Source organism: Ammodytes marinus (assembly GCF_949987685.1).
Source record: "Ammodytes marinus genome assembly, chromosome: 3".
NCBI classification, from domain to species: domain Eukaryota; kingdom Metazoa; phylum Chordata; class Actinopteri; order Uranoscopiformes; family Ammodytidae; genus Ammodytes; species Ammodytes marinus.
Genome location: NC_137232.1, coordinates 20,197,523 through 20,331,245, shown reverse-complemented (window position 1 = coordinate 20,331,245; position 133,723 = coordinate 20,197,523). Strand labels below are relative to the sequence as shown.

General features: G+C 40.6%; 6 protein-coding genes and 1 long non-coding RNA gene across 8 annotated transcripts; all 7 read right to left on the bottom strand.

The window, feature by feature from the left end:
* Positions 1–8,789: 8,789 nt before the first annotated feature.
* Positions 8,790–14,323, bottom strand: LOC307248717 (histone H4 transcription factor). Its single transcript, XM_080025191.1, has 10 exons — positions 14,264–14,323; positions 13,556–13,767; positions 12,663–12,889; positions 12,456–12,567; positions 12,217–12,369; positions 12,051–12,125; positions 11,722–11,842; positions 10,860–10,998; positions 10,637–10,761; positions 8,790–10,225 (listed from the first exon to the last, which is right to left on the bottom strand). Exons 2-10 carry the CDS (start codon positions 13,704–13,706, stop codon positions 9,754–9,756), a joined length of 1,575 nt encoding a protein of 524 aa, XP_079881317.1. The 5' UTR covers positions 13,707–13,767; positions 14,264–14,323; the 3' UTR covers positions 8,790–9,753.
* Positions 14,324–18,626: 4,303 nt separating this feature from the next.
* map6b (microtubule-associated protein 6b) lies at positions 18,627–27,643 on the bottom strand. The gene is made up of 3 exons (XM_080025078.1): positions 26,718–27,643; positions 25,137–25,350; positions 18,627–20,297 (listed from the first exon to the last, which is right to left on the bottom strand). Exons 1-3 carry the CDS (start codon positions 27,461–27,463, stop codon positions 20,088–20,090), a joined length of 1,170 nt encoding a protein of 389 aa, XP_079881204.1. The 5' UTR covers positions 27,464–27,643; the 3' UTR covers positions 18,627–20,087.
* Positions 27,644–30,244: 2,601 nt separating this feature from the next.
* thap12b (THAP domain containing 12b) lies at positions 30,245–34,635 on the bottom strand. Its single transcript, XM_080025068.1, has 5 exons — positions 34,338–34,635; positions 33,445–33,565; positions 33,237–33,344; positions 33,086–33,122; positions 30,245–32,968 (listed from the first exon to the last, which is right to left on the bottom strand). The coding sequence occupies exons 1-5, from the start codon at positions 34,424–34,426 to the stop codon at positions 31,038–31,040; spliced, it is 2,286 nt and encodes a 761-aa protein (XP_079881194.1). The 5' UTR covers positions 34,427–34,635; the 3' UTR covers positions 30,245–31,037.
* A 6,141-nt stretch (positions 34,636–40,776) lies between these two features.
* Positions 40,777–45,971, bottom strand: LOC307248307 (zinc finger CCHC domain-containing protein 12-like). Its single transcript, XM_080024708.1, has 2 exons — positions 45,505–45,971; positions 40,777–45,200 (listed from the first exon to the last, which is right to left on the bottom strand). Exon 2 carries the CDS (start codon positions 44,196–44,198, stop codon positions 42,456–42,458), a length of 1,743 nt encoding a protein of 580 aa, XP_079880834.1. The 5' UTR covers positions 44,199–45,200; positions 45,505–45,971; the 3' UTR covers positions 40,777–42,455.
* Positions 45,972–46,283: 312 nt separating this feature from the next.
* Positions 46,284–51,494, bottom strand: LOC307248812. Its single transcript, XR_013844813.1, has 4 exons — positions 51,300–51,494; positions 50,069–50,164; positions 47,768–47,840; positions 46,284–47,667 (listed from the first exon to the last, which is right to left on the bottom strand). It is a non-coding gene; the product is annotated as an uncharacterized lncRNA (long non-coding RNA).
* A 15,556-nt stretch (positions 51,495–67,050) lies between these two features.
* Positions 67,051–78,920, bottom strand: dyrk1ab (dual-specificity tyrosine-(Y)-phosphorylation regulated kinase 1A, b). Its single transcript, XM_080053975.1, has 11 exons — positions 78,127–78,920; positions 74,426–74,622; positions 74,023–74,115; positions 73,684–73,872; positions 73,375–73,522; positions 72,970–73,256; positions 72,667–72,813; positions 72,192–72,332; positions 71,751–72,054; positions 71,296–71,420; positions 67,051–70,707 (listed from the first exon to the last, which is right to left on the bottom strand). The coding sequence occupies exons 2-11, from the start codon at positions 74,543–74,545 to the stop codon at positions 70,120–70,122; spliced, it is 2,142 nt and encodes a 713-aa protein (XP_079910101.1). The 5' UTR covers positions 74,546–74,622; positions 78,127–78,920; the 3' UTR covers positions 67,051–70,119.
* Positions 78,921–94,398: 15,478 nt separating this feature from the next.
* LOC307248622 (CD166 antigen homolog A-like) lies at positions 94,399–130,879 on the bottom strand. 2 transcript variants are annotated; one of them, XM_080025061.1, is made up of 16 exons: positions 130,663–130,879; positions 106,200–106,306; positions 105,750–105,966; positions 105,536–105,600; positions 103,768–103,855; positions 103,382–103,555; positions 102,607–102,731; positions 102,335–102,467; positions 101,879–101,991; positions 101,655–101,781; positions 100,963–101,084; positions 98,184–98,316; positions 97,415–97,444; positions 96,830–96,941; positions 96,034–96,169; positions 94,399–95,920 (listed from the first exon to the last, which is right to left on the bottom strand). In XM_080025061.1, exons 1-15 carry the CDS (start codon positions 130,721–130,723, stop codon positions 96,067–96,069), a joined length of 1,710 nt encoding a protein of 569 aa, XP_079881187.1. In that variant the 5' UTR covers positions 130,724–130,879; the 3' UTR covers positions 94,399–95,920; positions 96,034–96,066. The 2 variants fall into 2 exon arrangements, with proteins under 2 accessions (XP_079881187.1, XP_079881188.1); XM_080025062.1 differs by lacking the exon at positions 97,415–97,444.
* Positions 130,880–133,723: the final 2,844 nt, after the last annotated feature.

The window sequence follows — 133,723 nt, the reverse complement described above, 5'->3', positions numbered from 1 at the left end:
CATTTAAAGGTAATAAAATACCACAGAATACCATAGATAATTCAAAGAAAAAGAAACAAACAAAGGGCCAGTGGCAAATTTGTTGGTGCCTACATAGGACGCAACACGTCGTGCATGAATGTCAGGTGAAGATAAACAACCAACACATTAAACAGGAAGGTGTTCATTCATTTACTAATTTATTTATTGGATTTTTTCTCCATCCTCTCTTGTGGAAACCCCCTGCTGTTTCCACCTAAGCAGTCTTTTCTAAACTCAATCAGAAGGGTTTAGGAGGATAATGGGATCTGTTCAAGCCATTTGGAGTAGTCAGCCAATGGTCCTTTCTGGTGTTGTTAAATAACATTGACTAATTTTCCAGGGATGGTAGACAGACGACACTGGCTCTCAGCAACAGGTGTTCCCTTGCTGCATTACAGTCGCTGTTCAGAACCCACAAAGAAGAAAGACAGCAGGAGCGACGCAGTTCATTTAGTCGATATTTGAATATAAAAAGAGGACATATTAGAAGGCTGGACGTTACTCACTGGATAATAACCATCAAATATCAGGAAGTGGCTTCATCGTACAGGTAAGAGACACATGTTTATAGAGGATATGAATTTCAATTTGAAGTCCTGCAACATTAAATAGTGAGGTGGACGCCAATTGTGACAGGTAAAAAGGAATTGTAATAGGCTAGGTGGTTTGCTCTTTGTAACTAAAAGGTGCCCCTTCAACTAGCAATATCTGAATTCTTATTGTCTTTTAAGCAAATAGATAATTTTTTCCTCCCCTGATATTATTTTTCAAAATCCAATAATGAATGTGAATTCAAAGCTGTAACTCCTGAAACTTGAGAACACTTTGACATCACTTCTTCTCAAGAGGCTCTAAAGAGTTAAGATGTTGTTGATGTATACTGTACCTTGAGCGAGATGTCCCTTAATTCTGCTTTATTTAATCTCTCTGTATTCAAAAACAAAACAGCTTCCTCATTCCATTAAGGGATTTATGTGGCTTGCTGACATAGGCTATGTGTGGAGTACACAGGCTTTGTAACCTGCAGGTAATCTTGTCTTCATGAGAAAGGAGGGATCAGGCTCTCCGCCCAGAAAGTTTCAAAGGGGCACTGACACACACACACAGCAGGGGAGCGATCCTTTCTAGAAACATATTTCAAAGAAAAATAATCACCTGTATATTTACATTTAAATGAAGGGGAGATGGATTTACAGTTACAGTTTGCAGTTTTCTTTGTTTTGCGTGAATTTATTAAAAATAAATGTCTACACTAAAAGGGAATTAAACATAACAATTGTCAGAAGCACCTTGCTTGAAAAAAAAAATATATATACAACATAACAAACCCAAATATATTCAATTTAAGGCCATGTGAAACCAAAACCAAAAAAAAGTTAATTGAACCAGATAAGTTTTGGAGTTGAACAATTACGAAACGGGTTCCAAATAATTATCCGTCGATAAACTAATTGCATACTTCTGAAACATAAAAAAATGCACTTATTGTTTGTTTTCTTAACAGCTGTTCTTGTATTAATGTGTTGCAACATCAGAAGCTTGAATGAACATTGTATTTCATACATGTCTCTAAGAAAGTCCTGTTTTGCTCACCCGGGAAGACTCTCAAAACTGTCCCATAATATTTAGTACACAACACACTGAAGTCATGCAGCCTTATCTCTCTTGTCTATATTCAACACAGCTATACTGTATAGCACATTGTTCACCATTCACTAACAGCATTACTAACCATGTGTCCTTGGACAAATTGATCCTAATTAATTAAATGGATTGGCACTCTGACTCTGCGGGCCTCAATTGCATTACTTTCTGTAATGCCATCCAATGAGATAATGTGATTTGCATGTGATTTGCAAGACAAATTGCCAGAAAAGTATAATATGTTTTACAATTTGCATTCTTTAAAAATGCTTATGTACTGTAATGTTAGAGCAGGAAAAGACATGCCTGCTTTCCTAATTATGTGAATGTTCACTGATGGGTGCTGTTTGTGTCTTGACTGTAAGCAGTGGCTGACTCAGGGGGGGGGGGGGGCAGGGGGGCGACCGCCCCCCCTCGTGGCTCAATGGTTGAAAAAGCGCGCTAAAGTGCCCTCAAGAGTGGTGAAAACGAGAGGAAATGCCTTATTTGCTGCCCTTTTCACGTGCAAAACATGATTGGGTGCCCTCTAGGATGACCCTTCATACAATAATTGATGATGATGTGCCCTCTAGAACAAGAAAATTTGATGACGTGCCTTAATGAGTGCTCTTATAGTCCCCTTCTGCCCATCTGGTGCCCTTCTAGTGCCCTTCTAGTACCCTGATAGTGTCCTTCTAGTACCCTGATAGTGCCCTTCTAGTACCCTGATAGTGTCCTTCTAGTCCTTCTAGTGTCCTTCTCCCCATCTGGTGCCCCCATGGTTGAAAAAGTGTGCTAAAGTGCCCTCCATGGTGGTGAAAATGAAAGAGTGCCTTATTGGCTGCCTTTTACATGTGAACAAAAATTATTGAGTGCCCTAGGTTGCGCCTCCATACAATAGGCCTAAATGATGATGATGAGCCCTCTGGAGCAAGAATATGGCAAACCGAAAAGATATGTTGCGGTACTCTAATGAGGTGCAGACGTTCCTCTCTTTGGTAGCCGACGAACGGGGAATGCGAAAGAGGCGTTGCTTTCATGTGGCGTCGCTATGACAAACAGCTACATCGAGTGGTATTTAAATCTCTACTGGATAACAAAGCAAAAAGCGGATTAAGAGTATGTCCGTCCGTACCCATAGTGGAAAAGCGCAATTAGATGCCAAGTTAGAAAAACTTAATATTTTCAGTTTGCATAATCCATTTAAAATGTATATACATTTTTTGAATGTCAAGATCCGGTCCTCATTCAAGTGTATGTCATTTCATGCAAGAGAGACGATAATAGTCAGCTATCACCTCAACATGAAGGAAAACTTCCTTCAATATTTCCGTAGCTGGCTGTCAGCGGTCAAAGACTGTATAGTGGCACATTGATTTTTCTCCAGTCTAATTTACTTAAATGTTAGTAAAGATGAAAGCAGCAAGGCATCCTCCCTTCTTAGGCTAAAATGTGAAAGTGCACAATGATGTGAACAACTAATTTTAGTGTTTATAAAGTCGCTAGAAGTAGGGGAAACAGTGTCTTTGAAGCACATTTTTTTCTGGGGGGGGACCCCCAGACCCCCCGTTTAATTGTATGAGCCCAACAGTCTTTTTTTAACATCTACAAACAGTGTTTGGTGTTTCGTTACATTACATTCTATTTAGCTGACTCTTTTATCCAAAGCAACTTCCATTAAGTGCATTCAACAATGAGGGTACAAACTCAGAACAACAAGAATCACGTCAGTAGGCCTACTATAGCTGCAAATAAACCAAACTACAAAGTGCCACAAGTAAGTGCTACATGGAGATGTAACAGGTGCCCCGAACAAGGCCTTCCAGGCAGCGCTGCCTTTAAGGCTCCGCTGGGGGAAGAAAACACCATCGAGTTACAAACGCCACTGTGTGTCCACATGGTGCCCTTTTTATTTTTTCGCCCCTGCCCTTCAAACAGTCTGAGTCCGCCACTGACTGTAAGGGTGATCCCTTATCTGGAGACACATAAACAGTCTGGTGTTTGAGCAGAGGTTTGCAAACAAGAACTTATGAAGCTCAGACAAAGATACTGTGTGAGCTTAAAGGGACAGTTGCATGCCTGTGTAATAATGGTCGCCTGGCATTGCGTCAAAAATGGCTCTCCTTTGAGACACAACTTCCCAGCCAAATCTGAAAAGAGAAACATGACAAACATATTTCTGGATCAAGGCTAACTTCCACTTCCCGTTGAAACCATTATAGTTGATATATTTATGTGTAAACAACGTAGGCCTACAGGCGTTTGGAACTCATTTGGAGGGAAAATATCCTTAAAGGTGGAGTCAGCAATTCTGGAGAATGCTTGTTGTACTGTGTGTGCGCGCTGAAAAATATATAAATAAACAGCCTAGGCTCTGTAAACAGGTGTGTTGCTATATCTACCTAAGCTACGGTGGGACCCTAGGCTGTGTGTATTATCAGATTTATTTTCAGCGCACACAGTACAGACAGGTAGCGGATGAGGAGATATTCACTCATTTTGACAAAAAAAAAAGAATCGCTGACTCCACCTTTAAAAGTGCAGAACTTTCTGCGGAATCATCACATTTCGATGGTGTCTTTGGTATGAAAGTAATTCAGTGAAAGTTGTCTTGACTTTGCAATCAAGGTGCCCTAAAGTAAACCACCCTGCCGGCTCAGAAACTTAAACAACTTTATTTTATCTTGTCTGTCAGCCTGTGTACTGCCCAGCTCATCTACACCTTCACATGCACCACTTACCTTCACGTCCATCCTGCACCAAACCTTGACCACCCCACCTGCCCCAATGGGAACTCGAGACAGTAACGTAAGTAAATGTGTCACTATACTGTATTGTTGACATTTTACATTGTTATGCCCCGGTCTAGGGGAACCCAGAGACACAACACAAATACTAAAATGCCCACTCCCCGATCCCCAAACCACCACGCACAGACTTCTAAAGTAAAATAGATTAATTTATTTAATCTGAACAGTGCAAAACGGAGAGCAACAAACTTCAGGGTGAGTATAGCCAAAAACCTAATCTAGAAAACAAAAAACAAACAAGCGAATCCCTAACCTTAATATAAACTAAACAAATGAAACAAACTGGAAAAGAACTGAGGGGTATACTACGAAGCAAACTCAACAGAGCCCGGCTCTCTTTTTTTGATCTGGTTCAACATAACATACCCTCGCTCAGAGCTAACCGGTATCACGAAGGCAGTTATCAACCTCTTATGTTGAACGAGGGTTTCAGCTTCAGGCTCTGTGCGCGTCCCCATGAGAGGGGGCGTTTGACCGTCATTTGACTCTGCTTCCGCACAGACTGGACTGATCTTGTGCCGCTAACTTTACACAAACGGACTGATTGTGAGCAGCTGAGTAAAACAAAAGTGTGTCGCCAACTTCATTCAAGAGGAAGAGTTTGTCAGTCTGAATTATTACAGCAGAAAACAGAGAGCCGAAAAAAACTCTTACTGCAAATAGGCTAAGGAGAGTGGAATGCTGCCAGCATGGAAATTATTTATTTATCTTGCCGATCGTTCTCGCAGTGCGTAACGTGACATTATAAAACAATGAAACGTTGAACTCGGATTTAAACACTATACCATTTAGCCTAATAGGCTATATATAGGCTACTTTGCTATATTTATAGCACTACGCCTATAGTCCCATACTTAAGAATGTAATTTAAGTCTGACACTGTCCCCAAATGAATAGCCTATGGAAAATCATTTAATTTTGGGCCACATCATAATGAATACAATTTTGATTTAGACTATTAGCCTTTTATTTGAATCTTACAAATACCAATAGGCATACATTAAAAAACCTGTAGTCTGGAGGACAAATATGAACTGTGAGAAGCTTAACCTGCGAGTCTGCAACGATGTCCGAACTGTAACAGCTGTCACCTGTCACGTCCCAACTGTAATCGCTATTTATAAAAAGAAAAAAGCCTACAGTGAAATAATGTTGCAAACTGTGATTTTATAGAACGCTTTATTAAGAGCCAGTGTGTGTAGATCGCCAGGTAAAATCATTTGAGGTGAGAGCATAGAGTGGCGCTGCATACAGTAGGCTATAGGTGTGGGCTATTTTACATTTTCAATAACTGTATGCATGTGGCAAAAAGCCCCAGCGCGATGTTACAGTTCACTCTGCTGTAAGCCTAATGTCACGGCTTCGTTTCGTTCATTAACTTACTGATCAATAAATTTAGATGTAACAGTTTCCTCAGTAAGAATGTAGCGCTCAGACAATATTGTCAGGTCCGCGCTCTAAGAGCCGAATTTAAGCTCAAACTCTGGAACAAAAACTGCTCTGAGCAGGTTAGCCGTGCAGCCTCTGTTACCACGGTGATCTAGCCAGGTAGAAAGAGAGCCACCTTTCGTGATACTGAAAATTCTGGCTTTAGACCGCTTCAGACTCAACAGAGCTCGCTCAGCCCTTAATCTCGCTTCGTAGTATACCCCTCTGGCCACTCACCCCTACCGGACACAACTGAACATATTAATTATCACATAACAAATAACAGAGGAAGTGGTTCGGGAATCCGCGAGCTGCTGCTGCCAATCATGCCACCGGCTGAGTGAATCCCGCGGAGCCTTGAATGCCCGGAGGCTGATAGTGAGCCAATCAGCTTCCGCCACTTATGGAGCCAATCACTCGCACCTGCACCTGTATAGAAAAGCTCATGCCCGCAAAGAGGTCTCACTCCCACACCACTCTCAGACGAAAACAAAAGGAAAACAGCACAGAACTAAACAGAACTAGAAACATACGGTCCAGGGTCGTAACAAACATAGGAGTTAATGAACCCGTGTTATTTCCTAGCCACCAATAATAATGTCTAGTTGGTATACCTTTGACCTCTCGTTACAGTTCAACGTCCATCTTTCCAGGGGATCAATGCAGGCCTCTTTTACTCCTGTCACTGCCTTTCACAGAGCAACACAGAAGCCCTTCGCGTCAACAGTGAGTCCAGCTTAACTGACAAGTCAAAACAGCAGTTAAAAATGTAAAATAAGATGCAAATTAAGATGCAATCTTTTATCGACTCAGTTTTGTTTTCCCATTTTGTCTCAGAAACGTGGATGTTGGGGTGCGCTGCATGTTGGCATTGCATGGAAAATTCATCACCACAAACAACTCAAGGTAACAGTCACATTTTCATTTACCTTCAAGTGTATTTGCATTTTTTCTCAGACTTTGTGACATTCTGCTGCTGAAATTCAAATCAGTTCAAATGGGAGGTTTTTAGTGATCTAAAGACATAGTGGGATGATATATACAATTCTGATTGTATTTCTTGTGTATTTTTGTCTCATTATCAGATAGTTTTAAGGAGCTGCACACATAGGAAATTGTTATTACACACTACAGAGTTTAAACTGTAATTAAGACACCGTCAATATGAGTTGTCTACTTTCATATCAGATTCAATGGCTAATTTGTACTTTTAACGAACTGAATTTGTTGTATATTCTAACAGAAAATGGAGCAGAAACCCAACAGTCTTCATCCAGTGTGGCCACTTGAGTCTCCTGCCATCGGTCGACCTGACTCAGTGCAACACACTGAAACTGTCCAACCCTTGTGCATACTTACAAATCTAGGTGAGTTCAAGGCAACATGTAGAATCCCCTTTAGTAGGATTTGTTTGTGTCATATCATTAAAGCTGTTCTGCTTGTTTATTTTTTAGACTCTCCACATGGAAAGCCAGGAAAAACAGCTGAAACTTTAAGCCACCGGAATGAGAAACTCGAGGGGAAGCAGCAGGGACATATGCGCCACAAAACTGACCAAAAAAAGGATTTACCTGTGAGAGACGGGACATCTCGGGATGGGACGGTGACCTCTGACCTCGACGGCAGGCCGCTTGACAAGAAGAGGTTGATTGAGTGCAACAGCGTCATCAAAGTGAAGAGGCCCAAGAAGGAGACTGTCTGTGAGCCATCCGAGTCTTCTAAGTATTTTCATGCTGACCCGTCTCCATTCAGAACAACTCACGTGCATCGATCTTCACACTCCATGCCCGTCCTGTATCCCTACTACAGCAGTAGATCAAATGTTACCCGAGCTTCTGGGGGACGTATCTCTTATCCAGTAGCTGAAAACCATCCCTACCAAACTGCTTCATGGGAGCCAATGTGGGACGTTCACAAGAAACTGGATCTCCACTTTCGACAGACTTCCCTAAAGGAGCATTCCTTGAATACCTGCAATGCGATCAGGACACATTTTGTGGCACAGAGGCAAAAAGAGGCTTTCCACGGTCTTTCAACGCCACCTATTTACGTCCCTCTTTCCTTCATGCAGCAGCAGGATACCGTTTGCCTCAGCAGGATGGAGTATCGACACTTAACTCAGCAGAACACTCACATCCCGCCCTGCCAACTACCACTCCCTCAACCTGGCTTTCTGGCGCCATCTTACCTGGGGCCCTGAGTCTCCAGGGAATAAACAGGACCAACAGCAGCTCCCATAACAGCAGTCAGTCTGTTAAGTTCTCTGATATTCTTGATATAAAAAAAATAAGTGAGTGATGCTGATTATTACATAAGGCCGAAGAGGCCTTACTCAAATATATTTTTTAAAAGGTCATTTCCACTCATTACATATAATATCAGGTGCCGTTATCAGGCCTTTAGAATGAGCTTTGTTGTTCAAATGAGCGTTGTTTCATCCAGGTCATGAGATAATGAACATAAGAGAAAACAACCTTTTGTTGCGATGGGGTGATTATATTTGAGTTTTCGAGATAACGCTTGTTTTCTCGTGATCATGAGGTAATTAACTTGTGAGTTTGAGATAATGGCCTATAATATTAAAAGTAATGAAACCATCAGCAGATAACGGAATTAAAAATATATAAGAGCATGGCGGCTCTCGGCATCCGTAGATCAGCCATTAATGTAAACAAGTATTATTATTAAATTATTTGCTTGGTCAAACTACTGTATATTTCATCAATAGTTGAGATATTTTAGTGCAGACCAACGTGGTGGACCGAATGAATAACCAATCGATGCACAATCTCTAAATTAAGTTTGACTAAAGGAAATAAACAAACAATAAAAACATGTTGTATCAAAAATGTATTAAAAATGTATAACAATAAAATTAAGCAACATTCCAAGGCAACAATAAAAAAATAATGTCTTCTGAGTCCTTTGTCGAGCAACTATGTTGAAAATATCACAGAAAATGGAACATTGCGAGTAAAGAGCATCACTGTACAACATCATCCTATGTCCGGCTTTGTAGTGCTTTAAACTGATCTCATTCACGATAGCGTTGATCTTTGTTTAACAGTTAGTCCCTATTAAGCAGGAGACACTACAAAGCTGCTACGAGGGGGCAGATCTCCAAAACCAGAAAAGGGAGAACCATCCCAATGAAATGCCACTTTAAAATAAAAACAACAGAGACTATGAGAAAGCCAGATAAAAAAGTTCCATAGATATGTCCACTGAAAGCATTGCAGCAAAATATATCACAAAGAGTCAAACACATTGCACTGCATAACAGCTACAAGAGAGCCTTGTAAGAGCCCGAAATGTAACACTGACCCGAAATTTAAAAAAATGCAATTAAACCAAAAATGTAATAATGACTATTCGATGTTACAAAATGCTGAGCCCAAAACATAATAACTGTTTGCCCATACTTTGCTAACTTATTACATTTTGGATCAGTATCGAGCAATCAAAATATTTTTCTCCTAATAGTGTAATTATTTTATAAGATTAAAGAGTGAGTCAATAATTTATAAATGAAAGGCCTTATTGCCTTAATGTAAATTGAAGTATCACACACCGCAATTAGCCCTTTAATAATCCATAAATCATTGACTCACTCATTGTTACAATATTAGGAAAATATTACATTTTCCTCACTCCATAATATATTAACTGATCTAAAATGTAATACGTTGTAACATCGTGGGCAAAAGTTTATTTTTCTTAGGTTTTGGGCTCATCATTACGTTACATTACCGACCAGTTATTACATTTTGGGTTTTATTTTTAAAAAATCAATACGTTTTCGGGTCGTTGTTACATTTTACGGTCTCTTACAAGCCTACAAAAGGGGGCAGCGCTGGAGGAGTGATAGTAGTCACACCACGTCCATGCCCAGGCCTCTTGCCACCTCCGTCAGGGCCTGTACCGCCCCGGAAGTCCCGCTACTACTACCGTCGCAGTCCTCCGAAGCTAGTCCTCCAGGCTCCTCTTCGATGTGAGGGATGGTGCTCATGACACAGTAAACGGGAGAGTCACTGCCTCTGGGGCTGGGCTGCGATGACACGTCTTCGTAAGCCGAGAGGTCTGAGGAGCACGAGGAGGAGGAGGAGCTGGAGGAAGGAGAGGAGGATCCGGCGACGGGAGAGCTCCGGCCGCTCTCCGGTGTGACCTCTGCTGCTGTGGCTGTGGCCCTCTGGTTCCTACTGCTGCTGCTGCTGCTGCCTCTCTGACTCTTCCTGAGGCTCTGTGGCTTCTTGGCCATGTTCTTCATGATCTCTTTGGTCACCTCCACCGTCTCAAAGCGCACCATGTTTACTTTCAGGAAGCCGTCCACATCCTTCCTGTACCTGTGAAGAAAGAAAGCAATACATGGAATACAAATGTTTTAGTCTTGTCTTACTTGAATTACATGTGTCTTACTTGTTTTCACACCAGATCAAGAAATGGATTGTAAATTACCAATCGTGCTCACATTAGTTTAGTTTTAGTAGTTTTAGTAGTATTCTTTTTATTGATAGTCTTTATTTAAATATTAGATTTTTTTCATGTGTATTTATATTTTTGTTGTTTCGTATCGTGTTGCATTCTATGTTGAAATGCACGGGGACTGCAGATGGAAATGACGTATGGCTATAATCTGGTACAATGCATATATTCTTTGTGAGATTAATGTTACTTTTGTACATGGTCCCTGACAAATAAACTAAACTAAGTAAAAGATTTAAGAAATGTTTCTTTCAGAGGTAGCTGGCTGTTACCTAAAGCGGGAGTGTCCAGAGGGCCATTTCAGCTCATGCTTCTTGCGAAGGTGAAGAGTGAGAGTGTAACACCAGGAGAAGACCTTATCGCAGATATGGCATTTATATTTGGACATGCCCCCGACCTGTTGGTAAATAAGACGTAAAATAGCAAATGTAACAAAGTTTTGTCATGACTGTTGTGGTGATGTTTGTTTTAAAGATCCATGTTTGGATGACGGACCTCGTGCACTCTCTTGAAGTGGTGGTTCATGGTTTGGAATGTGTGACAAGAATAATCACAACCCTCCACTGTGCAGTGATATACAGTGCCCTCGTTGTGAACCTCTGTGTGCTTTTGTAGATCGCGCTGGTTTTTAAATCTGAAATAAAAACAGAAAATATGATGGCATTATTTTCATTATGACAGAAAAAGTCAGGTTTACAGTCATTACACTACTTTACTACTTAACACAAATATCACATTATAATATCTTTTTCATAGTATAAGTCTTATAGATTGAATCCATACAAATGCCGCGTAGAGTATAAGTACACTTAGCCCTTATTTACCTTGTTTAAACAGTTTGGTCCAATAGCGTTCACACTGTGATGTGTCTATTTTACATATTTAAAAGTGCAGTGCATTTTCTGCAAATCAGATTAGTAAAAATATGTATATAACAGAGACTTTTAAATACACAGATTTTGACTGAAAATGTACAGTAAATGGATAAAAGAAGCAAACAATATTGTGCCACAAACAGCATGTTATTAAACGTTAGTGGGACAGGGATCTCCACTATTGTATCTCTCTAATTTATTCCCTCTGTATATGTCTTCATAACTCCTGTTTTGAAAAATGGCACACAAATAAAGTTTATACATAAGTAATACATACTTACATTTATATAAAAGTAGTTTAAAGATGAATGTTTTTATTGAAATAACTCAAACGTGATATCGCTACTTTTGATGCCAGATTCACGAGAAGACACAGTTTAAAGGGGAGATACGCACGTAACATTTGACAAAGTATTTGCTGAGGCATTATGTTTCTCTTTTTAGTAAACTGGACATGTAATCAACTGGTTTTGAAGGTGTACCTTTTGTCACAGAAGTCACATGGGAAGGGCCGCTCATCGCAGTGGCGGAACCTGATGTGGATCTTCAGAGCCGCTAAAGTGGTGCAGGTCATGTCACAGAGGGGACACTTCACCTGATTCACTGGGAGAAAGGACACACATGTAATAATTAAATAACACATGCCCAAAGGCTCCTTAACAACAGGCCTATAACATATAAATGTGTCTCATCTATCCCGGGAGTGGATCATTTTTAAGAACTGGCATGAAAGAACGTAAAATATTTTGACAAGCCTCTAACGGTGAGTGTGTGAACAAAGTTTAGGATTAGAGTTGTTGAAGAGGATTACCGTGCTGCCGAACATGATCCCTCAGAAGTCGCTCACTGGAAAATGCTTTGCCACAATGTTCACACACCAGAGACTCTGTCCAAATGAGGTAGGTGTAAAGAAGTCAGTAATACCCAATATGCTCAGCATATAGCCATCGTAGAGGAAATTAAAGTGTCTTTCTCACCTACTGGCTCGGCCTGCCTATGTAGGTGGTCGAACAGCTTTGTGTTGCTGGAGAACATACTGCCACATGTGGGACAGGCTACCAGTCTCTCCTGAGTGTGGCTCCGCATGTGCTCTCTCAAACGGTAGCGGATCTTGAAGAAAGCATCACAGCCTGCAATAGAAAACAGGAAATAGAGTGAACACAACACCAGAGAGCATGGGAAGTTGAATGCACCAGGAGCCTCTCCTCCATCGTACCTGTCCAATGGCAGAAGAGAGCCTGCTGTTGTTGTGAGAGGGACTGTGGCTCAGCGCTTTCAACATGATTGTCCACATGTCTGTAGAACCACTCAGGATTGTGAAATGAACTCTGTATGAAGACAACAATATTAGTTGTTGGTTTTTTTATACAATAATTGGTGCAATAAATCGTTGGATGAACCATCATTAACTTCAAACACCTACATCACAGTGCTCCCACTGGCATACGTATCCATCTGATCCTTCGGGGACCAGGTTGTTGCTGTGCAGGCCTTGGTTGCAGCTGGGCAGATCAGGACGGGACTTGAGCAGCTGCGAGCCGACAAACTTGAGCTTACCGTGGTAATTGTGAAAGTAAGCGTGGACCTCCAGCCCAGCAGGGCTACCCATGGATAGAAATTCACATCCTTTCCAGAGACAAGCATACTCATCTAAACAAAGAGAGGCAAAGAAGAAGGTGGATTTGAAGAGTTGAGATTTGATTTGGACAATTGAGTTTGGCGAACCACAAACTTTTAACTAACTCATAAGGGATCATGTCAGTATTTTAAGTAAATTCCTTCAGACTTGCTGTTGCCTTGTTACCCAGACTATCAGTATCAACCAGTCAATGTCACTGTTTGGACTGCTGAATTTTCTTTTTATGAATATTTAAATTTTGATAATTTCATTATTTTGCTCCTGCAAAAAAAAATCCACTCAGGGATAAAAAGTATCTATCTATCTATCTATCTATCTATCTATCTATCTATCTATCTATCTATCTATCTATCTATCTATCCATCTATCTATCTATCTATCTATCTATCTAAATCAAGTAGACATTATTCCACCTAGCAGTTCCAAAACAAATGATTTTCAAGTGGATGAGGCTGTTGGGAAGGTGCCTTGTCAGTTGTGTGGGAAGAAAATAGCGGTTGAAAAAGGATGCACAACTAATTTGTTTGGTCCCCTGAATGTAGCAAAAGATGACAAGTTCATGGCCAAGAAATAGAAGTCGTAACATAGATGTTAAAATCAATAACATTGATTGCAGGGTGATTGATTTTCAGCCTAGCTCCATGTGTTTGTCCTCTTTTGTTTTTGTACTCACTCACCTAGCTCCTCTAAGGCGTCGTTGTCTCCCAGGTAATCCTTTAAATGCACTGACATGTGGTCGCTCAGCTCCTCCATGGTGCGGCCCTTGTAGCTGCATGAAGCCCACTCACAGCCCACCTCAAAGTTGTCCAGTCGCTTAGTAGTCATCATGATGGCGATCAGTGTGTGCACTGCTGCTGCTGCTGCTCACACCCAATCCTGACCATGTAGCCTACACATAGAAACATATCGCGAGTCATTTTAACAAAGAGGAAAACATAAACTGTAGGCTACAATAACTAAGGTAAGTAGAAATATCAATTAGTTGTTGCATATTGCAAACTAGAGGCGAATTCAAATGTAGACATGGATGCTGTTTTAACCAACGTCAGCTCAAGTTAGCTGCAGATTAAACTACCTCCAATTCATTTACAAGCGTTTTTAAATGTGCAACTGTTAACTAGCTAAGGAACATGGCTGAACCAACTGATGAATAGTTCTAGCTTGGTGTGTTGGGTGGTAACATTTTTAGGATGTTTGGCCAACAGTCGAGCTCCCGCTCAACCTGTCAGGTTCTGTATCTTTGTCGGACTTCTCCCAAACAGCTAGCTAACCTCACTTTAATGGTCATTTTCTTACACAAGGAATCTTTGACATTTTAAAGGGAGACTATGTAAACACACACTAATGTTTCCTGCGCTTATGAAGTTGTTTTAAATGCATCTTACGAGGTTTTAATGTCACTTGCAGCAGCAGCAGTTTTGTGTCTCTTCCCTCCTCTGAGCTTGTCTGGCTTTGTTTATTTCCTGTCGATTTTCTTCTTCGTCTGTGTTTTGAAACTAGTGCCAAGAAAACCATAGCGCCAACTAGTGCACCGGAGTCACCCGGCAACTACTACAGGAAACGGGAGGGACCTGATACACACTGGGTAAAATAAATTGCTACAGTATTTTACAGTGACAGTGAAGAGCCACTTCTTCTTTTGTTTGTTTTGTTGCAGGCCTATTATAGGAGTGGTTAAATTAAAAGTCGGCATGCCTAATTTACATTACCACCAAACTCTATGTAGCCTAATAACCTCTTCCATAGTCTCCCCTTTCCATGGTCGACTCAAGTGCCTAATAATGAAACAGGCTAAACAGCCATAAGTATAACAGCTTTAACCCTATAGCCTATATTCTTACTCCACTTGGTAATTATGTGTTGAAAAGATTTGTATTGCATTCATGTTATGTTGCATTCCTATGTTTAGTAAGCAAAATTCCAAGATTGTGGATGCATTAGGTGATAGCCTGATTTATAAATCCATATAAATATATGAATATTTCATTTTGGAAAAACATCCATTAATGAATGCTACCTTGCCATTGATCAATTGGTTGACAACAGATGTTCTGTTAGCTATCTGCCATCACTTTTTCAGGTGTAGTTTCACTCTCACATTTAATATGTTGCAAGGTTTCTTTTCATTGTCAAGTTTAGGCGGTTGTCCGTGATATCAACAAAGTTTGGAGCCAAGCATGAAGAGAGGTCGTTTATGCCTGGAGGAAGTAGGCTACATATCCCATCCTGCCTGCGGGCACCAGACACTTCTCAAATACGGAAGGTTAAGGAGAAATAATTCTGAGCTACTTTGCTTGGTCCGCAGCCGCCTTACTCTTTATCTCTGCACGATCCTTTTATATTAGTTTGTGCAATAATCTCATCCACTAGAGGTCATCATCTGCTGACTATGAGCACCACAGCATGCCACGCCTTGCATGTCCGAGAAATACAATATGTTTAAGAGGGTGCACGCAAGTCACGCAATGTTGCAAACTGACCTCAATAATGCAGGTGTTCAAAATAACTTTTAATGTTGTGGTGTACAGTTCATCCAATCTGAATTTCTTCAGGCAGACACATTTGTGTCAATGAAGGATCTGATGCAAACTCAAAAATTGGGAACACCACTGTTTCCACATATGGGAGTGGCCGCATGCTGTTAATTGGCTGAACATTTAGTCTACACAGGGCCGGCCCTGACCAATTTGGCGCCCTAGGCAAGATTTTAGCTGGCGCCCCCCATTGCATTGCAGTCAGGTCCACCACTGTTCATACACTCACACAGAACTGGATAGCTTTGTCATTTCATTTTATTTTAGATAGAAAATAACCCACAAAATAAAAACCATATTACAAAACAAGTGACATAACATTAAAAAATGAATACAATATTACGATTTGCACAGAAAAATGCAGACGTTAAAATTTAAAATGATAATCTATTACAAGTATAGTTTAAATAATTCATAACTTTGCATTGAATATAATTCCACACAAAAGCTATATTACAAAATTAAATGACAGAGACCTCTGGTTTGTACTGCTATTTAACTTGATTCCAACAGAGAGCTGTGTACATTTAGATTTTAAGACCTCATCTTCATATCTCAACAAGCTCACCTCACCTTGCTACAGCCTGACTACTCTTGCCTTTGGGTCTATTGGTGAAGCCTTTATTCCTCATGCTGCATCACTGGGCTGTGCTAAGGTGGAGAAGATGTCTGCAGGACAGGTGGCTCAAAGTATTTCAAATGAAAACCTGAAGAGAAAAGAGAAGTATACATGTTGTTACATTATTTATATTAAGACATGGTGAAAAGCTTTAAAATGGAAATGAGATAAGATTAAACTCTTGTCATTAAAATGAAATGCAGTTTAGCATCCAACCAGAGTGAAGAGAAGCAGTAACTAATGGAACGCTATAGGTAAGGTACAATCAAACGGAAAAGTTTGCTCCTGCTTTTTATTAAATCAGAATCAAGCCTTCTGATGATATCTCATGGCTTTATGTATAGCACTTTGATTTACCTTGTGTTGAAAAGTGCCTCACAAATAAACTTGACTTGCCTCAGGTATGCAATATTAACAGTTATTATAGCCTACTGTGCACTTTTAACACTGATGTAAACTAACACAAGGTTGACAACCATTAATTATAGTGGAAAAGGAATAGCTTTCTAATAACCATTACAAGCAGTGCAAACTTTGGCAAGTTATGACGGGATGTAGGCTACCTGAAAAATCTTTCTAAATGTCTCTGATGAATTTAAGCTGGGAGTAACGTTACCCATCTTCCAAAAGTAAGCTAGCAAGTTAACACGGCTAAAACAATGCAGCACACTATTCATTCATCACATTAACGTCACTGTAGGCCTACCTCTGTCTTTGTCACGTTTTTCCTCGTCTTCTTTTCCTTTTCAGAGAGCTTTTCTCTTTTTGACATGGTGTTCGCTCTTTTCTTCCGGTTCCGACCGGTGATCATGGACATATAAAGAAGGTTCAGATACCTGGCTGATCGCCAGAAATCTGGAAGAGTCTATCGGAGGAGGGGGGGGGGGGGGCGCTTCAATTTTTTTTTATAGTTTGTCTATCCTCAGTAGTTGTCATAGTTTAAGCTTAACTCATATTTTGAAATTATAGTATTAACAGTATTAGTAAAAGAAAATTAAAATAAAGTTTTGGTAGCCCTTTTTTTTTTTTTTTTTTTTAGCGGCGCCCCCTGCGGATGGATGCGCCCCTAGCATTTGCCTATACTGCCTATGCCCAGGGCCGGGCCTGAGTCTACATGCACATTTTATGGCTGCCATTGTCACATAAATGGGTCAAGAGACATCCTTTTTTTTTTGTTATAACAGGCTGTTTCAATGAGACAAAACTGGACACCCACATGATATAGTAGAGTATACTATACTCAATACACGTGAGAGAAGTTCATGAAACCCTTTTAGCGCAAGAAAATAAGCTATGTGGTTAGACTTTAAAGACAAGCCTTTAGAGAGGACAGAGCTTAGGCAGTGCCAGTGCCATCGTTGATCTGATATTCAATATTTCATGCTCCTCTGCAAACATAAGGGCCCATAACAGCTGAATTATTCATGCAGTTTTATGTCAGGATGACTGATTCACAGGAAAATGACCACAAGTCTCCAAAAGCTTGCAAAGCTATTCAACTGAAAAATAACCTCATGATGTCTTTTCCATTTTCTCCTTTATTTCATTGAAAATGTATCTTTTATTTTAAAGAGGAGGCCATTTTGCATCTCTTAGTTAATAACTGAACTAAATAGATAGAAAAATTAACTTATGCACATGGAGGAAAATATCCTTTAGATTGCTCTAGATGTTAGCTGAGTTTTGAGGATTGAAATGTCTGCAGTTCATATGCCTATGTACTGTATACCTTCCATTCTGCACTTACTTTGGCCTCTAGGAGTGCTGTGACAAAGGAAACAGGCCTGAAAAATGATTTCCATGATTTCACTTCCACGAATCATAGTTCAACAAATCAAATATGGTGAATTTTTTGTTAAAATATAAAAAAATTAGTGCAATGTAGTCCAAATTTGCTTGGAAAAAATGTATAACCCTCTTATGTATAACCTTTCATATACTGATAATATATAGGCCTATGTAATATATATTTTTCTGAATGACATCATAACAGTGAGCATGATGCTGCAATTTTGAATTCAGTAAATTGTTGCCGATTTCCCAAATCCTTGAAAGGAGTTCAGTCAGAGACATAAACATATGAACTCTTCCAAGAAATTGCTTCATTGACTAATTCTAGAATATACTTATAAACATATGCTTTACTATTATTTAAAAAAACACATATAGTACATTAGGTTTTGGGAATAATATCCCTTAGTCATTTTCTATTATATAGAAAAACTGTTTTTGAATAGTTGGGAGTTACACTATCATTACTATAGGCTGATGCATCAAATACAATTGTTTATTTTAAAACAGTTTTCTAATTTAACACATTTTGCAACGATTCTGCGTCTCTAAAGAAATATTGTGTTAGTTAATGGTTGTGAAGGAAGATATATTTTATTCAATTTCCAGAACGCATGTAATAAATACTAATGCCTATACACAATATGAAACAATAAATCACAACACTGAAATTGTATCATGACTTTTAATCAGAGTTCATTCAGAGCAAGCTGAGAATACAAGCACAACACCACAACATGTCTGCAGCGGTATGACATTGTCGTATCAACACCTCACTCTGGTCTGACTTTACACACGCGCAGTCCAAAACCAGACAGCATAGGATGAGAGATATAGCACCAGGGTGTCGGAGTGCATAGCAGCACGTCTAGTGGTTGGGTCAGACTTGATTCTAGCAGGCAGCAGGCTGTAGAGGTCGGACACAAGAAACTTGCTCACTCACTCACTCACTCACTCAAACATACACACAGAAGCAGACTCACGGTGGGTAGTGTTCAACTCGGCCCCTGGCACACTGTAGCCATGTTGGCCACTGTAAGACGACTGTGTTACAGTAACAACAAGAGATGGAAGAGCATGAAGACAGTTCAGTAAAAACACCCCATGTCAAGCCCACGATGAACGGATGTGATTTTGAGCATTTTCAAAGAGCTGAACTACAAGTCCTGACCCATCTCTTGTCCTTCTACACCTGGATAGATCAGCCCTAACCGAGTGAAAATGACTGACTAAAAACAGTAGGTTCTTCTTCGACAGGCATATATGCATCGTGGATTTTTTCTTATTATTTTTGCACAATTACAGCGTCACAGCTCAGAGGAGAAGATGGAGTGCAATGTGACAAAAATACTGAGTCATCGTAAAACTGCAGTATTCGCATCAAATCGAAGAAGGATATATTTCTGTGTGAAACCAGATTGCTGGTGTGGTTTGTTTTTATAGCTTTTAACAGCCACTAGACTATGATGTGACTAACTGTTGAGTTATTCTGTGTGACCAATATCTATTACTACACATGCATTATATTTGGGAAAAAAGGTCTTGCCCCTATACATTTATCTTTAATGGCTCAATTTACAAGCTAAAATGTGATTGTGGCATATAGTCTGCTTAAATGTTTGCTACTCAACCAAAAATAAAGACGGGGTCCTGCATGCAAGCTGCTGTAGCAATCATATTACATTTCATTTGGTTTCTTAGCAACCAAACTGATGAAATCAGATATCATCCGGAACAATGAAATGAAAACCAGGACCATACAGCGGAGGCAATGTAACTAGGAAACGCAACCATAAAACAAGGGTTTGTACTTTTTCACAAAACCTCTCATGTGATGCAGTCTCAGTGAAAAAAACATCCCCTTGACATTTTCTACAATCATTTTAATATTGGTCTGAACAGTCATCCATTCAGACAAAGGTAAAAATGCCCTTTTATACACACATTACATGTGTAGCGATGGCTCTTTTGTTTGATGCCAAAGAGAACTCATAGAGACAATGTGCAATGTATGTGCTCAATAATGCAAAGCGGTTCTGTGCACCAAAACACAAGGAATCACAAATGTTTACACGTTTTACATCCGCACGTTCAGACACACTGTTTTACAGTGAAATTGTTTGCATTAGTCTAAAAGCTCAACATCAGTGCCCATTCAAAGGTGAACAATATATGACGGGACAGCCAAAACAACAGGAAAGGAAATAAACCAAAGGGGAAAATTTGCTTAATTTGTCAACCAGCCATTTTTTAGTACAACTACTTCTACTGCTTTGCTTCAGCCAGTCTGTTGCTGATCTCTTTGCTCTTCTTTGTGACAGCTCCATCTGGTTTGGGTTCTACGGCGCCCAAAGATGATTTCTTCTTGGCTGACTGGGTACTAGCAATTTGCTTCTCTTTTGATTTTTTCACCATCTTCCCTGTTGTTGTCGTTGGTGTCTTTTTGGGTTTGGCGCGAGACCCGGGTTTATCCGTCTGAAAGATAAAGAATTACTGAGATTAAACTCAATAAATAGTTAGTTTCACCTAAACTTGTGCTAAAGCAATAGTTTGATATTCTGGAAAAATGCACATATTTGCTTTCTTTTTAGCTGAGAGTTAGATGAGAAGATGGATACCAATCTCATGTTGGCCAATTAAACATGAAACTACAGCCAGCAGTCCATCAGCATAGCTTAGCATAAAGACTGGAAACAGCTATTCTGATTCTGTCTTAAGGTTGTTGTTTTTTTGGCTGGATATCAATGACTTCCTGGAGTCTGGCTGTCTTGGAGAGACAAGGTCTAAAATAATCTGCTGATAAAGCTTCATGTTATCAGATATTTGACAAGCATCAAACTTGTCATTGAACTCTCAGTAAAAAAAAAAAAGCAAAAAAATGCATCTTCAAAACTATTCCTTTAAATGGTTTCTTAAATCATGGAGACCTTAATTCATGGCAGCCCTATTTTAGCATGCAATACATACCTTTTCTTTTTTCCTGTTATGTACGATAATGACCGCAAATGTCACCATATGGTAGGTGATATTTGCATTATGTGGTTAGTGCAATTAAGATAGTACAAAAACAAAAACAGCACTTATGGTGGATGTGTGCCTTTTCATTCATCAAACAGTGGTTCCTGCAGTTTTTCATTAAAATCAACTTTTAAAGAAAACTTCACATACTGTACAAAATACATAGTTTATACTGGTAATGCTTGTTATACCCTTAAGATAATGGAATATTTTAGTTACATTTAACCGTAAAAGAGTGGTGGCAAAAACCTAGATGCTTATGAAAGCATGATCACTGGCTAAAATTCCCAAAACGAATGGGGAAAGTGTGGGTGCAGAGACAAATTGTCTCTTGAGCAAGGCACTTAGCTTCTTTTCTGCAAGAGCTGCCGCAATCATAAAATATTCTGGATAAGCCCCAAGATGTTCAATATTGTATGAATGAGTTGCTGTGCAGCAAAAAAGTTGCAAACATGCTCAACTTTTGCTGGATAAATAAACCTTAAAAAACCTGTATATTGTAGGAAATGAAAAATGTTGGTTGAAAGCGGATTGTGACGGGAAAGGCCATATTTCTGTGAATAAAAAGGGTTGTCGTGCAAGTTAGTGGTGCAAATTGGTTTATGTATATTTTGTTGCCACAGACATTTAAGGTGGAATTAAGAAGAATAAGTTAATACTGGGTTGGGAATTATGTCCATAACCCCATAACACTTAAAACCCTTTGCCCTCTGCACCATAATGTTCAGCCATTTTCACTAAACAGTCCAGATAAGATTAGACACATTTACTAATTTTTTACTAAACATTCTTAGATATTCACGACTGCATCATGCTCAGCTGCAAACTGCGACCACACAATCACACATCAAAGGCCGAAAAGGATAACATCATCTGCAAACAAGTGTTACCACCGCCCAATACCAAAAATGTGCTATACCATACACCACACATAATTTTGAGCCAATTGATTGCAGCCATTTAAATCTCATGTAATTAATTATAATTAGCCTCAAACATGGTAACCATACCAAACATAGAGCCTTATGGCGCTTTTCCACTGCATGGTATCAACTCAACTCGACTTGACTCAACTCGCATTATTGGCGTTTCCACCGCGAAAACATGGTACCTGGTCCCTGCAGCGGCTGCTTTTTTTGGTATCGCCTCGCTCTGGGTTCCAAGCGAGCTGAGCCGATGCTAAAAAGTGACGTCGGCAGACAGCCGGCCGCTGATTGGCCAGACGGTAGTCTCTGGCCAGACGGTAGTCTCTGGCCAATCAGTGGCCGGCCATCTGCCGACGCTTCTGATTGGCCAGAGACTACCGGCTTCCTTCTGTTGTTTATTCTCCCCAACTCTCCGGGGGCCTGTTGCGTAAAACCAAGATAAGGGATTAACCTAGGATATTTCGGTTATCCTGGCTTGCGTTAGCCATGATCCAGTTGCATAAAAGCGGATGGACATAAATTACCATGGAGATTTATCCTTTACGTTTAGCCTGGTCCCGACCAGGCTAAACGTAAAGGATAAACTTATTTTGTTGCCTGATTGGCTGTCACTCCGATCTGAAATCAAGGTGTTTAACAGTTATTCCATGATCTTCTGTGTACTGCTTTATTTTCATTAGCCTGTTTTAAGGTACCACATAAAATACTGCATTGTCATTTAGTTAAATAGTTCTTCTTTTTTATTTATTTAACCCGAACCATTTATAATTAACTTAATTATAATTAGATTAAGATGCGATGATATAAATTATAATAATGTATGTGATAGTCTGTTCATATTGCGGGCTATATTTATACAATTGATTATCGATGGCAGATGACGTTGCATATGTGGGTCAAATAAATTCACTTTGTACTTATAACTATATCGAGGTGCATCTAAAACAAAATTCATTATCAATGAAAAATTGCTTTTTTCTGTAATTGAATTCAAAAAGTGAAACTTAAATATATTCTATAAATTCATTACACATGAAGTGAAATTAATCTAGAATAAACATACTTTTCAGAAGGTCAACATTTCTGTATTATAAATCCTTTTGGTAACACTTTACAATAAGGTACACAAAAAAAGAATAGTTACCCTTTTTTGAAAGGTAAACTTACCTTTTAAAAAGGTAAACTAACCTTTTATGAAAGGTAAACTAACCTTTTTAAAAGGGTAACTACTCTTTTTTTGTGTACCTTATTGTAAAGTGTTACCATCCTTTTTCTGGTTGGTTGTATGTAATATTCTAATATTTTGAGATACTGGATTTTTTATTCCATGATCAATCAATCATCCAAAAAAAAGGCCTTGCATATTTCACTTTGTGTAATGAATCTATGAAAGTTTCACTTTTTGAATGGACTTTCCATTTTTTTAGATGCACCTGCAGACTGCTCACTGTCAACTATTTTATCATAAAACAATGCAGGGACATCAAGATCAGTCAGCAGACAATACATCTTCTGTATGAAATGAACTGCCCCCTGATTTACGGTTTAAACTAGCAAGGCATTGTGGGAAAATGGGCCGTCTTTTCCATTTTTACATCAGTAAATCTGTGTTCAATCTCTGGGTCTACTTCTGAAAGCTGTGGGCTGGCACTTAACAGAATTACTTACACCTGGCTTGACAAAGCGGGCCCTTTTGATCCTGGATTGGCGTTTACTGATTACCTCAATAAAATATTCAGGCTCAGACACGGCTTGCATTTGAAAACACGTATCCTGAAACAAGCACTAAACAGTCAACTTTATCATGCCGTGTTTACGTGCGGATGTATGTGACGCATCCCTACAGCTGACTGTGTGGCAGAGTTACACATCGGTACACCAACCCTCCCTTTTAATGGCCCGTCACAATATTCTTCTACTACTTTTAGCAAACAGATACAAGGGGGGTATTTCTTAAACATTTTTCATCCGTGTTTTTGGCGGTTGGTTCAGTTAATAGTGCAGCAACTGCTTGTCATTTCTGCTTTGCTACTTTGCTCCGGAGTTGGCTTTCAGCCCCTTTGACGACCCCGCCCACATTCAGGAGGTACTATTTGCAGTGGAAAACGACCCGTGCTGCTACCAAACCAAGTTGAACTGAGTCGAGTTGAGTCGAGTCGAGCTACATGTGCGGTGGAAAAGCGCCAATAAACAGTGCAGGTCTGTTTAAATTTGAACTAATCAAATGAGAAGTTTTTACTTTTTCTGAGGCAATAAACTGTTCTAATCTTATCTGTAACGTGATGATATCATCAAACCTTCTTTGTTTCTTCTATCTATATGATGAATCCACCCTCTTGCATTAACTCACAGAATATGCTTTTTTTTGGAGTAAAGGGTGGGGGGTAGTGCGAGCTGAGAGGTGGGCAAACAGTGAAGATGTGGCTGATGTAGGGTTTTTTGCAGGATTGCATCTGGCAGCTGGGTGACACGTGACTGTGGCTGGTACTGGCCAAGGCGCATACTGTCTGTGTGTGATTGTGTGTGTGTGTTGTGTTGTGTGTGTTCATGTGCGTGTGTGTGTGTATAGTATGGTCGTTTGCGTACGATCCGTTTTGAGGTCAGCCACCATGCCTTCTAGAAGAAACAGAGAACGAACCTGACTACAGCAGATTTAGAACAGAGCTGCTCTCAGTCTCTGAGAAGTCCTACAAGGATGAGAGAGGGAGCTGCCATATGAACAACTACAGACACATGATTAACCATTATTTTTCTTTGTGGATTACATGCACGCAACGTACCAACTAAATTAAAAACAAATTCAAGTGAAGGGCTACTTTGACATGGGATGAAGTCACCTACCATAATCCCAAAGTTTGAAAAATTAATGTAATATTTAAAACTGAAGCAATCAATATTTCATGTATTGGTATGTAATTAACGCTCAATTACCTAGAGATACTGTTTGGGAAAATACAATATACAGAACTATTATTTAAACATATTACAGGCTGATTTTAACACATAATTGAATAATAATATAATAGTAACAAATGCTTGTTTTGGCATTTAAAATGTCTACAAATTGAGGTATAAAGCCGTTTAGTCTGTGTTTAAATAAGACTGAGAAGCAATGACCTGCCATCAGGCCATGACTTGGATGGCATGAAAGATGACACTTACATACAGCAACGCTTCCAGTAAGTAAGAACTCAAGCTCACAGCAGAGTAAAAAGGACAAACAACGGGTTAATCGCAAATTACTAAAACCTGGGGTAGGACTGTTTAAGTTTAAGACACAACATGAAACTCATCTGATGGCAAATGTCAGTACCAGTATTTCACAGACCTGCACTAACAACAGTGTACATGTCCGTGGACGTGCCCTCACCTTGGCGGCATCCTTGCCAGGCTCACTATACAGGCTGCGTATCCTCCTGCGCTCCAACAGCTTGTTGTCGGTGGGGTGAGCCTTCACCTGCTCACCCTTGTATGTGGCACTGTAGCTGGTCTCCCGGCTGCTTTCCTCCACTGGGGGTTTGTACTGAGATGGAGCTTTGATAGCCTTCACTGGTTTCACATCCTTATACGCTTTAAACTCAGTCCTAAGAAAAAAACGGAGAAAGCAGACAGAGAGGTTTCTACAGCTGCAACTTTAAGGATCAGTTTCATTATCGATATGGGTTTTGGCCTGTTATTTTATTGTTGCGGAATGATTCAAATTTGGTTATCAAGTATATGAATAGTTATTTTCTGTGAACAATCATAAAACATAAGAGGGGGTTAGGACCAGAACAGTTTTCAACTTCTTCCTATCCCTTTTTAACATGAACAATATCATTTAAGATATGTATTTGTTTGATTGTTGTATGTGTTTGTTTTTATTTAATTTATTACCTTTTTAACTGCTCATTTGTTTTATTTTGTTTGTATTAGTTTTAACATGTTCAATAAATTAAAGAAAAATTTGATGATTAGCTTTTATAGTCAAACTAATTGAATAATTGTTTCCACTCTAAAAAGGTTTACTGTACCCTTTAAATGTTGAAAACATTGGAGGTTTTCCATACTGCCTTTCAAGAACGTCATCCCTAATTGTGCTGCATATCATGCAACATAAAACTTAATGACTCTCCAATAATGTTAACTGGTACTAACAAAATAGCAAGTCTACAATGGGTTTCCATTCAGTGACTACAAAATATTTTATTTACAATCAAATCAAAATGAATGCCTAAAACAGTTCAAAGATAAAGGTCATGTGGTTTTATGTCGCCTGCCTCTAACCATTGGCATTTAATGCATTATGCAATCAGACTTTTGTTTTATTGCTTAGAATGCACATCACAATTCCACTTTAAAGAGTGGCACATTATATTTAGTGCAGGTAATGGTAATTTTGGAATAGGTTACTCTACATGATAGCACTGGTATTAACTTCAATATTGTAGTTTGGCAGATTGATGACAGCTGGTCTTTTTAACTTGCATGCATTATGCATCCACCAATTTAATTCAGAAGAAGCCTGTGCATATAAACCATATTAAGACACATGATTACATTTAGACCTTTTTACTGGCTGTACTCATGCATGGGCCGCTGCATTGATTTGGTATAGTGCTCTTCTTAGGGAGGACAAAGCAGGAAAAAGAAGATAAATCAATAGCCTAATGTATCCTTTATCTGTGGCCATATCAGTTTGCTTTGAGATCACTGGAGATTGAAAGAAGAGAGCATGCATCCCCTACTAATCTCTAACTGATGTCTCATCACTGGACAGAGCTGTGTGTGGCACACAGAGGCTGCTCTTTGGGACAATGTTGAATGCACTTGTATGCAGCACTGTCTATATCCTTAGAAATAAAAGGCCTCAGTTGTAATGTAAAGTCAAATGAAAAAAACAACCACACAATTCTGCCAACCCCCACAGCTGCATGAAGATCATTGCTCGCACTCTTGCACAATTATTTACCTGTAGCTGCTGGAAGAAGTCACCTCCTTTATCTGTCTGTTGAGAGCGTCTGCAGCTGCTCTGCCTTTCTTCTGCTCGGCGCTCGCATCCGCGGCCACCTGCCCCTCCGTCTTTTCTCCCGCCGGTCTCTCTGCAGATTTCTCCCTCGTAGAGCTCCTCTTCGTCTGCTCCTTGGCCTCTTTCACTTGCATTTTCTCCTCGATCTCGCACTTCTCTACACCGCTCTCGGCCTCGGTGGCGGCAGCGTGCTCCAGCTTGGCGGTGCCCGCGCTCCGCTCCGGCCCGCCGGAGGTGGCAGCGGCGGTGGGGCTGGGTTTGGGGATCCAGGGGTGGTCGTGCTTCTTCGGAATAGGCCAGGGCTTGTAATCCTTCTGATACTGGGTTACGTTATTGAACGGTGCCGCCGAGAGATGGTACTCGTCCCTGGGTTTGCAACTGGGCTCGGGGCGAACTCTCCACGCCTTGAAGTCTTGGCGCATGACGGACGCAGTAGAGCCATCTTTGCCCGCTGCGGCAGACGTCGCGGGCGGTGCCTTCCCAGCATCCTGCTCGCCGGGATGGGGCTGCTGGCTCTCTATACCAATGGCCCCGGCCCTCTTCTGTCTCGGCTGGGGGCGATGCAGATGCTGCACGTCGGCCACATCCGCGTATTTGGTGAAAACCAAAGGCACCGAGATGTCTCCTTTATCCAGCTCGGTCCAAAGGCGGTTGATGCAGCAAGCACGCGTAAGGCACGGCCATGCCATGATGATAAATAGGCTACTAGGAAGGCGAACAGGAGAAAGATGCACGCACACAAGAAAAACAAGATCAGGGATGAACGTGTGAATAAACGTCCTACTCACGACTCGAAGGCTTGCAAGTGCTCGCTCCCTCACCCTGTGCCTCTCAAAATTTGTCCAGTCAGGGTTGTTTCTCCTTTTAGCTTTATGTGGCCTAATTCTCAAGTGATTAAATACAAGATATTTGACCAAGGAAAGTAAAGCCCCCCCCACGCATCCCCTCTGTCTCCCCTCCTGCAGGCTATTTGTTCTTATTTGAAGTTTGAAATGGACTTCGCTGTGGAGCGCACATTGCCGTCTGGTTGCGCATCAAAGCGACCCCACCCACATTAGTGTGATGCTCGGAGATGCCCGGGGTCTGCACTGTGTGAGTCTGCACGGTGAACTATCACCTGAGCTCGTCACAGTCTGGCCAGTGAGGAAGGGAGGAGGCAGGTTTAACCCCTGTGCTGCCGTGTGACAAAACGCCAACAAGACAACTGCAAATGCAACAACCACAGAAGGAAATGGCCGATAATATTGCTGCAAAAACAAACAAAAAAACTAAGCTTTAGGCCAAATATTTACAAACATTCATATTTATTATTTCCACACTTTGTTTTCGGAACATTTTAATGTCTAAAAATTAAGTAGGCCTATGCATTCAACTGAAGAAAGAAAAAACATTTTGTCACAAAGCTGACTCAAAGTGCTATCATTTTGTCTGACTATAACTGTCTATAACAGATATGTAACCCAAACTGAAGAGAATGTGAAAATTATGCAAATAAAAAAATTATAATAACCTTCATTTACTGCATCATCATGAGTTACCTGCATTTAATTATTTCTGCAAAGTGGTCCATGGTGAGGCATACATCACTTTGTTACATATTAGAATATCATTATGATGCTGTTCACCAAGTTACTTGATCGGGAAATATCTATATCCGATTGTAGCCTTTTTTAGTGACAAAATATATCACAACAGCAGCAGAATTTCTTTATATTTGAAAAAAATATGGCTTTTTATTGAGCACAAATGTATGGAAGCTGCTGATGTTGGTGTAACTGCTCCCTCTTGTGCTCTTCCTGCCTCATAGTCAGTGGAAAGGAATCAATGTCCTGTAGATCAGCAACAGTCGTATACAGTCATATGAACAAGTTTGGGACCCCCTTCTAATTTTGGGGATTTTTGTTAATCATTAGCTGGGATTTCAAAGAAGCAAATTCCTTTACATATATGACATACCTTAGGTAAACAGAAGCAATTCAGCGGTGTCACTTTGTTTATTGGAATAATAGAAAATATGCAATAAGCATCATAACAAAATTTGACTGGTGCATAAATTTGGGCACCCCAAAAGAAAAATGTCATCAGTACTTAGTTGAGCCTCCTTTTGCAAAAATAACAGCCTCTAGACGCCTCTGGTAGCCTGTGATGAGTGTCTGGATCCTGGATGTAGGTATTTTTAACATTCTTACATACTAAAGCGATCCAGTTCAGTTAAATGTGATGGCTGCCGAGCATGGAAAGCCTGCTTCAAATCATCCCATAGATTGTCGATGATATTCAAGTCATTGGACTGCGACGGCCATATCAGAACATTGTACTTTTCCCTCTGCAGGAATTTGAACTGTGTTAAGGGTCATTGTCTTGTTGGAATATCCAACCCCTGCGCAACTTCAACTTTGTGACTGATGCTTGAACATTATCCTGAATAATCTGTTGAAACTGGGTTGAATTCATCCGACTTTCGACTTTAACCAGGGCCCCAGTCCCTGAAGTGGCCACAGCATGATTGAACCTCCACCAAAATTGAAAGTAGGTATGTGTTTTACTTGGAATGCAGTTTTCTCCTTTCGCCACGTAAAGCACTTTTTATAATGACCAAATAACTTATTTTTTGTCTCATCAGTCCAAAGCATTTTCTTCCAATATGAAGCTGGCTTGTCTAAATGAGCTTTTGCATACTCCATGCAACTGTATCTGTGGCGTGGGCGCAGAAAGGGCTTCCTTCTCATCACCCGGCCATACAGATGTTTTGGTGCAAATTGCACTGAATTGTTGAACGATGTACAGATACACCATCTGCAGCCAGATGTTCTTGCAGGTCTTTGGAGGTGATCTGTGGGTTGTGTGCAACCATTCTCACAATCCGCCGCTCTTGTACTTTTCTTGGTCTGCTAGACCTGGGTTTAACTGCAACTGTGCCTGTCCTTCCATTCCCTGACAACATTCCTTACAGTAGAAATTGACCATTGAAACCTTTGGGAAAGCTTCTTGTAGCCTTCCCCTAAACCATGACAATGAATAATCTTTGTTTTTAAGATCTTTTGGGAGCTGTTTTGATGATCCCATTCTGTCTCACTTCTGCAGAGAGTCAAAGAGAAGTGCAACTTGCATTTAGGCACCTAAAATACCTTTTCTCATGATTAAACAGACCTTTACTTGAGGTTCAAGGCTTAACAACATAATCCAACCAATTTTGTTTTACATGCTGTTACATGCATTAAAGGTCACATATTATGCTAAATGCACTTTTTAAATGTGTTCTAACATATCCATGGGTCCACGGTGTGCCTAGAGACTGCCAAAATATAAAATAAAATAACAATCTCTCCTTTTCTCACTCTCCCCCTTTCTGAAACCCCCACCTCTCCCCCCCAATATACTCCAGTCAGAATTCTCCTCGTTTCTGACCTCACAAACTGGAAAGCCAGAAGCTTCCACTGTGCAGCCCACACCCCTTTCTTATTGGTCCACGGCCCCGACAGACAGAGGGCGAGGCGTATCTGGCTTCGCTTCCGGACAGGGGGCGGGGGGAGCTCAAAGATTGTATATTTACGAGGGGAGCTGCAGCTCTTTTTAAAAAATAGGCCATTGTGAGATTAGTACAATAAATTATCTGAAAGTTTTTTTCAGCAAACAATTAAAGAAAAACGTATTAGGGACCACTAAGACCATATAATATGGTGTATAATAGTACCGAAAAGTGTATAATATGGGAGCTTTAAAATCAGCAAAACCACAAGGGTTCCCATATTTTTGCACAGCCAGTTTTTCACATTTTATTTAATTTCATAAAACTAAATACTGCTTTTCAAAAAATCTTTGTTTGGAAAACATCCCAGTACTTAGCTGTTCCTGGTAAATGAAAGACATACCACTTTTATCTTTTTAGTGTGAAAGCAGGGTCAATTATAATGCCGGCTGAGAGGGGTTCCCAAACTTTTTCATATGACTGTAGGCTACAAAATAGATCCCTAAGATCACAGTGTCATTATAGAGGAGGTTGGTCTAATTAGAAAACAGCCTGACAAAGATCCAGCACATTTAATATTTACAAATCATGCCCTTGACACTCGCTTACATCTCTGGGCGTTTAACAGATCGAATTTACAGTGAATACAATAAAAAGGGTTGTTTTTTTCAGGAACTGAAAATACAAATGGCATCCCCAACACCCCAATCTTTTCAAATTTGCATTACTATGTACTTAGTTATACATACTCCTGAACACACATGAGCAGGTTTATGACTGACAGCAGATCCGTCTCATTCAGTTTTGTCAGTGTCCTTGTCAGACGGCGTTTTCACATTTTCCTCAGCCGCCTCCTCAACCTCGGCGTCGGCCTCGGTTTCCGGATCATCCTCTGGATAGAGTCTGCAATATTTGTCCACCATGACGTCCAGGTCGTGTTTGACGTGAGTGTTAACGTTGAGAATGGCCAGACTTTTGTTCCACTGTTTGGCGGGCATGTTGTTCAGATAGGCCTGCAGCCGCTCACTCGCCTTGTTGTCTTCCAGTTTCAGCACCGGCAAGCTGGACAGGACCTTGAGGAAGGAGTCCACGTTGGGGAAGAACTTGACGTCGGGCAGCTGCAGGGTTTCGTGGATGGTGGTGGGCAGGCGCACCTCTTTGCCCCTGTGCTTCCACTTGATTCTCCAGCAGTGCAGCTCCGCGGGGAGAGTGTCAGGGTTGGGGAGGTCGTTGCGGTACACGTCCGCGTAGTTCTCCTCGGTGGTGTTGAACTTCATCTGGCCCATGACAGCCGGCACCAGAGACAGGCACTTGAGAGCTTTGATGTTGGTGTCGGAGAACATGTCCTCCACCTCCTGCATGATGCCGTGGATGACGGGGACCGTCACATACTCCTTGAAATACACCTCTGCTTGGATTTCGCCCACCTCGGCCGCTCGCTGTTTCCGGAGAAACAGCCTGGGAACTTGTACGTGGATCTCCATCACGTTGGCAAGGCTCACAGCCTCCTCGTACCAGAATTCGTGGTAGACGTCGATGTTGTCGTTGACCTCGTTCAGTGAATGCAGGACCGCGGTCAGACTGTTGGCAGCGAAGAACACGTCCAGCGTTTCCCCTTGGAGATTCCTCCCAAAGGCTCTGGTGAATGTGAGCACGTTCTTTAAGATGACGATGGTGACAATGATCTCAAATTCGGCCAGAGTTTCTGCGATTGAATACGCGTCCGCCGTGGCAGCGCAGGCAAACTTCCCGTCGTCATTGTCCCGGATGTTGTCCAAGCACAGCAGCATGGGCGGCAACATATCTAGCAGCACGTCAAAGGCGCTGTGCTGCAGCGTCCACTCTGAGCGACAGGCCTGTCTAAGTGTGGTTGATTTCTCTTCATTTTTCTGGTAGTGAGTAGAGATGGCTTTCTCCAACTCATCCTGAGTAAACGGGGTTCTAAAGAAAGCACCGATCCTCCTCACAGTCTCCATGACGATCTGGACGTTGGGAAAAGGCAGAGTGTTGGCCAGGTGGATGTTCAGTGCCAGGTGAGAGCAAGGCATGTGCAGCGCCAGGGGATACTTCTCCAGCAGTAAGACCGCGACTGCTTTCATCTTGGTGGTGACTGTGCCGGTGGCCTTGTGGGCCTGACCGCGGCAGTCCTCCATGCTGAGCCCCCAACGCTCCGTCAGCTGGGCCTCCAGCCGCTCTACCAGGGCAGACTCATCGCCTTCAAACAGCAAAAAGTCCAGAAACTCCTCTCGCAGGACATTCTGCTGATTGACAAAGCGTAAGAACAGGGGAAGGTGTGTCTCGCTGGCAACCTCCACCAGGTCCCCCGTCACCAGGGAGAAGAAGCGGCTCTCTCTTACCTCCATCAGCATCTCCTCTCTCACCGTGTTCTCACAGACGTCCAGCAGCTGGCTCTGCTGCACTGCAGAGAGGTAGTCTGTGTTCACAGCCGTCGCCTCAAAGCGCCTCTTCAACGCTTCATCCCCCGCATTCATGCGGTAATCTAGAAGGGCCTGGAAGTTGTTGGAAATGTGTTGGGCTTCAGAGGCATCAAGGCCCGAGACTAAAGGGATACTCTGTTTTCCCAACATGACCACAACCTCAAACAGGGATCTGAGGTATTCACGATACTCTTTCTCCTCTGTGGACAGTTGAGGTTCATCCACAATGGCGCTGGTGCCGTCCTCAGTGTCTTTCTTGGAAGCAAGCTGGACAAGAGAAACTGCCACTGGAGAGAGAAGAGAGAAGAGAGAGAGATATGAAGAGACAGGAATCATTTTAAGCAAATGCATAGTGAATAATATTTCTACATTTATAACCACAAATTAATATCTTGTTTACTTACATCTCCTTTCTTTAATCTTCCTTATATCTTCTTCGGTCTAGAATAAAATAAAATAAAAAATAAAATTAATTCACAAAAATCAGACAACAATTAGTCAAACAATTAAGCTTAAGAGGTGCATGAAAAAAAAGCTGATGAATATTCTTCTTACAAGTTCTTTAATCATCTTGCGATGTCTGGTGCGAGGGTTTTTCAGATGGCTCGTCAGGTCAAATATAGTTGGAATGGCTGTATCCTTTAATACAGTCCTATAGGGGCTCTGAAAAGTACATCAATAAAGTCATTTTTGGCTCAAATTCTATGGAAATAAGAGGAAACATGCTCGAGGACTGTTGGCTAGTATCGCGTGTGATACTCACAGTTTTGCACACCATAGCTGGGTCAAAATGTTTGGCACATAATCTGTAGTGCTTGTTCAACTGGTCTGACGTTTTTGCCTCTAGATCTGCCCTGCGACAGTTCTCTACCCAAATCCGGCATCTAAATAAAAGAAAGACGAAAAAGCAGGCGTTATGTGACATTGAAAAGACAGGAATGCAGTGAGATATCTTCTATGTTGTCATAAGACAATTGACAACATGCGTACTCAACTTTTTCAATGTGACGTTGATGGACATTGTTGTTTCACTAATGTTATACACAAAAACAAGATAATAGTATATATCAGAATATAGTCACACAGTGAAGAAAACTGTTTGCCACGGCTCAGAAAACAAAGAAATTCTGAAAAAAGAAATTATAAAAATATTTTGCACAAAAAAAGCACACATGTAAATGTTAGAATTAAAAATTTTGATCAATTGAAAAAAAGTTTAATTGTACATTTCTTTCTCATTTGGTATATTAATATCTTTCAGGTCATTCAAAATATACAACTAAAAAGCCAATATAAATGTATAATAATCTGTCACTTGATTTTACTCATAGGCAAATATACTGTCATGCTGACATGAGGCGTACATTTAATAAAATAAATAAATAGACGCTAATAATTGTTTGGGGTTTTTCATTTGCAATGTCAAACAAATAATCAAAAAATCCTTCTCCCGATTTAGTAAGATTGATTAATCGTAATTCAAATACCAATACATAATTGTTAGATCTATTAATTCAATTTATTTAAAGACTTTTAAAGATTCTGCAGAGACCCTGACAACATGCACGTAAATGAGTTTACCACTTTACCAAAACATTTACACGGTTAACGTTATTTACACGAATACGAAGATAAACGCGAGGTATGCTGTCTTACCTTTCGGGGTCCCGTGGAAAGCGAAAAAAAGCCAAATCCGACTGTGTGCTCTTCCTTGTACAGTTTGGGGCCGCGCAAAAATTCGGCATGATTCAGGCTAGGTAGTTAGCTTGGCTAACTCAGCCGACTATTATCATTTGTTAACTTTACCGTGTTTTTTTAGGAACTCATCGGGACGCAGGTGGTTTCTAATACTAAGATACTATGTTATCCTAAACCTGATAGGCGTTTCCATAAACAATTTATATAAACAGTGAAGATTAGAGTCACCAAAACATTCACAACGGTTGAATTTAGAGTAGATCGTTTTGCTGCACTATGTCCCGCCCACAAGACACCTGATTGGACGCAGCTTAACCCTGACGTGTAGTGATTGGTCATTGGTGTTACTCGGTTATTTCTATCGTCCAATCAGATGACAGCCAACCGACTTTTCTTCTTCATGCTTGAGTGTAGGGACAAAAGCTTTTCAAGGTGCACTGCCGCCATCTACTGGATAAGTCTCTACAGGACAAAGAGATCTGCCATTGTCCATGAGTAACCCCTGACTGCAGCTCGCAGATCGAGGAGGAGCGATGCACGTAGCCCGTGACAATAGGTTGTGAACCAGCGGGGAGTTCTGAATGAAGTGTGGCCGACCCAGAGTCACTGTTGGCGGGTCTTGGTTGAGGCCGTTGGCCCTACATTTTTAACAAAATAGTAGCCTATTTCTGTGTGTGAGATTGGGTGTGTGTCTCCCTTTTCTAACCTCTCCCTGGCACACGGAAAGCTGTGACCTGTCAGAATATGTGACCCTAGAGGGCGCTGTTCTTATTTCTTAACTGATTTCAATAGACATAGGCATATATAACAACCCAGTCTCACAGTGAAATGTTTTAATAATTATGTTGGTCCACAGCTGAAAACATAGTTTCACAAAAACAGCCCTGCAATTGAGAGATTGTTAAGTTGTTTGCTTCCAATTTAAAATGATTGCACAGTGGAAAAGATATAGCCTACACATTTCACTGTGATGGGTAGGCTAACTAGGTTGGTTATTCACCTTTAAAAAACACCTAAAACAATCTGACCATTTCAGTGCCAATTTTGAGAAATGTATACGATTTGCGCAATGGACCAACGTTTTTACATAGCTTATATTTCACTATGAGACTGGGTTAATCAATAAGAACAGCGCCCTCTAGGGTCACACATTCTGACAGGTCACAGCTTTCGGTGCAACACCGGCCTGGAAGTGGCGAATGAGCTTGGCGTTATGGATGTGTTAGAGTGAGTGAAAGTGGGTCTGGGGGTCCTCACAGTGTGCCCTTGAAAAACATACATTTAACTATGAAATTAGCATATAGGCTATATAGTAATATCAAACCTACATATATAATATGTTGGACTATATAGGCCTATCAAATATAATATTATCGTTATATTCAACACAACAATGTGCTGCCGGATCTGCGCCACCAGATAGCGCCCCCGAGCTCGAGTTAAATGTTTAGACCAGCCCACATTTAGGGAAAATTTAAGCTCCTCCTCGATCTGGGCAAGACGTGGATAGTTGGCACAGCCTGACAGCCAATGAAATTGCAGCACTGTCCCCTGCTGACTTACGGGCCAAATCACTCAACGTTTTCAGGTTCGAATCCCAGTTCAGACAAAAGATGAAGTTTAGAACTTCAGAATAAATAACTTAAATTAATTGTATGGACATAAAACACTAAACCAAAACTACACTGGATATGTGCAGAATTATCAGTGCTATTGTAGCACTGTAAATCCTTACAAGTAACTAGGGCTAGATTCTAGGTTCTACGGAGCAGTATGTGACTGTTGAGTAGTAATGACACACCAAGACTGAGAGGTAAGTTTGAACTTCAGTTCATTTATGTAGCAAGAAAAAATATTAAATCCATTCATCATTCATATGAAAAAATACACATTTCGGCATAACCATAAAAAAATAGAATAAATCAAATATGTCAAAAAAAAGAAAAGTATTCCCCCTTATTGGTTTCACTTCGGCTGATTTAGACCTAAATAAAATATTTCCAACTTGCACCTTTAAGTTGCTATTTGGTTGACTATTGTCTCTTTTTGTTCTTTGTTTCCTAATTTTTGTTACTCAATTTAAAATGTGATTTTATCTTATTGGTGCTCAGTTGATATTTTAGTACTATTTTGTATTTAAAAATTTAAATACCAAATACCCACATTGCACAATAGTAAACCCAATAAACAAAAATAAATGCAAAAAAATAAAATAAAGCACAGCTCAGTGCATCAAGTAAAAAAGAAAGAACTACACCAGTATTATCTGGGATCAATACACTTGAGTTTCGAACACTATCTAATCAGTCCTTTTGTTAAATCCTTTCCTTGAGTTGAAGCTTCACTGCATGTTACAGCCACTTTTGGAAGTTATTTTGTCCTACCAAACTCAGTGTCCTTTCTTTATCCAAGAAACAGTAGTGTCAGTCCTGCAGCGGGAAGTGCTGCAGCTTGTAATATGATATCTTGCTAAAGGTAGCTCGCCATCTTCTTTCTTCGGTTCAGTTCCACCAAACGATCTCCTCCTCATAAAAAACCCGGCCTGTATTATAACAGGCAATATAAAAAAAAATCCTTTAGTTCACATGCATTATACCGAAATTAAGAACTGTGTAAAACATACATATTCAATACAATTTACTCTGTAAACCACGGCGGACCGCACCTAAAATGGCGGCGCCGTTAACTTTCATTTAACTTGACCATGCTTAGCCTCGTGTTGCTTACTGTAAACTAAAACACTCAGTAGCCTCTACAAATGAAAAGAATTATATTCCCATTGTTTAGCTAACAAGTACAGAATTCATTAACACACTGGTATATCATTTTACACGGTTAAACTCACCGAGTCCTCCAACGAATAACAACAAGAGTCCCGTGGCATAGAAAAAAAAGTAACAAAATCCTCCAAAAGAACGATAAAAAAGTAATATAAAACACTCCAAAAAGAAAGTCAAAAGTGAGGCTAAATGCTCTTAAAACCTTGCTTTGCTTTCGCTTTTATCTATTCTCTTTTAACTCTAATTTTCTCCTCTTTTACTCCGTTTTCTGTCTCTGTGTCGCTAGTATTTTTCCGTAGCAAACTGACTCTCGTTCTCTCTCTCTTCCGCTCGCTCGCTCACTCACTCACTAGTGACGCTACACCGTTCTGATTGGTTGTTCTCGGCTGCACTAGCTAAAGGAGTATTACACCAATTATATTATTACAAAAGTACAATATAACAACAAAAAAGGTTTTTTACATTATAGTCATGTTTTTAGTTTTTAAATTGTATTTAACTTAATACAACATGCTATATTAGATTTCCACAATACAGTTATTATTGTGTTTAACCTTTTATTTGTTTAGGTCAGTTAACCTGGGTTACAATCTCCCCTCTTGACTCTATGCAAGTCCCTTTGCATAGTTAAAGTCGGCTATACTATCTTGTATTCAGGTGTGTAAAACCAGTCTCTAAAAATGATCAGCGATAGCTGTGCCCAAACTTTGGGAAAAGTTTAGTTTTTCAAAGAGGGAACTAAGAGCAAGAATAAGTGGCTTTCCTAGCTCTTCATAAGTAAATTTGTGGGGTGGATGTCTATCTCTGGTAGAGCGTCTGGGCCCATCAGGTTCACTATCAGACAGAGCTGCATGTGTTGACTGAACACCACGACTCTGCTCTGATTCAGGTTTATCCTGTGCCTGCTCTGTAGTCTGCTCTTCAGTTTGTGAAGGGGGGTTTTGCATTTCAGGCTCAGGGATGTCTATGACAACATGGTCAGGGGACTTTGCAGGATAGTTATCTGCATGATTCTCCATTTCAATGACTGACTCATGCACATTGACCGGAAGGTCGGATTGCACCTCTTCAGGTAAGATTCTGGGGACTTGAGGAGTGAATTCTTTGGCCTGGGGGTTGAAATCAGCTGGATGCTGTCTAAATTGTCCATCACCTGCAAGTTGTATGATGGGAGGTTTTGTTGTCACCCCTATGACTCTCTCGAAGCAATAGCTTTCCTCTTCCTCCTCACTCATGTCATCCTCCTGATCATCCTTATCCATTCCTGGGTCTGAACCCTTCTTGCTTCTCAGATTTCTCCTTGTGGACTTTTTTATGTCTGTTTCCTCTTCTGGAGTTGCACCCACGGGTAGAAAACCACAGGGAAGAAGAAGATCTCTATGTAGTGTGCGGTTTGGACCACTGCCTCTCTCAGGCTTAACTACATAGACTGGTCCCTCATTGATCCTCTTCACCACAACATGGATTGTGCGCTCCCATCTGTCTGCCAGTTTATGCTTTCCACGAATGTTGACATTTCGCACCAACACTCTGTCTCCTGTGACTAGTTCAGCTGCCCTGATTTTGGCATCAAATCTGGCTTTGTTTTGTTCTCCTCTCTTGCGACTATTGTTAGCAGCCAATGCGTAGCTTTCCTGCAGACGCTGGCGTAGCTGGTTTACATACTCTGAGTGAGTAGTACAAGATCCTGCAGCAGGGCTGGTTCCCAGGACGAAGTCGACTGGCAATGTAGGCTGTCTTCCGAACATTAGTTCGTACGGTGAGTAACCAGTGGTGTCATTTCGTGTGCAATTGTACGCATGTACAAGTGGCTTTACATAATCTCTCCAATGATGTTTATCTTTCTCCTCCAGGGTTCCAAGCATACTCAAGAGTGTGCGATTGAATCGCTCGACAGGATTCCCTTGAGGGTGATAAGGTGTGGTGCGCACCTTTTCCGCTCCAATGAGAAAACATAATTCCTTTATGGTGTGGGATTCAAAGTCTCTCCCTTGGTCGCTGTGGAGGCGGCTGGGGAAACCATAGGGGGCTATAAGGTTTTCCCACAGTGCCTTAGCAGTAGTCTTTGCCTTTTGGTCTCTGGTTGGTATCGCTATTGCGAATTTCGTGAAGTGGTCTGTAATGACCAGGACGTTTCTTGTATCACGACTGTCAGGCTCTATCGACAGGAAGTCCATGCACACCAGTTCTAGCGGATAGGTGGTAAGTATGTTCTGCATAGGTGCTGCTTTTTGTGGGGTTGCTTTCCTCCTGAAGCACCTTTCACATGTTTGACATTTTTCTTCAATGGACTTAGCCATTTTAGGCCAATAAAATCTAGCACGTGCAAGGCTGAGTGCACGCTCAGCACCTAGATGGCCTACTTCTTCATGTATGCCCTTCAAAGCACGGTCTCTAAACTTCTGGGGAAGGACAAGCTGGTGGATTTCATTACCATGGTCAAGGCATTTCCTATATAGCACCCCATCTTTGAATAGAAGCTTGTTCCACTCTTTAAGAAGTAGCCTGACCTCAGGCGGCTCACAGCTCGTCTGTTTGAAGTGTGGCTTATGTGCTGATTCAAGAAAAGAAATTACCTTGTTGAGAATTGGATCTTCCCTCTGAAATCTGTACCAGTCTTCCTTTTTCATGCCAGGTATGGTGTCTTGTCCAGGATTGGCGAAACAGTCTGGTATAGCTGAGGCATCCATGGCCAAGGATTCAGCCAGACAGGGGAACTCAGACTCATCCAGACTTGAACGAATACAGTGACGCTGACAGAGAGCAGAGACCACCTCGCTGGAAACCACTTCAGCTTCCTCATTCAAGATGCGTTGTTTGAAGCCTTCAATTCTTTCGCGTTCTCTTATGAAAGCATCATCTTCTTGTGGTGGACCATGAGGTCGTCTGGACAAACCATCGGCGTCTGCGTTTGCGAGACCTGCTCGATATTTTATGCTAAAGTTGTAAGTTGACAAAGCCGCTAGCCAGCGGTGTCCTGCAGCATCCAATTTGGCAGAAGTGAGAACATAGGTGAGCGGGTTATTGTCAGTAAGAACCACAAACTCTGAACCATAGAGATAGTCGTTGAACTTTTCACAGACTGCCCACTTCAATGCCAAGTACTCCAACTTGTGTGTTGGGTAGTTTTTTTCACTTTTGGATAGCCCACGGCTAGCATAAGCTATCACCTTTAGCTTCCCGCCTTGTTCTTGATAAAGAGCAGCACCGAGACCCTCTCCGCTAGCATCGGTGTGCAGTACATAAGGGAGCTTGGGGTCTGCGAATGCAAGGATTGGTGAGGATGTTAACCTCTCAACAAGGGTTTTAAAGGCAAGGTCGCATTCAGTGTTCCACTCATCACCAAAAGGCACCCGAGAGTTCACAGGGCCCTTGGGACAGGGTCTTTTGTATATCTTTCCTCTTTTACGAGGATGATGGTATCCAGCTTTAAGAGCATTTAAGGGCTTGGCTATCTTCGAGTAGCCTTCAACGAAGCGCCGGTAATAGCCTGCAAAGCCCAAAAACTTTTCAAGCTCTTCTCTGTTTTTAGGACAAGGCCAGTTTTTCAAAGCTGAAATTTTATCTGGATCAGTGTGAACACCCTGAGCATCCACAACATGGCCAAGATACTTCACTGAGGACTTGAAAAAGTGACATTTCTCAGGCGATAACTTGAGACCATAGTCTTTGAGGCGCTGCAACACTCTCATGAGCCGGCCCTCATGCTCTTCAAGAGTCTCAGAGAAGACGATAAGATCATCCAAGAACACAAGCACTTCGTTCATGTGTAAGTCCCCAACGCACTTTTCCATTAGGCGTTGAAAAGTAGAGGGCGCATTTGTTATGCCTTGGGGCATTCTGTTGAACTCCCAGAAGCCTAGGGGACATATGAAAGCAGTCTTGTACTTGTCTTCTTCTGCCATTTCAACCTGGTAGTAACCAGATTTGAGGTCCATCACAGAGAACCATTTTGCACCACTTAGCGCTGAGAATGTCTCCTCGATGTTAGGTAGAGCATAAGCGTCTTTAATGGTACGTGTATTTAGTTTTCTGTAGTCAACACAGAGTCTTATCTTTCCATTCTTCTTCTTGACTAAGACAATCGGAGAAGCAAAAGGACTTTCAGATTCTCTGATTATACCAGCTTCAAAAAGCTCTCTCAAGTGTTGTTTGACAGCTTCTCTGTCACTTGGGTGTATAGGTCTGGGTCTTTCTTTGAAAGGGGTTTCATCGCTTAGTCTGATATGGTGCTTAACTGCATTAGTGTGACCATTAGACATTTCATCAGTAGCAAACACATCTATGATGGAGTTTAACTTATCTGTGATGCGTGTTTTCCATTCATGCCCAATAAGTGGGTTCTCAAGGTCAAAATGTAGTTTCTCATTGACTTTCTCAGTTGTAGGCTCACAACGAGGGGAAGAAGGTTGATCAGAGTTAAGGGGCATGATACAAGCTGCGGCTGAGATTTCGCCGATAACATGCCTTGGCGGCAAGGTGACATTATGGTCTGTCATGTTTCTGATGAAGACAGGAATCTTGCTGGCAGCTTTGCACGAAATGTTCAAAAGTGCACATTCAAGCATTAAACCACCAGGCAGTGAGGAAGACTCAGGTGGCTCAAGGACAAAAGAGGTGTTGGGATTTGTCTTGCCTACTCGAACATCCCCGAAGATCTGAACTCTCTGTTTGGGAGGGATGGAGACAGGGCTTTTCCCATGCAATCTAACACGACAAGGTTTGCTTTCACTCCTGTTGCTGTCGCCTACATGCTGGAGGAGTAGTGCATAGTTGTCTGACCTCTTTAAGAACTTGGGTCCTTTGTGCTCTACAGCATGCTTGTATAGCTGTATTAGAACATTTGTGCCAACCAACACAGGTGTTTGACTGTTAAAGAGGCATTCAGGAACAATCAGGGCTAAGGCTCTCAACTCTTCTTTGGTTCCAGTGACAGTATCAGGAAAAGTCAAGCTGACTTCAACATAGCCGAGGTAAGGTACAGTTTGCCCTCCAGCGCCTTCAATTTCAAGCAGACTCTGAATGGGTTGTATGGGCAAGGAAGACAGATATGAGGCATGAAATGTTTCAGAGATGGTCGTGACTTGTGACCCTGTGTCTAAGATGGACTCACACTGTACACCTTCGATTAAAACTGTTGCAACATAACGCGGACCAATAAGACCATCAGGTAAGTTAGAGTTGGCTTTGCTGTCTGATCTTAGGAGTCTGGGTTTCTTACGCGAGTTATGTGTCATTATCATGGGACTCGTCAAATCTTTGTTATCAGCTCCCAGTTGTCCCACAGCAGGAGCTGCTAAAAGTTTAAAGCCTGCTGGGGAGCTTCCTGTTTTGATTGATACTTTTCACGTTTGACTCTGAGTTCAGAGTTCTTTTTGCGGACAAGAGCCGGGTTTGGTTCGTTATCACAGTGAACTGCAATGTGACCGTCCTGGCCACATTTGAAGCAGAACCATGGCTTTGGATAGCTAGAAGACTTTGCGACTGGGTGGGGGTTTACTGGGCTTGCAATAAGACATTCACCCTTTGCATAGCTTTTGTCTCTAGTGGGGCTGCTGTTGGTGTCAGTTTTTCTTGATTCACATTTATCTTTCTGTAACAGTGATGCTACTTGTATTCTTAGCTCAGCAACCTCTTTCTCTAACTTTTGTGTGTTGTCTTGTTTCTTTGGAAAAGCAACATCTGGATCAGGATCATAGCTTGGCACGTCAAAGACTGAGTGCATGTGTGAAACAGCTTTTGCATTCCCTAAGTGTTTTTTCATTCTTTCAAGTTTTGCAGAGCGTCGATCTTCCTCTGCCCTGAGCAGAAGGAGCAACTCAGAAAAGGATGGTGGGCTACTCTTTTGATGTTCAAGCTGAAGACTTACGATCAAGCTTTGGTCCCAGCAACCTCTGCAGAACTGTCGAAGTAGATGTTTGTTTGAATCTTTGGAGTCGACTCCACCTCTAAGAATGGCCTTGGTGAGAGAAACGTTAAGCCTGTTCAAAAACATAGAGGGTTTTTCACCAGTGTTCTGATTGGAGCTCAAGAAGGTGGCAAAAAGCTCCTCGCCATCTTCTACCACTCCAAAAGCAGCTTCAAGCTGATCAAGATATAAACGGAGGGGTGAACCAGTGCCAAGGGGCTTAACGATGTCAGTAGCAGGGCTAAGTAGACTCTCCAATATCCTCCTTAACTTTTGGTTTTCAGAGACTGATGTGTCACAAAGGAGAAGCTCAACTTGTGTACGCCAGGCTTCGTAATCGACTTCACCATTTGGTTTAGGAGACTTGCCGGAGAATGTTCGTATTCTGCTCTGACTGTAGCTGGGTGGCTTTGGCTCACTGCGCATTATGTGTTCAACCACTACTTTTTGAATGTGCGGAGGGTTAAACATGTTCTCATCAATGAGTGGTGGGTTAATGGATCTGATTGAGGGAGGGACGTCAGGTGAGATACTAGCTGGACGTCTCCCTGAATGTTCATGTTGATTGTTATCTTGGACTGAATCGTCAGTCATACACGTTGGGTTATGTGTAGAACCCATGGTTCCATACTGACTATCATTGGTCTGGGGTTCAGTGAAAGGGTTAGGGCTTTGCCGCCTTTGAGGTGAATATGCTTCATTTGTCTGGGCAGGACTTGTGTTAGACTGGAGGGTTTGTAGCTCACCCTGAAGTAGGTTGAAAAAGCCTGCTTTACTGTGGCCATGCAAAGCTTGCAGTTCGCTTAAGTATCTTTGTGCTAACTCCCTACCAAGCTCGTCCTGACATATTTGTCGAATGGTCCTAACATGCCATGTCACATTAGGGTCTCTAGGGCTTGGTAAGTTACCAACAGCGGCAGGGTTTAGTCTCGAGATTGCCCTATCTGAAAGAAACTCTATGAGAGCTCTTCCTGCAGGTTGCTCTGGCTCGTCTGGGATTTTAACGGCCTTTGCAATGTCTCCATTAACTTTAAAGACATCTGTGATTTCGTTTACTGTGTATGAATCATCAATACCAGTTACAAAGAGGCAATTTGGACCTCTAAGGTCATATCTATTACAAAGTTCCATTTTTTCTCTGTTCGATGTAATTTGTTTTCCAAAGCTACAGTTTTTAACCTATTTTATCAGTCTTGGGTGCCTCTAAGATATCTACTTTGGTTAAAGTAGTCTATAACGGTTTTCAAATATTTCTATGGCTCCTTTATGCTAAGCTAATTAGCCTCCTGGCTAGCTCGCCACATTTGTAGCACTGTAAATCCTTACAAGTAACTAGGGCTAGATTCTAGGTTCTACGGAGCAGTATGTGACTGTTGAGTAGTAATGACACACCAAGACTGAGAGGTAAGTTTGAACTTCAGTTCATTTATGTAGCAAGAAAAAATATTAAATCCATTCATCATTCATATGAAAAAATACACATTTCGGCATAACCATAAAAAAATAGAATAAATCAAATATGTCAAAAAAAAGAAAAGTATTCCCCCTTATTGGTTTCACTTCGGCTGATTTAGACCTAAATAAAATATTTCCAACTTGCACCTTTAAGTTGCTATTTGGTTGACTATTGTCTCTTTTTGTTCTTTGTTTCCTAATTTTTGTTACTCAATTTAAAATGTGATTTTATCTTATTGGTGCTCAGTTGATATTTTAGTACTATTTTGTATTTAAAAATTTAAATACCAAATACCCACATTGCACAATAGTAAACCCAATAAACAAAAATAAATGCAAAAAAATAAAATAAAGCACAGCTCAGTGCATCAAGTAAAAAAGAAAGAACTACACCAGTATTATCTGGGATCAATACACTTGAGTTTCGAACACTATCTAATCAGTCCTTTTGTTAAATCCTTTCCTTGAGTTGAAGCTTCACTGCATGTTACAGCCACTTTTGGAAGTTATTTTGTCCTACCAAACTCAGTGTCCTTTCTTTATCCAAGAAACAGTAGTGTCAGTCCTGCAGCGGGAAGTGCTGCAGCTTGTAATATGATATCTTGCTAAAGGTAGCTCGCCATCTTCTTTCTTCGGTTCAGTTCCACCAAACGATCTCCTCCTCATAAAAAACCCGGCCTGTATTATAACAGGCAATATAAAAAAAAAATCCTTTAGTTCACATGCATTATACCGAAATTAAGAACTGTGTAAAACATACATATTCAATACAATTTACTCTGTAAACCACGGCGGACCGCACCTAAAATGGCGGCGCCGTTAACTTTCATTTAACTTGACCATGCTTAGCCTCGTGTTGCTTACTGTAAACTAAAACACTCAGTAGCCTCTACAAATGAAAAGAATTATATTCCCATTGTTTAGCTAACAAGTACAGAATTCATTAACACACTGGTATATCATTTTACACGGTTAAACTCACCGAGTCCTCCAACGAATAACAACAAGAGTCCCGTGGCATAGAAAAAAAAGTAACAAAATCCTCCAAAAGAACGATAAAAAAGTAATATAAAACACTCCAAAAAGAAAGTCAAAAGTGAGGCTAAATGCTCTTAAAACCTTGCTTTGCTTTCGCTTTTATCTATTCTCTTTTAACTCTAATTTTCTCCTCTTTTACTCCGTTTTCTGTCTCTGTGTCGCTAGTATTTTTCCGTAGCAAACTGACTCTCGTTCTCTCTCTTCCGCTCGCTCGCTCACTCACTCACTAGTGACGCTACACCGTTCTGATTGGTTGTTCTCGGCTGCACTAGCTAAAGGAGTATTACACCAATTATATTATTACAAAAGTACAATATAACAACAATAAAGGTTTTTTACATTATAGTCATGTTTTTAGTTTTTAAATTGTATTTAACTTAATACAACATGCTATATTAGATTTCCACAATACAGTTATTATTGTGTTTAACCTTTTATTTGTTTAGGTCAGTTAACCTGGGTTACACTATCAACCAATAATATTAAAAACATTTGATTCTATGTGTAACATGTTTAAAATGCAACAATTTTTTCAAACCCAATATATTTAATGATCAATAAACACTATTTACTTGACACAGACATAAATGGATCAAATTAGTTGTTTATTAAAACATCTTCACAACAATGACAACTGGATTTCAACAAACAAAGAGTCACACAACAACAATACTATAAATCAACTCTATCAAATCCTTTCACACATTATATGAAATACTCGGTGCTACATTATTAATGGGCTATAAAATAAATAATCCACATCAGGTTGAAATAAAGGAGCCTGACACTGACAGGAGTAATGATTCATTACATTCAAAAAGACTATTTTCAAATATAAGATCTTCTGTGTAAAGATTTAGCTTGTCCCAATACATGATGTCAGATGCAGCATGCCGAAAAATACCCAGATGTCCTACTACAACCTGTAGCAATTCTCAGTGTGCAAACCAGCAGCTTTATGGAGATTCTGACCCACAATCAATCTACACAGCGGAAGTGACATCACATGGACTGAGCCTCCCAGAGAAAACAACCAGCAATTCGAGTGATACACAAGCAACAGTCAAGTCCAAGGCACTATGTTACAACAACATTTAAAAGTATAAGTACTTCCCAATAGTAGCATACTGCATGCCAACTATGTACTCTTTATGGTCAGCTGCAGTATGTAGAATAGAAAAAAGAAAGTGCAAAGGGTTTGTAATGCAGGACATCTTCATGGGGTTGCAGCCATCCAGAGAGCCAGGTATTCCAGTGGAGTCTTCATCCAGATTAGGGGTGGGAATCTCTTGGCACCTCACGATTCGATTCGATTCCGATTCAGAGGTCAACGATTCGATTCAAAATCGATTTTCAATGCAAAACATTTTTTATGTACATACCCATGTGTGAATTTCAAAAATATATTTATATGCACATCTGAGTTTGCTACTCAGAGTTTGCTAATCACTTCCTACTTTTGTGATGATCATTAAAGACAATCAACAGATGAATTGCCTTCTCTAATATTGTATTAGAGAAAAAGCTTTTCTTGTCACAAATATGACTTTCTATGAACAGTGCAATAATCAATGCAGCTTGCATTTCAACACAATATGGAAGTATGTAAAAACTAAACCGATTCAGTTTTATTTTATTTCTAATCTTGTAAATCATGTTTCTATAGGATTTCTATTCTATTATCTATTATTTTCTATGTCATTTCAACACATTGTACAAAAAGTATGTCTTGGAATTCAGCTCTCATACAAAAACGTAAACAGAGATAAAGCCGGTGCAGGTCATGGGTTTGCTGCTCTCAGACATTTTCAAGCCACTTTGGAAACAACTCGCACATGTGTGGTGTGCATGCGCAATGGCGCATGAAGTATTAGTATTAGTATTTAAAAAAAAATAAAAAATTATAAAAAAAAAAAAATTATAAAAAAAAATAAAAATTAAAAAAATCGATTATTAACTTTTCTGAATCGATTCAGAATCGTCCGAGAGAGAATCGATATTAATCGGAAAATCGATTTTTTTTCCCACCCCTAATCCAGATGACTTCTGTTGTGAGCAGCACAGACTGACATCACAGCCACGGGAAGGAAGTGGAGTAGGGGGACGGCTAGGACAGAAGGCGGCAAGACACAGCAAATGTTTAAGAATTTGTATGTGACTTCATATCATGTCTTTGGCAACCAAATCAGTAACATGTTAATACTTACTTTGAGCTCTCTTTGCAGCAACCACTGAACCTCCGCTCTCACCAAATGCAGACGGCTCAGTAGAACAGATGTTCTGTAAAGAAATATTAAACATTTCATTATGTTTAACAAGAACATACAGCAAAAATGTTAATTGACACTTTACACAGTTTATTCTCAAGCTAACATGCGTATAAGGATGTTTTCTATGTGCTCTGACTCTGTGAAGTGGTCTCTGTTTAGAACCTACACCACACCGTTATATACAATCATATGAAAAAGTTTGGGAACCCCTCTCAGCCGGCATTATAATTGACTCTGCTTTCACAAAAAAAATATAAAAGTGGTATGTCTTTAATTTACCAGGAACAGCTAAGTACTGGGATGTTTTCCAAACAAAGATTTTTTGAAAAGCAGTATTTGGTTGTATGAAATAAAATAAAATGTGAAAAACTGGCTGTGCAAAAATATGGGTACCCTTGTGGTTTTGTTGATTTTAATGCCTGTAACAGCATGTAAAACTGATGAATTTAAACACAAAGTTGGTTGGATTATGTTGTTAAGCCTTGAACCTCATAGAAATGTCTGTTTAATCATGAGAAAATGTATTTTAGGTGCCTAAATGCAAGTTGCACTTCTCTTTGACTCTCTGCAGAAGTGAGACAGAATGCGATCATCAAAACAGCTCCCAAAAGATCTTAAAAACAAAGATTATTCATTGTCATGGTTTAGGGGAAGGCTACAAGAAGCTTTCCCAAAGGTTTCAATTGTCAATTTCTACTGTAAGGAACGTTGTCAGGGAATGGAAGGACACAGGCACAGTTGCAGTTAAACCCAGGTCTAGCAGACCAAGAAAAGTACAAGAGCGGCATATGCGGCGGATTGTGAGAATGGTTGCACACAACCCAAAGATCACCTCCAAAGACCTGCAAGAACATCTGGCTGCAGATTGTGTATCTGTACATGGTTCAACAAATCAGTGCAATTTGCACCAAAACATCTGTATGGCCAGGTGATGAGAAGGAAGCCCTTTCTGCGCCCACGCCACAGATACAGTTGCATGGAGTATGCAAAAGCTCATTTAGACAAGCCAGATTCATATTGGAAGAAAATGCTTTGGACTGATGAGACAAAAATTAAGTTATTTGGTCTTTATAAAAAGCAGATGTTTTGGTGCAAATTGCGCTGAATTGTTGAACGATGTACAGATACACAATCTGCAGCCAGATGTTCTTGCAGGTCTTTGGAGGTGATCTGTGGGTTGTGTGCAACCATTCTCACAATCCTCCACCTATGCCGCTCTTGTTTTTTTCTTGGTCTGCCATGCCTGGGTTTAACTGCCACTGTGCCTGTGTCCTTCCATTTCCTGACAACGTTCCCTACAGTCGAAATTGACAATTGAAACCTTTGGGAAAGCTTCTTGTAGCCTTCCCCTAAACCATGACAATGAACAATCTTTGTTTTTCAGATCTTTTGGGAGCTGTTTTGATGATCCCATTCTGTCTCACTTCAGCAGAGAGTCAAAGAGAAGTGCAACTTGCATTTAGGCACCTAAAATAAATGTTCTCATGATTAAACAGACATTTCTATGAGGTTCAAGGCTTAACAACATAATCCAACCAACTTTGTGTTTAAATTCATCAGTTTTACATACTGTTACAGGCATTAAAATCAACAAAACCACAAGGGTACCCATATTTTTGCACAGCCAATTTTTCACATTTTATTTTATTTCATACAACCAAATACTGCTTTTCAAAAAATCTTTGTTTGGAAAACATCCCAGTACTTAGCTGTTCCTGGTAAATTAAAGACATACCACTTTTATATTTTTTTTGTGAAAGCAGAGTCAATTATAATGCCGGCTGAGAGGGGCTCCCAAACTTTTTCATATGACTGTACTGCTCAGTTGTGGTCTAACTGTAAAAAAAAGAATACGCAGAGGCTCAAGGTAGCATACAATGGGCCGGTTTCACAGACATGGATTAAGCCTAGTTCTGGACTAAATTGCACTTTCAATGGACAATCTCCATTCAAAACTGCATTTAGTCCAGGACTAGGCTTAATCCATGTCTGTGAAACTGGCCCAATGTTTTATGTGTCCCCTCTAAAAAGCTGCTATAAGGTTTAGACGGCATTGGTGCAATATCCTGTTTATCCTAAAGGCCAATATGCAATTTTTATGAATTTCTGTATTTCCTTTTGTATACTATGTAAACTGTATGATGTGTTATATGGCCATGTGTCTGCAATAAAGCTTTATCATTATAAAGACAGTATATCAACCATTTTAAAATGTGATTACAGGTTAATATCACACACCTGGAGCTGTGATGACCGTCTGTGTGGACAGGGGAGCTTCTGTTTCCAGCAATAGAAACACCAGCTCCTGAGGAAGAGGGACAGTGGTCTTCACAGCTGGCAGAGAGTGTGCAGAGGGAGGGAAGAACAATAAGACAAAGACAAATTTTAAACTGAATATGCTTTATCTTATCAGTCATTTATATTTAGCAACACTGATTCTCCTGGGGAAGAAAACATGTTGTTGCTATTTTCCTGTGATGAAGAAAATGATTTAGCTTTATAATATGTTACAGGCATTATTATGTATAAATAAAAAAAATTAGGAAGGTCCCCAGCACTTTTACTGTCTGCATATTATCACTGTATTTGCCTAGATCTTAATTACAGGTCTGCCTTTCTTTCTCCCCATGACTTAAGTAATACCTTCTGTAGGCCTATGTGTACATTGTCTTAACCTTTTGGGCATCTCAGATATCAAAGTACTATTGTAATTTTCTTTAAAAACTTGTGTTGAGATTATCATCTTTAATTTGGAGTTAATTTCCAGCACAATATCTTCATTTATTTACCTCTCAACATTGCCTAAACATATTATAAAAACGTAAATGGTGTAGTAAAATAAAACATGCATGACAGGTAGGTCTGCATTGTAGGCAGCATGAAACCCCTCACAGAGTTGTTTGCTACTTTGGCTAAACATGAATGATATAGCCATTCAAAATGGGGAGGAAGTGAAGACCTGCGTTTTAAGCTTTGTTCACCATCTGATGACTGTAAGCAGTAGCCTGGCATTCCCAGACCTGCCACTAGGCGCTGGCAAATTCAAGATATCAGGGTCTGGATTTCCAGGCTATGTAAGCAGTTAACACACACTAAAATGTAAACAGGACGACAGCACACGGTACAAATGAAGCACACTTGCATTCATTCACTGTCTAGTCTCTGCTATCTTCCGCTATTTTTGACAGTTTGTGTAAAGAAACACCCGGCGTTTCTAACTTTTACCGGTATATTTAAACATTCATTAACCTCAGTAAACGTCAATAAGGTTAGTCAGTGTGTTAAGGCAAACTTTCTGTGGCTAAAAGTCGCGGTTTTGTTTACTATTACATCTCCACCAAGCAACTGTTATCTCGTTCACGTACACGGGACAAAGTCTGACATTGCCGAATGAAAATATCACTACACATTCGTACATCCTCCATTGTTTAATTCACCGAAGTATTACTTTAAAATGTAGATAACTTACCTTTTATCAGTAAAGTCCGCAAACAGCGAAATCCACACGGTAGTGATGAGAGAGAAGGCGGAAGTAGAGCTCCTCCTCCGCCTAAACAACTATAGAGAATGAACTGTAACAGTTTAGGGAGAGAGCGGGGAAAACAGCGCCTCCCAAATCCCATCAGTGGCCGGAAATATATTACATTATTACAGTGGTTTAGCACTACCATAGGGAATGAATGGGAAACGGTTTAGGGCATAGACATTATAGGGCCGGTTTCACAGACAGGGCCTAGATTAAGCCAGGAGTAGGCCTTAATGTGGACTAGTTAAACTGGGACGTTTAAGGCCCTGTTTCCACCTGGCATTAATATGTGGTTCTGAGGAATCCGATCGTTATATGTAAATGTAATATGCTTGTTCACACCTGGCCTTAACAATGCGTCTTCTATGCGCGTTTGCGATCCGGATTCGAATTCCCCGCGCTGTATGGAAATCAGCTCGTACATCATTTCCGCTTATACACTCCATCTTCAATGTTTTCTGTTGTCTGTTTACCTGCAACGGTGCGCTTTTATGACGTAAATTGTCGCGTGAATGAGTACGCGTTTCCGCCCAGTCACTCGCCGCAGTTGAGTGGGCGGGGCCTAATGTGTATGAGATGCGCATACGCGTTTCCACTGTTAATGGGTATGTGGATAAGTGGTCTCAAACCACCTCCGAATGTGGATCATTTCAATGCGCATTCAATGCGCATTGAGCGTGTTTCCACCTGTAGTTAGCGCGATCGGATCCTAAAAATCACATATTAATGCCAGGTGGAAACAGGGCCTAAGTCACTGTCATGGATATGGCTTAAGTTTGGCTTAGTTTTTCTGAGACTATGAAGTCCTGGAGTAAAGTAAGTAAGCCTGATTGTGAACAACTGCCCATGAGCACGTGCTGCCGTTCCAACGGTGATCATAAAAACCCGGAGTGGAGCTGAAACACCAATGCTTGTGAGAAAAAACAAGGGCAGAGGCTAAAAAAATCCCATCAATAAACTTTAATGAATTTAAAAAAAATCTCTTAAAAAAGAATAGTTTGAAACCATCCGGTTATTGAATCTAAAAGCCATACAGATGGGACTGAGCAAATAAATAGTTGGGCCGCAATTTGCAACAAATTAAATTAATGAAAATGTTACTAAGAGAACAATACACCAACTTCAGGTTATCTTCATTATTATCGGTATTTCACATCTTTCTCATTTATAATTTTGACATTATATTTAATGATATCTGCACTGATAGACTCTGTGGAAAAACCCGAATCTCGCCTTAAAGAAGAGCTTGCCACAACCTTTCAACAAAGGACAAAAAAGATGACGTTGCATGAAAGTTAGCCAGAGAATTCCATGGACAGAAAATGCAATATCTGAAGGCATGAAAATTAAAATTCTACAGGTGGAATTGGACATTATTTAACCTTTATTTTACCAGGCAAAATTGCTTGAGGTCAAATGACCTCTTTTCCGAGAAAGGCCTGGCAGAAAATGGCAGCAGTTAGAATGAATGAAATATAAGACAAACATAAGAAGAAAGCACAGACATGAGAAAACAGAGACAAATACATTCCAGAAGGCGAAGAAGAAGAACAATTTTGAGGCAATGAGAAAAGTTTTAAAAATCATTCTTAGTGATGAGTTCCTGCAATTTGAGTGTTTTTTGAATAGTGTTCCAGGCGGTGGGAGCAGAGTACATGAAAGCCCTCTTCCCAAACTCAGTATGGGTTCTGGGGACAGAGGTGGAAAGAAAGTCCAGAGAGCGTAAACTGTATGACATGAAGTTGGAAGAGAGAGCTATGATTCAAACAAGATACAGTACTGAGACAATTGTGATTACTAATCACAGTGAAGATATACGTAGAAAATCAAAGGTGTTCATGTTGTATTTTTTGTCATTTTGTTATTCATGTGTGTCAGTATTTTAAATCACAACAACCACATTTGAAAACACAATTGTTTTAGACACTCATTGTATTGTGCTGAATACATCTTCAATTTAAATGCATCCATCTAGTAAGCTCAGGCAAAGTTGTTATTTCCATTGCATTTTCCATATTTAAAGCGGTCTCGAAATGTAAATTCATCAAATAAATGTTTTGGATAAGACCTATCCACAAGCACTCTTCTGGCTGGCCTCTGCAGTGGGAGTTAGTTAGATATTCCAAATAGTCCATGCTCTCTCACAAACACCACTAAACTGAAGTTAAACCTGCCTCCTTGGAGGATTAATTTAAGATCAAATTTAGACCTAGAGTAGCTCTAGTCATCTGTCTTGCAATTGGCTTTGTTTAATCCAGAATATCTTTAATCTAGGACTATTTTAAACTGAGTCTGTGCAAGTAGTTTTCAATTAATCCAGCTCAACAGGCATTTTAGTCTCGGACTAGGCTTAAACCTTGTCTGTGAAACCGGCCCATAATGTCTATGGTTTAGGGAGTTTTAGTTAAAGAATCCACGGGTGCGATGGCTGGCACAGCCCGACAGCCAATGAAATTGCAGCATCGACCCCTGCTGACTATGGTCCTTAATCCCTCAAAGTTTCCCTTAAGTAGTTAAGATAAATATCTGGAGCCGGTTCAAACCCCGGAACGGACAAAGGTAAAGAGGTGGTTTTGAAACAAGAAATGTTAATCTCACTTCTTCTATTATGGCTATCATTATATTTAAGTTACAGACAGAGAGGTGTGTGCTAATGTTTCCTACACTTTATATTGGCAATAAATTCAGGAGTTTAGAAGAATTATTGATTATCTTTATTTCGAACATGCAAGCAATAAAAAAACAAGTTTAAACCTGCAGTGTGTAGAATTTTGGGTTTTATTTCCTAGCAGATTTTGTAGAAAGTAATTATAATATCCATAAGTACATTTAATTTACTGCATAATACCTGAAAACATATTTTTTTCCCCTTAGAAAGGGTCTCATATATGTCCATACTTCTGCATATTTTGGACCAAGGCCTAGTGCCGCCATCTTGAAAGTGCCATATAGTTGGAATGTCATCAGGTGCATTGTTTAAAATTTAGAATTGTTCTTGTCCTTGAAGGCCACTGTAGCTTCTGTTATTATTCAAAAGGGTTGGGGTTACCCAGGGAGCGCTGCATTCTAGAACTTTGTAGAACTTTCTTGATGATGTCATATTACACACTGCACCTTTAAATAGTAATAGATGAATAAATAAAAAAACAAAAAACAAAAAGCAAAACATTTAACTCAAATGCAGTGTGGAAAAAAATACTAAAGCATTATGTGACATATTTATTATGGCTATTAACCAATTATATTACATACCTTTCATACTAAGAGTATACAACATATCTAAATTGCAGCTACTTTTTCCAATACATTCAATGATCACAAAAAATTATTCACATAAATCACACAAGGACAGGGTTAAATCTTAATAATTTATTATTAATAATCTCCACAGCATCACAACTTAATATTTAAGAAACATAGTATAAATATAAAACAGATTGTTATTTTATTTACAATATTTAAAAATGTACATTCTATGGAACCCTGCCTGTTCGAGAGAGAGCAGCGTAAGTATTAAATAACCTAATATGATACTCTAAATAAATTGATTCAGCATTCATTCGTTGTGCCCTCTTCTATAACTTGAAAAATACATTGAATAGTGCTTTTATAATGCATACATAGACATGGACACAGCCTTGAATGAAAACAATGAGACTTTAATCAAACAGTTTGAAGTAATAAGGTCATAAGGTCTTTGCGCAGGTCACTGTAACAATAACTCTGTGTCCTTCATCCGGATGATGACTGCAAGACAAAAGCAGAAGGAGAGAAAATGGGTTATAACTTTTATAATGATTTACACACAGGCCTTGCTAGCTGTTGTCAAATGGATAAGCTACTTATCTTTTTAGAGATGAACTTCATGTGCAGCTTCACGGGCAAGGCTATGGCGAAATAGAAATAGAAAGAGCAGAGCATAGACATGTTAGTCCAATAATACAATACCTATATTTTTTGTATTTGATTATGAGCACCTTATGTCACATTTAACCTTGAATGAGTTACGTATCTTAGATTGTAGAGGTTGGAATTCATATGCAGCATGCAGAGGCAAGACGTGGATAGTTGGCACAGCCTGACAGCCGAGTTGTGGTCCATTGGCAGCCTTTTGATAGAGGGAGGAAGAGAGAGGGAGGAGATAAGTTACACAACAAAACACTATATCGCATTGTTAATTACAGTCAAGCCTGTTACCAGACCTACAGGCAGTTTGAGAGTCGGGCTAGCTGTTGTCAAACGAGAGATGGACTTCATATGCAGCTACACAGGCAGGCTATCACGAAATAGAGAATGAACAAGAAAGAGCAGAGACATAAGTCAAACAATACAATACATATATTCTTGCTGTATTTGATGGTGAGCAGCTTATGTCACATTCAACCATGAATGAGTTACCTATTTAGACGGGGCAGATGAGTTGTAGTCCATTGGAGTTGTAGTCCATTGTGAAGCCTTTGTTTTGTCCGTCTGTAAAACAGAAAAAAAGTATTGTCTAGTTACACACTACATGTACTACAGGCGAGCCCGTTATCTGGCCTATAGGCAGTTCGTCAGCTGGTGCTGGGGTTACTTGGGAAGAAGGAATCGGGTGGTCATACCTTCCTGTGTAGTGCTCCGAATCCAACGTGAGTATCCTGATGCTGATGGTGAGTATGTTGGTTTCAGATCCCCTCTGGGCGACTGAATTGAGTTCTTCAACAATGGGAGCAGGGTCACTGATGACCCTGTTGGGGAAGTGAACTTTGTATAGCGGAGTTCTCCTTTAGCAGTCTTGGCCTGGCAACGTCCAGCGTTCTCGTTGAAATGAAATGTCAGGTAAAGCCTAAAGTAAAAGCATTTTATTCAGAGTAGCACACACAGATGATAAGACAGTATAACATTTGTATATTAATTACTATTTACCTGCACATCATTCCAAGGTATGAAAAAGCAACATTTTTCGGTGCAAACCTAAGGATGACACTGTGGAAGACTTCCAGGTTGGAGGTCTGGTACAGTGGGCTGAGCTTGGCGATGTCTTTGAGAAGGCGCTTGCTCTCCAGTGCTTTCTCTAGCCTGTAAAAAGGCTTGGTACCTACATTTTTAGGACATACAAATAAAGGATAAATAGAAAATCTCCATAGAAATACATTAAATGCAAGCATGTGCTAACTATTTAATTCCTGGAGTAAAATTGGGATTCAGTGCATACCTGGCTTCAGCCACTTCAGGGTGTCTTCTGAAGGTCCATGCAGGCAGGCAGGGAAGAGCGGATCTTCATGAACATGGACATTCTGGATGTGGTTGAGCAGGGATGTCCGCTTAGCCACAGTCTCCTCCCCTCTTGATGCTTGCTTGCCACTTCTTTAGCTTCTCACATCCCTTCTCCTTGGCGATCCCCTCTACTTTCTTGTTAATCGCTGCAGGATGAATTTAATATTAAATTATGGATATTATAATAAATAAATAGAAATGCATGAATTACAATGCCTCATTGGTTGTTATGGTACCTTTTGCAACATGCAACATGCCATACGTCATAGTAGTGTGTGATGTCTGGTCTCTGCTCCCTCAAGTACTTCTGAACTTGTGGGTGTCTGTCAGTTACAAGTGATGCGATCCTCACACCAGATGCATCAAGGAAAGCCAGATTGCGAAGTCTCCTTCTCCATCCGAACACTGCCTCCTACTTCATTGCTCTTTATATTACAGGAGAAAAAGGGAGCTTTCATTATCTCAACATTTAGTAATATTTGAAATATTTTCCAATTTAAGTTATTTTCTAATTGTAGTGTTATATATGAAAATGTTTACCTGAATCAGCTGAATGTCTACAATTCGGTCGCTGTCAAGTTCCATCATGGAGTACGAGCCAAACTTAGCACAATGCCCAGGGCTGTCAGCTCTCATGTCGCCTCCCAAACAAACCTTCTCCTTCTGCTGGAGGTCCAGAAGAAGGCTTGCCTGGTCCGCTTTCCATTTGTGGATGATGGCAGGTTGAATGAAGGACCGAATGTGTTTCGTGAATGTTGTTCTGGAAATGGTCTTCAAACACAGCGCTGAAAGAATCTGGTAAAACATTATAGAAATTGATCAATAACCTCACTGACAGCTGTCATTTTTATACATTTCTTACTGAAACTTTAATGTTTCTAATACCTTATTGGTCTGGACCATGAAGGACCCTGTGAAATAAACTGCAGCAGCTAAATGGATGTTCCCTGCAGGTGCACTGCCAATATGTGGTTGGCTGTTCCACTGCCTGGTGTATTCGCAGCGTGTGCATCTCTGGTCCACAGACAGGAAAGTGCCTCTTGTGTGTGATTTGTTGACACAGGAACTAGAACAAACTGGGCAGATCTTGAACAAGTCCAGCAGGCAGTCATCTAACACCAGGTACTTCGGCATATCTTGGAGTGATATGACGGGGTCTATTGAAGGTCAAAAAAAGACAAGATATAACAAGTATACATTAGGACATGTTCATATACATATTAGCACTGATTTTACCCCCCAAATAACATAGTTACAAGGTGTTAGTGGATTTGGGTTGCCAGGGCCTTTAACAGTAAATTAAAATGGACAAAAGATATGTACATACCCCCTTATTTTCTCTTTTCAACCTCCCATCTCTTCTTTTCCATTTCATAAAATGGAGACTGGCAGAAGTCTTTCCAGGTCATCTCCATCTGCATGTCCTGTGTTTCGTAGATGGACAGTACTTTGGCAGGGCAGTATATGTATTTCCCAGCAAGTCCAGGGAAGCCTGTGTGGACATGTGGACTGCTGGGGCCCTGCTTTAGTTCCAGCTGACAGAACCGGCACTTGCGACCTGTCGGCTCAGTGTCGGTTCTTTTCCTCTTCTTCTCCACCTTTTTTTTTGTGGCATCCAGTTCCCGCTGGAAGAACTCTGTCCCAGCAAAATCCCTGAATGCCATCCCAGGGTCTGTCAGACCTTCAGCACCGTATTTTTTGAAAACTATGGTGGAGCAGTAGAAGTATCTGACAGGTCCTTGCTGGTAAAAAAAATGAACTGATGAACCATCATTTACATACCTCGACTTTGGCTGGCCACAGGCAAGACAGGTTATGGTTTTTGTTTTTTTTGTGTGTGGCTGTTGCTGCTGCTGTTGTACTGCCAATATGCCTTGAACCATTTTTTCAAGGGACTCCTGTGTGATGGGTTCTACGGTCTGAACGGGTGAAGGTGGTTTTGTGACTTCAACAGGCATTGTGACAACTGGCACACTGGTAGTCTGACTCCCCTCTGTCAGCGCATACTGTCTTGAAGCCGTTCTGGTGTAGTGTTCAAAGATGAGCTAGTGTTCAATAGCTTGCTCAGGTGCTTTACATACTGTGCTATATGTAGCTTTGTTGTTGGGTGGAGCAAGCTATTTGGATCTTTGGCTGAGTTGTGAACCAGGGTGGCATAATCCTGGTACACAAGCTTTAGCATGTCCTTTTGTCCGTGATATTTATTGAGGATGTTGTCGATGCATTGCTTCATAGGTGCTGGCCAGCGCTTGTGGTCCAACACAAAGGTTCTCCCACCGGACTTGACAGGTCCAGTGCGAGCTGCAGTCGGTGATGGCAGCAGAGGCAAAGGCGGCGGGCTTGTGTTTCCTATAACCACAAAAGACAAGTGTACAGGTCAGGTGAAATGAGTAAATAAGATCCCTTTGTTGTCACATCTCTCAGAAAATAAATATAAAACACTGATACGGCTATTTAAAAAAGAAAATAATAATTTAGTAGTAAAATTGTTTTATTTATAATAGTGCTGCTGCTGACTTTTGCCACTACTTTGTCAAGAAGTCCTTACCTGGCTCTATTTCAGGCTTGGGAGCTGCCATCAGATCTCGTTCACCTCCAAGATCAGCTGGCTGCCAAGTTGAAAACTGGAACAGCTTTGCTGGAACCCTGGAGGATGCTGGAGGAAGCCCGGACTGGTCGGTGGGTGGGCAGGGTTGAGGAGGTGGAGTGATGACCTGGGAGTCTGGCTTGCTCCTGTGTTTTTCCCAATCCAAAGGTACTGGGCGGCAACCAGGCTCCAAATATTCCAGGCCAAACTTCTCTCCTGTGTCTCTGCCGGAGGGATGGAAGGCAGGATACTTCCTGTGGCCCAACACCTGGTGAGAGACCGCAATGAGGTTTGCAATCAATGCGGGGTCAAAAACAGCTGGGAGGCAAACCCCTGGCTGCTTTAAATCTACCAGGCGCTGGTAGTTCCACCGTGCAACCCCCGTAATCCCCTGAGCTTGAAAAAGCTCAGAGGAAACCTGTGTTCCTGTGACCCACTTTGCCTGATGAAAGTGGTACCCCTCCTGTTGTGATGTGCCTCTGATGGGAATCCAAATAGGTACTTTTGCTCCATCACCCTGAACTTGGTTCAGCTGTAATGTGCCTCCATTCCTGTACAGGATCCGACCTTCCACTTCTGGATCACTCAGGCAGCCTCGCAGGATGTGCACACGCTGAATCCGCCAGATCTTCAGCATAGAGGGCTTGAACAGAGGAGCACCATTTGGGTCTGTGGCAAGGTGGAAATGCTGGAAGACTCCCTCCACTCTCTGGACCAGCTCTTCGGGCTTGAGAATCTGGATACGGCAGTGATGACGGACATGTTGTTTGGTGGGGTTCCACGGTTCAATGTTGCAAAATGTGTATGCATCCTTCAGCCTCTGCAGGTCTTCTTGATCCACCACAGAAAAAGCAGCAGACAAGAATTGAGCAAATGAGCTGTAAAGAGCATGATGCTCTGAAACACACTCACGGAGGAGACGCCTCATGCAGTGGAACAAGTCCAACTTGATAGTTATATCTTGGTTGAAGTCGGACCTTGAAGAACATGCATTCAGCAGGTTCCCATGCGTGGCTACAGAAACAATGGCATCAGTTGTTCTCCACGCCTCCCAGCTCAGATGCTCTCCTGCAAAGGATTCTGCCACCTTGAAGGATGCACAGCAATCCCTAAAAGAAACAAAACAAAGTATATCAATGAATTGTTAAAACAGTCTTATCACTTTGTGTACTCAAATGCATTCAGCCATGACAATAATATTTGTATTAATAAAAACACCTATTATAATTGTGTGTGAAAGTCCTTCATCAAACTGTTAATATGTATGATAAAGGGAGATGTAAGTTACGAATATGGGCTATTCACGTTCATCAATAATAACATTTCTATTTAAAAAAAGTATTACCTGTCAACCCACTGGTATTGCGCCTTTTGGATGCCTGCAGCGCTGTAGCGGTTTGCCAGTCCCTCGTACAGGGGCTTCAGGGATCTCTCCGTCTCAGACTGCACCATTGCCCAAGAGAGGATCATCCAGTGCTCGTTCATCACTGCATAGGATGACATGGTCCCGGATACGAAAGTGACCTTCCTGGCCACTTTGCGGGTGTGATCTGAGCGGAAAGCCTGCCCAAAGGTGCCCTGCATGAGTGTTCTGATCGCTGCTTCCTGGTGCTTGTACTCATAGAGTAGGCAGTCAGTCAGGTAGTGTGAAGAGACAGAGATCCCGTTCCAGCCATCTGAATCTCCATACTCGCCAAAGGGAGCTGGATTTGTGCCCTGTCGAATGAACTGTGTTTTTGTTCTTTGGCCAAACTTCCCTGCTTCACCATCGATGATAGTTTGGCAGTTTAGGAGATAAGCCAGGTTAGCGTGTTCATACTTCAGGTGCATCATCTCCATGATCTGCTTAGCCATGTCAGAGGGAGAGTTGCCCGTCCGTCGTAGCTCATTCATTACTGACTTACAAATAGCCTTCTTTAATGTGAGTACTGCTGGCAACAGGTTTGTAAACCTCTGGGGAAGTTTTTGCAGCCAGATCGGGTTGTCAGCGTACCACCTTTTCCGGCAAACTTTGCAGCACAGCCTGGATGACAGCAGGTAATACTGTCCGGTTAGTCCGACGATAACTCGAGGTCTGCCAACACCTGCAGAGGCAACTTGAGCCTGAGCGCAACCATCTATGCAAGGCAGGGTGTAATTGTTCCTCAGCCTAACCATTATGTTATCATTCTCTGGCTTCCATATAAAAAAGGGGTGAAGTTGAAAGTACTTGGGGGATGGAAGCTCAGAGATGCTATCGATTAACTCAGGCTAAGGAGGGGAACGCCACAAAGACAGCATCTTCATGGGGTTGCGCACAGGGATGCAGCCTGGCCAGAGACCCAGGGATTCCAGCTCACTCTTCATCCAGATCCTCTGCTGCTGTGAGCAGTTCCATTGACTGATGTCATGGTCATAGGAAGTAAGTGGAGTAGAGGCACGGCTGGGGACAGGTGATGGCTGACCTAGTCAGACAAGAATAAAAACACATGAAATCATCAATATTTTGTATGTGACTTGCTGAATCAGTAACTTTTTTTTATTCACTTCTTAAAATACATTTTACATATTTGGTATTTGCTCCTGTTTCTTATTTCAAGTCACTTTGTAAACCATTGTTTTTAAAGTTGCTATACAAATAAAGCTATTATTATTGTTCATACACACATAAATACTTACTTTGAGCTATTGGTGCACTTAGTGGCAGAGGAGGTTGTGTGGGTGCCACAGACGCCTCAGGAGAACTCTGATGTTCTATATAGAATAGTAAACATTTCATTATTTTTAACAGGAAGATAAAGAAAAAAATATAAAAAGGTACTTTACAACATTTATGAAGGACACTACATAAATATTTTTCAAAGGTGAATACAGGTAAAATAACACACCTGGAGCTGTGATGACCGTCTCTGTTGGCAGTGATATCAGCTCATTGGGAAGAGGGACAGGTTTCTTCACAGCTGGCAGAGCTGGGGCTGCAGGGAGGGAAGGACAATAAAAAGCAATACATTAATGGTTTGGGTTGGACTGAAATAAGCAGAGCATATGTGAAAAATTGTTTAAATGGATAAACAAAAAGATGTAAATTGCATTTACCATCTCCTTCTGAAGCCGTCATCTGAGTTTCCGTGGACAGTGAAGCAGATGGTACTATGACGAAAATAGTGATGTTAGTCATTTATATTTTGGCAATATACAAAAATCAGTGTTAGTAAAGGAACAAACTACCCATCCTTTACTTCACCTGCTTTAACAATATAGTGAAACAATACATTAATGTAATGTTTCTTACATAAATAATGTAGATTATATTTCATTCATACACATGCATTTGATTTATTATGGATTAGAATTCAGCTTTCAGTCACTACAATTTAGCCGAAGCAAGATGGCACACTGCAAACACATGCATTCGTCTGTTAGTAAACAAGGCGGTTTGTTATATACAGCTCCGGCAAAAGAGAGAGACCACTCCAAATTTTTTGTTTCACTGGTTGTACTATATGAAGGTATTCGTTAAAAAAAATTACAAACTGTATGTCTAACACATTCCGAATAAAATATTGTAATTTAGATCATTTCAATCATGGATGTAGAAATGCTGATGTACTAAAATGTGTAGTGGTCTTTATTCTTGTACGAAAATAAGGATTGGTACTTACCAACATCATGACTGCTAGCAATTCATAGTCACTAGGACTCTTGGTAGAACACCAGAACACAAACATGATAACAGACAGGTAGAACTCATGCTTCATGTTGGGATAATAATTCATGTTCCCAGAGTTGTCCGTTGATGTGTGACATATTTGTTCAGGAACCTCTTTGCCTTGGTGTTGCCTGTCGTCTGGTGGGGGACAATGATGATGCAGAAGTAGCTGGAAGACACACAAAAATGTTATTAATATATATACACTGCAAAAAAGCTTAACTGTAAATAGTTTCTGAATGGTTAGGTAGTAACAACAAGGAGGCTAATGTTTACTTACAACTCTGCACATGCTGTTTAGAAGGAGAGATGGTCAGCATTGCTCTCTCCAGCTCTTCATCTTCATCCATCACTGTGATGCAACAGACAAGAAGGAGAATGGTAAACGGTGCATGATTCAAGTTCATTCCATTTGGTGCTCTTATAAACCAACATGTACTGGTACATCTTTTTGTCAAAATAAACGGAAAACAAGACCCACCTATAGATCTGGCAGGAGCTGGTGAGGTGTGTGTTGAAGAGGAGCCAGAGGCTGACTGTAGCTTCTTCTGCAGATATTTTTTTAATTTATACATTTTTGTTCCAGGAGCACAGCTTTTTTTTTTTATTATAAAGGATGCATAGCCATCATCCCTGCTTTCCCAAATTTCTCGCCAGGTGTTTTTGCACGAGTGCCAAAACCGACCAGCTGGTCATCCTCTCCTGTTGCTGCTGCTGCTGTCAAATCTGGCCTCTGTGATAGATAGTTGAGAAGTGCTTGGACTTGGCTAAAACTGAGGGTATACATTTCAAATGAAAGTAAGCTGTCCTTGCTGTGTCCTTCACCCATGAATACTCCTGCAGCCTCTTCCTTTTCTTTACTCCTGATTAGGTAAATTGTGTACCCAATGTCATTCTCCAGGAGCCAACGGAAAGATTTCCCTTTTGTACTTTCCAAACTGTAGGATGTACTCTCCAAACACCTCTGCTCTGTCCGAGGCATCACCTCCTCTCTGACGGACCACAGTCAGGGCATTTTGTCTGACCACCTCCTCCTTCAACGGGGCAGACTTGTCCTGCAGTGCTGGGTTGTCCTTTAGGAGTTTTGCTGCTTCGGTTGGGTCCTGGCGGAGATACCCACGAGGACCAGTGCGGAATGAAACACTGATCCTCCCGGGGAAGAAATTTTGCTTTCGCATTTTTCTGTAATGAAAAAAATTATTTGGTTATTTAATATGTTAAAGAGAGGAATTGTTTTTTTTAAACACGCCTGTGTGTCCTGTGAGTGACAATGAGCTGTGTTTAGATTGACTGTTTAAACGCCAACATGGCCATTTTAAGGTGAAACCCTTTGAACATATGTAAACAGTCTCCTAGTAGAGATAAGATGACAGAACTTGGTGTAGTGAGTAGTGATATCCTTTGAACCTACTGTCTATGCCTTTAAAGTAGAGATGACAGAACTTGGCTCACTTTGTTCCTTTGAACTGTGTTTGCACCCGAATCCCCCCCCCTCCCTCAGCACCGTGAGACCCAAAAAGTAACACCTAGGTGTGAATTGACCTTCATCAAAGCCACTTTTTCTTTTGTTGAGATTTTCATCATTTTCATCGTCTCAATTTCAGTGTATTTTCAACAACAACAAAAAACATTTAATTACCTCTCAGCATTTCCTACATTATTATATAAACGTGATTGGTGTAAAATAAAGCATGCATGACTGGTATATTATTATTATGATGACACAGTATGAAAATCCCTCAGAGTGGTTTGCAATGTAAAATAACGATATTAGCGTTTAACATATGACAGCTCAGTTGTCTATTGTGTGTGTTTTTTTTATTTTTAATCTCACAGACAGAATGCATGATAGCGGGGAAAGTGAACGTTCCAAGCGAGCCGTTATGAAGTTACTTTCGCCGGTAACTTTATAAAGGCGACTGGAAGCCGTCGACATAACGTTGTAGTAAGTGTAAACAGAACGAAAGTACACGATACAAATGAAGCACGTCCATTCGTAGCTGGTTTCATTCACTGTCTAGTCTGTTATCCACCGTCATTTTGACTGTTTGTGTAAAAAAGCACCCAGCGTATATTTAACTTTAACCGCAAAACGGTGAGATTTATTAACGGTAGTAATCGCCATACTCCCATATGTTAACTCACGACAATCATTAGAACTGTAAAAATGTAATTCCACGAACATTTGACGGCTCAATGTGGCAGTATAGTCACCGTAATTCATCATACATTGCAACGGGCAACTTTAATACTGTTCACGTAAACGGGAAAACTTCAGGCGGCGCTGAGATAAAATATCACTACAGGTCCGTTCATCGTGCATTGTTTAATTCAACATATCATAACTTTATAAAGTAAATCACTTACTTCTGAACTGTGATAGTCTCTTCAAGACTGCGCGAGCTGCAGACAATTCAAACTCTAGGCGAATACTGACCTACTGACTGACATCGGAAGCCGGAGGCTGATAGCCCATGGACCTATAAAGAAGTGATAGCCCCGCCCGCCCAAACGACTCCAAAGCGGCCAAACATATATTTCATCCGTAGTGCGACTAGACACTACCATAGAGAATGCATTGTAAAAAGTTAAGGGAAAATTATTAAGGTTTGTAAACAGTCTCCTAGTAGAGATAAGATGACAGAACTTGGTGTAGTGAGTAGTGATATCCTTTGAACCTACTGTCTATGCCTTTAAAGTAGAGATGACAGAACTTGGCTCACTTTGTTCCTTTGAACTGTGTTTGCCCCCGAATCCCCCCCCCTCCCTCAGCACCGTGAGACCCAAAAAGTAACACCTAGGTGTGAATTGACCTTCATCAAAGCCACTTTTTCTTTTGTTGAGATTTTCATCATTTTCATCGTCTCAATTTCAGTGTATTTTCAACAACAACAAAAAACATTTAATTACCTCTCAGCATTTCCTACATTATTATATAAACGTGATTGGTGTAAAATAAAGCATGCATGACTGGTATATTATTATTATGATGACACAGTATGAAAAAGGGGGCGCTGGGAAAACAGCGCCCCCTTTATCCTAGCAGTGTCCGAAAATATATTACATCCGCGTAGTGACAATTCACTACCATAGGGAATGAATGGGAAACGATCTAGGGAAATCTAGCTAAACTATCCGCGGGCGCCGCGCGGAGAATGAATGGGAAACGGTTTAGGGAGTTTTAGTTAAAGAATCCACGGGTGCGAAAAGTGTAACTACTTCGCTAGCTGTGCGTAAATTCTAGTTTAAGATCATACTACAATGTAGCCTATCCTTCTAAAGGAAATACACGTTATAAACGAACGCCGCAATGGTCTCAGTATATATATTGCTAATGTTGAAGTTAATGCTATTGGCGTAATCATCCTACTTGGCTCGTTGGTCTAGGGGTATGATTCTCGCTAGCTGTGCGTAAATTCTAGTTTAAGATTATACTACAATGTAGCCTAATAGGCTACATTGTAGTATAATCTTAAACTGCCTATCCTTCTAAAGGAAATACACGTTATAAACGAACGCCGCAATGGTCTCAGTATATATATTGCTAATGCTGAAGTTAATGCTATTGGCGTAATCATCCTACTTGGCTCGTTGGTCTAGGGGTATGATTCTCGCTTAGGGTGCGAGAGGTCCCGGGTTCAAATCCCGGACGAGCCCACCGTTTTGTCTAATGTGCCAGAAATCTGTAAGTGAACAGAAGCATTTGTGGCCTGATCACATGGCATTGACACCAACATTAAAACAACGTAACGCAAATGAACACACGTAGAATAACTAGCAACGGAAAACCTTACAGAACAAAAAAATAGCTACACATTTGTCACGTCGTAAGCAATTTGTCTGTCCCAGTAAACCGACTTCTCTTTTGCAGCTTTTCCCTCCAGTAAAAAGAAATGGGCTCGTCCGGGATTTGAACCCGGGACCTCTCGCACCCGAAGCGAGAATCATACCCCTAGACCAACGAGCCGGAACGTCATACCGAGACGCCTTTCATTTTATAAAATACTATATAAAGTATAAATATATATATTTTTTTTACTATTTACTCCTATTCTCTGTCATGACGCATTTTTTGGCGATTTAGATTATGTTAAAGGTGAAAAATGAAAACCTTTTGGAAATAGAGGGAAGTTGTAAGAGCACAATAAAGACACACAAAGAACTTCAATTAACTTCTTTTTATATATCATACATAAGACTGTCTTAATATAATACAAAGGGCATTGTCATAAACACAGCAAAGTCTTGACTAGATCTTACAATCTGTGGATACATGGACTTATCCTTTCCCCCATGCTGTTCAATTCTATAGTGCATGTTGCATGTACAAAAAAAGTGAAAAAATGTGAAATCAAAAATGAAAAGGATAAATCCAAATTAAATAAGAGGATTTCAACTTCTGTTGGGTGTTCAGATATGTCAACAAGTATACGTGTTTGTGTATAACCCACAAACTCAACAGGCTTATGAAAGATGGAACTTTTTTTCAACCATGTGCTTCTCATATAACCAAAAAGTAAGGTTTGTGATGTACATGCACTTACAATATACCCTGTGAAAATTATTAAGGTTTGAAGATCTAGCTTTCCCTGTTTGATTCAAACCCTACCTCATAGTGTTGTCCTGATGTAGTCAAGTACCTTTGCCAAAAGGCAAGGTTTTGCCACTAAGAAAACAGGAGTTCCTGCCCACTGAATGGTCACCAAATTGACAAACATAATCAACATACCAGCAGGAGCAAGGTAGTGAGTTCTATACTTCCTTTATTAAAAAAATATAAATATATACATAAATTCTATTTCAACTATTAAAAAGGGGCTGCATTTCATGACAACTGCTCTAAATAAGAGGTCAATCAGCATGATCTGAAATAGGCGCACACTTACGAGTCACTGCAGTCAATTTTTTTTCTTTTTCAGTCTTTTATTTTTGGAATGTTTAGTACCAGTATGAGTGCCAGTAATAAAACCACTGGCAATTTCTAAATGTCTCAAATTCTGCGGGGTATGAAAAATGATTGCAATTTTGCAATTAACCTTGACATCCAGATAAAACCCCAATCTCAATATAGGTAGCTTTACATTTGTGTTTGTGGAAATACCAAGCATGATTTCTTATGATGGTTTCTCCTTTAAAATGGCAACAGCATGACCTGTGGCCTGCCCTTAATTTGAAAGGTGGCTGTGGGCAGGTTTTTCTGTTTAATTTCAAAGCTGGTAAAATGAGCAACAGAAGAAAGAAAGCACTTCAAAATCCCTGATATAAAAAAGAAAAATCTGGTTATTGACTGTAATGTTTTGAAGACATGCATGTCTGCCTAGGCAAAGCATGTGGTTGTGGTCTGGGGGACACCCTTTCCCTTTGAATAGGACAACAATCATGGGGGATCGGCCCTACCAAATCAGAAAAATACCATTCAACACAAACTGATTTGCCACAATTATTCTTACCCTGCCAAGACGATGACATAAAGTCTTGCTTCACGGCAGAAACTAGCCAAGTTGACCAAATGATGTATGAAAGGCAGCAAAACCCTTTGAAATAGTATGATGGGGGCAAAAGAAAAACGACGACACAGAAATAGAACGCATTAGTCTCCTTTTTTTTCATTTTTTTTTTAAACCATCAGCTTCTATCTTGCTACTCCGGAGCCTGCAGAGTAACTACCAAATTCTCTAACATACCAAAGTTTTAAAAGACTCCCAAAATAATCTACCAATTAATATGGAAACAGTTTTGGTAAAACGTTGCAAACAAATCTGGCCAGAATACACAATAGCCAACGGTCTCAACAACGGTCTCCAGTTTTGCTAAAGTAATATATTGCAGCTGTTTGTATTGACGTTAAAATAAGATCTTGATAAACTTTGCGTCAAAGTGGTGAACTGCTACATTATTGGTTACAGACACCTATATGCTATAAAACAACTGCTTTGGTATAAAAACATATCCAAAGGGAAAATAAATTCTTGTAAAATTCACAGCATAATTTGAGGAGAAAAAAGGCAGTCACTTAACTCATTTTTTTCTTCAGTTTCCATGTTTTGGATGGAGAGACTTGTGCAGGTGGTTCTGATGAGGAACTACATGCAAAAGGGAAAAATAACGAAACATAAAAGGGTAGACTCTGGAATAGATAGTTCTTTCCACTGCAAAATCCTTAACCAGTGAATAAGATTTAAGGAAGTAATGTTTAGGAGGTTGTTGTGTACAATAAGACCCTGTTATGTGGGGCCCTGCTGAAGAAGAAATCTTTGTCGAGAAAGGCCTCAAATTACCATTCTTATTCACCTTTTCTAAGTTGTTTTTAATTTCCTTAAAGAATTAAGGGCTGTCTAGAGAGAAAAATAGAGAAAAGCCATCTTAATTCAAATGATAATGTCCAGCTCCGTCCCCATTCCATGTCCATGAGTCATAAGGCCAAAGGGTTATCTAGAACCAGCCACTGACTGTCTTCCTTTCTCTGGGCTGGATCCTTTCGTCTCCCGTGCCCATCGCTGCTCTCATCTGTGCCGGGGCCCGGTTGCAGCTTGCAGGACTACGGGGCCCTCTAGGCCGGAGGGGTGGTGCCTCCCTCTCCTTTGACCCGGATGGTGTCAGTATCCACCTGCAGGGTCTTGTCTCCACCCGGCCAGCGCACGCTATAGGGACTCCACTGCTATGTGCTCCCCTTTAACAGAGTTACACAATACCAACCAACAACAAGAAATATCACCGCAAACACTTCCCCCTCATTGTCAAGCTACAGGATTTACAAGCAGCTTTTACGAGAAATTTTCACTTAAAAAGGGCAAAATAATTAAGAACCAGTGGAACAGTAATGTCAGGCAGTCCACGGTTTGAACCGAAAAAGGACGCCAAGCATTTCATCACCAACAGCTACCTGCAAAACAGCTTCAAACTTCGCTCTGAAATGCTCCTTAGAAGATTTTGCCACATAATACCATATGGTGATTACTTGGTGGTTACATGAAACTGGTGAAATGGTAAGATGGATGTCTCAATCTCACTATGGTTATTCCGCAGTATTATTTTGTGCCTAATGATTGCAAAAGAAAAACGGATGAGAATTACATATATACTTTTTAAACAAAGGTTTTTCTCTGTAGTAGCGGTTCAGTGATATCTCCCTTCTGACGTGAGCAGCTTTTGTTCTCAACACACCTTGTAGTAAAAAACACCACCTTAAAAATGACGCACAGGGGGGAACACACAGCCAAATGTCAGTGCAGTCACGAGCTGGCCATAGAACTCTGCTGCACACACACTCCAGTCATTGGAGACTCCTCCCGGTCCATGCCCTGCCTCATGCCCAGGTGGCCTTCCGCTAGGTAGTGGGCAGGCCCTGTGTTCGTGCCCATGGAGAATGCAGGGTGCGCTGCCATGCCAGTCTCCTGCCGTGGGTTCGAGAAGGCACCTAGCCCCATGCTCAGCCCACCGTTCTGACCAAAGTCAAGGGCTCCAGCCGGCAAATGGCGGAGCTGGTAGGCCTGGTTGCCATGGTTCCCAGTGGAAGAGGACGATGTAGAGGAAGAGGAGGCAGAGGAAGACAGGGAGGTCATGGACAGATGGCCATGAACCACTTCCATGGAGTCCTGTGTCGAGGAGCTGTGTGTCGGGGAGGTGTAGTGGCGTGGGCGTGGCCGTGTAGCCATCAATGGCCCGTGGTGGTGATGAGCATGTGAGTGGGGATGCAGGGCCTTGGGGTGCTGAGGGGGAACGTGGAAGGTGGTCTCCTGGACTGGGTGGGTCTCTCCAGTGACTGCCTCTGGTCCAACGCCACCTCCCCACACCAGCGGGGGTGGGTAAGGCTGTCTCGCCTGTCAATGTCAAGCAAACAACAAGAGTCAGTTGTGGGATATGGCATTTTTGTCTGATTGAAAAACAATTAACAGAACTCAGCATCTGTTACCATATTACATTGGTGGACATTTCACTCAGAGTATATTCAATGAACAAATGTTTTAAAGTTGATAGTTCCAAATCTAGGAAGCATGACAATTTTTCTCATCAATGTTTGCAAGAAAAACTAACACATTTCAAAAAAATCGGATTTGATTTTTTTTTTAAACTTGATGTTAATCTTGTTATGTATCAGATGATACATTTTCATTTAACCTTTATTTATACTAGAGAGATCGTTGAGGGGTGACCCTTATTTACAAGGACGTCAAGTCGATCATCAACAGCCAATCAATCAATCAATCAATCAAGCAAAATAAAAAGAACAATACTACACATTCTTTGGAGATTTGTTTATTGGTGATCTATTTTCAAACTTTTTAGACTTGTCCTGGCATTTAAAATAACAAGAGCAGCCTCTGAGCACATGCTGTATAAGAAATGATATACAAACTTTGGAGGGGAAAAAACCTTTAATTTGAGCTTGTTCCGGGTAAATTACTGACCTGTGGGCAGAGGCTGTCACCATCGATGGCAGGCAAGGCCGTGCCGAAGTGTCCTCCACTGTGCAAGTGGTGATGGGTAGGGTCCGATCTCGCTCTGCCACTGGTACTCGTCCCAGATGAGCCTCCTAAGTATTAAACAATAGTGTCAACACACCACATAATATATGCCACAGGCTACAATAAGATTAGCCAGCACTTATTAAGGCACATAATTTAGAATTGTCTGAAGGTTCTAAAAGTAAATTGATTTTAGTAGTTTTAATGTTGTTCTTTCTTTCCAGTAGCTTGACACAGTTCACAGATTGACGTTCCACAAAATTAATCTTCCTTACCAAACCCTTAATTGTTGCGGTGGTATACATTTCTCATGTTGTCATAGAACACATTGACTATCATTTCAATATATTTCAATTATTTTGCTGAGCAGCTGCCCAGAGTTGTAAGGTGACAGTCACCTGAACTAGAGGAGGTGCTGGAGGTGGTTCCTGAAGACTGGGACTGCTCTAACGCAGGGCTCGTAGACACACTGCTGCTCGTATTGGTCCCTTCATCCGCAGTCTTCTTGAAGAAGCTGTGCTGCAGGGCATAGTAGGGCTGGATGCGGCTCTTAGGGTCATAGTCCAACATCCGCAGGATCAGGTCCTTGAACTTCAAGTAGTCAGCAACAGCATGGCCAGACTCCCCCGCCCGCCGGCCACCTGGACCCCCTGTCTCCACACCCAGGATGGAGTGGAGCTTCCGTGAGGCTGGAGGCTTATACTGTTTAAGGCAGAGTACACAAAGATTAAGAGATTTTCTCAGACATGCCTTATATATATTGTCACAGTATACCCAAGTAATCAGCAATTAACACAATTTTTTTTGTCAAAAGTCTACAGGAAAAAAACTGAGCTCACCCTTTTGCCATCTTTGGTCTTCTTAACACTCCATGTACCATCCGAAAGCTTCTCAAAGAACTTCCTGGCTTTAGGGGCTAGGTCCATTATGTGATTAGGCGGGATACCAAGAACCTCAACTATTTTGTTCATCTGGTCCACCTGTGGGAAGAGTTATAAATCAAGTTAATAGAAAGCACACGGAACACATTTTTATGGTCAGTATATTTGAATATACTGACCATGACTTATAGTCTATTTGACTTATAGTCAAAACATTTGGGCTCAGGCAAGTGGCCACAATTACTGGACACAGCTGTGTGATGCGTTTTAGGCTTGTGAACTCAACTTCTTAATCGTTTTAAGTGTACATGACATCATTTGTAAACTAGATATCAGATGAAAAGTTGTGAACTGTCAATTTAACCATTGCATTTCAGTCATATCTCAAAGCCCATCAAATATCTCATTTGAGTAGTATTTCAGGCCCTTATACCTCATTGGCTCCGCTGAAGAGAGGTTCCCCAGTGTGCATCTCTACCAAGATGCAACCCAAGGACCACATGTCGATGGCCAGGTCATAGGGCATTCCCAGCAGCACCTCTGGGGAACGGTAGAAGCGACTCTGGATATATTGGTATATCTACAAAAAAACAAAGAAAAAGCACAGACTATAAATTCCCCCATTTGCCTGCAAACTCTGAATTGCCTTTTCATTACACTACTATCACACACTACTCAGGGACATTCTTGCATACATTAATTGTATCACTGATAAGTAAAAATCACAGGTAAATACCCTTTGTCCAAGTTGGCAAGAGCTGCCAAAGTCCACTATTTTGATGGCACTCCTCTTGGGGTTACAGAGGAGGATGTTCTCAGGCTTCAGGTCACAGTGGATGATGCTGAGCTCAGGCGTGGCCAGGAAGAGCAGTGCCGTGCATAGCTGCTGAGCAAACTTCCGGGTGAGGTTGAGTGAGACGCCGCGGAAGTTGGTGTTTCGGAGTAGATCGTACAGGTTATATGAAAGCATCTCAAACACGAGACAGAGGTGGTTCCGGAACATGAAGTGACGCTTTAGGTGAACTGCAGAAAGAAAAAAAAATTGTACCCATGTTAGTCCCATACAAATTTGAATGTATTTTGTATATTAAATATATCTTAGGTCTTGGCAGATCAGACGCAAACTTCAAGAGTGCATTACCAATGTAGTATTTCATCTCGGTATCATGTTTGTTCATGAGCTCTAGGAGGCGCACTTCAATCTGGGCTTGATTGAGGAAAGCCTTCTTGTTCTTGATGATCTTAATGGCAACCCATTCCTGCTCAGCACGGTCATATGCTTTCACAACCTAAAAGATGCAGAAAAACAACAAATTGTAATGTCCCCCAACTTGAAATGAAAACTTCACATGAAACATCTTTAGTGAGTGGCATCAAATGTCTTACAGTTATTTGTACAGAGCAAAATGAAACCATCAATTGTGTATGTGTGTAATTTGTAATAAAGTACCTGTCCAAATGATCCCTTTCCTATCAAGGAATCAATCTCATAGCGGTCCATCCACTTCTCCCCATTCTTGACGATGTAGTCATAGTTATCATCGTCATAGCCATCATTGAAAACTTTCCTCTCTTTTTTGTGACTGGAGTCTTCACCCTGACCCTGTTGGTGCCGTCGCTTCTTTTTTGCATAATACACCTATAAAAGATACAAATAAACAATTCACATGATCAGACTATTCAGACAGAAATTTTACATTACTCTCACTACTACATTTTCAAAACTATATTATATGATTATCAGATGATACAGGTACGGTAAATGCATTTCATGAAAAACAAAACTAACCTCATTGATGTGTTTGTATGTTTTGATAAGGTCAATGGAGAGCTTCCTCAGGGGAGCTGAAGTTGGGTCACGAAAGCACTGGGGCATGTGCCTCTATAGTGTCAAAAGGGAAGATCACAACATTTCATAAACAAACAATATGCACATTACTTTTGTAAGTAACAGGGGCTAATCCAAATTGCTAATGCTAAAATATTAAGAGGCCTATCATTACCGTTAACACAACACATTTTGCACAATATTAAATGGCTAGACTGAAAGAACATTTAACAAGCGGCTACTCTGCCTGGTGACAGCAGCAAAAAGGGAAGTACGCTTTCAAATTAGGTATAGCAATTCTTGGAACAATACACATTAAGACAAAAAGAAATCCAAGAGCTGGGGTATGGTAGGGTGAGTGTACCTGATTGGCAGTGAGCTGTGGTGTCTGGTCGCTGTACGGTAAGACCGTAACAGATTGGTCAGTGCTTGGCTGGTGGCGGTCACTGTACTGCTGGTGCGTATGGGGCATTGGAGCAGCCATCTGAAGACCAGCAGTGTGTAAAGAAAAAGAGGGCGCAAGCCGGACGGACGAAGGTTTGCATGCTGAAGTCTCTCCTCCTGGAAGACACAAATAATGCTATGAGTTGCAGATTACCTTAATTAAACATTAAATGTAACAAAACACAAAAAAGGAGGAAGGGGGTTAGGTCATCTTCATGTGAAACATCTGTATTTCCTCTTTCATGGGACATTTGTGGCCCAAAAATTAAACGGGTAAAGATATTTGATACTTATTGTATGGATCTTATATAAATAGGCATTATTCTTTGTTTAATCAAAGCAGTTTGAATTTCCTTAACACTGAAATGCCTTAATCATCCATTGTGAATGAAATATATATGCAAAATGCAAATTAAGCATTTGTAATATTTACATGTATGTTGAAATGGTCGAGCTTACACTTTCACACATACAAAAATGATCATGAGATGTTGATCAAATAACAAGCATTAAATCATTGTTAGGAAAAATGTCAGGTTAAAGCATAGTGTATTTTTTAAACATGTTAAATCAGAAATATGCATCAAAGGATAACCACAAAATAAAGTAAAACAGTAAGATATCAACCTTTGTGAAGAAAAAGGAGCAAAACAGCAGGTTTAACAGTGAAAAGGGGTGAAAATGAAGCATCTCCACCGTATACAGTGAATCATCCTTCATTTTAAGCCAGAAGGAATCAAAAAATTATCAAATAGCATGTTCAGCTATCAGCATCTCTCACCAGACAACACATTTCACCAGCGCTACACAGTAACCACTATTCAGAATCCCAGCAACAGCACCTAATTAGCATAGCCTATCACCACAGAGATACAGCGTGATTTGGCAAGCCCATCAATGCACAGACCAATCACAACGCAGTATGCAAATAGCCTACTTTTGTTGCCAGGGCAGAGCTGCTCCCATTTTCCAATGAGAAAACAAGAAATAAACAAGAAATAAAATTGAACTTTGGCACACTTAGACGTTGCTTTCAACACAAGAGCCTGACAGCAAAATAGCTGCACAGCCCAAAACCTGCACTCCATCTGAGAGCATTAGAAAGCTGACCCAGCTTTGGAAAAGGAAAAAATACACATCCACTGACGGAAATATGAGGAACTGTAAGATGATAAGAGCACAGGCTAAGGCTGTATTTAAAGAAACTAAGATATTTTCTTTGTTCTATATTTATACATTATGATCTCCATTATATGGGTTATATATATATATATTTTTTTTTAAATGTATTTTCCAAATGTATTTATATATAGTATAAATCTATTTTTAAAGAAAACCTCATGTTGCATGAAGGAATTAAATATACTGTAAAAGTAAAACTAGTTTTAGGAATAAAGATAAGCCATAGTAATTTTTTTTTATATTAATCATTTTATACACATTAAATTTAAAGCACTAAAATTATAAAACTGATTTGTCATGATGACTAGTGCATCCATTGTCCATGCTAATTTAGCTAAGAGCTTAAAAAAATATAATGTCAAACAAGTTTTCCTCACTTTGAGCTATCATTAAACAAAAAGTTAAAATGCATTAAATACAAATGTATATATTTTATTGAGCAATCCTAATAATGATTTAACATAGTTTTACTTTAACTTAAGAAATAATTAAAATGTGAGGGTCTGGATGTCAAATTTAAAAAAAGACAAATATCCGAAAGAGAATAAAATCTTAGCCAGAGGGTTAAGCCTTAATGTAGCAGCTAACCTGGATGCATCATCTCCAGTAAAAAAAATCATATCATCCTGGGAGGAGAGTCCAGCAACAAAACTCAACCCACTACAAAGAATAAAAAAAGATCATTATCATTTAAAAACAGATCATTATCATAGTGCATCTTTGGTGGGGATTTAACTTAATATTTGTTTAAGTTTTGTTGAGAAAAGGGGACCCCTTAACAACAGAGGAACCCCTAACAGTTAACTACTTTGAGTAAGTGGAACTTTTGGGGAATTTAGTAACAGAGGTTAAGCTGCTTGTGGATCAGCAGTAAAAAGCAATCTATGCCCGGGCAATGATTTTTTTAATGCACAAAAGAACTGAAGCTCTTGTGAAACTGTTAAAAGATAAATAGTTGAATCAGAGAGGCCCAGGCTACCTAAGGCCAAACAAAACAAATCATTCAGGATTAATATTGTTGTGGACTAGTACTAGAACTGCTCTCAGCATGCCCATAGTTAACATGTCTTTAAAAATAAATATACTTTTTTTAAATGTAGGTATCTAACTCAAATAACTGTACAAGAGTATACAAATACAAAGAAGTTAAAAAGTTTGGTTTGAGCTCATCTTACAAATGCAATACATGACATTAGACTAACATAAGAATAGGATGAATTTGTCATTTAGAAAATATTTAACCGTACTAGGGAATTTAACTGTATTTGAACACAAAGCCATTTTGCAAGCGCACTTATAGCTCTATACTCTCTCCAAAACCTGTGATTATTCTTCATTTTCAGTACTGACATATGAACAGTTCCTTTCCTGGCTCAGCTCATCACGGCATCAACGGGCCTATTTAGGTGTAAATATAACGACAGCTAGCTTGCTATTAGTAGCCGTGTCATATCACAAGTGATAGCTAAAGACCTCTATAACAAGCGAATGTGTCATCTTCTCACGCCCAACGGATTAGACCCACTCCAAAGCTCAATCAAATGTAACCCATCCAAAACAATTAAAAGCCTATCGTGCATAAAGACGGCGCCCGAGCAGCTCTGTACTTACAGATGATGGGGTAGATTTCGTCATGGTTGGGATTTAGAAAGCATATTCAGTGTTCATTTGCGTCCTTCTCTTGCTATCGTTGGTGTATGCCTCCCAATCTTTCGTATAAATGGCAAAACGTATTCAAGCTCCCATTACCGTTAGCAGTCTCTTAACTAGCTAACGTTGTCGTCTTTAACGTTACCCCCGAAAACTGCGGGACAAGCAAAGCATATATCTCTCACCAATCCAACGTTAATGTTAGCTAGTGACGCTGTGTTGAGCCAGCGGGTTGTGGGGCCCATTCAGCTGGTTCGTCAACAAGTCAACGTTAACCATTAGCCAGGTTAGCCGAATTAGCTACCAGGCGCTAGCCCAGTTAGCTTCCGTACTGCCTAGTTGTAAAATTCAAACTAAACATCTAATATAAACACGCGTATTCTTTGCATCGACAATAAATCAAACGTCGGCTGTTAGCTAAAACGGCAGATTTGGCTTTAATCGTACAATGACAGTGTGTAATATCGCAGAGTTAACGTTAGCTGTCACGTTAACGCCGTGCCAGCATGACTCTACGTCCGAGCCCACACAATCCTCTGCACCCTGCAACCCCACAAGAGACTGCAAAACTATTCCCGTCCAACATTAAAATGAGCCCGTTGACCTACTGACTGAGGGGGAAATGTTAACGCTGGCTTCAGAGGAGTAGGCACCGCCACAAAATGTTAGCTAGCCGCCATACTAATAAGCTACCCCTCTCAACTACACTGTCGCGTCCATCATTTTTAACCATTCACGCAACATATAATACGAAACACATAGAAAGACAACACATGTAAAATGGCTCACCTCTGATGGCACGATCTTCATTTAAAGTCCAATAACCTGTATGATGAGGAAACTTATCCAGCTTGAGATTCTCCCCTCCCAGCACGGTTAGCGAGTAATGTTCAGGTTAAATCCGATCCCCGTCCACCGATCGACAAACACTAAAATAATTCGCCGCTCTTCATATCCCAACCTTTGATGAGCAACATCGGTGATCGAAACAAGTTTGACTAATGTTCCTATCAGCTGACTAGCGACATGCTAACGTTTACTAGCACGCATAACTTACTGGCTAACCTTAGCGAACTGGCTAGCTGGTCGACAAAATGAACGCAGCTAGCGTTAGCCACCTGCCCTGGCTAGCCTCGAGCTAACGATTCTAGCCACCGCTAAATAAACGTTATGCCAAATTCAGATTTTGCGCTGTCTTTCTTCAATTTAGCGTCGGCCGCTTCGACAAAATAAGACAATACGGTTCAAACCATAGTATTTTGAACATGAAACAAAAACCGTGTCCTCTGGTAATTTTTTGGTTAGGAATTTTGTGTCAATTTTCACAAAATGGCGCGCGGTCCAAACCTGCGCAGTGAACCGGCCCGGTGGACCACAGACACGGACAACTGAGTGAGTGCGGCGCCGCCTAATTATTTCAACTACGTTAAAACGTTGGCCTCTTGATCTTCTTCATCCGATCCACTAGACGCATTTCGATCTTCAAAAACGTCAAATATATATCCACTGACAGCATTATTCCGGCGGGAAGGGAGAACATTTGAAAAGACTGAGCTGGGAGGAAAAAAAAACCCTCCTGACAAAATGGCGATGCTCTAGCTTGTTGCCATGGCAACTGTCAATCAAAAAAAAAGAGAGTACCCGGATGTACCAATGACGAATAAAATCTTAACTGGCCAGAGTTACACGATATATTAACTCCAATGGTGTCCCTGTCTTTTTAACCGTGTTTGGCCTGTTGCTACCGTCCGGAAGATGGTTATATTTATAATCTAAAACTATCTTTGCCTTTTGTGATTGTAACTAGTGATTGCTTACCAGGGTTCCCACAGATCCTTGAAAAGTCTTAAAAGACATTTAATTAGGCCTAGTTGATATTGAAATAAAGCCTTCATTGGTAGGCTATTAAAATGTTAAATTCAATTTAAAAGTCTTACAAATTCTAGTAGCCTACAAGTTGGATGTAGGCCTAATACAAGTCTAAACTCAAGTGTCCACTTTTTCAGTGTAAAATCGATCTTTAATTTCATTCCGAGAGACATTAACAGTGTCTGCCTTGCAGTAGGTAGCCTACCCAGCTTACTTATAGGCCTATTTCATAGTTAGCATAGGCTATTCCAAATATTTGTTTCTAATTAGGCTAGTGATTTGAAAAACAACAACCAAAACTCATCTAAAGATAGAGCCTTAGCACATTTTAGAAATAGCCTATAGGCCTACTGAAACAACCCCTAGGCCTACATCCACAAATAATTGACCAGAAAAAAACTAAGTCCCTATGTTGGAAAAGTGGGAAGTTTTGAAAATGTAGCTTTTATCTCGGCCTATCTAATTAGGCTTACCTAACATAATAGGCTATATAGCCTATATTTAAAAAAGATAGCCTAAGTTCTCTTTTACACAATTGAAAAATTCCAAACACAGATGAAATAGTGCCTTTTCAAACCCCAAATCGCTTTAGAGAATGTTGGTTAAGTGGGACACCATTACTACTGTATTCGGTTTTTGCTTCAAAAGATATGCCAACAGGGCCGCTGCTAAGCTTTTGGGTGCCCTAAGCTTAAATTGTCAGTGAGGGCCCCCCCCCCCCCCTCTCACACACACAAAAAAAAACTTGAGATTGCCTCTTCAATTGATCGGTTACGCACGCCCATCCCTACTAGGTAACCTAGCCTAGGTTGCTGACTTTAGCAAGCAATATCACTGAACGTTAGCAACACAATTAGACCTACAAAACACAATCTTATTAGCAAGGGATGCACAGGTGCCATCTCTCAGTTTCTCTTCTTTTGTTAAGGTGGGCTGATAGAATTAATCTGGCTAAAACACCACATTCTCGCGTCCGCAAAAAAAAACAGGTGATGGGTGAATTTGGAGGCGGGCTGTCGCCGTGCCCACCTAATCAGAAGTAGTAATGGTCCTGGTATAGTAAATAGACATATTTGAATTGGCTGAAAAAATAAAAAATAAATTTTCTTCACTTTTGATTGCGTGGGCAGGACGCACCTTTGGGTGGGCGGGCTCACCCTTGCCCCTTGGCAGCCGCCGGCCCCGCTTGCCATTATGAATCGCCATTCAAAAACAGCTTGATAAAGCCGTATAGGCTATAATTAGGGGAAACATCTAATTTGCCCAAATTGAGTTATAGGTTACATAATTAAGAAAAAACAACAGTGGGCCAGTTCATAACTAATTTATATATTTTTTGTAATGTAATGATTATCATGGCATTTTTTAAGGAATGTCAATTTTGGCGGGCCCCCAGAACATCTATTTTTCCTTTGTAATTAAAATATATAAATAAATAAAAAATATATATAAAAAAAAAAATTTTTTGGGGGCCCCCCCCAAGGACTTGGTGCCCTATGCGCTCTGCATACCCTGCGTATAGGTAGCGGCGGCCCTGTATGCCAAAACGCAGAAATTAAGTTAAATGTGTGTGTGTGCACCTGACTTTTGTTTTTAAAATGGTGTAGGCCTATATATAGGGTTAGAAAAAAAGTAAAAACTTTTGATTTGTTTTTCCAAGTTAAGTTTACCATATGCCTACCTAAAAGCAGAGAATTTTTTCTGAACACGAAAATACAGTTTTGTCCAGAAGTCCCTTTAAATGTTTCATGTTTCAAATGTTTGTTAAAGTCAGATCAGTGCTAAACAAGTATGCACAGTTATTGTAAGGAATAGGACAAAAGGTAAAAAAATAAACCAGTTGTCCATACAATTAGAAAAAATCAGTATGTCAGTGATAAGTATGTTAAAGCCTACATTTTAGTGAGCAAAAAGAACATCTTTCCTGCCTAATAACTCGAATGTCTATGTAAATAATTCTGCAAATAATGCAACAATGGACATTAGTTCTCTAAATTACAGGAATTGCCTTTAGCAGTGATGTGAGGAAAAGTTTGAATGCAAAAACTTCATAGAATAATTTTTTTCCCTGTCAAAAAGTCATGTCATCTTCTCAAATGTAAGTTTTTAATCCAAACCATTGAGTGGCTATACATTTATGAAATGTATTAGCAGCAACAGGTTGGTGATCTCATCCCATCCTGATGTGTTGAGAACAATTAATGATGCCTCGTTCATTACTTTAGGTCTCTGAGAAGTAGTGCTTTAGCACTATCCGGTTTGGAATTATTGTGTTGCTTTATCCCATATCTGTTCTTGTTCAATCATACGGTGTGCATGGATGCCAAATGCTTTTTTTGTGTGGACACCAGAAAGGGTGTCCTTGTTGGACACAGGGCCGCCTTTATGCACGGGCTTACCTGGGCTGAAGCCCCAGGGCCTACGAAGATCAGGGGCCTCTCAGGGGCTGTCTCATCTCAATATAGGCCCCTGATCTAAGAAGGCCCCGAACATTGTCATTTAAAACAATAAATTATTGACTGGCTCATGATAGGCCCCTAATCTTCGTGTGGGAGTGGGGGCGTACTGATATCAGGGGCCCATCATGAACCAGTAAAGAAAAAGGATCATTCACCAGTACATTTTTGTTATTTTTGTTTAAATAACATTGTTCGGGGCAACGCAGATCAAGGGCCTATATTGAGTTGAGCCATTAAAAACAAAACAAAGAATTCAAAGAGAGAAGTAGCTTTGGGATAAGGGATTATTTAAAAAAAATGGAATGCTGACTGACTGGATTTTTTAAACCTGTATATTTTTGTTTCTGCTTTTTGGTATTTCTGTGTCTCCAAATGATTCCAGAAAATAGCTCACATAGGACACACTTGATTTAGCCTTAGTTTTCTTCTCAAAGTGCAACAGATTGATGCATTTTACTTTAAAGGTTAACATTTTTCTTACGGGGGGCATGCCCCCGGACCTCCCTAGAAGATCCTGGGTCCCCACCGTAGTCTCCTCAATAACTTGGAAAAACACTGTGACCAACCAGTGTTTATTTATTAAAAGTCATTAGACCAGAAAGGGGTTTAGGTACATGTACATCAATAGAGATACTGTGGTGTAGCCTGGCTCCGCCCGCCCGCCTACTTCCGGCCAAATTTCATTTTCCCTTCAGTAGTCAGTCTGGGTGTACAGTGCATTTCCCAGCATTTCCGAGTTCCCTGTCCAACTGGAACGCACTGTCAGAAGCCGGCTCATGACACACATGACGACCAAACGTGATGCGATTGGTTGGCTAATCCAGAGTGGCACTGGGCAGATCCAATAGTTTTAAACTTCGACAGACACCCGCCTCCAAGTGAGTGAACGTTTGCCAATTACAGCACTTCCAGACCTTCTGTACAAATGAAATGAAGTCCAGGTTCATTATGACATCTTCAAAGAGAAACTTTGCACTTTTAACTCAGAGATGAAAAGTGCAAGGCAGTCTTTCTTTTCTGACATCATCACCAAAAACAACAACAATGCACGTGCCCTGTTTCCTACTGTCGACAGATTAACAAACCCTCCTGTGTCAGTAGCGTCTGAACATCTCTCCACGAGGGCCTCCAATGAATTTGCCTCCTTCTTTACTGAGAAAATTCACTAAATTAGACAAGCTGTCACTGCATCAATACAAAGTTCAACATATGTGTCATCGCTATGCCCACTTAAAATCAATCCAAATGCAATGACACAATTTTATCTGATAAACCACAAAAACCTGGAGGACATTATACAACACCTGAACTCCTCCTCCTGTTGCCTTGACATTCTTCCCACAGGCTTCTTTAAAACAGTTTTTAGCTGTATGGCCTCAGATGTTCTACAAATTGTCAACATGTCCCTTCGGACAGGTGTATTCCCACAGGCCCTGAAAACAGCAGTCATCAAGCCACTCCTAAAAAAGAACAATCTAGATACATCGCTCATGAACAATTATAGGCCCATATCTAACCTACCATTTTTAAGCAAAATCATTGAAAAAGCTGTTTATCAACAGCTAAATAACTGGTTAAGGTCCTCAATGACATCCACTTAAACACAGACAGTGGCAAAAGTTCTGTTTTAGTTTTACTGGATCTCAGTGCCGCTTTTGACACAGTTGACCACAGCATATTACTAGATCGACTAGCAAACTGGGTTGGACTCTCTGGAACTGTACTAAACTGGTTTGAATCCTACTTAAAGGACAGAGACTACTATGTGTCAATAGGCAATTTCACATCTGAGCGGGCACATATTGAATGCGGGGTCCCCCAAGGTTCCATTCTTGGGCCTCTTCTGTTTAACATCTACATGCTCCCACTAGCTCAGATTATGAATAAAAACAAATTATGCTACCATAATTATGCAGACGACACACAAATTTACATAACCATATCACCAGGAGACTACAGTCCGATACAAGCACTGAGTAAGTGCATTGAACAAATCAATGATTGGATGTGCCAAAATTTCCTTCAATTAAACAACGACAAAACTGAAGTAATTGTCTTTGGTGCCAAAGATGAACAATTAAAAGTCAGCGCACAGCTTACATCTGTTATGCTAGAAACCCAACACCAAGCCAGAAATCTTGGTGTTGTCATAGACTCCGACTTGAATTTCCAGAAACACATTAAATCAATTAATAAGTCAGCATACTACCACCTTAAAAACATATCAAGAATTAAAGGACTTATGTCTCAGCAAGATTTAGAAAAACTTGTCCATGCATTTATCTTTAGTAGACTTGACTACTGTAACAGTGTCCTTGCAGGCATTCCAAAAAAATCTATCAGACAGCTTCAGCTAATTCAGAACGCTGCTGCTCGAGTCCTCACTAGGACCAAAAAAGTGGATCATATTACCCCAGTTCTGAGGTCTTTACACTGGCTTCCTGACACTCAAATAATTGATTTCAAAATACTGATGTTTGTTTATAAAGCACTAAATGGTTTAGCGCCAAAATACATTACTGATCTGCTGATACGTTATGAACCGTCCAGAGCCCTTAGGTCGTCTGGGACAGGTTTACTTACAGTCCCAAGAGTTAGGACTAAATGAGGAGAAGCAGCTTTTAGTTTTTATGCACCAAATATCTGGAACAAACTCCCAGAAAACTTGAGGTCTGATGCAACCCTCAGTTCTTTTAAATCGAGTCTGAAGACTTTTCTGTTTCCATTTTAACCTGTACTTTTTATTTTATTTAAATGTTTTACTTCTTTCCATTCGCTTTTAAATGTCTTCTAATGTGTTTTATGTATTTTAATCTTGCCCCTGTAAAGCACTTTGAGTGGCCTTGTGTTTGAATTCCATACCAAACAATTACCAGCGGAAACGGTATTTGTGAGAAAGTTTTTTTTCTTTTGTCATCTTAAGGGGAAGATGGAATAACACTTTCCAAGTCTCTTCCTTTGTGTTAACTCAGTTGGCTTCATTTTTACAATTGTTATCAATCAATCAAACTTTATTTGTATAGCTCTTTTTATTAGTGCAAATTAAAAACCTTTAAAGGGTAACTGTCAAAATTATAAGATATTTTGCACTTGTGTTCCAAGATATCATTACTTACAGCTGCTCTGCAAGAAGATTTTGTTCTGCAATTGTGAACTAAAAGATTCTTCCTGGTTCATACATTGCAGTAGTAGGCTGATACGAGACCTCGAAGGAATGTGTTCAAACCTCCAAGGTCCCACAGTCAGCATTTAAGCACAAAGGTTCACAATGAATTGTAACTGGTTTATGATTTTTTTTGGGTATACCAGGTTAGAGATCATTGCAACAGTACAGTTTGCTGGATTTAAAAGTGTGCATCAGTCTCTCTGTGTGTGCTCCGAGAGAGATAGAAATGGCAGGATTAAGCTGTGTGTTTGAAATGCTGTTTGAAAAAAAGCTGATTCGGTGACCACATGTTTGTTCTGAGTAAAAACGACGCCAAGGTTTCTTGCTTGTCGGCTTGAGGTCAGCATGTCCAAGGGAATTTGATTCTGTGGCCACTTTCTCTCTCGTATACTCACAGCATTTCCTCCCCACCCAGAATAAAAATGGTTAGCTTGCTCAGTAGCCTAAAAAAGTTAGTGGAAATTAAGGTAAATAGTGTGTCCAATCCATCCTATTCTCTGAACAAATCGTTTAAATAGTTTATTAATGGCTATCCCAGTGTTTTTAGGGCAGGAGGATTGGCAAGGCAACCACATAGGGCACCATGACAGTTATGTACTTAACCTGCTTGTCTTTTGATTGTGCGAGGAAACTCTTGCAGAAACTTAGGGGAAACTGTCAAGCCTCAGTGGAATCAGACCAAAGACTGTTTCTGTTATATCACCAGTTCTAACCACCGCCATGCCCAAATAAACTTCAGACAACACAGATGTTGATGCCATAGACGACCCTGATGCACAACCAGTGGTGGAAAATGTACTCAGATCTACAGTGTGGAAATACTCTGTTAAAAGTAAAAGTCCTGCTTTTTTTATTTAAGTTACGGTACAAAAGCCTTAAAAAATATGTACCAAAAGTATACTCATTATGCAGAATGGCCCATTTATGAATAATCAAGGCCTGTATTGTACTGCTTATAGATATATTTACTGATGCTGTAAAGGTGGAGTCAGTGATTCTGGAGAACACTTGTTGTCAAAATCAGTGAATTTCTCCTCGCAATACGCTACCTGTCTGTACTGTGAGTTCGCTGAAAATAAAAACTTGCGTTAATACATAGGGTATTTAATTAAAGGAGCCCACCATAGCTAGCAACATGTCCATTTACAAAGCCTATACCGTGTATTAACACTGAATTTCTTTCAGCGCAGACACAGTACGGATGGGAAGTGGATCGTGAGGAGACATTCACTGACTAGAATCTAGAATCGCTGACTCCACATTTAAGTGTCCATGGCTTGAATGTTGCATCTGGTGAAGGTGGAGCTCATTTTAATTACTATACATCCTGCTGGGCAGCTTGTGAATTTCCAAAAATGGAACCACACAACTACCAGTACCCAGAAGAATCAAAATATACCATGACATTTGGCAGAGACTGAGGTGGGTCTCCCAGACACTGTTCAGTTTACACACGACACAACTTCATGGCAGGGTTTTTGGAAAAGTTACAACTTTTTCATATAGCAGTAGTCTTCTTTCGTTATTAACGGCGTTAACGCAAACCCATTTTAACGGCGATATTTTTATTATCGCGCGATTAACGCTCTTTACGGCCTAGCAAACGTTGTGGTTTTTTCACATGCTGTTGAATCAACTAGTAATGTTAAGGTGCGAACACACTGCACACCGCCGCGCGGTAATGGTCCTGGTATAGTAAATAGACATTTTAATTGGCTGAAAAAATAAAAAATAATTTTTTTTTTTTTTTACATTTTTATGCTTTATTGATAGTGTAGAGACAGAGGTGAAATGGGGCAGAGAGGGGAGTGACATGCAGAGAACGACCGCGGGCTGGAATCGAACCCGGGTCCGCTGCTTGCCGAGGCCCATGGGGGGGACGCCCTACCAACTGAGCTAAGGGCGCCTCCTTAAATTTTCTTCACTTTTGATTGGGTGGGCAGGACGCACATTAGAAAGTCAATGTATTTTGCGCGCCGCCGCGCGAATGGGCGGCCAACCGCCGCGCCACGGAATGCAGTGTGTTCGTACCTTTAAATAACTGAAACACCACAAACTATACTGTGGCTCGCAGTTAAGTTACTGTTCATTCAAACGGATCATGTCCTACAGCGTAATTTCAAATTAAAATCATTTAACTGGCAAAACGGCTAAACGTCCAGTCAATTCATACTTTTATTTTGAAAAACCGGAACCTAGCACTTCCTAGCTCAGCTGCGCGACCTTCACTAGTCTTCCGTGTGTGAGTCATCCATGGGTGAATCTCAATACAGGGGTTGTGGTCTACGAAGGCTGCATTTGAAGACCGATTGCGTCATAGCGGCGCGCAAAGGTTGTTCCATTTGCAAGGCTCCTTGCAAGGCTCCTCATATGCAGCCGAGAAATGCAGCCTTCGTTTCACGGTTTTGAAGGCTGCATCAGATGTATCCTTCGCGGCCCAACATATCCCAAGATTCATTGCGTTTTTTTCAGAGATGGCATAAAATAAAATAAAAAATAACAAAACAGCAACGTGTTGCTCCATCTTCTTAACTTTTATCTTCCTTTCTTTTTTTCTTGTACTTTTTTTTCTTTTCGTCTGATAGGCAACTTCTTTTTCTTTTTTCCTCTGTTGACAAGGCTGTTTCCGTTGGCAGCAATCAGGGTTGCTAGGCAGCACAGGAGCGGCGAGTCGTCACGCAAGGTAACGGCTTGTTACGCAAACCGGAAGTGCTCGTAAACAGAGCGAAACGGAGACCGTCTCGTTTAACAACGCTCGTTGGCCTTGGAATCGGCCTTTGAATCGGCCTTCACAGGCTATGGCCTTCATAGACCGCGAGACCGCGTCCTTCCAAGGATGCGGTCTCTGTAATGGGATACAGCTACTGGCTGTGTTCGGAAAGCCATAATAGCGTCCTACATCCTACATACTCACCATCTATATACTGCATACTGTCTTCTCAAAGATCGATTGTGTATGCGAGGTGCGTCGAAACGTGTTCAGTTGAAGTATACTCAAGCAATTAAGAATTTCTTCTTCTTCTTATAAGATTCAGGCAGTTTATACACTGTTTAGCGTATAACCGCCCTCTATATTGAACTAGATTTTTACAGATTCGAATTCATTCACAATATAATTAGGGGACGTTTTATAGGCTATTTTAAGTTTCACGTTCACGTGAGACACGACTCACACAATCAGTTAGGTGCTTGACATAGACACATACTTTCTATACATCCTTTTCGTTTAAGAACTAGGCCAAATGTTCATTAATTAAGACAACCCAGAACAACTTCAGTGGATACCAATGCAACTTAATCAAGGCACAATTAGCAATAAAATAACACAAAACATAACATATAGCTACACGGACAGTAAAGGGAACAGTTAACCCGCGCCGGGAGAAGGTGTGTATTTTACTCACTATTTGTAGAGGAAGGCCATTAGCTGAAGATTGCCGCTACCAGCTAGCCACTCGGTGCGGACATAGTTCTCCTCCCTGAAAGTGCGATAAACTTTCTTTCTCTCCACACGCATTGGCCTGCCGTCAGATTTGATTTTTAATGGCTCCTCAATTGGCAGTTTGGTAAAATATTTTTTTACTAAATACTCAAAATCTCCACCCTCCATAACTGTTCTTGCTAATATGATAACAATGCAAACATGCTAATCTCCCGCTATTGTTATTGTTGTTAAATTTCAGTGACGTTGATAATGATGCTTTGATTTGATTGGTGTGAAGCCAAGGGCTGAGTGGCTTCCCTTGGCACCCTCATGACACCCTCCTGACCAATCACAGGAGGGCAGTGTCAAGACAATAGCCTCACCTGATTGGTCAATCCTTCTTTCTTTTTTTCACCAAGGGATGCCAGCTCGGGCTGGCTTCCTCGCGGACAGGGGTTGCGGTCTTGGAACCGGCCTCGTAGGCTGCATTTGAAGACCGATTGCGTCATAGCGGCGCGCAAAGGCTGTCCCATTTGCAAGGCTCCTTGCAAGGCTCCTCATATGCGGTCGTGAAATGCAGCCTTCGTTTCACGGTTTTGAAGCAGTTTTGAAGGCTGCATCAGATGTAACCTTCGTGGCCCAACATATCCCATGATTCATTGCGTTTTTTTCAGAGATTGCATAAAATAAAATAAAAAATAACAAAACAGCAACGTGTTGCTCCATCTTCTTAACTTTTATCTTCCTTTCTTTTTTTCTTGTACTTTTTTTTCTTTTCGTCTGGTAAACAACTTATTTTTCTTTTTTCCTCCGCTGACAGGGCTGTCTCCGTTGGCAGCAATCAGGGTTGCTAGGCAGCACAGGAGCGGCGAGTCGTCACGCAAGGTAACGGCTTGTTACGTAAACCGGAAATGCTCGTAAACGGAGACCTGCGGAGACCGTCTCGTTTAACAAGGCTCGTTGGCCTTAAAACCGGCCTTAAAATCGGCCTTCATAGGCTATAGCCTTCATAGACCGCGAGACCGCCTCCTCTCTGTAATGGGATACAGCTACAGTGTGCAGTATCGTGTTTGGCCTCCGGGAGAAAACGCCACTGGAGCTGCAGTGTGTGGAACAGCGATCTGTTCTGATCTCTCTCCACTATCAGACTCACATCACTCATTTCACTTAGTAACTCTAATGTTAGGTATTTATCTTTATCTCTTATCTATTGTAAGAGTGTATGAATGACTGCACGTACAGTTGTCAGATCGCGGACCCCAAACAATGTTGTTGCCTAGCAACTTGCTCGAAAATATTTAATTTTCCTGGGCGGGTAGAATTGACCCAGTGCATTGGGAAAAGTATACAATCGATTCAAGATTCATACCTGATTCATACCCAAAATCTTCCCGGAAGTTAGTACTCATCCGGGAATTTCTCGCATACCCAACCGTCACATACTTAAATTTAATTCAAAATGAGTATGAGTAGGACGTTAGTATGGCTTTCCGAACACAGCCCATCTGTTGCAGCCTTCAAAACCGTGAAACGAAGGCTGCATTTCTCGGCCGCATATGAAAGAGCCTTGCAAATCGTTGCAAATGGAACAAGCCTTTGCGCGCCGCTATGACGCAATCGGTCTTCAAATGCAGCCTACGTAGGCTGCAACCCCTGAATCGAGATCCAGCTACAGTCTGAAATAAGCCGTGGATGAAGAACTCCCAAAACATTTAGGCCTACAACAACCAGTTTAATTTAGCCTAAATACTAATTTGTTTTATATAGCCTATTTTGTTTTATGGTTTGGTTTTTAAATAAAAAAATAAGTTCCAATTATGCTTGTGTATGCTGTTAGGGATAATCGCGAGTTAACTATGACATTAATGCGATTAATCGCAATTAAATATTTTAATCGTTTGACAGCACTAATGATAACACATGAGCTGAAGGAATACTAAGAATGATGATTTCTTTATAAGCTCCTCAACTTTTAGTTTTTTAATTTTTAGCAGGGATTTAAAATAAAAAGAGGTTTTTAATCTGGTTTAAAAAAGGGTGCCAATAAAAACAACTGCAAAACAATGTAAAAGGCGTATCAAATAAAAATTGGAGCACAGTTTTTTAAACTTATATTCGCTGTATTTTTAGGACAATAGGGCCATACACACCACTTCTGTAAAATTCTCTAATGCTCACTTCGGTGTCATTATTGGCATTATACCGTAACACAACCCTCTAGTCTCTTAGTGAGTGCTATCAGTGAATGATTGACCTCAAATGGATGCCTGTTGCCCACAATAGCGCTCTGCATCACATGCAGCATGTGATACAACACACAGACCCCAGCATCACCACATGGACCCTAATGGAAAACAATTTTTCTGAAAGACAAATACATGACTGCTGTTAAAGCATACCTAAACTCCAAAGCCAACAGAAAAACATTGAGCTTTTACAGGGTACCCATGTCAATATCCAAGTGTCGGAGAAAGATGATTTTGGTTCACTGGTTTTAAAGGACATTTTGCTCTAGAATTCGTCTTAATCCCTAATCTAAGACCAATAAGTGGCCGAAAAACACCTTAAAAAAGCTACATCAAAAGTTACTAAATTACTAAAAAAGTTACATCAAATCATAACATCAACATGGTCACAGCCGCTCGATTGCATTCAACGTTTTTCCATCTGAAGTCTTTGGTTCACCAACTCTCTTTGACATCTGTTTTGTTTTACCCTCAGAAGACCTTCAGCATTATTGATGTGAAGGCCAGAGTGCTAATTGGTGCTATTATGTTTTGTGACATACTGTAATCGCAGAAAAATCATTTACCAGTTTTTGCGTTTCAAGATCATGAAATACTGTTCTAAGTGTTATAGTAATGATCTAAAAAATGTATAGGCCCTACAGAACAAAATGTGTGATGCGACCCTTTGTACATAACCCATCAGAGTGTGGTTTGTGGAGTTCCCATATGGTGATGCATTCCTGAAACTCAGTGTGTTAAAATAACTGTAATTCTGAAATAACTAAAATATCCATCAGTGGTCAGAATATTGAATTTAGTGCACTATTAATATTATACTTATTGACTGCAATGCATTTTTCTTATGACGCTGATAATGGTAAATGGTAAATGGACTTGTATAGCGCTATATCTCCGTTTATCACAGACTCAAAGCGCTTTACATTGTTTTTGTACACATTCACCCAGTCACACACACATTCATACACCGATAGCAGCAGCTACCACGCAGGGTAGGCTGAGCACTAGGGTGCTAAGCTAACTAAGCTAACTATCGGGAGCAATTCGGGGTTCAGTGTCTTGCCCAGGGACACTTCGACATGTGGCGGGGAGACGGGGGATCGAACCTCCGACCCTGCACACCAGAGGCGAACTCCCTACCCACTTCGCCACTGCCGCCCCTATAATGCTTTTAAACAACAAAAAAACACAGCAATTCTTCTGAAAGTTTCATGTTTTCATTTATAATGGCATCAAATCTTTAATCAGGTTCTTCCTTCACTTTATTTAAGATAGTGAGATAATACATGTCCATCGAAATGTCCATTATGTTAAACTCAGCTATGTGTGAACAGCCTTTGCTAGCAGGAAAAAAATCCACTCATGTAGACTCTTCCTCGGTTTTAACATTGCATGTTACAATATGTTCTTTGACCACATGATGGCAGCAGAAGCTCATTGTGTTTGGTGCCATGCAGCCCATCCGATAATGACGTCCACAATTCCTACATTTCTTACTGTGTGCTTTATTTGGAGATTGGGCACAGTAACACCGTCACTGACTGGCTGGTTCAAGGCCCTGGCTCATCCTAGGCTGTGGTTATCTCTGAAACACGATCAGTGGTCTAATCCCTGCTAACTAAGTCACACTCACCTGAAAATGGCCTTGCATTTCATGAGATTATACAACTAATCATTTGTTTTGAGACTGGGAAGAAAATTCATGTGGGCCTATAGTAGGAGTAGGAAATTATAATAACCCAAATGAAATGTTTAGACTGGGCCATGTTCTTTTAAGCTTCCATCGCTCAAAATGCAGAGTCAATCGATCAGACCAAACATTCCGTTGGTGAAAGTGTTCACAGGCCTTTTCCACTTTAGTCAGTGGACTATTCAATAAATGTAGTGCTGTTTCCAACGAGGACATGGCATTAAAGCCCTTGCACAGACACCGGCTGCTTGAATGTAAATAGATTTCAGGGATTTTGCTTTGCCATCGTGTAGTCATCTAATTTGATGGCAGTGGTGGAATAAGTATACAGATCCTTAATTTAAAACAGTCACACACAGTGTAAAACACTCCATTTAAAAGTCTAGCTAAAGAACAAAAACATTTAACGGCAACTAGGACTTTTACTCTATAAAAACAATTAAGATTTTTTTTGTACATTAAATGTTAACAATAGCTGAAAGTAACTTGCTATAGCTGAACTTAATAACATTACTTGAGTAAATGTTACTTTCCAAGACTTCATGATTAAGAGGTTGAAAACGTTTTGAAGTGGACATGCTCAAATATCAGATTTGCATGTTTTTAGACTAACAAATATGTTAGGCATTATCCTTAATTAACTTATTAATAAAAACATTCCATTAAACACTGGTTTTACATGAAAGGGACATTTGGTTCCACTATTTGCGACGACAAAAAGATTATGCGTAAAAAAAAAACTTAGGGGAGAACGGGGGAATCTGAGGCATCGGGTAATGTGAGCCACCCCCTGTATCTAGGCAACGGAAAACATTTGTGGTCATGTGAGATATATGTTTTCAAGCCCCTCTCATTTCCCCTTGGCCCTGAAAGAGAGGACCTCATGGTGCTGTGGTAAGCATGTTTTTTTCACCAAAATAGGTATTTTGCATGTAAAAGTAAATTTTCTTGCTGTCAACTTAATCAACTGTTGTGCCAAAGCAAATGTATTCACGTAGAAAAACTTCTATCATACGTGTTGATGAACTACCAACATATGAAACCATGTGATGCTGATAACTGAAGATTAGCCTGAAATGCTAAGAGAGGTAGTTTTTTCTCAAATTGTGGTGGTGGGGGAAAGTGAGCCAAATGCTGTGGGGGAAAGTGAGCCACTGTCTCACTTTCCCCCACCATGAGGCACAAGTTAAGTTTAGTCTTAAACATATTTTAATGTAATATTACATGACATATGTTTTATTTTAATGTCATACACATTGTAGAAAAGCCATCATGCCAAGGAAATACACCAGGAAGACGACTTGGGGCAACCACACACAAAGAGCACCTTCTCATCTTTCCCTGTAACCTTCAGGGCTGGAATGTAGAGTAGGCCTAGTTGTAGAGTATGACAGGCTGATGTTATAATCCAGTTGGGTCTTCTCCTGTGTTCTGAGTCCCAGGCTGTTCTCGCTGGTTCTGATTTTCCTATGCTTTGATCCCCAGACACTAGCTGGCTCTAAGGCTCCTGTGTTCTGACCCCCAGACTGTGTTCTAATCTAACTGGTTCTATCTTTCATTTGAATCTTATTAAAACCTTTTGAATTATAATATGTTGTATTTGATTTTGTATTTTGTTCAGAGTTACTTTCAAGTGTTTAGAAAATTTGCTTTGCTTAATTGACCAAACCCCATCATTCTTTTACTAGTCCGACATTAGTTCTGGAATGTGTGGCTAGCTTTCAGGATTATTACTGTTACAATATGTGTTGTTATGGTAGTTTCAGAGTGGAAAAAGTAAGTGGATCAGTTTACCCCACAGCTGGGGTAAAGTGAGCCACATCACAACTTTTTTTAAAACAATCATATTTTTACTGCCCTTTGTCTTGAAAGAATTCTGCTAATGCCCATTTCTAGGAAACACCCTGAATTAATGGGAAATGTGTAAATTTGAGTGATAAATCTTTTTAGCTCGCTTAGAGTGGAGCAAATGTAAAAAGTGTCTCAGATTACCCCGTTCTCCCCTATGTATTAATATTAAAAATATTTCGGAACCCTGTTTTTTTATTTATTTCAGGTGATCAGAAGTTTAAAAAAAAGCGTAAAACAATGAATATCCAGTGGACGTAACTTTTCCAAATGTACATTTATTTTAAACAAAAGTACAAAAACAAACATCAGGTATTTACAATACTTGCATGGCAATGTTCACTTTCTTTGGTCGTTCTTCCAATTTGACTTTTTAATTTTTTAAACAAGGTACAGTAGGCAACACACAGGAGCTTGGAGGTCTGAGATTATCACATGCTGAATCTATATTCAACCAGACACTGAGCAACCTACTGATTAACTTAATTACTTTTTGTGAAGCCTGCAAGCAATGTATCAATAGTTTAAATCCAAGTTATGAATTATGAGGTGATTACGGAATTTGCTTACCAGGTAAATTTTTATCTTGTACAATATAAATAGCAAAAAGAAAGAAAATCACACACAATGACATCCTTGGTATTGATCCATTTTCTTCCAATTTAGTTAATGCTCCTGAAGGACCAAATTGTGACATGTACAACTGCGCGTATTCCATCGTATTCTACACAGATCTGACGTGAAAACATGAACCTAGAGCACATCACAAACTGAAGCAATCACAGGCAGATTTTCAAAAGAAGGCAAACATATCATACTGGCTACTTTGAGACAAACACCTTGTCCTTTCGGCGTGCTCGGGTACAGAATGATGCCGTGGCTACACAATAAAACAATCACACCTCGACACTGATGGGAGCACAAACTGAGGATTCACCTACAGCCTCGATAGATTGACTAAATAACAAAATCCTTTCTCTACTAGAGGGCTTTTTTTTCTTGGGGGAAGGCAAGAAAACAAACAATGGCTTTATGTTAAACAATATGTGCAGCCAGATCTAGGAAATGAGTTGGGTTACACTATACATTCTCTCAATAATCTTACCCGCTTGTGTTATACAGTGGTAATGTTGAATGTACATCTGAGAAGAAAAAAAAGAGCAAAAACAAATAACACAATACAAAAATAATGTAACACCAAAAAACTCATGTGGCACATCTCCTACTTCCTGCAATGCAACATGTAAATCATGATACCATCTATAACTAATGCCGAGTATAACAATATACCCTTAGCCCTTTCAGGAATTTCATCTCAACTTCCATAAGTGTTTTGTTTTTCTTTTTTTACACCTGAATGAACTAAAATGAGTGAATGCACAAATGGACTGAGTCAGTACACTGACATTGAAGGCAGTGGTTGTTTGACTGTGATGACGTGAAATTGAGAATCCCGGTGGTGGAGTCCCTCGGCTCCTGTCAAAGAGTCAAACACAGACTAATGCAGGCCTACGCATCTTTACAGCAAAAGGCAACTGGTCTAAGTAGTAAAAACAAAAACAAAGCAAAAAAACATCAGCATTTTCTCCTTTTCCCAGATTTCATTCTAACAAACATGATGCTAATAAGTACAGTAGACAAGTTTACACATGTATCAGTAGTGCAGCCAAGTTATGTATATCACATACAGAATTCATTCAATTTGTTTTTTAAGGAATAGAGAGGTGTGAGGTGGGAGGAGGGGGGGGGGTGTTTGGATATGCTTTTTAGTAAAATTCTCCCTGAATCCAAATCCAAACCGTCTTCATCCCAATGTACACTCCTTTTTTTCCCTCCCAGAGACAGAGGCAAAGAGAAATGTGCAAAAGTTCCATGTTCTCACTGGAAAGGGAAAGATTAAATGATTAGTCCAGAAAAAATCTATCTTTATCTTTAATCTATCTCGTGTATCTTTATTTATGCACATGATGTTAATTTAATTACATTTTTTTTACCTTTCACATTCCCAAAGGATGGTTGCGGTTTCTTTACACCTCAGCTTTTTGGCTGTTCTCCTCCACTTTCTCTTCCAGTTTTTTCTCTTCCTCAGAAGAGCCATTCTCCTGCTCACCGGTCTTCCAGCTTCCTTGCCTGTTTATAACAAAACATTGTTACATGAAATGCCAATAATCCTTCCAGTTACAGTATTTTTTGTTGGGGGAAAAACTGCAAAAGGGTATGATGGTTAATAACATCTCAGATGTACGTGCTGTCACTGTGTGTACTTACACTGAACAATAATATAAAAGCAACACTTTGTTTTTGCTCCAAAAGATCTAAGACTTTTTCTATGTACACAAAATAGTGTTTGTTATTGAGCACTTCTCCTTTGCTGAGATAATCCATCCACCTGACAGATGTGGAATATCAAGATGCTGATTAGACAGCATGTCTATTGCAAAGGTGTGCCTTGGGCTGGTCACAATGAAAGGCCAAACAGAAATGCAGGAATGTCGACCAGAGCTGTTGCCTGTGAATTGAACAACATTTGTCGACCATAGGCAAGCTAAAAAACCACGCAGACCACGTGTAACCATACTACCCAATACTGGGCCAAGAGATGTGAAAAACCTACTGTCTACTGTGTATATAATAAGAGAAGGCTCATATGAATGTTAAATGTGTCTTCAATTCAAAACAAGAAAAGCTAGTGACACAAAACTGGGTCATATTAGCTCATTGGGAAATATTGCACATAGTTAAATCAATACATTAATAAGTTTTATGAGAAGGGTAATATTGCATTCTTACTTGGATTTCTTTGTATAGGCCCAGTACGCCAGGCCTATAACTATAGCGGCGACAAGGAGACCGACTACTACTCCAACCACCAACTTGGTTTGGTCGCTGCCGTCTGATTGGTCTGTAACAAAGATAAATACGATATATCAAGAGACCTGGGAGACACGTTCAAATATGAAACTCCAGCCAGAATGCATGTGAATACAGCCAGCGAAGAAGAAAACACAAGTATGTGCAAAAAATGTGTTGATGATTGGACACATCCGCACTGTACATGGTTATTATGACATATTGAGTTCAATGTCAATGACAAATAGTAATAGTTAATGACAAGTCTCATCAGCCAATGCGATTATGGACAATGTTGACATTTTGTCAGGATGCTGGTGGCTCCATTCCTCATATTAATTCATATTTGTATTCTATAAAAGGAAATGCACTTTCCAAAGATTGATTTTCCAGAGTCCAAGGTGATGTTTAAGGTAAACATTTATTCTAGAGCCTTCTTTCAGTGATCAACATTTGGTTCCCCCATAGTCTGTACTCACCCCCCTCCCAACGTTTCTTACAAGCAAGAAGACTGCTACAACTTACCTTGTTTATCCATTCTCACCTCTTCAAATACTGAAATCAGATATAAAATAAAATTAACGTCCAACCAAAAGAAAAAAAACTAACAAAAGAAAACAAGTACCATGTCCACAGAAAATTACTACTCTACTTCTATTCTAATTTCACATGCAAATAGTTCAAAGAGGGAACAGAATAAATCCAGCATCCCAACATACACACACTAAGCAAGAGGGGGTAGAGGTGAAATGCTGTCTCAAACACACAGTAATGAGTAAGCAAGAGAGAGCAAGGGATGATATCATTATGCACAATGTGCTGAGTGCATGCATCAATTACATTTTGACAAGGATGTAGTGAAAAAAAGTTAGACCTTCTCTCACCACCACCACCACCAATATAACAGAACAGGAATCCGTTAACACTTCAAAAGCAGCATTTATCTCTGCTACTTATTTTCAAATGGTGTTCTTATTCACTTTGTTCAGCTTTTACCACCTATCCTTCCCTAAAGTAAACTGATTGATTAATAAGAAAGGTTTATGTCAGCCCAAAATAATCTCATGTAAAATCCTTTTCCTTTAGTTCCCAATTACACCTAGGTGCATACCTGCTTATTACTGTAGTGTTATCTAGGCATCTCCACATTTTGTAGTGTCAACATGCAGACAAAAGGAGTTAGTGAGCAGAGTATAGGGAAAATATCTTCAAAGGCAGATTACGGAGTTAGGCTTCAGGAGAAAGAGGAAGCGGAGCGAGGTGAGAGGACTATTACTACCACGTTTGTACTTACAGGACGACACATTAATCGCTCTGGAGTCCACGCCAAACTCGTTGGACACCGTACAAGAGACAGTCAGATTTGCAGTGGGCACAACTGTGATCTTGTGTGTTATCTTTCCGTTGACGAAGGCACTCTCATCAAGCTGAAGCGTAAGGGAGAAAAAAAACCTCAAAATGTTAATATTTACACATTACTTTTTGTACCACTAGGGGGTGATGTTGGTTGTATGTGAAAGTCAGCCTTTCCATGACAAAGACACAGTGCATATGTGCCTCTGGGATGTAGACACTTGAGTCTCTGAGGAAAATTTCAGACACAAAGACAAACTGCCAACACCCTTTTTCACATAATTTTACATATACAGGAGGATATGTCAGTTCTCATAAATACCCTCTATTCTCTCTGAATAGGCTTTAAAGCAGAAAAAAAAAAAAAAACTTTGACTGAAATTTAGAAACGTATGTTATCTCTAAAATGCATTGTGCTTTGGTGAAAAGAGTTCTGTGCACCTTTGCAATTGATTAATTGTTACAGAAAGGTTCAGGCCATTTGTTAGGTTAGACACTGATTGAAAAGGCTGAAAAGAACTGTACCCATCCCACACGCCCTAAGGTTCAGTGGTAATCAAAACCGCTTCATTGAGTAGTTCTGCTATCAGCATGCACTCACACACAGTTATGCCACGGAAACAAAGGGAGAAATGAGGTTCATTAAAAAAAAGAGTCCTCATGACAGGCTGAGGCTGGCGCAAAAATACAGAAAAAAAAGAAATGTACCCTAGATCAAACACTGAACAAAAATGCCTAGAAATGTTTTGACTAGGTATGTTTCAAAGTGTGACAGCTGGGGAAAATACTGACAGTCCAAACAGCTATGCAAATTACAGGGAGTATAGACTCACTCTGTTGAACCGTCTCACCAAGGCACTGTTTTGTTTTCTGGCAGAGTTCAAGACAAGGCGGCCTAGACGGAAAGCCTCTGTGTAGTCACACCTTCACATCTCTGCTTAAGTTAGTAATCGGCTTGTTTTGAGGAAACCAGCGCCATTATATTTAAACACCTAAATGAGTGTCTCAGTGGTTTTTCTTTGCTGCATGAGGAGCCGTTTAGAACGTCCTAGAGGTATAGTTGCTTGATAGCTCAGACACCAAAATAGCACCACGTATAATCACAAAGTGTATCACAGGGTAGTTCCAAAGCCAAAAATTGGTCTGCCAGTCACCTGCTGCAAGAAGAAAATCACCTACAATATTTCTTTGTTGACAGCGCTTTTAGATGTTGTTGCATAAAGACGTCACTGCAGAAGACTGTGACAACCAGTATTGATTTAAAAGGGAAAGACGGAGTACTTAAAAGGGAAAGATTGACAGAAACATTCAAAGCATTCTGAATGATGTGTCTCTTGAAAACATTGCAGACTGAAGCGTGATTCTTGGTTGTCAGGAGGAGGGGCCGTAAGATGTGTAGTCACTGGTTAAAGCTGATATCCATCTTGTTGGGGCGGCAAGTGTCCTAGATGACACTGACGATATAAGCTTCGTCAGCATTGTCAACCTTCGCATGCTGCCACATTTTTTATGGATTTTGCTACGGCTGATTCAGGCAAAGGGCAGGCGTCTGCAACCAAGACAACCTCCTAAAGTGACTCTGCAATTTTTCACTGTGCGTTTTCTAACTTAGAATCCTTGAGACTTCCATGAAAATAAACCCTCTTTTTGATTTTATATTCAAGGTCGGCAATTTTTCAGCAAAAGCCCTTCGGTGTTGTACATTAATTCATTACATGTCTATATAGTAGCTTGTTTTAATGGTTAGTGGTGGGGCCTGTATTCAAACTGCCTATCAACACACTAGGGATTCAGAGGAAATGCTGCAGCATGTGATCAAGCTTCACTGTCAATAAATTAATTGACAACTGCTTGAGTTCTTCATTTAAACAAAGCAGGTTTTTCTTGGTTGCACTAAACATGGATACACCAGCTGCTCTTCTGTTATAGTTCTGAAAAGTCAAGCACAATTGCTTAACTGTCATACTCCCCAACAAATGCTATCCAATAACTGGACAAAATGTCACGTGCCTACACTATCAAAGTGTGACTTTTTGTTTTGAGGAGTTTTCGAGGTTGCATCTGCCCAATCTAAAACTTTTCCGTCCATCGCAGAGACCAAGAAAAAACTTCTGAGTCCCAACAAGTACATTGGATTGTTTGCATTCAACCTTCACCATATTCGACTTTATTCGATCTAGAAAGTCCTGTGTGGGACTGTTTTGGGGATCTTTCACAGAATGCTTTAAAGCCTAAAGAATGTGATACCTCCAAACATCCAGGCAAATTTAAAGTATGGTTACCAACAGCATCATTGATTAATAGTTACAATTTAAATTCACACTATTGAGTTGTTGTCCTTCTTTAACCCCAAAAATTAACTTTTCCAGTTGGCTCAAATGTGACAGTAAGTTGAAGCTTATGTTACTTTATTAATGTTCACAACAGTACTACTATATTTGTTACGGTAAATTCAGTATGTCCTTTCTAGGTTTCTAATTCTAAATATTAATATGCATACATTAATATGCCTAAAATATTGTGAAAAAACATCCGTGAGCTGGCACAGAAAGAGCTGAGTTGAAATGAAGAAATAAAACCATCAGGATGAATAAATGTATGTGCTGTTATAAAAAGAAAATATATACAGTATAACCTGGGGAAAATGTAATCGTTATCGGTGGGAGAATTTCATGTAATTATGATAAGGGCTAATGCTGTGGGAGTGCGAGTGTGCATACCGAGGTGCCATTGATGCTCCAGGAAACATCTGGCTTAGGAGAACCCTCTGCCTCACAAATCAAGACTTTGTACTGGCCGTCTTCACCGCGCTGCTTGGACAGCTGTCTGATGACTGGAGCACCTGCAACAGGACGTAACTCTTCAGATACATCTGAATGAGAAAATGATGTTGTAGCCGCTGCATTTCGTTGATGTGCACACCCGAAATGACAGAGATAGGCTACGTCACTTAAAGGAGTAGTGTTACTTTCTGTGAAAAATGCGCTCATTCGCCTTGGTACTGAGAGTTGGAAGAGGAGATAGACGCCATTATCTTGACCCGATGAGTAAATATGGAGCTACAGTCAGCTGTTAGTGTAGCTTTGGCATAAAGACAGGAAACAGGGCAAAACAGCTAGCCAAAATCTGCGCAACTTAAGCCCACTCATTAACAGGTGCTTATTGTATGAATTAAACACACGACACAAGAAACAACATGTTAATTTGTGCGCTATATGAGCGTTTTTTAGGTATGCTTTCTTGTTCTCCACCATTTACAGTATTTAAGCTAAGCTAAATGGCTACTGTACTGGCTGTATCATCATATTTCCCCTACAAACATGAGAGTGGTGTATACCTTCTCATTTGACTCTCAGCATTAAAGCTTATAAGCTTATTTCTCCAAAAATCTCAGTTTCCTTCAAGCCCTTACCTTCAACAACCAGCTTGAATGCAGCTTTTCGGCTGAGGAGGCCCACCGTCACTTCGCACTCATAGAGGCCAGAGTCCTGGTAAGTCAGCTTGGTAAACTTGGGCTCTTTGTTCAGTTTAACATTATCCTGAAATCAAGCCAAAAGAGAATATCAGAGCTGTGATAACGAGCCCCAAACTTTTCTTCACTGAACTTTCCTTTGTTGCATAAAATATTTCTTTTACCTTTGTCCAGGAAACCTTTGATTCTCCAGAGGCATCCAGCTGAAACGTCAGATCCAAGGTGTCACCGGCACTCTTGACAATTTCTCCAGAGGGGCTCAAATTGATGTCAAGGTCTGAAAAAAGAAGGGAAGGGTGGTGAAAACATGGTTCAGAGGCCTGACAGGGGTCGAAAGATTCCTGTTGTTAACTATACAAGGCTGCACTCAGCTCACAGCCTTGCAGCTTATTAGCAGCAGTGAGGTTGACACAACACTTTTCTCCACAAAGCAGAGCGAGATGAGTAGGCTGCAAGACATTGAGACTTTCTTTTCTCTGGGCAAACACTTTTCACTTTCACAGTAACAAAATAAGATTATAGGCAGAAACAGAAATTGCCGTAGAAGTAAAGCATGGGGTGCGGCGAAATTGCGGCAATTTCTATTTTTCACAGAAGTACAACATGTTTCAGTATCTTACATTTCACTGTGATGACCTTGGCTGCTTCCATTGTTGGGTCGTCAATGAGAGAGCATTTGTATTCACCGGTGATGTCGCGGGACACATTCGTGATGGTGTAAGTATCGGAGTTGTCCACCTTTACTGTTTGTCCCTTCATAAACAAAGTCAAAATAATGGCATGAGATTAGTTTAAGACATGTTATTGAAGAAAAACAAGAATAGATTTTCAGATGCAAAGCCGTAATATGCAGTCATTATTCTTGAGCATTCGATTAGGTATTGACGAGTACCTTCAGGTGGAAGTTATAGCTGGTTGGAGCTGGGTTACCATCGGCAACACACTTCAGAGTCACGTTGTCTCCTTCTACAAGAGGCTCCTGAGCGATGACCTTCAGGACAAGGTTCTCTGTGGAGTCTGTGCAAAAAGCAGGGGATAGAAAGTCATATATGCAGTATATACCTATGCAAATGTGTAGCGTGTGCCCACTGTGGCATGCAAACGCTTCACAAAACTGTAACTTTATGACCAGGTTCAAGATGCAGATTGCAGACTGAATCCATATGCACAGGCACTCAACCAAACAATCCTTTAAAAAGCTCAATGTTAAGTGCTTGTGGGCCAAGAGTCTTGACAACCTCATGGTGATACTTTATATGATGTTGAAAAAGCATGACTTATTATAAAATAGTCCTAGCTTGATCTAGTGTTACCTTTTACTGTATTTCTTAAAAATTCATGTCATGTCATATTGTCAGGGAAAGTGAATAAGTGTCTAAATAATCCTCTGAAAAAATCCTTACAGGGAAAATGTGCAAAAACGACTTGCTCCTTGGTACATTACCTACCTTTAACTTTAGTCTGTGAGAATGTTTATGAAATAGCCTATATAAAAAAAATATTAAAAAAAATCTTATAGCTTTTCTTAGGCTGTGGTGATTATTAATCTAAAAAGCCACACACAACCAGCATTTTACTCTTATCGTGTGCAGAAGTTACAGCTTGTGTGCTGACAGCAGTTGGTGCAATTAAGAAAGAGACATTGTAAGCGGGGTTTAGTGACTCACAGATGATAGTGAAGGTCTCCGGAGAGGACACCAGCCCTTTGCCCACAGTGTGCTGAATGCTGCAGCTGAACTGGGCGTCCGTGTCTTCCTTCTCGGCAGAGTACTCCAGTGTTGAGGACGTGGTGGAAAGGCCAGTAACAGGGTCTACCAGCACAGAGGCTCGGATGGAAACCCCTGTACAGAAAACAAACAAACAACTCAGTTTGGGAAAGATAGCTTTAATGACCAAAACACTGCATTCTGCGATGTCCTCACAATTCATCACTTAGGAATACTTTAAAGTTATGGTCCCAGTCAGATAGAACAATATACTTTTGTGTAGCATTTATAAATGTCACTCCAAAGAGCTGTTTTTGCAATCATGTAAGAGGATGACAAATACACACCTTTCACGTCAGAGACCAGGGGTTTATTGTTCTTTAACCATGTGATATTTAAAGCTGGATTGGACTCTTGAGCGACACATGTTCCCAGCTGTGGAGCAAAAAATAAATTAATAAAAACTTGAGAAATAAAAAGCAACAAGAACAAGAACAAAAGTATATAGGGGAGAACGGGAGAATCTGAGGCATCGGGTAATGTGAGCCACCCCCTGTATCTAGGCAACGGAAAACATTTGTGGTCATGTGAGATATATGTTTTCAAGCCCCTCTCATTTCCCCATGGCCCTGAAAGAGAGGACCTCATGGTGCTGTGGTAAGCATGTTTTTTTTTCACCAAAATAGGTATTTTGCATGTAAAAGTAAATTTTCTTGCTGTCAATTTAATCAACTGTTGTGCCAAAGCAAATGTATTCACGTAGAAAAACTTCTATCATACGTGTTGATGAACTACCAACATATGAAACCATGTGATGCTGATAACTGTAGATTAGCCTGAAATGCTAAGAGAGGTAGTTTTTTCTCAAATTGTGGTGGTGGGGGAAAGTGAGCCAAATGCTGTGGGGGAAAGTGAGCCACTGTCTCACTTTCCCCCACCATGAGGCACAAGTTAAGTTTAGTCTTAAACATATTTTAATGTAATATTACATGACATATGTTTTATTTTAATGTCATACACATTGTAGAAAAGCCATCATGCCAAGGAAATACACCAGGAAGACGACCTGGGGCAACCACACGGAAAGAGCACCTTCTCATCTTTCCCTGTAACCTTCAGGGCTGGAATGTAGAGTAGGCCTAGTTGTAGAGTATGACAGGCTGATGTTATAATCCAGTTGGGTCTTCTCCTGTGTTCTGAGTCCCAGGCTGTTCTCGCTGGTTCTGATTTTCCTATGCTTTGACCCCTAGACACTAGCTGGCTCTAAGGGTCCTGTGTTCTGACCCCCAGACTGTGTTCTAATCTAACTGGTTCTATCTTTAATTTGAATCTTATTAAAACCTTTTGAATTATAATATGTTGTATTTGATTTACTTTCAAGTGTTTAGAAAATTTGCTTGCTTAATTGACCAAACCCCATCATTATTTTACTAGTCCGACATTAGTTCTGGAATGTGTGGCTAGCTTTCAGGATTCTTACTGTTACAATATGTGTTGTTATGGTAGTTTCAGAGTGGAAAAAGTAAGTGGATCAGTTTACCCCACAGCTGGGGTAAAGTGAGCCACATGACAACTTTTTTAAAAGCAATCAAATTTTCACTGCCCTTTGTCTTGAAAAAATTCTGCTAATGCCCATTTCTAGGAAACGTCCTGAATTAATGAGAAATGTGTAAATTTGAGTGATAAATAATTTTAGCTCGCTTAGAGGGGAGCAAATGTAAAAAGTGGCTCAGATTACCCCGTTCTCCCCTATTTACAAAAAAAAACATTTCATGGAATTTGAATAAATCTGCATCTTTTTAATTGACCAAACATCTGAACAAATCAGCTTCTCTCTGAAATTTATTGAGTGAGTAGTTTTCCACGCAATAGACCATGAAATGCCCAAAGCATTTCTAAAGCCTCTCAGTTCCTTTGGGTACTTTAATTGCAATGGGGAGGTGGGGGGTCTGCTCTTTACTAATTCATGAGAATCACTTCAAAGAACTCATTACTGTAGTAACATGGTCTTCTGCTATGCCTCGAGATACCCTAGCTCAAGTGAGGGATCTCCCATTGATGGTTTACTGCCTAAAATAATGTTGGTATAAGCAATGTTTATCATGAAAAACCCACCTTAGTAAGTTTGCCAATCTCTAGTTCATCCGCTTTGTTGGAGATTTCCAGGCCTGCAGGCATCTCTGAAACATATTTTTTTTTTAAATGTGTTATTGAATGTTGTGGTTTGTGTGCTGCACCCACTAACACAAACACACACACACACACTTTAACTAAAGTGTTCCCCCAAAAAAGGGAAAGTTATTTTAGAAAGATGCCAGCTTGTACTCACTGTAGATCACCACATTAACGGGGTATTCTGAGATGTCTGCGCCAGTCACCACCATGCAGGTGAAAGTGTGCTGGTCAGTCAGCTTGGCAGCAGAGAGCAGCAGGCTAAAGTTGGCTGCCATGCTCATGCGGTCCTTGTAATCATCAGTGGCGCTGATTGAGAAGTTCTGGGTCCTCTTCTTGACCAGCAGGTCCCCTGAACCTCCATCTCCTTTGTCCTGGAAAGCAGAGCAGAGTGTCACATATGGCATTAACTTTCAGCTTAAAATTGAATCACACAGTGCTTTTCTTGTGGCACACCCAGCGCCGCTCATGCAGTGTCACACGGATGGACAGATGCACGGTCTAATGCACGGCAAATGCACTCAGACTGGGGCGTGGCACAGACATGATAATCGGGTGTCAGACGGACTTCACCATTTTAAATCCATTGACCGCCGCTGTGACTTACATATTTCCATTTGGTGATGAGAACGTCCTCTGCTTTCATGGCTCCATTGTTGCACGGAATCTCAAGAGTTTCCCCGTATGTGCCGACCACAGTCTCCAGGCCGCTGGCTGCGAATGAGAAAAGAGGAGAAACATTTTTTCAATTACTTTTTTCAGAGAGGGGCCTATCTGGTCAGCTACAACACGGCGTGACAACTTACGACTGCAAATTGAAATCTGTTCTTATTCCGAATACTTCAAAGTCGACCCCCTTTCCGTACATATCTGATTGACATTTATCAATGCCACTTACGTGTTCCCCTACATACACTGAGAACAGCAGTTTCTATAGAGCTCTGTTAATTTTACAGCTCCCTTGGTGGATTGGAAAAAAAACTTTCCTGCCCTTAATTTCATTCAAAGCATTGCCATGGAGACAAAGTGCTTAGGAGGGGGGTGGAAGGAGGGTGGCAGCAGAAGAGTCTCAATGGGCTGCGACGAGGGGTTAGAGCAAGAGGGCCCGCAGGGAAGAGGAGGCTGCCATGGTCCGACTGAGAATGAGGCTTTGCTCTGTTATTTTTATTTTTATAGTTAAGGTAAAAGCATGAGCAGGGTTTAGGGTGAGAAGAAAATCTGACAGCTTAACTCCAAAATAGCTCATCAGCTATTCAGTGAAGCACAAGAGAACAAAGCAGTGGCCGACCACTTTCTATCTATTGAAGCAGTGTCAAAACAACGTCCGTGCATTTACAGGAATCACGCAAAGTCATGAAGATGCTCAAATATTCTCTGTGCATCCAGCCTTGAAATTGTCTGATTACATTTGTGTACAAAAACAAAACAAAAGAAAAAGGACAAACACAACTTCAAACTGTAATGTCATTTTTGCAATGCATCAGTAGCTTCATTCTCTCTTTGCCTCTTAACTCGTCAGACTTTCAAAGTTTTCCTCAGAGGTGTGCAAAGATCGGGGCGGTTAATTCATTTGCTTTTTGCGTGATACTCATTTGAATCCCGTTTGAATGAGAGTAAATACTTTTGCTATGGTTACCATTGTCTACAGGAGGACAGACATACACAACTAGGACACTGAAAGGGTTTTTGCACAGCTGCGTGTGTGTGATGTTAGGATGAGCGGGCAAGTTCGAAGGTGCACAAATGCCCTACTTTCTGCTACTGTGTGGTTTTTGTTTGTCAAGTGTGTTCTTCGCGTAGAGACAAAGAAAAGGTTCATGAAATGGTTATGTATACTCTAAAAATATACACGACTATACAAACTAGTTTGCCTCGAGTCAAGTCTGCTGTAAATGTCATCGTGCTGACAATGAGGCGAGTTTGCGCTCTTGACGCTTGTCACTCATCTTTATAAAATGTCAGCTCTGAAACTACATTCGAGTTTGCCAGTGAACTAACCAGTGTCTGTAGAAATCCTGTCAGTAAATCCAGTAAAGCAAGCAGATGACAAACAACAGACACTTTTAGAATATGATTTTGAGCTAATCATGTTCTGCCTCATGTCTGGCTCTGCTGTTCTTTCTTTGTCTTCTTCTTTTCTTTCCATTGCTGTTACTGATAGGTACTCCCTGCCCCAGGGCCACGTGTCTCATTTTTGGGAAGCGGGAAATGCACTTATTACTTTAGTGCGAGTGAGATAAGAAGATGGACAACACTTTTGTTTCTGTTAAATAGATAAAACTAGGGCCTGGAGTCATTTAGCTTAACTTGGCTTAAAGACGGCAAGCAGAGTAAGAAAGACGTCATTCCTTCTTTGTTTCTTTGTTCAAACTGAACAGATTCATGATTCCTAATTCACCATGTCAATAAGCCAGATTGATGGACAGAAAAAAACATCAGCAAAACCCATACAGAGACAGAGAACACAATATAGTAAAGAAGCTAGGGAGTTAGAAAAGGTAAGGGGTATATCTGTGGTGATGACTATAATCAGCGCGTAAAGGTCTTCGAGTGAATACGGATACCACAGCCATTGTTCACCCACATGGAAACAATCCCTGCATTTAAATAAGGCTTGACGATATTTAATAGTGACAGCACAGCACGGGACAAAACAAACCTCAACACATTTCCACAGCTGACAGATTTTACCAGGAAAAAAGTATTCACCAAACTACACAGGGATACTCTCTGTCACCCAGAACACAACATTGATTCATACTATTGCTTGCCCATGATTTTCCGCTCCTTAAATCGCTTCCTTTCACATTAGAAAGTGAAATACAATGATTTAAAGTGTAATTAGAATCAGGTCATGCATTAATGAATCTCAAAAAGTAATTTTGCTTGGTCACATTGTCACCTATAGTGTATCACCCAACCTTAGGTATTTGCACCTTTGCAATGCATTTTCTGCATTACTGCATGAATGAATAAGCATGCATAGTAAAGTTAGATTTTAATTGTCTACGTGCAGCAAACAGTTTGCAGTTGACTGAATGTGTGCCTGTATTTCACAGAGGCTTGCTCACATCCAGATATGGGCAACTGGATGCATATCAATCCAATCCAAGAGAAACGGGACTAGAGATTGCTGATTGCAAACACAGTATGTCGATGTAGCCATCCCACAATCCCTAGTTTGATCTTTCTTATGTACTGTAAATCTAATGGAACTGACTGGCATGCATGAACGGGCTTCGGCAGAACGTGTACGTTTCCGGTCAAGGCAGAAAAGATTGTGCTCGATGGGCGGAAACAAATTAAAATGGAGATATTGGGAATCTATTAAGAGGAGGCGGTTAATGAGCTCCCTGTGCAAGACACGTTGTTTTGCATGATGTGTGTCAAATCTGGTGGTACCTTGGCTGCTACATTTAATTTTCTTGGGAGTGCGTTTGGGTGACACACAATCTGTCAGTATCTAGATTCTGCCTACACATGGGTGTGCTGTTGCTGGAATACTCTAATTGTCGAGGAAAGCTCAGTGTTTTTCAATATCTAATTGCCAGTTCAAGCCCACATATGTTTTCCTAGTATTGAGGCTAAAGCTTCTCAGGAGACAGTGCTGCACATCCTGTGCTGCTGAATCATGTTAATAACAATTACATTCAGGTTGCTCTGCAAGCACTGCAGTGCTGGAAAGGTTATCGTGCTTCCTGTATAATAGACTCCTTACATTTCAAATTCAAATAGGCTTTTTCGAATATTCAAATAAAGCTGCGCTCAGCCTCTCTGAGAACTTTAGAAGAGTCAGTATTAAAGCAAAGGCTTTATCAGTGCAGATTACACTGTTACACAATGAGAAATAATCGCACATGTTGAGTTACAGGAGACAAAAGCTCCTGCTGCTGACTGAGATAAGGTAATCCTTTGCAACAAAAGTAAGTGAACAGTGTGTGACTTCACAGTGACAAACACATGTACACAAAATGTAGTCACTTCTAACAGTTGTCTATACCAGCGGTTTTCAAACTGTGGGGGGGCGCGGAGTTATGGCAGGGGGGGCGCGGATGAATATTTGAATTTTTTTTTTTTTTTTTAGTTTGTGTTTTTGATATTAACATCATATTAAGCAAATGTAAATTATCATACAAAAAAAGGAATACAATGTTTTGGTCTAGATAGTTAATAACCTAATAATTTAATCAGATCATCTGGGAGATAATCCGAGGTTAACTGATCATGTCACATTCACGTCCATGCACAGTGTGTATTGAGTTTATTTAAAAACATTTGGAAATGGGGCTGCCCTCAGTTGCCCATGCACTGTGTAGAGACTATAGCCTATTTCAGCCTCATCTGTGGAAATAAAGATAGCTGGACAAGAGTTCTTCTTCTTCTTTCCTCTCACTGCATTTAAATGCATTCACTATATTACAGAGAAATATGTCTCGTTAAAGAAAAAGAGCTCCAAGCCCAACCCAGAGGACCCTGCATAATATTAAATTTTATATTAATATTTTTATGGAAAATCCATGTGTCTTTCTTCAATAGCTTCTAATTAATCCGACCCAGTGTCTCCAAATTATTTGTTCACACAAAATTCCTCAGATTTAGCCTCTTAATTTTCCTCTGAAAGTGCACCAGATTCATGCATTTCACTTTAAAAAGGTAAAAAAAACATCTCAAATGGGGGGGGGCTCAGCTGAAATTTGTTCTCTGAGGGGAGGCTCACTCTCTCACACTTTGAAAACCCCTGGTCTATACGATGGTGGGAATGGAAAGTGGCAAAAGACAGTTCAACCCTTGGGTTTTGTTGCATTTGGATTTAATGAGTATTGTTATTGTAGAAATTATGATTGCATTTTTTTAATTGTTTTTATTGAAGTGGCGATCCTTCTCTAGAACTTGCACATTTGATGACAATGGCAACATCAAATGACTGTCAAGCATTGTTATAACTCCATAAAAAAAATACTTCCGGTTTTACAAGTACATGTTATATGGAAAACTTGGTCAACATCACCATAATTAAGCTGTGGTTTCAAAGAATCCAAACAACAGTGATGCTTCAGACTTTTGAAACATCATTGAAAAAATCATGTTTCTAAGTAACTATCATAAGAATACAAGCATTAAGTATTCCAGCTGATAAAACAATCTCAAGTATTTATTTTATTAGCTGTTAAAAAGGGCTCAGGGTCTCCAGGAACGTTTAAACGCTAGACACCAAAGCAATGTATCACTTTGTCCAATGAACCCCCAAAAAAACTTGGCTCGATCGGGTGTGGTGTGACTCAAAATAATAAAATATAATAATAATAAAAAGCAGACTTCTCATAATGGACACGCACAATTTGCTAATACTCGGGGCGATGGCAAATCGAGTAATAGACAGGCGAGTGACAGAGACAGGAGCTAGCCGCCCAGGAGAGACTTTCATGTTCCTGATTAAGGCGCCTCTATACCAGAGAAGAGACAGGTGACGACAGCTTAGATATAAGCTCACCAGGGAAATCAGCCGTCTTCCCACACTAGCCTTTATATCCCTGTTTTGCTACCTAACTCTCTCCCATGTGTGTGTGTGTGTGTGTGTGTGTGTGTGTGTGTGTGTGTGTGTGTATGTGTGTCTTTCTGGTGCCACACCAACAAGAAAAGGCCCAAACTTATTAAGTGCTGAAAATGAGGATTGTGCAGTGAATGGAGATCCCATGGCGCATGTCCACAAAGACTCCATGGCAAATAGCTTCGCTTCAGAAACGGTTGAGCGGTGAGGAGGGCAGACAGAACCACTTCAACTAGATCAATATTGCTTGAGGAAAGGGGAGATTCTTATAGTGAACGGCGCTCGCCTAAAGAGCGAGAAATCAAAGAAAAACCTAACCTCCCGTGACATTCGCCTTCTCGTCCTTGTCTTTTCTTTAACAATTTAACAAGTGCTGAATGTTGATTAGCCAAACCAAGCGTCTGAAAATGAGAAGATTGATTGATTGATTGATTGATTAAACTTTATTTCAGAAGAGATCAGGGGATTTAATAAGCTCAGTCCGTCATTACTTACTGACGGGAAAAAAATCCAGGGACTGCTGTCATGCGGAAAGGTGCGGAGAAATGACTCAGTCTACCATCAGAGTCCCCAAAGCATCCTTGTAGCTATTTGGTAATAGATGACCCCTTTAGGCTGCTGTTTTGTCAGTTATTTTACTCTGTGCTATATACAGTCTATGTCTGTAATTATACTTCACTAATGATGACAACTGTGTATGACTGCATTTCAATTATATTACAGTATCAGTTCACACTGAGGAAGTGTTCCAGACAAGCCGGCTGATGGGAAAGCTAAAGAAATTGCCAAAAACAACCCCTACATTTTTTTACTATCTCCGTACGTTTCTCTTGCGTGGAGGGATGCAATCATGTAACTGATGGATAGCTGACAGCAGGAGACTTGCACAACAACCCTTTCAGACCAGCTCCTCTATATGTTGCAGGTTGAACCATGGAGGCAACATTCCAAACTTCAACATTGTGTGCTCTATAATTTAACTTTTTCATGCCTAACATAATTGCCTGTCAGTGTCTTTACAGTGTAAAACTAAAAGGCTCTGAGTTGGTATTTTCTAGGGGAATGTCGCAAGGTGGTCTGCAAAAATGTCCCTGGTCGAGTGACTCATTTTCAAAACATGTAATAATGAGGAAGCACGCGCAGGAACTGTTTAGTTCTGTATTGCAAGTTGTAAGGAGGATTGCAGTTGTTTGTTTCCTAAACATGGCACCTCTCTTTAGGGGTGGGCAACAGACTTAAGAAAAAAAGTATGACAGTAAAATCAGTGACTACTTTTGTCTAGACTGAAACATCCTAAAAACTGTTGGATGGATTGCCATGAAATTTAATACAAACATTCATACCTCTTACCGCTGACAGCTAGCTAAAAAGTGCCGTTGTGCAGTCTCACAGAGCAGCTAGTGCAACTGTAGGCTTGTTACCACCATGTATTAACTAGCCTTGCCCTATTACAACATTTCCAGAGCCCAACGTCACTTCTTCAACATCCTCATAAGACCTTCAGTTTACCTTTATACATGGTAGCACCAATTCTTCCATTTGAGAAACTGCAAACAGAGTGTGATAGGTCCTTAAAAGATTAATCGATCAACAATATACTTGCTGAGTAACTTCTGAAAATCGTTTCAGTTCCTGTGCTGATATTGACAAGCTGACTAAATCCATATTTTTTTGCTGGAGTAAACAGCAGGCTTTAGTTTGTTGAAGAACTCCGGAGTTGACAAAAGCCACATTGTGTGAAATGAACTGCACTGCACTGCCGTTGTGTAGATTTCGATTAATTTCCCAAGCCTAGTTTTGTGCCACACACCATCTGTTTCAGGACACAGAAAGCTACACAACAGCCTAAAGATGTTGCCCTGCCTCTGTTTGACCTTCAGAGGGGGGAAAAGGTCCAAACCAACCAATCTGAAAAGGAGGTTCATTTATGGACTGGATGACTTGGGACAAAGGTTTCATTTGCTGACATTGTTCCCACAGACTTTAACTGTAGTCCAGTTGAAGTAGGTCTGTTCAGTCTTTTTTTTAATAAGTGATCCCTTCTCTACGGAGTCTTATCTACAAGTTATTATTAGTTTTAAGACGGGAAGAGAGTGTGATATTAGAGGTTAATATAACGCTGACTTGATGCACAGCCATGCAATGAAGGGATATTGGAATGGGAAACTATTGGTCTCAAGAACAGAAGGCAAATGTATGAAATAGTATGTTCTCTGTGCAACATACAGTCACGATATCTCTTTCAAGGCTTATGTCCTTGTGTCTTCTGAATTGATTAACTTCTAACTGTAGACCTGTTTGGACCTTTTATGCATGATGAATAGAAGAAAGAAATCACATGGAAACAGTCAATCAATGTTCCTTTTGATTTTGACAATCATTTAAGTAATCTAAATATAAATTGCAGACATTTCTCGGTTTCAAATCATCAAATGTGAAGATTTACTGATTTTCTTTGTTTTATTCTATTGCTAACGGACTATATTTGGATCCGGAACTGCTGACCAGGCCAAACAGGCAACGTGATTGCATTAGTGCTCTTGAAAATTATCTTACATTGTTTCAGACAATAATTGGAAGATAAGTGATCAAAATAATGATAGGTCATTGACTTTACTTAAAGACCTACTTCACCGGTGGGAATATGAAGGTGTATTGAATTCTGAGATCCTATTTAGTATAAGTGTGCAAAATGTTTTTAAATTGGTTCACCCTAGCCTGAGAAAAGGCAGAAAGAGTGTTTTATGGTGTCACTGTCTAACCCTACATTGTCCTTACTGTGACATCACAGTAAGGGCTAGGATTAACAGGACAGCTGGGCCAAGGGAAGACTGAGGGAAGACAGAGGGAAGAAAAACCTCATTCATTATATTATAATAGTGATTTTATAATGATAGAACGCCTGTTCCGTATGGGTGAAGTATTCCTTTAACATTTAGTGGTTTTAATGATCAAACTCTAAGGGACAACATCAACTATGATTGCCTAAACACAGTATACCAAGATTTAACTCTACATAGTATTGAAAAAAACAACAAGATGAAGATGCAGATGCATTGTCGTTATTGCTTTGTTTCCTTTTTTACTAGGCTTGCTGCTGATTATTTTCAGTACTGATTAACCTGCCGTATTTCCTCAATTAATTAGTTGTTTAGTTTAAGAAATGTCAAAAAATAACCTCAGAGTCTCGAAGGTGTCGTCTTCAGATGTTTAAAAGAACAGGAGCAAAAAAATAAATGAAAAACATTTGCATTCTCACAGTGTTCGCTAAGCAGAGCCATGTTTTCTACCTCAGGGCAGAGCAAGCCTGTGTTCTTCTCAGGAGAAGGATGGAACGCAAATGGGGAATTATGTATAGTAAGTATTAGAATCTATTAAACATAATGGCTCCCCTCTTTCACCTTCAGCAGCATGGATGCATTTTTAGACCCCTGTGCACTCAAACCAACAATAGCTTCATAGCATGGCAAATGAAATATAGTCACAGACCTACCACTGCCTGTTATTTAGAAAAATAAGGCAAACACTGTGGTGTCCTGTAAGAGATTTTACAAAAATATAAGAATGCAAATGCATCTGAAAAATGGATCACCTAACCTGCTTTACACTCCTGCTGTTGCTAGATATATAATGCAGTTTCCAATGTGTTTTTTATAGGCAGACATATAGAAAGCTCTCTCCCCCTCAGGCAAAGAAAACAATGTTAATTTGCCGCATCATGTGTGGTCAACAGACACCCACAGACCAGCAGGAAGGGAACAGGGCTAATGCATCGCCTGCAGTCCCACCTGTCGGGTTCCCATTGTTGCCTTGTGACTGGAAATGCTGGCTCCATTTTCTCTGGTTTCAGGAGGGCTCAGAAACCTGTGCAGACCTGCCGCTGGGGGCTCAGGTTGCAGCTTCCGCCTCTTGTCATGTATTGAGACAAAGGAAAAGAGTTGAGGGCTCAAGTAGGAATAAAAGATTTATTTGGGCTTCGGGTGTTTTAAGCCACGTGTTAAATGAATAGCTGGTTCCCAAAAGAAACCTTGTGGGGCTAAAGAAAAACCTTTGTGTCAAAAATCTGTAATGTTCAAGGCAGGTTTCTTTAAAGGCCCCCGAAACATATTTTTTTGAATCAGCTTCCTACATTGACAGATGGGGTTTTACATCAATACAATATTTCCTATTCAAGAAGGAACAATTTAGGGGGCGCCTTTAGCTCAGTCGGTAAAGCCCCTATCTCACTGGGCTGCGACTGTTTGCGACCAGTTGGAGACACAAAATTGCGACAAAATGTGCCAATTTGCGACAATTTTCACTTGCAGTCTCACTGAGTTGGTTCCTCACGACACGTTTGCGAATGTCTTTGCCGGAAGGTCGCATTTATGTCTCACGAACGTCTGGCGAGTGTCGCACGAACGGAATGTCAGTCTCCTTTTTGTCTCAAATCAGTCGCAATTTAGTTTCATATGTCGCCAAACCCTCGCAAAGTTGTCTCACACTTCTCGCACTTTCTGACTCGCGGAGACTAAATTGAGAAGGGTTTGCGACGCGTGCGACACACCTGCGACGACTCTGAGACTATTTTGAGACTGATTTGTCGCACACTTTTTTTGAACATGTTCAAAATTCATGCGACAAGACTGCGCGGCTCTGCGACTCATGCGAGGAAATTGAGACCTCCGCGAACGTTTGGAGACAGTTTAGAGACTCGTTTGCGAATGCAGTCTCCAACTTGTCGCAAACAGTCGCAGCCCAGTGAGATAGGGGCTTAAGGCGTCCCCCTCCCGGGCCGGGCCCAGCAGCAGACCCGGGTTCGATTCCCACCCGCGGTATTTCTCTGCATGTCACTCCCCTCTCTGCCCCATTTCACCTCTGTCTCTCTGCACTGTCAAATAACGCATAAAAATGCCCCAAAAAATATCTTGAAAAAAAAAAAAAAAAAAAAGAGAAGAGAAGAGAAGGAACAATTTAGTTTATTCCACATGAGATATTGCCATGTGTTTTTTCAAGGTTTTTTCACTGAATTGAATTGGGTAGGGCTTAGTAGATAAATATTTGAAAATAAGATTTGAAACCAAATATATACTATTAGATACTTTCTTTCTGTCTTCGCTTTGCCTTCTTCTTAATTTCATTTCATTTAATTTAATTTAAAAGAGAGTGACTTCCTGCATGGGCAGTACATGTTTGCTCAAACTTCTGTGATTTTCTACAATGCCCATAATACCCACTGACGAATCCCGGAGTAAACGTGCAAGCCCTTTGCATCAGCTGGGGGTTGTTCATGTAGTCGAAGAAAATGATAGCGAGTGGGCTATAATAATAAGCCCAAAGGAAGAAGTGAGTCCTGCGGCTCGAAACCCAGGATGTCTCTTGACCGCATTGCATTCTGGTCCATAAGAGACAAAAACAGAGACAGTATTTATTGTTTACGGTCTGGACTGTTCCTGTTGATATTTTTCTAAAAGTGAAGTTTTCCATTAAATTTCAATGAGGCTGCGGTAGAAATATCTCAACAACATGGTACCATATTGACTTGGTTTGACTTGTTATCCAAGGTAAAAAGAAAAGCATAGTGCCAAGCAACAAAATAGACCTCAGACTGCCTGGTAGATTGTCAAAATCTTTACCCATTAGCTCCTCCATCAGCTCTTGCTTTCATATGTCCAACAACATGCAGGGCGTAAGTGCTATCTGGGTTTCTGCATCATCATTGATTGACTAACATTCAAAGCTTTGAAGCTGGATATCACAAGACATAACTGAAGATTTACAGAATACAGAAAAACCTTTTGCATTTTTCCCTTTGATTAGCAAGTGAGTTTAATTTTAGCTTTTAAAAGAGAACATTTTCAGGCATTTTTAATAAATGATGTTCAAGTTCTTTTCAAATTTTACTCTAAAAATGAGTTTTTGTTGGTACCAGAATTAATGTAGGCACACAAACATGTTACCATAAGCTTTAAGAACACGTGTATTTCAATGAGAGAGAAAAACACATATCTTTTTTTGAGGTTATTGAGTCATTTATAAAAAAAAATCTCTGGGCGAGTTGGATGGGAAAGATAAAAGCATTTTACAAGAAGGGTGATTATCACTCTAAATGACTTGCCATAAGGTTTCCTAGAAATTGATCTTGTGGCATGCTCATTAGTCTTTGAAATGTTCTTTGTCTGTACACTCAACCACAGAGACACACACACACACACACACACACACACACACACACACACACACACACACACACACACACACACACACACAAAAGAATTTTAGAAATTATTTATAAATTGTTTCCGCAGAAGAGCTGCTCGGGTGGAGGGGCTGCTCTCAAAACAGCAGCCTGCTGGAGTGATCGGTCGGTAAGTGCACTCAGAAATCAAGTCCATTATGTCGTGAATTATGTATTTGACGGGCCCAGGACAAGGGACCCGAGGGGAGAAGTGGTTGCGGGATGCCTGTGGGTAGGACCAGAGGGCACTTCATAAGAGAGAGCTCACAGTCTTGGCACTAAAAATCCACCAAGAACTCCCATTACCGTCGAGCCATTAAAGGCAACATTAGGCCATTAACAAAGCACAACCCCATTGCTTCCTACTTGTCCATTAACCCTTCCTAATGCAACTAAGCGCCTAACATTTCGGCAATTACTTCATTCTTCTGTTACCGGTAAGAGCTTACTTCACTCAAGTAGCTGGCTTATGAACAAAATGTGAGTATAACAAGTTACTTTTGGAAACTACTGGATCTCTGTGTATGGACTGTGTCATGATGAGCATGTTCCTTAGATAAGAATTAAAAAAAAAACATCACTGCAAAAATGTATTAAAGCCTTTACCCCCACCCCCCAGCTACCTTCATTTCAACTCATTTTCTAAAAATAGACACAGCCTGCGAGCAAATGACCAGTTTATGGGGCACATAATGATGTAATAAGGGCTGAGCAAAGGATTGTCCGATACCTAATGGGTTATCATGCTCTTAAGGCCATATGAAGGCTTTGACAGATCAATCAGGGGTGTATAACCCTTTTAACATTTAAAATATCACAAACATGACACACTTTGTAAAAATAAAAAATAAACTTTTTTAAACTTCAATTTGAGTATAACATATTATATCTATGAGTTAATACACCTCAATATATTCAACTTTATGTCCTCACCTACAGAAGTGAACTGACATTTTTCTTATTTTTATTTATTTCTTTACCATAAATGCACCAAAGAAATTACTCCTAATACATTTTCTCATAAGTATATTTCAAAAGTTGCTCTAGAAGATAGAAAAGGCTGGGGCCTTCAGCTCTGCCTCCTACGTGTGATTAGAATTAATTCCATTCATTCATTTGGAGTAATTTAAATGTGATGACTTTGCCACATGCCAAGAAGCCTTCCAACTTTATTATACTGGAGGGTCCTACAGGAGTTATTGAATTTGTCCTGCTGGCCTGTGCCTAATGCAGAGTTGGCATCCACACTCAACAGCTCTATACTTCTAATCAGAGAGGCTATGAATCCAAGTTTTTTAATGTTGCAGTTTCTGGAACTCTTCTTACGAGGGGCTAAAGTTGAGCTAAATCGTAATCTAAATTATTTATTTATCTTTATTTCTGGCAGATTTTGGCCAGTGTCCAAAGATGTTTCAGCAGCACTGAGACGGCTCGCTGGCATTTCAGTGTATCCAAATAGTCTTGTAACCTTTCCATCGCATGCATCTGATACACAGCCTTGATAATAGGTATCTGATCACGTAGTTCCCTTCTTTTGCAGGTGCAGATATGTGCACCAGGTTTCTCAGAGGGTGGTGCGCTTGCTGCTACTTGAAAAACTCTTTTTTTAGCCTATGTAATTAAAACTCACAGACCATTTTTCCTCCAGCTATCACCGGGAAGCAGTATCAACCCAATTAAGGCTTAAGAAATGCAGTCACACACAGATAACATAATAAATGTTAACAGCATAATAAAATAAATGTGGGGGTTAAAGAGGTGCAGCAGATGGTGTGATACTCCAGATGGAAACTCTAACCGTGAGTAATGTTTCTCACTAATGAATATAGCTCTCTTTGAATCACAGACTAGTCTGAATGGATATCCATAAATCTAAGGGCAAAAGATGAATCCTGGAGTTGTTCTAACATTTTGGTTTCCCCCCCATCGCACAGCCAAATGTGCTAATGGGCGGCTTTAAAATATTCCTGACACATTCAAAACAACCTTCTCGACATCAAAGTGCTTGTCGTTTCAACAGGTCTCTTCAAGAGGTCTCTTCAAGAGGTATCACATCAGACAGGTATCGGGCTTTTTTCTGCATTCAGGTCATAAACCTGCCAGCCCCCGCTTGCCTGAAGCAGCTGAGCCAACTGGAACAGGGCTGACTTTTATGTTAAGTGTCTGCTCTCTGGATTATGGATCAAACATCGTTTGTAATCAATTTTATTATGAGCCTGAAGGGTCCTCAGCACGGATGTCATACAGCAACACAGAGAAAAAAGAGGGACATACTGGTGCTGGAACGATTAGTCGATGTAATTGGTTAATCAATTATCAATCAATAACGCTGTTTCCGGCTTCTAAGGGTAAGGATTTTCGGCTCTTTCTGTTCTGTATATTGAATATTGGGGCTTTTTGTCAGACAAAAAAAAGGAATTGAAAGTAGTCACCATGAGCTCGTTATTTTCAGACAAAAATGACAGATGAATCTGTTGCAAAATTAATTGTAAGTTGTATATTTTTTACGCTAACAACAGATAGAACCATACAGAGGGGTCAAGATGAAAACATCCACTGCACCACCATCACATTAAAAGTACTCCCCATAATGGTAGCAATTTCGGTGAATTAGATCATGTTTTATGGTAGAATATTAGCACAGCTGGCGGCTTCAGATTCCAATGTTTGCGCAAGAGCGATCAGCTTTGAAAAGCTTTTGTAAAAGTGGCCCCGCCCTGTCCCTGCATCCATGGTTCCCTCAATAGGAAATCTTTACAAATCTGTAGCTCATTGGTCCTGAGGGAGCAATTGTGCTTACTATTATATTATCTGTATGACCATATTTTACTGTTGCAGGTGGTGCCTGAGGATTCCAATCAAAGCTCCTGCCACAACAGACCCCTGTCGAAGGTAAATTGGGCCTTTTTTCTGCACAACAAGGCTGGCAACAAACCAACATCCAGCCTTGGCCAAAGCAGTGAAAAAAAACAGGGAGATGAATCAGCCCGGGGCCCCCATCTCTTTTCAACGTGGGTAAACAAGAATGCATCCACTTATCGATCTTAAAGTGGTTCATTAGAAGCTGCATGAGGCATGGCCTAATATTTTCCCTGCACAAAATGGATGATAAATGGAAACCTGAACAATCATTTTTATCATTGTCAGAATATTATGCATATTGCCTACTTTGCACACATCGATAAAGTATGCCTTGTTAGGATGTAAACAACAGAATAAATTAAAAGGTAGATATTCTCATTTGTCCATCAGATTGTGTAGCGTCCATGTTTTTGGTAATTGCCGTGACGAGGATACTTTCACATCAGTTGAGCAGAGTCATCGTATGCTGTTGTGCAAACACAGTGACGGACCTGACCTTCTAACCCTTCACCGTGAAAAATATCAGGCGATGCTCCCCATTCCAATAAGCCAAAGAGCCTGGTTGGTATTAGGGGGGCATGACGGTTTCAAATTGTGTCCTGCTACAGCGTCTGACTCTGAAGGGGTCCTAAAGCCTCTGCTAGCTAAACAGAGAAGAGAGCAGCGGGAAGAATACATGGAATGCAGATAATACATACAAAGGATTATGTACCTGCTTGCACATCAGATATGTGTGGTTCCAAAAGCAATACCAATGGACCAGCGTCTGCTTTGAAAGGGTGGAGATAAATGTGCACTGTCATCCCCGCTGAGTCTTCCTGGGACTTTGGGACTTTCAGATTTACGTAGCGGGATAACCGCCAACATGATTCGGCTGAAATGTTTCACTAGTGTGATCTCCAATGGCACAGAAGCTCTGTTTTTTTTGTGTATGATAAATAAGTGTATTCTTCAGAGGGGTATACTGTTTGTTTATGTAAAATCAATTTATCTTTTGTTATATAGCAAGGTCACTTCATACTGCTATTCTCCTGTTAGACACAACAAACAGTCCCAGGAAACCCAATCTTTCTCTTTTGTTTGTGTCTTTTGTTTCTGTGAGATGAGATAAACGCTGTACTTTTATGTAATTCAGCATATGTCACCGTCCTCTTGGGTTCACGGGTCCTCCAAAGCAGAATTATTTCATTAGTAGGGGCAATTACATTTTCTTCTTCCATCATGCCATTAGGAGAAGCCATACATCAAGGTAAGTGCTTTTAACCGTCCAGCCTGGCGTTGCCTCGCACATCTCCAACCGCTACCATTCTGCTTCTTGTTCTCTCTGTGATATCTATAACAAGAGCAGAAGACGCCCTGCGGATCTAACGAATAGTGGGCTGTAGAGAAACAGCCCCCTTTCACAAAAAACCTGTCAATAAGCAAAAATGTGCCAAGAACTCCCCTCCCACTGAAATACGGCTACAAAATATCTACAATGTGGCCAAAAGGAGCCCAGGGCCAAAAAGCTCCATAGGAATCTTCTGCACAGACTATCCCCCTTTGAGCGAACTGAGTCAACATGCTGTTCAAAAAGTCTGGTGGGGGAATGAGCTGCTTCTACTGCCTGGCCAGACAAAGACACTGGAGCTTGGGGCGCTGGTTCCCCTGAAAGTCCAGGAAAATATATAAATTGATCGAGAGCAAAATACCCCCTGAAAGATAAGAGTAGGTTTGCTATGATTAAAAAAAAATATCTTGGTGGTAAAAAGAAAATGCACATGAAAAGTCATGTGCATGTATTTTTAGCCATGCTGGCGGCAATACAATGTGTATAACAATGTGGGTCTTTCATTTGGTCCACCAGTGTTCAGAAAAAAAATATCACAACTAGTCTTGGATGGATTCATTCTTCCATATTCTTTTACTTTTCTAATGCGTATTCTATACCTGATGTATTTTAATCTGGATGTGTTTCATGATCCTGTAAAACAAATGTAAGACATGAGCATGAGCTTGGGGAAATTATGATGTTCTTTTTTACTGTTTTTTAATGTTTTATAGACAAAATCAATTTATCGATTTGTCAAGTAACTAACCTTCAGACCAATCGATCACAAAAATAAGCTTTGCAGCCCTAGTACAGACATTCACGTTCCCCTCAGGATGAATTGTAATAACTTTGGTTAGCATTAAGATTAAAGCATTACTGTGTTGAAGTCACATAGCCACTGGTAAGGCGTGTTTAAAGGATTATTAGAACACTTAAATGGGTATGTCACAACAACCAGAACAAGTGAGGAAAATAATTACAAGTTAAAAAGCTAACTTCTTACCTGGCTCCACTTGTCTTCAGTTACTATTAATATGGAGAACAAGACCTAAGATAGGAAAATGCTTTGGAATCGAGACATTACTTAGAACAATAAGAAATGTATTCATTCGAGTGATATTTGAAGAAATGCAACCCTGCGCAGAAAAGTAACAGAGTTGTCAAATTAACAGAAAATCCACTGGGGGATAATATCGTCTAAGCATACTCTCGCTGCAACCTTGTCTTGGTTTTGCAGGATCCGCTTGTGCTGGCCCTGTTTATAGATGAGCATGCTGTGGCAAGCCCACCACGATAAGACAGGTAATCCTGAGATTTCCTCAGAAAAGAGTTTAAGATCCTGGCTCCTGCTTTACCCTAAACGTCCCCAGAAGGATCATATTTCAGCATCAAATTCTTTGGCTGTGTGACCCTGCTCGGTCAAATGAAATCCCTATCATTACATGAGGAAATGATGTGTCATCTCCCCAGTATCTATCTAGTACTTTTATGGGGGTGAAATGAATGGTAGCATAATGAGTTATGGCATCTACCTGCCTCAAAATAAAATACTTCAAAGTTGATTTAACCATGTCCTCACTCTATAGAATAGCCCAGCGGGGTAATAAAGCAACTTTTATATGACAAGAGCCTCAGGGAAGATAGGCCGCTTGTGAGTTTACTCTTAAACGTTGCTGCTTATTTTCCTTTTGGGACCACCCTGCAGTAGAGCCATTGCAACATCAGAGTTATACGCATGGATTTTTTGGGGTGAAGAGAGGATAAGAGGATACAAAAGTAAGTATTTAAATTGCACCAGCCGGATGTGTAATGCTTATAAATTCTCCCAATGAACACGAGGCTACTTGACTTCTTAAGACGTCCCATTAGAAAATTGGGTATTGCATCCAATTACCAGACAAGCATCTCTTCACCTTCCTCGTTAGGTTCTGGCAGGGGAACAGCTGAATACTTAACAGCACAGCAAAAGCCTTTTATCATAAAACATCTAACACATCCACAAGTCAGGCCTTAGCCAAAGCGTTGCTATTGGGTAAATTGCCAAGTAGAAAGTCACCACTTCTTCTTGGAACCAAATCTTAGGTTGAGTATGAGGAAAAATTGCTGCTATTGGGAATGCATTTTTCTAAAAACAAGATAGTTTTGAATAACATACTGTTAGCTGTTGGGTGGGTTACATTTTTCTCTTACTTAATCATAGTTTTTCAAAGAAGTTGCACATGATGAAGTGCATGCTCTGAGGCCAAGTGTTCGTGAACTGGAATGTGAAAATGCCTTCATTTCAAAGGGGGTTTGCGGAATTCATGATTTATGTACACTTAAAAGCAATGAAGCCTTTCAACTTGTTCTCCGAAACATATGTTTATCAGTAGGTAATTAAAACAACATCCAGAGAATGCTTTAGTAGTTCCCGAACTGACATATCGCCACATCCTACTTAACACAACTGTCTGCTTTAAGCTTGTTATCTCAACTGATTATCATTTGGCTTATTATTTTATCTGTTTATGTATCAATTAAAGATAATTATGTTGTACTGTTTTGCAAGTACTTTGCCATTTCAAATGTTGATTTATTTTCCTTCCGATATCCATATAAAGACTTTATCCATTAATGTAATATTTTCTTTGGTGCAAAATTTGCAATCATCATATTGTAGCAGGCAGCTGTTTAATTTTGAATATAAGTAGGCTTACTAATCTTATTTGGATAGTTCCTCCTAAACATTATTATATTGATATATTTTGTAATAATTGTAATTTATTTTTATTTTTTTCAAATGAATTGAGCTTGTCCACAATATTTTCCTGCACTTCTTTCTGACTACTTCCGGAACAACCCTAGTTGGGAATCCAGCAAAGGAGAGATTTACTAAAAGATAACCATTGAAATAAAATCCCCTCCAAACCGACCATGATTTGAAATTTCAGAGAGGCATCCAGCATACAAGAGGAGGTTTGGGTCCCAGTCCCCCACACCCCATGACCTTCTTTCAGGTCTTTGGACCAGATCTTTAAAAAAAAAAAAGAAAAAAAAAGACTACCTATGAACATGTATAGAGATACATGTTCATAGGTAGTCTTTTTTTCTTTTTTTTTTTGGGCATTTTTATGCTTTATTGATAGTGCAGAGAGACAGAGGTGAAATGGGGCAGAGAGGGAAGTGACATGCAGAGAATGACCGCGGGCGGGAATCGAACCCGGGTCTGCTGCTGGGCCCGGCCCGGGAGGGGGACGCCTTACCAACTGAGCTAAAGGCGCCCCCATTCATAGGTAGTCTTAAGTGTATTAATACATTAATGACCCAGAAAGACAGGTCAACCATTTAATCTTCTACCTTGTTTCTTATATAGGTACTTGGATAGAAGGGCGTTTATTTCTAATTAAGAGATATACTATTGCAATCCCCTGTTTGAATAAGAACCCCTGTCTCCTGCAAGTCCAACTGAAACAGCATATAATCAAAGATCGCTCCAGGCCTGTCTTTGACAGAAGGATGGTGGACATCAGCACAACACAAAGAAACAGCTTTTAAAATGACAAGAATGTGAGTACTGAGGTCAAACGCAGACACAAGAGCGCTCTGTTGAGTCCAAGAGGCAGCACGTTATGGGGAGCAGTGCGTTGTTTCATGAATGAAAGATTGCGGAACAGCGTCTGAGTGAATAGAGCGACTTCTCAGTATTGCAAAAGAGCTCTGGACTCAACAGAGGAGGATTCAGAAATGGAAGGGAAGACAAACCTCCATGCAATTTTATGAGTAGGCCTGGGGCTTGAAATGAATGTTTCACCTTTAGCACAAAAGCTGCGTCAACCCGACTGACTTTTTCGAAGCTCAGACAGAGTCAAGATAAAGGTTTGATACAATAGCAACCTCCTGTCTTGCCACTTGACTCTCATAAGTAGGCAGAAATAATGACTTTATGGGAGTGCAGGCATACATGTCAGAGGTTCACTGACCCCCCTTTATGGGTCAATAGGAGCCCCATGCAGCTGACACTCTGCTGTCAGAGGCGGGAACAGTGTTACTGCTTTGTCTCGGCTTAATCTATAAAATACATTTTAATGAGAAAAAGAAGTTCAGTAAATGTAATTCACAAAAACAAAGGCCACATGAGCACCCACCATTTCAATGCCATTTATGGTATTCCTTAAATATTCTCAGAGGTCGAATGATTACCATCACAGTTAATGCAGGCCTCTCAAAGAATTCATTAAAACAGAGCAATCACTCTAATGGAGAATTTGAACAAAGATCCCGGCCCTGTTAAAGATGGGTGTGGCCCTGGGCTTTTCATATGGAGGAGCGATCACCCCCCAACCAGCCCCCAAGTCAGGTTGCACATGTGAAGTGCAGGGACAGGCGGCAGCTTCTCTGTGCCCTCTCCGAGGGGTGTGTGCTGTTCCATATTAATGACAAAGGGAGGAGCGGGAGCAAGAAGTCGCTATCATACACTCATTTGTTTGAAAAGAGCCGGGCTCACAATGCAGTCGGTGGGAGTCCACAGGAATCCAGTGAAAGCTAGGGGCTGCGTCAATGACAAAGGACAGAAACAACCTCACTTTTTGTCCCTGAAACAAGGGCTGCCCGATTTCAGAGTGCTGTTGCTCTTTCACCACAACCAAGGATACCTTCATGCATTTCAATGGGGGTATTCCTGCATAAAGAGAGAAACACTACTGCATAGCACACTCATCCTTCTCCTGTTGTTAAGCCTTTCTTTATAGCCGAAACAATGGAACTCCGGTCTCTCCCATTGGCTAAGAGATAAACCATTATTTTGCATGGCAGAGTGAGAAAACCTGCTTGCAAAAAAGAGAAAAGTGACAAGATGGCAAGATGGCAAAGAGTTAAACTGAGATGTTCGTCTGCTTTGTAATAAGGCTTTCTGTCTCACTTTAAAATGACCTTGCTTCAGTGCCTTAAGTTATAAACATGTTAAGTATTGAAACAGCTTGTGTAAAATGTCAATAAATTGCTATATTCAACTAGCCTTTCTTAAACTGAGCGGCAATTTACTCTGAATAATGGAGAACGGAAGAGACCATTTTAGCTGAGATTATATAAATTGAATATATCTCGAACTCGGGTTCTTAAAGTGGGGCAAGACATTCACTAAAGTGTAATTAAGATTCACTTTCTGCTGTTTTACTGACAATCCTGTGTGTAAAACTGTCACGGGCGAACTAAATACCCTTTTCTTATTGAGTCGTTGCCTGGGAGTGATTACTTTTGCCACACATTTATTGAACAAAACTAAAAAATAAATATCAAACACTCCACAAAACAACTAAAAAGTTACATTCAAGTGAATAATGATGAGGCTAAAAAACTTGCCACTAAGCTCAATTTGAGTGGTGGGTGGGAACAAACTGATTTCCTTTCAACAACTGCACGCACAAACAGCAATCATAAAGAGACACTCGGCCCCTTCGTAGCCCTAAAAAAAACAACAGCACTCCACCTGTTCGGTGTCCTGCTGGGGCTGTAAACAACAGTCTGCATGTGCATAGTCTGTGTGTGCGTGTGTGTTTACCACTTCCACCCACCGCAGGGGTGCAGGGCAACCAAGACCCTGAGAAATCATTCATTTATGTCCACATTCCAATATGTTACACCACAATTACAGTTTTGTGCAACTATGCCATTAACCATTGATTTAGTCTACATTTGATTTCGGCTCCATTGTTTGCAGCACCAAACTTACCATAACACAAATGTTCTGGAATCTGGATGGATGTGTTATAAGCGTCTCGGGACATGCTGATACACTGGCCTGTTTATTTTTGGAGACTGTAAGAAGAAGTATGCAAAGATCTTTCTCCTCTTGCAGAAGTAGAGCAGGTTCACTCTAATCGGAGACTTACCAATTTTAGATTTTGGCATTCAAAGCTGTTCTTTGCTCTTGTTTTTTGCTGCATCAAAGATAATTTATTAGCCATGTTTTTAAATTAGCTCAAAAGTTCTTTCATTGCTAATTTGTCATTTCCAGCTAAAGTTAGCTTGGAGTAGTTCATTAAGCTTTATCCTCACATCCAGGCTATAAAGCGCCGCTGCCAGGGTCGCTGCAAATGATCCTACACCCCCTGATGGGAAGTGACACCGGGTTCCACACCCTTATACTGCTTTAATTTACAGTACTGCCTACTCTAGTCTGAGGGGACTGTGAAAAGTGTCTCTCCTTTCTCCTCAGCAGCAGCAGCAGCAGCAGCAGCATATCTGTCTAATTCTTGAACTCTATTGAACATCTGTTTCTTTCTTAGATCTCCTTGCTTTGTGGTTCTTGGGCGAGTAATTGCATTAATGGCATCTGTGTCACTTTCCCCTCTGTGCTAAGGTATTCTCTATCAATAAACAACAAGTATACTAACTGTGTGATGCAACAAAAGATTCCTCTTCAAGCATTTGCTCCTTGCACAGGTCTGAGAGCAATACAGAGCCATTTCCGGGACTTTATGAGCTGCCAGATTTGCATTAAGCATCCAGCATTATAACGAGTTGTGTGATTATCACATTTGGGGCCATTTTAAGCATTCCTCTGAATCAATGGCAGGTTTGCTCCCTTCAATAGTTTAAGCCCAATTCAATACTTTAAATTCTGCATCCATTTGCAGAATGTGATGCAAACAAACAAAACAATTTTAAGAAAATAAGTTTTTTAAAGCCACGGCACAAAGTGAAGAACAGATGCAGCATTTCTTTTCAAAGCAATGTTTCGGCTGAGTTGCCATACTTCTCATGACAGCATCTGAATTTTGCATGAAGGGATACAATGCTTTGTAAGTCACAAAGAAAATCTCTTTTCAAAGAGAAAACAACCACAAACAGTCTTCAAACATTGAGAGAAGGGCGCCCATAAGCAAGACGATGCGTGCACAAGCACACAAATGCACAGCTGCACACAATCTTACATGTAACACAAGCTTAAGATTAAAGGGGTTGTTGTTTTTTTCTTTTTCTTCTTTCTTTTTACTGTGCATGAACATCGCAACATTCACGACACAAGTCTGGACAATAACCTAGTTAGAGATGAAAGAAATGAGAGGGGGATCTGTCTCAGGTGAAATTGTGTGACCCCCGCAAGAGATTAGTCCATTAGCAAAAGGGAGAGCCCCACTCGCTAGACAAGTAATACCAGCTGTGACACCGAGCACTGTCTGTCTGTTTGGGAGGGGGCGAGGTTGGAGGTGGTGGTGGGGGAAGGGTGGAGACAACTGAGTGAACAAAAAAACACAGATGCATCTTTCTAGGCTATTTGTTCTAGGAGTAATACTGGTTTGCCTGCTCTAGTCTGCTTGTGGCCAACGCTCGACATGTAACGTTGAAGCCCCGGGTGCTGTTACCTCGTTATCTGTTCAAATATACCAAACACGGGCCCGTTTTCTTTTTCAATACAATATCGACGCAGTTGTAATTGCAAATCCTAAACCCAATAAACCATTTGGGTTAGATGTTGCCTTAATTTAGGAAGAATCACAAATATCTCTGAACTCAAGAAAGAAAGAAAAAAAACATGAAGGGTTCAACGTTTTTTGGCGAGTACATTAAGGGCCGACTCTGACCATCTGTTGTGCAAGCAAACACACACATGTTTTGACCATAGCTTCAGGCAGCATGACTACTAAGCACACAGCAGTGCGGACGGCCATAAAGTGTAACCTCATTACCAACTCGGCGCACTCTCTTTCCAGTCTCAAGCACACGGCACCGCGGCGGCACTGCTGTGTAAAAACAGCTTAAAAGGCCCATTCGTTTCCTCTCAAATAAATCACCTGAACCTAACTGATGGGTGCTGCACAGTGTTAATTTACAACAACAGGCGCCACTGTGGTGTGACGAGGTGGAAGGGAGTACAGTGGGATCGACCTCTCCACCCCTGTCCTTTTACAGAGGAGTGATCTGAGCTCCTGTGTAGCTCTCGCTTAATAGCCTGGCTGAAAGAACACTTGGTGCTGCTACCTGTTGGCATGACAGAGCAGGAAAAACATCTTAGGCACGCTGAACACAGAACACACAGTTAAGTTATGAGGGGTGATCCAAAAAAGGCATCCTTGTTTCATTTTCTGAGAGCCATCCAGGCTCTTTAATATGTTCCTCAAAGCACTTTTTGAAAAATCAGCACTTAATGCCAAGCCGTAGCATTTTCGCATCATGCCCAAATGACTTTGCCCAAAACTTGGAAGCATTCACTTTGCACAAGCCATTTTCGACTGCCCTCATTCCCCCAATAAATGATCACTGTCAGTTGTGTAATTACTAGATGGAGCTGGTGAGGAGCACTCCCCCGCCCCCCCACCAACAGGCAGCCCATAATTACAATAAATCAGATAGGATGTGAAAGAAGCATCATTCTGCCCAACAGGACAGAAATGACCTCATAATGACATCATGGCATGAGCACACAACGTGAAGACTGGGTGATGATGACAAGCACACTGCCCTCTTTTTCCATTATGTTGGTGGGGGGGGGAGGGCACAATGAACAATATGTCATAAGCAGTTTATACAGATAAAAGTCACTTTTAAAGATATGAGGAGGAATAAACAATAAAAAATGTTTTACTCAGATGAGTGGTGAAGTTTAAACAAAACTGCTTGGTCTTATTATTTAGCTTGTCTTTGTATACGCTATATTAGGCTAATAGATATTTAGATAGCCTATAGTTTTTGATAATTTCAATTACGCCGAGCAAATGCCGTTCAGAAAATTGACCCATGCATTATATGTAGTTTATAAGACGCCAAACTTGGCAGCAGTAACATAATACATTTTTATGATTTTCTTTTTTTTAAGAGGGACATTTCTATTAACTCTGGGCTAATTATATATGCAAATCATATGCGAGACAACGCCTTAAGTAGCATCCATTACTAAATAATTAGGTGAACTATAACAGAGACTATAATTCAGCTTACTAACTAAAGAAAAAGAAACACCAGGGTTCCCCCTCCGCTTCCCCCCGGAAATGTGGTCGATAAGCCGGTTTGAAGTTTTAGTGGCACCTGCGTGTGACGGCTGCGACTTTCCCCTCATTCATACCTGCGGCTCCGGTGCACGGGCGCACCCCGCGTGAGCACCGACCACTGCTTGGTGAATCGGACAAAACAAAAGAAAAAAGAATAAAGCTCACCTTGGCAGAGGAGGACGGAGATGAGGAGGGCACACACGCAGCTGGCGGACAACAAGTGCATCCTGGCGGGTCTCTCAGATCCTCAGTTGGCTCAATTTGATTCAGAGGTTTGTTAAAAACCCACTTGGTAGAGTTCTTTCTTCTTTTTTTGAGCTGGATTATATTCAAACGGTCCTCGTAAACCCGGTTGCTGTTGCTGTGTAATGTGAAGGCAGGTTCAGACTTGGCTCTTCTCCCAACGTGGCATGTGCTGCTCACTAACACGCGCTCACATCAGTTCTGGCGGAACAGGTAATTGCTAGGGGGACAACGAAGAGCGCGAGGGCGGGGGCCGCTGTCTGCAGCTCCGCCTATGCTAACCCCCTCCCCCCACCCCATATCCCTCTACCCCTCCCCTCCCCTCCCACCCATTCCCCCTCCAGCAGCATCTCCCCCCTCTCCTCACACACCCTCAGTGCATCCCCACACCCCTTTCTTCTTAAGACCCCCCCTCAACTCACTCCTCATCCTCCTCCTCCTCACCCACTTCACTCTCATCTTCACTTCCTTTTTTCTCTTTTCTCCAACCCCCCTCTCTTTCTCCAACATGCACCCTCACTCTGCATGCACACACAAAGGCGCATATGCAAACTTATATACACCCATACACTTGTTTCATGCTGAATAAATTGCCATACCTTAATCCTTAGTTTTAGTAGCAGTAACATGCACTCAAGTAGTAGGCCTATGGCTATAGCCTAATCTTGCAATCATTTTTTAATTTTTTACTACAAAAATAGTAAAAATGCCAGTCACAGTTTCACGGAGCCCCAAGGTGACATTTTAAATTGGCCTTGACTGTCAGATAAGAGAGAAGATTTCTCTTTTACGATAATTCAAGAGGAAGAAACGTAACAAAACCTCACATTTGAGAAGCTGAAACCAGATATTGTTATTTATTCTCTCTTAAAAATGCATGATTGGTAAAATTCCCCAAAACAGGACGACTTTGGAGAGGGGTGGGGGTGTCTTTGACGATTTCATTTTCTCTTCCATTCAATGTCAGTTCAATGTCAGAAATGTATATATCGTGTCATCAAGATGGACGCGCCTGTGTGTTTGAGTGCTTCTAAAAAAGTTGACATTTAGAATTATTTATTTATTTTCTGGTGAGTTTTAACCGACAATGGTGACATTTTGGCAGTTAATCACAGTGAGAAATATGAATCTGCAAAGTAACTGGGGTACTAACTACTATTATTTCAACTGGAAAGTATCTATTACATTTACTCACAACTCTGCTTTTTCCAACATGCTCTCTCTTTCTCGCTTGCTCTCTCTGTCACACACACACACACACACACACACACACACACACACACACACACACACACACACACACAGATGCTTTCAATCAACCTCCGCTTCAGACTTGTTTCATGCAGAAAACAACACTGTGCCTCTCAGGCAAGAGAACAGAAGGCAGAGCAGGCGATACGATGAGAGTCCAAGGTTAATTATAATGAAGAAATTTACACATAAATAATTTAGCCATTATTAATTATTGAAATCTCCTTACCTTTCAATTATTTCAATGAGCACATTCAAGAGCAGCACCACAATAATTAATATCTATATAATGAGTATGCTAATAATTAGAATTAATGTGAGTGCTTTGGCACTGAGAGAGCTTTTACTTCTCTACACTTGTAGGCCTACTCATTTCTGACATAGCATGCTGTGGTTTATATGCAGGGTTTCAGCTTGAGAACAAATAGTGACAGTTTCCCCTAGTACATATTAGACGTTGGTAAAAATAACATCAGAGTATGTATGTCATTAAAACCAAACCACACTTGCTTCAATGGAAATGACTTACTGCTGTGCTGTAACTACATGATCGTGCTCGTCTGATCACAGAACGTGGGGTGTCTGGGTGTGTGCGCAGCGTGCGTTGGTGTTGGTGGAGAAATCTATCGGGGTGCTGAAGTAAGTATTCCTCCTCACCCTGGGCGTGAAATTCATGTAGGTCTGTGATTGTTGGTGCAAATGGCGTGAGAGCACAGGTTGTGAAAACGTAATGCAATTTGATTAGAAGTTAACTGCAAAGCAATATTTCTCCTGCTTCAGCACACAGTGACAGAGGGAGAGAGAGAGAGAGAGAGAAAAAGAGAGAGAGAAATAACTATTTGCTTTTATCCCGTGTGGGTGAAAGTGAATGAGTCTGACCGATTGCCGAGTGTGGAGCGTGGTGTTTAATGACCAAACAATAACATCTCGGCCATAATTGGGATTTCAGGTGAGACCAGAGAAGAACTAAACATCAGAAATAGTTAATTAACAAAAGCAAAACAACCCTAAATTCACAAGACCAAAAGAATAAGAAAAAAATCCAGAATAAACCTGTGAGCAGAATCCTAAAACTTCATGTCACACAGCCATTTTCGTTTGAGAGGAATAAATGCAGCACTGGAGCTCAGGTTAATTTCGTATTCACGGGAGAACATTTTGAGGCGGTCTCCATGACTGGAGATAGAGATTAAACAGAAACTAATGAATTACAATATATTGTGTAACATTGGAGGAACTGTACCAGCTCCTGCTGTCTTGTCTGTGTAAGATGAAAAAATTAGTGCTCCTTCTACGTTGACACCTTGTGACATTGTGTGACACTGTTCCTGCTATATGAGCATGCAAACAAACAACCTTGCGTTGCCATGGTCTCGGGGAATGAAAGTAAACTACACCATTTTGACACCCAGGGATGCTGCAAACTGGGAATCTTTTCTTTTTTTTTCCGCCCCCCACTGACTCATGTTGCCGGTCTACATTAATTATCAAAGTAGGTGTGTTACAAAAATATAAATAATCAAATCCGGCTTTGTCAGAATGGATGCAAAACACCAGTAATCAGAAATGGCGTTGCAATGGTCTGTTACATGCCTGAACTGAACGCTTGCTGATTTGCAGCCACTGCACTGTTCAATTCTTCCTTGCATTGCTTCATTTCCATCCATGCGAAGCAGCATATGGCGCAGGTTAATTTGGCTCCTCTCTAGGCTCCGTGGAAATCAAATGTATC

Bases quoted from the DNA above. Each gene is read 5' to 3' on its own strand.
- LOC307248717 (XM_080025191.1), bottom strand. From the start codon at position 13,706: ATGATGACTACTAAGCGACTGGACAACTTTGAGGTGGGCTGTGAGTGG. The intron at 12,568-12,662 runs GTAGGTGTTTGA...GTCTTCATACAG, and splicing joins GCCAGTGGGAGCACTGTGAT to AGTTCATTTCACAATCCTGA. The intron at 12,370-12,455 runs GTACGATGGAGG...TTTCTATTGCAG, and splicing joins TCTCTTCTGCCATTGGACAG to GCTGTGATGCTTTCTTCAAG.
- map6b (XM_080025078.1), bottom strand. From the start codon at position 27,463: ATGGCATGGCCGTGCCTTACGCGTGCTTGCTGCATCAACCGCCTTTGG. The intron at 25,351-26,717 runs GTAAATAATTGT...TTTTTTTCTTAG, and splicing joins ACTTCTTCCAGCAGCTACAG to GACTGAGTTTAAAGCGTATA. The intron at 20,298-25,136 runs GTGAGGGCACGT...TTTATCTTTCAG, and splicing joins CTGGCAAGGATGCCGCCAAG to ACGGATAAACCCGGGTCTCG.
- thap12b (XM_080025068.1), bottom strand. From the start codon at position 34,426: ATGCCGAATTTTTGCGCGGCCCCAAACTGTACAAGGAAGAGCACACAG. The intron at 33,566-34,337 runs GTAAGACAGCAT...TCTTTTATTTAG, and splicing joins TTTCCACGGGACCCCGAAAG to ATGCCGGATTTGGGTAGAGA. The intron at 32,969-33,085 runs GTAAGTAAACAA...TTCTCTCTCCAG, and splicing joins GAAGATTAAAGAAAGGAGAT to TGGCAGTTTCTCTTGTCCAG.
- LOC307248307 (XM_080024708.1), bottom strand. From the start codon at position 44,198: ATGGAACTTTGTAATAGATATGACCTTAGAGGTCCAAATTGCCTCTTT.
- dyrk1ab (XM_080053975.1), bottom strand. From the start codon at position 74,545: ATGGCTGCTCCAATGCCCCATACGCACCAGCAGTACAGTGACCGCCAC. The intron at 72,055-72,191 runs GTGAGCTCAGTT...TGCCTTAAACAG, and splicing joins AGACCAAAGATGGCAAAAGG to TATAAGCCTCCAGCCTCACG. The intron at 71,421-71,750 runs GTGACTGTCACC...TTTAATACTTAG, and splicing joins CAGCACCTCCTCTAGTTCAG to GAGGCTCATCTGGGACGAGT.
- LOC307248622 (XM_080025061.1), bottom strand. From the start codon at position 130,723: ATGCACTTGTTGTCCGCCAGCTGCGTGTGTGCCCTCCTCATCTCCGTC. The intron at 105,601-105,749 runs GTGAGTACAAGC...AATATGTTTCAG, and splicing joins CGTTAATGTGGTGATCTACA to AGATGCCTGCAGGCCTGGAA. The intron at 103,556-103,767 runs GTGTGTATTTGT...TTTTCTGTACAG, and splicing joins CCTGGTCTCTGACGTGAAAG to GGGTTTCCATCCGAGCCTCT.